This window comes from Centrocercus urophasianus, unplaced genomic scaffold (genome assembly GCF_019232065.1).
Source record: "Centrocercus urophasianus isolate 14NV4802_14NV808 unplaced genomic scaffold, USGS_Curo_1.0 seq_29, whole genome shotgun sequence".
Classification (NCBI taxonomy): domain Eukaryota; kingdom Metazoa; phylum Chordata; class Aves; order Galliformes; family Phasianidae; genus Centrocercus; species Centrocercus urophasianus.
Genome location: NW_024884855.1, coordinates 12,071,867 through 12,214,252, shown reverse-complemented (window position 1 = coordinate 12,214,252; position 142,386 = coordinate 12,071,867). Strand labels below are relative to the sequence as shown.

At 42.4% G+C, this 142,386-nt stretch overlaps 2 protein-coding genes across 9 annotated transcripts; one reads left to right on the top strand and one right to left on the bottom strand.

Annotated features, from left to right (window-relative positions):
• Nucleotides 1-48,358: 48,358 nt before the first annotated feature.
• TMEM130 (transmembrane protein 130) lies at nt 48,359-57,207 on the bottom strand. Of its 5 annotated transcripts, none has more exons than XM_042828157.1 (9): nt 56,627-57,034; nt 55,264-55,760; nt 54,870-55,160; nt 54,298-54,466; nt 53,511-53,680; nt 52,832-52,916; nt 50,610-50,812; nt 49,581-49,693; nt 48,359-48,884 (listed from the first exon to the last, which is right to left on the bottom strand). In XM_042828157.1, exons 2-9 carry the CDS (start codon nt 55,328-55,330, stop codon nt 48,708-48,710), a joined length of 1,275 nt encoding a protein of 424 aa, XP_042684091.1. In that variant the 5' UTR covers nt 55,331-55,760; nt 56,627-57,034; the 3' UTR covers nt 48,359-48,707. The 5 variants fall into 5 exon arrangements, 4 of the variants coding, with proteins under 4 accessions (XP_042684091.1, XP_042684092.1, XP_042684089.1 ...); XM_042828158.1 differs by having other exon boundaries at nt 55,264-55,698; XM_042828155.1 differs by lacking the exons at nt 55,264-55,760; nt 56,627-57,034 and adding an exon at nt 57,135-57,207.
• Nucleotides 57,208-57,792: 585 nt separating this feature from the next.
• On the top strand, nt 57,793-132,115 carry LOC122165160 (transformation/transcription domain associated protein). Of its 4 annotated transcripts, none has more exons than XM_042827898.1 (71): nt 57,793-57,848; nt 58,964-59,113; nt 59,759-59,808; nt 61,061-61,171; nt 61,690-61,794; nt 62,487-62,570; nt 63,319-63,375; nt 63,962-64,087; nt 64,349-64,426; nt 64,657-64,745; nt 65,639-65,735; nt 66,079-66,217; nt 66,977-67,055; nt 67,543-67,777; nt 68,115-68,442; nt 68,567-68,664; nt 69,306-69,500; nt 70,018-70,209; nt 71,899-72,064; nt 73,262-73,518; nt 74,375-74,575; nt 75,401-75,552; nt 76,264-76,463; nt 77,204-77,421; nt 77,543-77,740; nt 78,410-78,670; nt 79,663-79,824; nt 80,344-80,440; nt 80,876-80,997; nt 81,525-81,695; nt 82,861-82,929; nt 83,782-83,901; nt 84,245-84,364; nt 84,686-84,850; nt 85,242-85,423; nt 85,673-85,871; nt 86,276-86,404; nt 86,924-87,190; nt 87,708-87,914; nt 89,101-89,259; nt 89,345-89,479; nt 89,674-89,784; nt 91,046-91,192; nt 91,666-91,879; nt 92,546-92,671; nt 93,878-94,024; nt 95,041-95,243; nt 96,618-96,739; nt 97,560-97,773; nt 98,032-98,211; nt 98,547-98,693; nt 99,327-99,446; nt 99,727-100,014; nt 100,501-100,638; nt 100,994-101,106; nt 101,549-101,684; nt 104,737-104,928; nt 108,587-108,782; nt 109,028-109,293; nt 109,983-110,083; nt 112,741-112,942; nt 113,984-114,148; nt 115,686-115,776; nt 116,826-117,025; nt 117,523-117,784; nt 123,537-123,762; nt 124,318-124,535; nt 126,239-126,423; nt 128,541-128,744; nt 129,570-129,764; nt 130,913-132,115. In XM_042827898.1, exons 2-71 carry the CDS (start codon nt 59,014-59,016, stop codon nt 131,195-131,197), a joined length of 11,514 nt encoding a protein of 3,837 aa, XP_042683832.1. In that variant the 5' UTR covers nt 57,793-57,848; nt 58,964-59,013; the 3' UTR covers nt 131,198-132,115. The 4 variants fall into 4 exon arrangements, with proteins under 4 accessions (XP_042683832.1, XP_042683829.1, XP_042683830.1 ...); XM_042827895.1 differs by having other exon boundaries at nt 108,587-108,815; XM_042827896.1 differs by having other exon boundaries at nt 75,401-75,579.
• The last annotated feature ends 10,271 nt before the right edge of the window (nt 132,116-142,386 follow it).

Below are 142,386 nucleotides of genomic sequence, written 5' to 3'. Positions count from 1 at the left end.
TGAAGATGTGACCTTCAGCATTGGTACCTCTTACTGAAATCCTCAGTAACCCATTGTTGGCGTTACATTTGTCTCTATGTCCTGCTTCCCAGGGAGAATACAGGTGGTGCTGAGAAGAAAAGTCAGTACAGATGGATGTTTTGTGTCCTTGTGAGCTCCTTGCTGTGGCTGTGAGCAGTGAGGGCTGAGGCTGCAGGAGGGACAGCAGTGCAAGCTCAGCTCTGTCTATGGGGAGTTCCAGGTCTCTCACCCACTCTGTCTCAGGGAGTTCCCATTGCTCTCTGACTTTTCCAGCTGCTTTCTTTTTTGATTTAGTTACAGATTTCTTTATTATTATTTTTTTAAACCTATTTTCTCTTTCCTCCTTTATAAGAGAAAAGGACAAAAAAAGAAGTGAACAGATTTGTCAAAGAGAGATTTTATGTGCTGGGATTTTCCTCTGCTTGGTAATTTTGCCCAGAGAGGGTAAAATTGAAACACTGTGATGTTTTCCACGTGTTTTTGGCAGATAGTTGTGGACCCAACACACTGTAATGGGGAAACAGGCCTGCAGGTGAGCATCAGACCCAGCTCTGGTCTGTTACTCCATTGCTTCCCTGCTGTATTCCCGTGTTGAAACACAAGCTTCATGTCAGCTTGTCTTCTTCCCATGGGAAGCAAGGGATTGAGCTGGCCCTGCCTCCTCCTCGTGCAGCCCTGGGCAGGGAAGAAAGCAACAGCACTCTGAACCATGAAACAGGTTTTCCTTTCTGCCTCACAATGTCCCAACCTAGACCAGGCTTCTGTGGCAGGCAGAATGGAGATGGAGGGGATCATCACAGGAGAGAGTGTTTAGGATTGGATTTATGGTCTTGGAAAGAAAACTGCTCTTTTAGCTTATTTATGGTAATTACCACAGAGGATGGGTGCAGAGCAGAATGCAGTCTGATTGGCAGGGCATGGCAGGCGCACTAAAATGTGGCACCATGGCTTTTCAGTGTTATTATTCCTCTGATATTGCTGAAAAATAGATGCAAAGTCTTCTAGGATGAGGATGCAAAGGATTCCCTTCAGGGAGGCAAAGTCTCCGGGGACAGTTTCTGACATTGATGGGAGAAAGTTGGACACTTGGGATCTATGGTAACCTTGTGACGGCAAGATAATGCCTTGGAGAGATGGGCTAAAAATTGCCAACAAACCTTTGTTAAATAATACTGAGCGTGTGAGTCAGTGGGGACTGAACATAGGAGAACAGTGCTGTGTTTCAGAGAGCAGTGCAGCAGAGCTACCTGATAGGTTTGATGGCTTCCCCATCGTAAGGAAATCTTTACTTGTGCATTGAAGAGCATCTTGTTAGTGACAGCGTAGTCACAGATGTGTCTGGGTACAGTGACTACACAGTCCAGCTGGGAGAGCTGCTCCCTCTCCCTGCTGATATTCATGTTGCAGCCTGATTTACTGTTATAATTTCATTCCATAGAAGTGGTTGCTATGAAGTGTGAAGCACTCGTGGGTGCTAGGCTGTTCCTGTTTGGTCCTTCAGAAAAACACTGGAAGCGTGTAGTTTTTTTTTTCTATGGAGTGGTCTGTCTTGGCTGGTGCGTTAGTTGTGTAACCACATACCAGTGCCAACCTTCTTTGTGGCACTTGTGGGCACTGTGGCAAGTTTTTCCTTCAGATTTCTGTTGATTTCTATTTTATATAGCTGTGCGTATGATTTTTCTTGCACTGGTACTGGCAGGACCCCAAAAGTTTAGGATGAACAAGCTGGAGACATAAACCCAGGGGTAAAGCTCCAGGAGGAATATGTTGTCTTGCAATCCCAGTAATGACACAGATCTGCATTCACCTGCCAGCTGGTAAAGAATGTTTAGAAGGGAAGATGATACTATACTCAAAGGCACTGACTGCCTCCTCCTTCCGAGCAGAAGGAGTTGTGGACCAGGACAACTCCCAGGTGTGCTTCTTCGTACCCTTTGGTGAGTGGGAAGGAAAAGAAGCTGCTGCTGAGCAGCTTGCACAGCCCTTCTGTGCACTGATCGCTTACACATGGGCAGGTCACCCTGAGCAAAGGTTGGGGTAGTGACAGGACTTCAGGACAGAGCACTTCTGGCAGGAACCAGAAGGAAAAAAGAGCAGTGCTGGGTTTATTTAAAAAGCAAACAAATACTACGTCAAGAGAATACTGTTAATTCCCTGTTAATTGAAACAGCACCACTACGACTCGCCTCCCTTCCTATACTTACACATGCCATTGCTTTCCCATGCAAAGTCACACCACAGCCAGCATGCATCCCAGTCCTGCAGGCAGCAGGGCTGGATCCTTGGCACACCAGCGCTGACCTGGAGGGGAGCAGGCTGACACATGCACAGAGCCCTGGGCAGCAGGTTTGCTTTGAGCTCGGCCATGCGGAGAGGTGTTACAGAGCAGCAAGAGGAGCGATTTTCATTAGCAGACTACAAGATGCCATATGTGCCTCTTCAAGAAGAAAAGCCCTAAATGCAGGCGCTGAGAAAGACAGTCGCCTACTGCAGAGATGCTCTTTTGGGTGTGCACTCCCCCTATGCACATAGGCTCTGAATATCTTCCTCCTAAATCTATAATATTTATGTCTGACTTGAGGATGCTGGAGACCAAGTCAATGCCAAAAATCCCATCTGGCCACTCAACCCTGGCTGAGATGCTGGGAGGAGCTGGCATAGCCGAGTAGCACGGCTCTCATTGGGGTGCTGTGGGAGCAGGGCTGGCCCTGATCTCTGCTGGGTCACCGTGGTGCGATAGCCCTGAGCTGGAGGGCTGCTGCTGGAGGCCTGTTTGAATGCTTGTTGGCTGCCCAGTGGCCATCCCAACCATAAAGCATACTTGGGGTGTTGTGTGCGCAGAGCCTGAGGTTTGAGTGAGATCTCAGATTTGCAGATCAGCTGTTCCCTGTGTGTATTCCATCCTCCAGGGGCTTGAAACAAATCCTTACGTCCTATGCAGTAGTTTGGTATAGGCAGATCTATGTGCTTCCTGCCCTGACGCTGAACATCATTCCTTCAGCACAGCACTGAGAGGGGTGAAGGGCAAAATGTCTGGAGATGTCTTCTCGTCTCCACTTGTCCCACCCCTGGTGGTCCATGGCATGTCTCCATCTGTCTGCGAATGCCTGCCTGCTGTGTTACAGGGTGTGAGCCTTGCCTTTTGTGTCACAGCAGAGTGAAGAGAGGAGGTGGAAGAGAAAAGCACGCTTTTAAACCAGCCTGCACAAAAAAGCTAAAAATAATCATCAGAAAGTGAATTAAAAAAAAAAAACAAAAACCATCCCCCACAGACTTAACATTTTTAAAACGATGTGACTTTTAAAACCATCCACGCAACTTCGGGGGGCTGACTCATCAGGTTTGAGCACTACAGCCCGGCAAGGCGAGACTTGCAGGGAGGCGCAATGAGAGCCGAGAGCCGCCTCCTCGTGTCCTGGGAGCGGCGGAGGAGCAGAGGAGGTCCGGGACGCAGCGCTGGGCTGGCAGCAGCTGGGCGGGCATCACCGCCAGCACTGCCCGACCCCGCGGGGTGGGTGGGGGTTTGCGGAGATGCAGCTGTGACTCTAAAAGCGATGCTGCCAAGGGCTTGGAAAAGGAACGAGCCGCAGCGTGCTGCTGTTCTACAGGTGAATCACAGTGAATTGGAGATGCTTGGTTCCTTTTCCAGCACCTAGCCTGGTTTCAGTATCCAACCCCAGAGTGCTTTGGGGCTTTGAGTATTTGGGAAGCACAGCTCAGCAAGGAGGGGAGCTTGACAGGGAATGACACTTTGGGGCTCAGGATTTGTGATATTATTTTCTAGTCTTTTATTTGGTGGTCCTGTTTGCAGAGCGGGAATCCTAATGGGCAATTGGCATTGCTGTTGTTTATTGCTTTGATGTCAAATCTGTTTTGTTTATTTGTTTGGAATTCAGCCTGGCAGTGGATTACTGTTTTATCCGTGTCCGATCTAAATTTTCAATTTAAGCTTCCAGCATGCAAATTAATCTTGATGTATTTGTAAATGGAGAAACTGTGCAGGTTTCTATTTATGTGATATTAAAGATAGGGGGAAAGATGCAGGGAAAATGGAGCCAAATATTTACAGCTGGGAAAAAGAGAAGCAGCAACATCTACAGCGATACCCTACATGCACCACGCTGGAGAAAAAAGGACTGTAAGAAGATGAAAGGAGTTGTCTCTGCCTGCCTCTAGCAGGTGTGCAGAGATGCAGCAGGTTTCAGCTGAAATTCAGGTTGGATGAATTGTAAGCATGGGTTAGGTGAGAACACAGAAGGGAAGCGCTGCAGCATCGCTCTGTGTGTGGGTCTGTGTGAAGGAGGTGTTGCTGCCCAGCACTCCCACCGTGGGGGTGCCCAATCCTGTGGGCAGGCGCAGTGGGCGCTGTGTGCAGTGGGCCGGGATGTGAGGACGGCTGTGCACGTGGCAGGTGTGCTGTGTGGTGTCAGCCCTGCGCTGCTCGTGCTCTGGGTGCAGTGCTTGTTAATTTGTTCGTTCGTGGGCATCCCTGGTCCCAGCGTGTCCGACTCCCATTTCCCCAAGTTCTGTAGAAGCTGAAGGAGGCCTCATGTCTGGAGCCACAAGAATGTGGGAGCAGGGAACTATGATGCATGGCCGGCTGTGTGTGTTGGATTGTAATGTGCTTAACAGCCTGTTGCCCAATCTGAATTGTACCCCCCAAAAATAACAGTGCTGTTCTGTACAGTAGTAAGTATGGTTAAAATCAATGCAGTAAATATGGTGTACACCTTTAATTGCTTCTATCCCCGAGACTTTAAAAGTACATTTTAAATGTGCTTTGCTGATGGATGGCTGTCCTTTGCAGAGTCGTTTTGAGGGTGACCCAGCTCTGATTTGACACTCATGCAGCCTAGCTTGTACTCTGGAGTGAAATCAACTTTTATAGGCAATATTGTTTTAGAGTTTTGCCTTTTATTTGAATGAAGCGAGGCTTCCTTTCCTCAGGCTGCTGCCTGCTGCCCAGCAGAAGCACCAAGCCGCTGTAAAGAGGATGAGCCCCATCAGGAATCCATCTCGGATGTCAGCTAGAGCAGAGTTAATGGCACTTCAGTTAATACAGTTCCACAGTCATTGTTCAGAATGCTATGATGCTGGCTGGGCCACGGCTTCGTTTTCTTTTCTGTGTCCCAGTTTACCGTACTGGTGCATTTTCACATCTAAAAATATCCGAGCTGTCTCCATGATATGCCGTGCTTCAGTTTGCACAGCAGTGAGTGCTTCACAAAGGAGTATGTGTGGCACATCCACTGGTGTGGGGAGAGCCCTGGGCATACTCAGTGGGTGTCTGTGGAAGAGGAGGTATGGCATGAGGTTTTATCATCTCAAGTGATAAGCCGCAGTCTGGCAGAGTGAGCTGGAGTGCAGTTGTGCCCACGGCCACTGGCCCTGTGCTCATCTCTCCTCCAAGCCCAGTCCAGGCCCTGCTGCCTGCACCCCTCCTTGTGGTCCTTCTGGGTGGGTGCTGTGCTGCAGCAGGCAAACAGAAAGCACTCACACAGAAAAGTTGCTGTCTGAAGACCCTGGTAAAGTTATTTATTAAGATCTTAAACGTCCCTTCTAACCCAAACCATTCTATGATTCTAAGATTTTAAGTCCTTAGACATTTCCTAGCGGCTTTTGCACTGGTTGTTTCAGTGCTGGAAGGAGAATTAGGGCATTTTACGTTGTCCTTCATCAGTGCGTGCACTCAGGAGGAGATCTGAGCACAAGGAGACCTACTGCAGTCTCCAGGATGAAATGCTTCTCTTGGACGTCACAGGGCAGGTCACTCATACATAAATAGGCTGCAAGCAGGCTGTGCTGCAGGGCTGCTCCTGGAGAGCTTGGTGTGGGCAGTGAGGCGTCGGGGTGGCCCGCAGGGTCCGGTCCCAACCGCGACGTGTGGGCAAAGCAGCAAAACTGGCAGCTTTGACAGCTGGCAGGGAAATTCTGTTTTTTAATTCGTTTTACAGCATCTTTTTTGCGAACCGTGTGTCCCAGCTCCCTGAGGGAGGAGCAGGGCTGGGCAGTGCTGCTCCGAGCCTCTCGGCCGTGCTCGGTGCTGTGCCATGTGGCCCCAAAGCTGTCCCTGCGCTGCCGCAGAGCTGCAACAGCTCAAGCTGAGTTTGGAGAAATTAATCTGGGTTTGCTCCAGAATAGTTGGCAGAAGAATGTGGTCTGAAATAGCATTATTATTACCACCTATGGCAAAGCCTGTTGGTGCAGTGCTTTATTTTAGGAGTTTAATACAGAGCAGAGTAGGAGAGAGTTTTGCAGTCCCCATAACTCTCTGTGAGCCCACTGGGATTAGTGAGTCATCCACGATGAAAGAAATGCTTCCTAATAGAGATTTATACAAACTGCCATTGGCCCCACTAGAAAGTTCCAAGCAACTGATGGATCCAATGGAGGTTAAAAGCCTCGTCAGGTTTTTTTTCTGCCATCTCTGGTTTGTTATCCTGACATAAAACGTTTATTAGCTATTTGTCTACATCCACCGTTTGGAGATTTATAATGAAGACCGATGCCAACATCCTGCCCTCTTTATGAATAGAGGTTGAGCATCAGAAGTGGAAGGCTGACCCTGCAGTGCTGCTTGCAGCTGCCATGAGGAGCTTCCTTCCGTTGGTTAATGCAGGGATGGAGATGTAAAGTGCTGCCTTAAGTACTTATGTGGGTAGCGTAACTTTGGGAGTACTTTTCATTGGTAAGGAAATACTGCCTAAAGAGTAGCGCATTGCAATTCAATGGGAACGGCTGTGAAAACTGTCAGTGTTTTGAACAAAATCTGTGGATGCCATAAAGTGGTGGAGTTACTCATTCGCCAACATCTGTGCTTTGGGAAAGGAGCAAAATGTGTTTGTTAATGATGCTTCAGCAGCAACAAGGAGTTTGTCTAGAGAACTGGTGCATCAGCTGAGACTATCTGGGTACTGAGGGTAAGCACATAGTGGGACAGCATTTCTTTGGTGCGTGCATTTAAACCCAGCCAAGGGGGAGAGCTTGGGCTTGCATGCTGCACAGAAACCAGAGAGCAGGCACTTGACTTGCCATCATACATAATGTGGGGATCTGATGACGCTCAACTTTCCTAATCTGCTAAACTTGACAATTACAATTACAAATATCTTTGCAAAAATCCCATTTCCTTCCTACTGACTGACAGTTGCCCACTGGATTTGAATGCATACATCTTTTTTGCATGCAGGCAGTTCAGATAGAAAAGAAAGTGTTTCTGCAGAAAGATCAAATCTGCAGCATGGCAAGAGTTGTGAGAATGGATTTTCTCTTGTCCTGTTTTGTCCCTCATGCCATAAACATCGCTAACACAAAGAGAGCAATTTGGTTTAATAAAGCCTGGTGAAAAAGGTAACAAAGAAATTAAGCTGGACAATTATCTGCCTACTCCTCTTGGCTGTATTGAGGTGTTTGTTTTTTTTTTTTCCACAGAGAATGAATTACAGCTGGCCATATATTATAAATTTAAGAATACAGAAAAATAATGAAAATGTATAAAATAGCAATCTGAGGATCCAATACCACCTACCTTTATTTTGTTTTCTGATGCATCTGTGGTCGAAGTCGCAGCACATCTGTCCCTCATTTTCAGTGGGTATTGGGGCAGGGCTGGGCAGAGGGTTGGGTGATGGTGTCTGTGTGAGCACATTGCTGGGGCTCACCGTGGGGGTATGGTGAGGCAGCATGCCTGGGGTGTTAAAGGCACCCTCTCTTGGAAGGGAATGTTTGCTATGTGTTCTGTAGTCTCAGGCATGGCCATCTGCTAATACAGGCATGCAGACACAATAATGGAGGCTCTTTTTAGGTTCTGTTACTTTGGGTTCTATTTTGGAGGCAGTAGGAGCAGGCACAGCTGAGCTGAAAGACTCACAAACATGCTGTGTGTTTTGTTGTGGATGCAACTAGAGAGGAGGTGCTGGGAGACTGGAATTTAAGGGAGCACGTAATGGAGAGTTTGAAATTGCCACGGCCCTACTTTTAGCCAAGGGTACTTCAGGTGCTCTTTGTGAGGTAAAACTGTCAGGATGTTTTTATTGTGTCTCTGTGTAGTCTGCACAGTGCAAGGCTGTGTGTGAAGCACACTGAGATGCAAATCAGCGTCTGTGGTTGGCTCTCTCTTTCCCATACATTGAATGCAGTCAGCTGCTCCCGAACAGCTTTTTCCTTTTTAGGACTATTCAATAGTAAATTAGGAGGTGCCCTCTTCACCATGAGAGTGAGACAGGAGCTGGGCCAAGAAGAAAGCCTTCAGCGCCCATCTGAGCTTCCTGCAGTGTCTCAGGAAAAGTGGAGAATGAGAGAAGTTCACCTGCTGAGAGCAGTACCTCCCATGTGCGGAGTTCATTCGTACATCTTTGCCCCAAACCGCTGCAGTTCCAAATCTGCCGCTCCCTTGACAACTCTCAGACCTGCCGGCCCTTTTGATGGAGCTCGCCCATCTCCTGCTGCTGCTGGGAGAAAGGCTGCACCACTCGGTGCACGCTCCCAAGGCTGGTGGCCTGGCACCACACGGTGTTCTGAGAGAGACTTCATTGGTGATGGCAGAAGGACAGAAGGAAACTGAAGCTGGACTGTGTCCTCCCTCTGCACTTTGGTGCCAACGGAGTGGCTGCAGGGCTGTGGCTCCTGGCTCACTGTGCTCTGGTGCTGTGCTCTCACAAGCTGATGAGTTCTGACTGCTCTCCTGCCACGTGCCTCATTAGCTGTGCTTTACACCAAGCCTTCTCTCTCTTAGCTCTCCTCGGCTGCTGCTTGGAGACTTCCCCAATAAGCAAAGCAGAGCAGCTGGTGAGTCCTGCATGATCTGCACCTCAACACGTGTTGTCCTCTGCTGATGCCTGAGCAGCACAGAAGGAGGCGGGGCTCTGGCATGAGGGCAGGCAGAGAAAGAGATGAGCACGGGAAATGGCTTTCTGCTGTCTGATGCTCTGTCCCAAGCGCGCCGGAATCCCTGTTGTGCTTGAGACAGGTCCTCATTTTTCTTTACTATGAGAGTGGTGAGGTGCTGTGGATGCCCTATCCCTGGAGGTGTTCAAGGCCATGTTGGATGGGGCCCTGGGCAGCCTGGTCTGGTATTAAATGTGGAGGTTGGTGGCCCTGCCTGTGGCAGGGGCTTGGAGATTCATGGTCCTTGAGGTCCCTTCCAACCCTGGCCATTCTGTGATTCATTTGCCTCTCTTTTAAATAAATATGTACATACATCTATCCAGATGTAGACGTGTTTCTTTTCTCACTGTCTCCCACCAAGCAATGGGCTCGGCCGTATTTCTGAATTCCACACACGGTGGATCCACACAATCCTCTGTAGTGTTAATTTGCTGCTTTCTCCTGTGCTTTCCATATTTATATGGCTTTTGCTTTCCGTTGTGTGCTCATCAAAATGCTCTGCAGCGTTCAGCTTGCTATTCCACAGCAGTCCCACACACGGGCAGCACGTGCTGAAGCAGCTTTGCCCAGGTAGCTGCGTATCTTGGCGTCTGTCGAGTCTGCTGGTCACCATTACTAACACGGAATGTTGCCATGGAGTTCCATCATCCTGCTCCAATAGCCACGGCCGTGGGCAGCACTGCCAGTTAGTTAATCAGGGAATTGCCTCCGTGAATGGACAGACCTTCTTGGTTAGCATTGCTGTCATCAATAGCGTAGCATGGGGCTGTGATTAAGATTTTGTGTAGTAATTGGTCTACTTGTTCTCTTTAGCTAATGCATTTTACAGCAATTGCAATAAAGACGTAGTTTGTAACATGTGTTCAGGCAAAGGTCTCCAATAATGGGATATGTTCCTTTATCTTATGCTGCATATATTTTTAATTCCCCCACACAGGGTAAGTACGTTTGCGGAAGTCACAGCATAGATGATGATCACAGGGAAGGCAAAACTAGCAGCAGTGCATACAGGTGGTGCAGGAGACCTCTATGTTATTTGGGCATAATTCATTCCAGTATCACCACAGATGGAAACTGCAGCTGGAAAAGCAAATGTACAATTCTGGTACTGGAAAAATGTCACTGCAATGACTGTAGGAACATCTTGAAATGGTTACTTCTGTTTGTTTGTTTTCTCCTCTGTTCTCTGTCTCCCACTTTGTTTGAAGGCATCCCAAAGCAACCTCTGATTCACGTTTTGCTTTTTGAGCAGTGTCTGTGTATTGGAAAGCCCACAAAAATAGATGAGCCTGAACGAAAGAAGTCAGTTTGTACTGGTGAGGGACACAGGAAGGTATGAATGAGAGCGGGTACCAAAAAAAGTGCACCTGGAATGGAACATGCCCTGTGACATCCCCTCACCCAGACCCACTGCCGGGAGCACGGGCTGAGGGTGCTGTGGGCACAAGGAGCTGCATGCTGGAGTGCTGTGCTCTGAGCTTTCTGCATCAGCCAGGGGGAGTGGAGTAGGGAATTGTGGAGTATGGAAAGTGTCTTTTTCAGGAGGCTTCCTATAACTTTGTTTTTGTATTTTGTGGAGGCTTTTGCCCTTTTACAAACAAGAGAGAACCTTCGTTCTTTTCACTGTTCCAGTGAATTAAAGTATAAAACTGTATTGTAATACTTCAGATTTGAAAATAGTATGTTATTCAGTTCTTCCCAAGTCCTGTTTTAGAGAGGATTTTTTGGGAAGTATCAGCTCCCCATAGAGCAGCACTGGGCTCCCATGCCCCCATCCTGCTCCTCCACCTCTGCTCGGATCCTGCACAGCCTCCAAAGGGAGCAAACACACCATGCTGAGCTCTTCCAGCCAACAACTCTGCCATCTCTCAGCTGGCTGAATGTTGCTCTTAGCTTTGAAATCCACCTGGGCATTTCCATCCTCCTTGTGGTTATGCATCCCCACATCCTCTGGTTTGGTCTCATTGTTTCAGATCTTCCTGGGGGAGTTCTGAGCCTTTTTTCTGTAGATTTTTTTTTCCTGTTTTGTTTTGCATTAACAATACTGGAAGGGGCTGGGGGGCACTGGGGGAAGGGAAGCGTGAGTTGTGCTGGAGGTTTTCCAAATCAGTTCATCATAATTAATCTTCCAATGCTTTTCCCTCCCTCAAACCTTCTTGGCTCATTATTGGACACGAAATAAAGAGGAACCCTTTGTTCAGTAACAAGGGAATTTTCGTGTCTGTCAAGACAGCAGCTTCTTGCTCTAAATTCCACATCTAATTTCGCAGAAAAATGTTGTCAGCAAATTGCTTGAGGTGTTGCAGAGAAACAGAGGGCTTATGTTTCCAGCAAACATTCATGCTATTATGTAAATCTTTGCAGATCTGTGGTATCAGAAAGATAAATAAATGGACCGACTATGAAATATAGCTGAGCTCAGTCTGGTGGGCACAAAGGAGAGCTGGCTAGTTGCACTGTAAAACAATTAGCTGTCTGCTTAAATACACTTGCATTTCCTTGCACACACAGAGTATAGCCGCGTTCATTAATTAATAAAAAATAACTCTGAACAGGAGAATAACGCTTTCCCATATTCATAACCCGTGCCTGCAAAGCGAGAAGTCCCAGCGGTTCAGAATGGAAATGGTTTTGGCGTGCGCAGTGTCTGCCTCTGAGCTCCGTGTTTGATTTCCTGCAGCTGGGCTTCCCGCCTCAGTTTGCTCAGGAGCCACCAGCAGTGATGTGCAGCCCACTGAGCTCCGTGCTGTGATGCCTGCGGTGATGCATGGGCAGCCCTCTCACTGTCTCTTCCAAAGCTCGCTTCTGGAAAATACTTCTCTGGCCGTATACCTGCTCCAGATGTTGCTATGTTGATCATAATTGGCATCATTTTTGGAAACTGCATTGTAAAGCTCTAGAATGTACAACAGTTTGCCTCTGAGTCCTTTGGAATTTTGCACAGGTCTCTGGAATGACCTGGATGTGGAACACGGAACAAAAATCCCCCAAATGCCACTTCTGTACTGCTGGAGCTTAAAAAAAAAGAAAAGTTTGAGTTGCACTCATGTTCTTGTCCAATTATCTTCTGCTGGATGGGGCCCAAAGTGCCCAGTGTCCGTGGACTTCACCAATCCACTCTCATTCTCACTCAGCACAGCCCACGTCCTACCAGCTGCCTCCCCCACACAGATGGCTGTGTTTTTTGCATATCACTATATAAGGTTAGAGTAGGGCAAAATACTTCCCTCTCCTGCAGAATAAGTGAGATCGTTTTTCTAAATTAAAATGAAAACAGCTTACGTTCAGGAGTGTGACTAATGCAGTACAGCCCAGTGACTTGTAAGACGTGCCAATGGCGTAGCTGATTCATTGACTTCTGCGTTGTGCCGTCCTTGGCTGTGATTTCTGGTTGTGCCCGTGGCTCGGGTGTGTCTAGAAGTTCCCATCGTGGGTCAGATATCTCCAATGCATACAGTGAGACACAATCTTGTAAGAGGGAAATGTTCATCACAGCTCCTATTGTAATTCAGTGTTGAATTGCCAGTGTGTGTTGCTGTTGCCTAGGTTGGAAGTCTCTGCTTTTTTCTAGCAGCAAAATCCTTCCAACAAACATCCGTCTTGCACCGGTTGGCAGAGCCACAGAGATAACAAGGACAGAGTTTACAGTAAAATGTTGCATTGTTTTACCTCTTGCTGAAATTTCATTGCTCCAGCCTTGCCTTAAAGTCTTAAACACTTCAGAAGTGTTCTATAAAGGAATCACTGCTACTGCCTTCTAAGCCTTTTTAACAGCAAATGCTGCTGCTGCCCTGGAGAGCGAGTGGCACTGATCTCTGCAGGCACCATGACTCAACTCTGCTCCTGCAGCAGGATTGCAAATATTTGGTTTCTTACAGCTCCTGGGCAGGAGGTTTGGGGAACAAAATATTTGAAGAAGGCCACTGTTATGATTAAGAGAGTTTAAGAGCGGGTTTGAAGATCTGCATTCAGTGAGAGTCTTCCTGAGCAAACAAGAGATGGTCACTTGGTACCTCTACGCCTTGATCACATTCATCTTGTCTACACGGATCATGAAAGACACGGGCATGGATTTAGGTGTATGTAAACAATCTGTTAATGCAGATTTCCTGACTGGGACTTGGTGTTGCTGCTGTCCTACAAAACAGGATGGCAGTCTCTCTAATATTGTTTTGATGAGACACCCTTTGTAATTTTCCTAAGAGAATTTTCTGGAGCTCAGGTTGTTTTTTTTTTGGATGCTGCTCATTGACCATAATGTTTCCCTCTCAGTGCTGCCCTACTTGAATCCTGAAAGCATTGTATCCATTGGGAGTGGGGGGTGAGGAGGGATTTAGAATTTTTATACTTAAATAGGTGATGGATCGTGTATATATCTCATAGGTTTTACTCAAAGCTCATCATTGGTTTTAATAGATCTACTTAACATGTGTTGGTCTGAAATGCCTTTGAGTAATTAATACTAAATTTTACATGGCCTTGACAAGTCTGCAAGAATTTCTTCTGAAAGAAATAACCAAGAGATAAGTAATTATCTTAGCATATATAATGACGCTTTCCAAGAATTAGTTTGAAACTGGCTAACCAAATTGAGAGGACTTTCTTACAATATTAAATTTCTTTGGAATTAAAGTTCCCTGAAGTCTTTCTGAATAACCTTATAAAAATATAATATGGGCAGAATCCACTTTCATATTCAGTCTATAGAGTAAAGCAAGCAAGAAAGAAGAAAACATCTGGTTCCCTTCCCCATCACCAATAAATACAGACCAAACCAGGAAAGCACTGAAGCATGCACTTAGAGGCATGCTTAAGTGTTTTCATCAGGATCTAAGAAGTGAATTAGAGCAACTCTTTCTCTGTTCAAACCACATTGATGTCAGCAGAAAGGCTTTCATTAACCTCTGAGGATTTTGCATTAGATCTGTGGGTAACATTCTGGTTCCTTTGAAGTCTGTGACGAAGCTTCCATTAACCTGTGTCTGGGACTTCATTTATTTTGCAAAAGAAATGTTTCTAGCAAAAAAAATTATCGTGTTCTGATAAAGAGAAAGAAGGAAAGATGCTATTCATTTAGGAATATCCTGCACTACCAATTATGAAGTTTGGATACAGAAAAAAGCTAATCTAATTATGTGAAAATCCTTTCTGTATAATAAAGAAGAAATGGTTTCTGCATGTCTTTCCACAAATGGAAGGGATCAGTCTTCAGAAGCATCTGTTTGAGTTTGTTTTAATATGTTTTGAAAATACTTTTGGCTTTCAACCTGCTTGTTAACAAACACAGTCTACTTTACCAGCCACAAAGCTCCTGTTGCTGAACCGTCCTCGGCTGTGCATCCACTGCTGGTGATGTTCCAGAGGCAAGCTGCTCATCCCTGCTGAGGTGTTACAGTGAAACTGGAGGCTCTGTTCACTCCGTGCTTCTGAGGTGTTTTGTACCAGAATCTGCCAAAAAGAGAAGTGGTCTGAGATTGAAAGACAGCATTTGTCTCCAGAGGCACCAGCACAACCGCGTCAGGGTTCTACAGAACATGAGCAACCACATCAAGCCCTAACGTGCTTTGTCTCATTTTGCCAGGCTCAGTTGTTTCAGATAGGATGAAACACTTGTGGATAACTCACCACCGCTGCACAGAGTTAATGCAGCTGCTGAACTGGAAAACTCCTTCACAGAGTCTATCCTCTGGTCTGGGAGCTGCTGTGTGCCCTAAGGCAATGCTAAACTAGTAGGAAATTGAAGTCACTCAACAACCCCATCTGTATCACATTGGGATGATATCAGATGAGTTTATTTTGAAGCATGACCAAGTGGCAGCCCTCAGTGACAGCTCTGACTGTCAGTGTCTGCTCCACGCTCCGTAATGGCTGCAACTAGCAAACCAACATCAAAACAGAGGGCATCACGTGACATCACACTTGAAAACATTCACATGTGTGCCTTTGAAACCCTGCGTGTTTTTTTTAAAGATGAGGAACACAATCTCCTCATGTGAACTGGAACTGTGTCTGTCAAGAAGTATTTCTTGCTCCAAAGTACCCATCTGCAGCAGGAGCCTTGAACAGCAGCCCCTGCTGAGGAGCTTCTCTGTGCATCCTCCAGTTCAACCCCACATTGTTTGTAGCATGTTTTCTACAGCAAGTACACTGAACTGTATTTCCCAAGGTTGCTTACGAAATGTCAAGCAATACAATGTTAAAAAATGTTGGAGAAAGAGAAATGGCATTTGTTTCATGTATTTGTTCTTCAAAAATCCTTCTTTTCTACTGCTCATCTTTATGTTGTTTTCTGCTCTCTTATGGGCTGCATATCACAGTATTTCTCTTTGAATTGAATGGTATGTCAATCCCTGGATCCTCTCTTACTGCTTTCTAGCTGTAGCAGAAATGCTGAGTCGTGGCCTGAAGCAGTGATGGAGCACCTGGTGGGAAGGCAGGGGAGCTCAGGTGCATGCAATTCAATGCAATGCAATGCACTGAGTGATGGAAGGGTGGAACCAGGATCCACCCCTTCCCAGCCCTCATTTAAGGGCTGGCAGTGGAGGTGAGGGGATCTCACTGGAGATCCCTGTGTACCAGAGGCCTTCTGTAGGTAGGCAGCTCCTTTTTTAATTCCTTTTTTTTTTTTTTTTTTTTTTTTTCTTTTTTTCCCCTCCCCCCTTTGTTTCTGTATCCACAGCTGCCACATTGACCATATCCTCACTTGCTGCAGCCTAGGGCTTAGCTATTTAGCAGAGGGTTGTTAGTTAGGGTAGCATGGTCGAGTTGTGGACTCAATGATCTTTAAGGTTTTTTCCAACCTGAGCAATTCTATTACTCCACTGCACTGTCATTGCTGCCCTTTCCATGGCATTTCAGTTTCACCTGCAACCTGTAGTATCACCTCTTCTGCTGTACTTCTGCTCCCCAAAGTATAAAACCAGTTCCCCTAATGTGCCTTTTGTATTTTTTATTGTATTTATGACCAACAGCTATATAACTTCCTCCAACTTTGCTGAGTATCTTCCTATCTCTTCTGACTTTTGCCTTAGGGTTGTATGCTCCTTTCTGTGAGCCAGCAGCAGCTCTGCCAGCCATCTGATCACAATGGGCTTTGCTAGTGAGGGCTGAGCAGGAGAGGGAGCACGCTTTGGTCTGCTCAGCATCGTTTATTGAGACATTCTTTCCTGTTGAGTATTGGATTGACTTTCTTTGACCTTCCTCTGCCTATTAATAAAGCCTGTTTTCTTGTTTCACTTTGTGTCGTCTTAGCTGCAACCTTGTCTTTTTGTTCTTTATGTGCTGCAGTGGTTGTTGGAGTTGCTCTTAGATATTAGAGGAATAAGTGCTATGTTTTCTGATGCCTCCTAAGAGGACTTTGTGGATCTCTAGAAATATTCCAGCTGCTGCTGTAGTCTACCTGTAGTGTTACATTAACGTAGGCAAAGGGCACTGATCAGAGGACCAAGTAGTATCTGATTACTCTTTGCTGGAGTATTGCTGTGACGTACTTGCTAGATCACCAAAAGACAGAGCTTCTCCTGAACTTTTAAATGTTGTTTTTTATTACAAATGGAAACATCTTCTGAGCCTTTCTTTGGATGTTTATGTGCTCTGCTTCAGGTTGTGAAAGTGTTCCTTAAGTCTCTATGCTACTGGAACTGCACGCACCTGAACTCATGCAGTGTCTCTGCTCCCCTATGCCTGTCCTTCAGGGAGAAACTTTTTGTGAAGTTCATACATCAAACACTGCTTCTATATTACACAGCTTCCTTCAGTGCTGTGCTTTCAGCTTCTTGGTGCTGCTGAAGCAACATGTGTCTTCAGATTTCAGCTTTCTGTGGGCTTTTAAATGCAAAGGTGTTATTTGCAGATGGAGCTGGTGTGAGTTTAGGCTTGCTCTATTATTGTTTCACAAGAACTGAAATAAGTTATTTTTTCCCTGTAAGCGTGTGGTTAGTCTTTGCAAATGCTTAGGACTAAATTGTGCTGTTCAGACAGGAAGGCTGACTAATTTAAATTAGCCATGTTGGCTCAGTCTCCAAGATGAGGTATGGGCCCGTGTGATTGCTGGTGGGGTGTGCTCAGCAGTGCTGCTCCATAGGTCCTATCACAGCCGGGGGGCTGCTGGAAGTGGTTAACTGCAATGCTGGGGTCTGCAAGTAGTGCTTCTTGGAAAGAGGTGTGATATTTAGTAAGAAGGGAGGTGTGTGGTGTTATCGCTTGTGACTCCTGTGTGGTCTGCATGGAGGTCTGTTCCTCTCTGTGCCTGCAGCAGGCTGGGCCCAGCATCACCCTGAACCTCAGTCACTGTCTTTACTTTGGCTGGTGGGTTTGACCCTTTGTTTAAAAACCTCAAAAAGAAAGTGCTTTAGGAAAAGTCTAGGACTGAATCCAGCAGAGATTATCACCTCCATGAAAATGAGAGCCTTCAGGTTGACTGCTGCTGAAAGGATGATGGCTTTGGGTAATAAAACCCATAGGTTTCTGTCCCTTCTTCCTGTTGCCACCCCACTGCTGACATTTAGTCCATAGAATGGGATCTGTGCCATCATGAAATGTCACTGCTGTCACTTAAGTGGGTGGTATGAGTGGAGCCGGGCAGAGGGCTGTGGGGGCACCAGGCACTGACAGTCAGCCTTTCCCTCCCAATGAAAGGAAAACTAAAATCGGGTGCATAATTACAAGAAGTGCCTTTTCAGAGACAGAGGTGGAAGAAAGGACTGGCACTGGGAGGTGCATGGGCTGACGTGTGTGGCTCTGTGTGGTACAGCAGCTTTCATCGGCACCTCTGGGTTGTGTGCCCATAGCTGGAACCTGGCCCTCTGCATTCAGCAAGGGCTCTGTGCTGGTTTTAATGGGCGAGATGAAACACAAGGCAGCCCGCTATGGGCTGTGGGTTGAGTCATGGTTATTGAATTTGTCCAAGGTACAAAGGTGCTGTTTGCAGCAAAATGAAATAAATGATTAAAAAAAAAAATCTGTGAAGAATAAAGGGGCTGGAGAGTAATATCTGTCACACTCTCAGAAGAGTTCTGCTGTTTCTGAAAGATTTGTATGAGAGAAAAAAGAGTAAGGAACACGCTGCAAGCCTTCAGTGATGAAGTGCTGGGAAGTAAAAGAAGTTTCGTGAAAATGAGCATTGTTGTACTCAAATGTACAAAAGATGTGGGGGTGTAGGGATGAGGGTGGGGGAAAAAAAGTAATACTGGCAAGAAACAACAGAACAAAAGCCAAACAACAACAATAGGACCTAAAGAAACCACCCCAAAAAATCCCAAACCAAATGCAGTAGTCATGGAAAAGCCTTCCTAGCCCCTGTGTAGAACCCCTCCAGATATGCCTGCTCTGTTTTCCAGCTGCAGGCACTGTGTGGGTGCTGGGACTTGTGTCCATGTTACACCTGCAGCCATGAGGTTCCTGTTCATGTGCTTGTGTGCACCTCAGGACCTCTTCTGCTTTTTTGCCTCGCTGAGAAACATGGCTTTGATCTGTCTTGTTTAAGTCTTGCAGATAGGAACAGCTCTCTTCTTGTCACAGGCATCTGTGATGATGAATAAGGGTAGGTGATTTAAGGGGGAAGGAGCTGATGGTCGTGCTGTGATGAGTTGAGGACACAGGTGCAGAGCCTGCAGTAGAACTAGCTTGTGCTCAGTTCTCTGTATAGCATGGTTACCTTATGAGTGCTCTGGAGCTCTGTGCATTAAGTCTGCCCTTAAGCTGCACCTTATACAGGTTATTTAATCTTGCATGAAGCATTTTCTTCAAAAGAAAATGGCAGTATTGAAAGAAATGAGGGCAGAAATCATAGGAAAGGTACTTAATGCTGAACTCTTTGCCCTCTCTTCTTTAAATGGATATTTAATCACACCTTTGCTAACCTTTACTTTTCAATTTCTTTGCTGTTGTTACTCTCACAGAAGGACGTGGCCAAAGGCAGGGGACTTGTGGGCAGGTGTGTGCTTTGCTGTGTCCCATAGGGGTGCAGCGTCCTGGCAGCCTGCTTCCTCCCCACACGCCTGCAGTGCTGGGATGTGCCATTGGCTGTTAGCTCAGTAACTGCCTGGAACTGGTAGAAATGAATCGACCTTATCAGGAGAGGGCCGTAGGATGGAAGCCAACTGGAGCGAGATGAACTTTTCTCTCTCTCTCCTGAGCCTTCCACATGAAGTGCTGCTGTCTCTGGATGCCATGCGGGCTGCTGGAGCACTGTGCTGCTCATGGCTCTGTTGCCAGAGCTACAAAATAGGATGCTCTGGCTGTGAATGAAAGAGAATGCTCTTTGGTTTTCTCGTAGCTTGCAAGTGGTTTGGTCCTGGCTGTGCAGAACCTGCGTTTGACTTGGCAGCTCTGCCGCCGACCATCCAGAGATTTGTTCGTTTGCTTCGGTGCTCTGTTCCAAATCTGTATTTCTGCGCTTCCCCTGGGGGCTGCCTGCTCCTTCAGTGCTGGTGCCCAGGCACAACTAACCCAAAGCAGTTTCAAATACATTTCGGTTACTCTTTTGGTGCAAACTGTGTGTATATTTTTTCACATTTAATATTCAGAGTCAACTAACGTTTATTTATTTATTTATTTATTTAGCTGGCAAAAGTTAAAATCCAACCATGTGTTTTCCAGAGCAACTGTCTGCATCTTGGAATGTACTGAAGTAAAAAGCACAGGAATCAAACCCATCCTGTTGTTGATGCAGTACTTTTGTCAGTAAATCAGCTGTAACTTTGTTTCTGTTCAGTCTATTATTTTTGTTCCTGTATTATGGATGTGAAACTGCCTGCTCTTATTCCAAGGAGGCCAGTGATGATTCTCCTGTGCCGTAACTTTTAGTGAAGTCTTTTCTTGCTGAGCTGCTGGTGACTGCAGTTGGTGGGCTTGGGCAGTGTGAGTTCCTCAGGCTCTCGTAGCCTCTTGCACACCAAGACTTGGAGAACAAAGGCAATGCAGTTCTGCCATTTCGTGTGCCTTCCATGTTTATGTATTGACCCTTGCAAGATCAGCCAGGTTGGGTGGTTAGAGGTGTAAAAGAAACACCTTCAATTGAATGTGTGACAGCTGCAGAACAGCTGAAACAGACGCAAATTCCTGTAACAGAGGAGCAAACCTCTCTTTATCCTGTGCTTGTGAGCGGTGTTCTGGTGGGGGTCTGTGCAGGGAAATGCCCATCGCCCCTGGTAGCAGTAGGAGCAGCTCTTGGGAGCAGTGAAGCTGCAGAGCACATCGAGGCCCAGCACCTTCAGCTCGCTCATTATTGCAATACTTAGAGTTATTTCTTTCACAAGATGTGTGCAGAGCAGAACTCCCACCATGGTCTGAGCCCATGGCTGGTGCTCAGCTCTGCCTTTGCTCCCGGAGCTCTTGTTTGCAGGTAAGCGACGTGCTTCCCACCCAGGAGCTCTTTGATAATCACACAGTTCTGTCTTCTACCTGTGAACGGCGCCTTTCCAGCACAAACGTCTGACAAAATTACCTGCGTTAAGATTTCATTATTCCTCCAAAATGCAATGTGATACCTTGGTTTGTGTAACAAAGTGTTATCGCACTGTAAATAACTGAAGAAACCATAAATTACAGTTGACAGTCTGCATGAAGTGAGTACATTTTCCAGTGCTTTGTGTGTATGAGAGACAGAAAGATAGCTGCTGTGCTGAAGTTTGCAAATAGTGAGTAATTCGTAATGGGTATCCTGCATATTCTGTGAGTTACTGAGGGCTCATCGTAATTAGATTTTTAAAAACCAGTTAGCAAGGCAGAATGATCTCATCAGCTACTTATAACCACTCAGGAAAAAAAGAGCACAATTTTATTTAAAAAAAAATATTTTAATACTTCTATTTCCTCCTAATAAAAAGGCTTGTGCCAAGGCAAGGAGAAGAACAGTGATGAAATACAAGGCTGTGCTCCTTTCTGGTATCAGCTCCTGCTGTAATCAGAAGCTTGTGGATCAGACCTGTATGATAGACGTAGTATTTTACAGGGCAGGGGATGAATTTTGCTTTCTGCAGATGCAGCCTGCTGCCTTTGCCATAAGATCATTTCTCTTCTGTGTGTGTCTGTATATATCACACTAGAATATTTTTCATTTTTAGTTTAGTAGAAACTGGATCTTTTTTTCCCCCTCATTTAGTAGAAACAAAACTGTAATACGCATGAAATTTCATGAACTTTTCAACCCTGTCAAGGACATCTCCAGCTTCATTATATTTTCCTCTGAGGAGTGTTATGACAAGAGCAAAGCCTTGTTTTCCTTTGCTATTGCCTCATAATGTCAAAGGGAAAAGAGATTTGGCTGCTGCATATTCATGAGCTACTGCAGGAGATTGGATGGAGACCTTGGCAGAGCTTCATGTAGCAGCTGAGATGTTGACTTCTTGGCTGGCGCGAGGATAATCTGGATGCTGCACCCATTAGCCCAGCAGGTCTGCAGGCATCAGAAGTGAGAATAACTTTCTCGTATCACGTCAGGATAGAGGGGCTGGCCGTTTCCTTGTGTCACATCACTGCGTACCAGGATGCAAGGTGATAATTGGAAATTCTGGGTGCTGAAGGACTGGTGATCTTTTTACATGGAAGATGTGACTTGGGCTTGAGGTGTGTTGTGGCAGTGCCTGGGTTTGTGCTGGGAGCCCAAGACAGCTGATGTTTCTTGTTATCATTCACAAGCTCTTCCACATATGAAGGTCTCTGCTGTGTTGCAGTGCAATGTCTTTTTTCTTTCCTGTTGGATCTTATTTCTAGAGATCTGTAATGAGCAGAAATCCTAGAGTTCTTTTTTTGGTGGTTTTTTTTTTCTTTTTTTTTTTTTTTTTGCTTTATTCATCTGCAGAAGAGTTCTCTTCTTTGAGTGTCCATTGTTTTCTACTCATTGTTCACAAGATAGGTGTTTTGCAGATTACTTATAATTACAGTCTGTGCACATCCTGGTTCTTCTCTTCTTAGATTTCCTACTGATGTGGACAAAACAGTGGAAGAGTTCAGTTCAGAGCTGTTCTGTAACTCACAAGGACTTTAGCATGAAGGTGTGCCTGGGCTTAGCAAAGCCCAGTGAATAACCCAGGTGATGATTGCTTGGGAGAGGCACCAGCAGGAGCAGAAAGGCCCTGGCTGCCCCAGGTCTCCATAGCTCCTTGACCAGCACTTGCTGCACTGGTGCAGAAAGCAATGCTTCCAGCAGCACCGGTTGGGCACTTCAAACTGCGTGCTGTTCTGCCCGTGAACAGCCAGAAACAAGAGGAACAAAGCTGTGCTGGGTCTGTTCTTCTCTGGTCAGAGCACCTGTAAGAACAAGCATTAATTGGCAGCCAGGAAGGCAATGGAGACTGCATGATGCTGTGTAATAGGGCAGCTACCTATAAGAAGCCGTTCTAGGCCAGAGCAAATCTGAACCCTGACTGCTGTAGCACTTAAGGTTTGGTGCTGAGATGACTTACTGAATGGTTTCCTTCCATAATGAGACTTGAACAACTTGCTGCATCTGAACATCCTGCACTCTTTGAATGTGGTGGGGTGATCTTTTTTTTTTTTTTTTTTTTTAACAACTTAATTTTTCTTCTGGGTAATGCAGCTAATACTTTTATTTTGAAAGTATTCTTTGAAACACTTATTGAAAGTGCTAAGTGGTTTTGGGAGATGGAAAAGAAGTTCATTGAGTACGTGAGACATGGTAGCAGCTGTAACCTTACTTGGGTATGGAAGAAAGAACTGGGAGGTCTTGAAAGCAGCTAATTGCATGACATGGTAGAAAAATGACCCTGATTTCCCTCTCTGCCATGCACTGCAGAATAGCTGTGTGATCTGACTCACCTGCCCTGCACTGCTTCTTGCTCTGTACACAGGTAAGATCTGACTGAGACAAGAAGGAGGAAAAAAAAAAAAAGAAAGAATTAATTGAAAAGCAGGCAGTAAGTGACAGATATTATTTATGTCCCACCTCCATTTTCCTAATGAAAGATTTTTTTTCAGCTTTAAAAGGAAGCTTAAATTGAGTGACAAGTGTTTGAAACACCTCTGTGTGAAACGTGAGCGTTTAGAGTCTGATCAGTGCGTGAACATTTGGAAGACAGTAAGAAATGTTTGAGTGCTGATTCTGAGCTCCGAATTCCTCCTGTAATTGTTCCGATTCCTGGAAGAAAGGGACAGAGCCCAGTGCCTTCAGTTAGATGCATGTCTCCTGGTGCCAGTAAGCAAGCCAAGAGATTTCATATTCTCTTTATTTGTGCAGCAAGCAATTGTTTCTAAAGTAACCTACAGCTCCTATATGGAAAAAGGGGTTAATTGTCGGGCCCTTAGGAAATGATGACAGAAAATAATACCTGGGATTTGGGGCTTATGTAGGAGGAAGAAGCTGTTGACACAAAATGGGTACAGCCAAAATATTAACTAGGGATAGATAGGTAGGGATCTCTGTGTGAGAACAAGACTTCCCTACATGCAGTGTTTTTAAAAGAGATGCATGTTTCTCGTGTCGCATCAGGGATGGCAGCAGCCTCTTCCTCTCAGCAGGAGTGTCTATGAAAGAGAAATGCATCTCTGTAGGCTGGCGTGAACTGATTTCCCTTGTCTTGTGCATGATAATATTTTAATCGGGCAATTCATTGTGCTGGGAACCAGCTCCTCAATCAGCTATTTTTTATAAGTTTTCTCATTTTCTGTAATTACTTTAATTTCTTAGGGAAACAATAAATCTCAACAGGAGTTCATTCAACTGAAACTTCTGGGTGTTAAAATCTATTGAAAATCCAGATAGCATTATGCAGTGGGTGAAATATTAATGATCACTTACTACCTATGCAAGTAAGTCATGATTAGGAAAACAGGTGCTGCAACGTGCAGGATTTCTAGTCGATTTTGCTTCCTAGATGACTGGCGTTTGGAAAAGTTCTTATAAGTGAAAACAGTGCAGTGTACATCCCTCAGATAACATCTAGAGACTTGCCAGCTTTGACCTCAAAGAACTGAACTAATTCCTGATCAGTGGAGTCAAATGCTAGCTGGAAGAGCTCAAAGTTTACCTGCAGATTGCTTCATCATGCTTCTGTTCATATTTCATAGGAGTCGTGTGTGTGGGGGGGAGATATGTATTCAAGTGCTTGGAGTACCTATAGATGTTGCAGGGGACTGTGAACTGAATGAGACTTCTTAGATGGACGTGGCTTAGTGGAGGGCTCTTACAGGTAGGGCAGTGCGGTTAGGTGGTGCTTGGTCTGGTGGCCTTTTCCAACCTGAGCAGTTCTATAGCAGATTCTATATATTCTATATAGAATATATATATATATATTCTATAGATTCTATAGCAACTATTTCATCACAGACCCATTAAATACATTTCAATATTTTACAGACTACTTCAGCAGACTCCAAACAGCCTCTCTTCCTGTTCTGGTTCTGTCAGTGTAAACACTGGGTTGTTTGGAAAGTAATGCCTCCTATTTCTTTTTGTGGGAATTACACCAGATACGAAGAGCACAGCAGCAGCACTTGAAAGGGCAAATTCTCATCTGCTGGTTGTAAATGTTGGAGTGGGTGGCCTTTTTCTATGAAATACAGTCTATGGGCTGGTGATTAGTTATTAATCAAAATACACGTATATGGGACCAACAAGCTCAATAAGGATAAAGTAGAACAAGTAGTCTTTGTTTTCTTGATTTTTTAACCCAAATTATATTTTAATTGCATATTGTAATTGTAACTCTTTATTTTATGAAGCTTTGGCATTTTTGAAATCAAATATTTCTCACAAGTAGCAAATCCATTTTGTTGGCATTCTGCAGGCGATTAATTTTTATTTTGTAGTTTAAAAGAAAATATTAAGGAAAAAAAAGTGTTTGAAATGACAGCTTTTCCTGTGGAAATAAAATCTGTCTTTCTAAGCAAATGTACTTATGTCTTAATATAGCTTCAATATCACAAAGATTTTCACTGCAATTGACAGTAATTGGAGGGGACAGGTGGTGGCAGTGGGGGGGAAATCTCTCCAGGATTGTGCAGAATTGATCACAGGATACACAGAACCAGAGGCGGCTGGAAAGTGCATAAATATCAGTTATGTAAGAAATTGATTAGCTGAAGTTAATTTAAAAAAAAACCAACAAAATGACAGCAATGAGAAAACCTGCAACACCACTGTTTTAGCTACACTGGTTTAGGCAGAGGAGAATGGGCACTGCTGAGTTCTCAGGGCTGGACTGTCTCAACAGTCTCAACAGAAATAAAGCTGATAAGAAACACCTGGTAATTAACTTCTCAAAGTTATTTATTATCAGTAGTCAAACTTTATTGCTCACATTTAATACTCATAAATTAAGATGTAACTGGAAACTTTCACAATGCTGAGATGTTTCTTCTGTGCTATAAATACCTGTATCTAGAGAGCTTAAAAACGAAACAGTGAAGTCATACAAGGAATTAAAGCAGAAGCGCAGTGGCCCAGAAACCACAAATAGAGAATGGTTGTCTGATGCCCCATGCCTTGAGGAACAGCTGCTTTTTAACCGTGACACTTGGCTTTCACTCCCACAACTGCTGCCTTTGCTCCAGGCATTTGCTCAAAGTCAATCTGCTCCTGGATTAGTATTTTGCACCGTGCTTTTGACAAACTGTGTGATGCCAGGCTGTGTGAGCTTGAGAAATGCTGAGAAAGGAATTTTTCAGAGGAGCGATGTGGTACCTTGGACCTTCAGTGTTATCCCTGGAAGTACTTCAGATGGATCCTTTCTTAAATAGCTCTGGAAACCCAAGTGGCATCTCTGTGTGAAATGCTGGAGAGGAGAGGATAGAGAAAGAAGGAAACATATTCTGGCAATAGATCCTCAGTGTTCCAGTTTGTTTGGTTTCAGTGATGCTGCTGCAGTTGGCCTTGACATAGCTTGCTTTCCAGCAAGAGCATCCACTTGCTGGGGGTGATAAGGAGCATTATGGGTTTGCCAGGGCTGGCTTCCGGATGTGATGTGTGAAGGTGCTGCAGATGCTTAGATCTAAGAAACCCCCTGAGCCACCTCTGTGTCCCTGTCATCTCTTCTGGGACAAGGCAGGGCTGAATCCTGCAGGGAAAGTGGTCTGTGGCAGCTGTGCTGGGAAGGGCCACCCTGCAGCTACCCCTGTCAGAGCCCTTGATTGATGGGACTTCTCTTTGGCGGCTGGGTTGCAACAAGGATTCAGGTGTAGGTAAGGCAAGATGGAGCTTGGTGTGCTGATGTGCTGATGTTATTTATCACCACTGTGTATAACTAAAACAACACTACCCTTGAGTTGTACAGCAATTGCGTTCTTATAATGCTGCTCTTTTACATACCACAAATGAGAAGATGATAGGAAATAGTGAATTGTGCAGTCAGTGTCCCAAAGCAGAACTGACAGGTCCCTCTGGGGACGGAGCTCCCCACAGCAGCTTCCTCTCCTCTTGCATATGGAAGAGATGATCCATCAGTGACTCACCAAATACTTCTCACTTGATCAAATAATCAGAAAAAAAAAAAGAGGAAATACAATTTTCAATGGTCTTACAAATGGGATAGGAGACTGTGATTAAAAACAAGGAGCTTAGTATGTGAAGAGCAAGAACACAGCAGCAGGAGCAGCAGGTTAGGTGTTATTGTTGTTATTGAATTGGAGTGTGGGGTGACCACACTTTATGAGAGCTTTACTGCTTCACTCTTGTAAAAATGAATCACATTTTTCTCTCATTTTCTCCTCATTTTTTTCCCTTTAAAAGAGTGATTGGGAAAAAAAGATAACACAAAGCTCCAACCTGGGAAGTTCAGCTTTGCACGTCAGTGCTGTGTGCGGATGGATGATTCACTGCGCTCCATCTCTGTTTCTAAGCTCACTTTCTGTTTGAACTATAAACATGTCAGACTTTGTAGAGATTCTAAGTTGGGGCCTATGCTAATAGTTGCTTTTATCAGGTAAAGAGTTTTGTGATAGCATGAGAAAACGTTGCAGAAAGTGCTGGTTTGATGGGAAAATAGAGAGATCTTCTAAGTCTGTTCCTGTGCTCAGAGAGGTTATTTCCATCAAGGCTTATGCTGGGCACTTCAGTGGCATCTAGAGATACTTTTAAATATTTTATAACATCCTCTGCAGTGCTGGAGGGGATGAACTGTATGCTTTCCCAACTCTGAGTCATTCTTGTGCCTGCACAGTTCCCACTCAGTGCCTTTTGACTCGCATTGCAGCTCTGGCCAGGTCAGGCAGCAGGCTGCAGCCGTCCTGCTGAGCACTGAGATGGAGCTGGAGCATGGTGGTATGTGCAGGGGTCCATAGGACAGAGCTCCAGCACACAGGCAGCAAAGGAAGATTTAGTCTGTAATGCTGAGACGTGTGTGTATGAAGTTTGTACCTACCCATCTCTAACTGTAGCAAATGGTGCTGCCCAGATGAAGCTGGGCTGTCAGTGACAGGAGCACTTTGCTTGCCCTGCTGTGGTGCATGGCTGTCCTCAGGTGTCCTGAACTGCATTCAGCTGTGCAACAGCTGTGTGTGGTGTGTAACTGCTATGAATTGGCCTTCCTGGTCTAACTCTTGTGTGGAAGGGCGTCAGAGTGCTGGTGGGTGGGAGGCCCAGTGTCTGGGGCTGTGTTTGTGCTCGGAAGAATCAGTTTTTGATCACTGCATGACCTTTTGTGCCAGCAAATTGGGGCCCACGTCACAGCTGGAGCATCTGGTGATACTACAGCAGGAAAAGAACCAATAGCAATACAGCCATAGGCTGGAGTAGTATGATGACCTCTACCAGGGAAATACTTTGGATTTCCCCCAAATGAGACTGGAACCTGGTTTTTGATGTGTATGACAGCTTCTCTTGTTCTTGCTTACCATGAAGCTTTTACTGCTTCTGGAAATGCTACCTGGCACCCCAGCAGCATCATGGTGAGCTTGCTCCCTGCAGAGCTTGCAGCAGCAGCCTTGTCCTCTGCTCCAGTGTGAGCCCTGGTTTCATTCACATGTTGCTGAAGCACTTGCAGCCTGTCAGCCCTTTGTGTTCTCTCTTCGTTGCTCTTTGCTAAAAGGAGGAGAAAATGCTCCTGGCTTGTAGTTGAAACCCTCTGCTGATGTGTGTCCTTGTACAGAGCATCATCCCTGAAGGGTGAATGTTCTGTGAACTACCTGCCCCTGAGCCCCAGCCTGACACTTGAGGGTTGGTGCCAGACATTATTTAGGCTTATCTGACTCTTATAGTTAAATATTACAGGAGCAATTTTTAAAAGGGTGGGAGGGCAGAGGCGGCAGGCAGAGCACCCAGTGCCCTGCTTAGCGAGCGCCTCAGACTTGGCCCATCACGTTGTTTTATCAGACTCCGTGCACTGCAAGACTCATGAAAGCAACATGTAATGTGTTGGGCCAGAAATTGTCCAGTTCAATGTTAGCTTTGCGTAAGGGCTCAACAGCTGACTCAATTTTAGCAGCTCTGAAAAGTTGCCAGAAGCATTTTAATGCTCTCCCCTTCTGCCGGGGCTGCGATGACAACTGCAGTTCCATGGCTGTCTCCGTGGGACTCATTAGCATGGCACGGCCTCGCTTCTGCTGGGCCGCAGGGGACGGCGTCACACGTGAGACTGATGGCAACCTTCACTCAGGAACAAAAGCGTGCAACGGAACTGCGGTGGGGAGGAAGGGTCATGCTTAATGATATGCAAATCAATGTACCATCTCACAGAGATTTGATCTGGGTTTTGAGGCAGCTGCTAAAAATGTTGTTTTAACCCCTCTTGGGAGTGTAAGTATATCCAGAAGATGCAGCTTAGATGGAGAGTGATTGCATTTTCTGAGAACTTTTATCTTACAAGGTAGAGCACTTGAATGCTGCTGTGCCTTTCATCCTTGGACCGAGCTGGTTGGGGAGGTGTACGTGTAAGGGTAATTTCATCAATGTTAATATGGCAGAACATTGCCAGCTCATGCAAAAAACCGTGCTTAGAAATACCCTGCAGATTTGTCAGGATGTGAGAAAGTTTTACTGTAAATAATGAAACATGAAATACCGTTTTCAATGCACAATGGGTGTGTGTTCTCCTTGCCTTTCGTTGTTTCATCCCAGGCGCTCTGAGACTCGGCAGTGCTGCTTTGCACTCCATCATTGTGCCATCAAATTTCTATCCTCCTTGCTTAATGAAGTGCTTATGTGCTAACCTGAGAAACTCATCCATGCCTGGTGGTTTTCCCATTTGTAAGGGCAAACGACTGAGGTCTTTCCTTCCTGTAACCAATTCTGCACATTGCTAAGCCTGTGTAGCTCAGGAGGTTTTTATTGCTGACGTCTAGGGTGACTTTCTGTAAGACTCAAAGCAGTTGCTTCAACGTGACACAGCTGTAAGAAGGGGCAATGTTATGGCCTGGCGTTGGTGAGAAGCAGATTGCAGCTCCAGGAGGCAGGGACCTTCTTGAAGGCTGAGGACCCCACACCAGGGCAGGAATAAATGAGCAGCATGCTGCTGTGCGTGCACACAGGAAAGCCTTGTTTGCATGTCAGTCTGCTGTATGGGTAGGAGATAGTAAACTGGTATTTCTGCGACAGGAATCCCTTGATTTGTTTTCCAATATCTGTATCATCTGCTTCCAGCCACATTCTCAGGCTGAGTCTGACAGAGGTGTGCAGACAGACTTGTGGCTCATCATCTTCTAATGGATGCCTGTCACTCTCCTCCCCTCAGTTCCTGATGTGGCATTTGTAATAGCATTGCTATGAAAGGGGCCAGAGCTCCCTGCTCTGCAAACACAAAGCCAGAAGGAAACTTCAGGTTCCCTTGAGAGAATTAAGGTTATTGCCTCCAGTACTGCCCTGCCAAGATCTTCTGAACAGTCAAAATGCAGTGCTGCCCAGAGGCTTAGCAGCTCCAGTGTGACAGGGGATTATAGAATGTTTCCCCATTGGTCTCAAAAATGCTGCAAGTGGAAGTAAATTTACCTTGCTATTTGTTGTTTACTTGTTTATACATCATTCCTTATTCTGTAGCTGTGCCTAGGAACACCTCTTGTTCCTAGATATATTGCTACAAATTTGGCTTTAAATGAACTTGGAGAAAATGAATGAATTTCTCTGATATATCGGGGTTTATTAAAAATTAAAAGACCTTGGTTGACTGCTCCAGTTCTGTGCGGGCTTCCACCAACTGCCTTAAAATGTTTATTCCTGGATCTTTAACATTCTCCCGTAGTTACTTGAGGATGGGAAGGCATTTAATTTTCTTCACTGCCCTTTTCATATACAGAATGGCAATATGTATCAAACAGTTTTTCCTTTTCCATAGAAACCCTTGCCAGCTGTGTAGCTGCTGTGCTGCCATGGTCCTCCCACTCCATTCAAATTCTCTGCCCTTAGCCAGGCTTGCAATAGCTTTTTCTGTCTTCAGCTTTCTTAATAAATGTTCCATCTTTCCTAACCTTGTTTACAGTAATTTCTATCAGTTTCCTTTTTTTTCCCCAGTTATTTTGTATTGGCTTTTTGCTCCTAATTGCCTTCTTCACTTTGCACCAAATATGACTGTGCTTTTAGACAAACTTGCTCTTCTTAATTGTGCAATTGTGGCTTTAGACCATCTAATGGATTGTTTTTTTCCCCAAAGAGCTCCCAGTTCTCACTCTCTGCTCTTTCTTTTTAGCCAGTTTTTGTGCAATTTATGTTCTGTTTTGGGACAATGCTTCTTTTGAAGTCTCAGACGCAGTTATGCTTCTCCTTTCTGTTCTATCCCCATTTTAAAATATCCTTTCCATCCTTTTGGCTTTCCATGATATTAAACTGCTGGATCTGGATCAGCAGCAGCCTTACCCCATGGTGGAATAGTACCTGGAAAGTCACGTCCGGAATCTTTGGGACACTGAGTCTTTGCAGAGGCCTCTTTCTGTTCCATAGAAACAGCCATGCATTTCTCAATTAATACAAAGATACTGATTGCAATTACTTCTCCGTTTGTTGCTCTCAGTCCCGAAGAAGTGCTTGTACTCTTCAGAATATGTAAGCTTTGTTTAAATTCTCATTCGTTAATTGGCACAATAAAGGCTGGTCCTCCTTGCACAGGCTGCGCTTACGTCCCTAGATTCCTGCACCTACACTACTGGAGAACAGGTTTTGGCTGTAGTCCTTTGAGGAGGTGACTCTCCTATGCAAGGTCTCCTGACAGCAGGGTGTACCTCTGCAGTGGTGATTTTGTACCTGGAGGAACAATCACACTGCTAGCTCCTACTCCTCTTGTTTGGGGTGCTGAATTCCAAGCCCTGCTACCGTGGGATGCTAGGAGAACTGGTGTAAAAGCAGCATATGCTCCTAGATCTGCATCCAAAGCCACTGCTGCATCACTTGCTATCAAACAATTTGCTCCTGCTGTGACAGCAATTTTGGGTAGTATTTGGCAGCTCAAGCTGCCAGAACAATCTTGTTCTTATTGCATGGATGTCTAGCAAGCTACACGGCAAACTGTAAAGCTAAAAATTCACTGTTCTGTAAAAATGTGGTAATTTGGGTTTGCATTCCTAATCAATTCCTCACTGAGTCACTGACATATCAAGGCCCTCAATCACTGATGCTTAATGGCTGGAAATGCTGTTTGAAGCACCAGGGGGCTACTGAGTGACCCAAACCCCATCTGCCTGACTGCAAAGGATCCTCAAGTCAAACTGGTCTTCAGAGAGACAAACCCCCTTCTTCTATACTGTACCTGGCCACAATCCATTGAAGGATGGTGTGGTCTGCTTGAACACCATGATGGTGATTACCTGCAGCAGCCTCCCAGAGGTCTCTCTCTTGAGCATCTTCTCTGGGATTTCAGGGGGCACCAGGCATTTCCATCTGACAGGGGACATTGCAGTAGGTCCCAAGATGTGAGCGAGGTGGTTGTGCTGTGTGTGTGAGGAATACACCTGCTACCAGGGCATCCTGAAACACAGTGTGTGTCTTGAGGCTGGCAGCACTCAGCTCAGCCTTATGGAGCATTCACGTGCTGGTTTTTCAGTGCCTGGGGGAGCTCACTCTTCCACAGGTGACTTCTTTGCAGTCCCAGAATTGGTGGGTGTCCCTGATCAAGGTGTGCTGCAGCTGAGCCTTCCATTCTCCTTTCCTATCCCACAGCCATGGCTGGAAAGGCAGGATTTGTCCCTTCTTGTCTGTGCTGATATTGTCTTCTGCTTGCCATTTGTGTGGTATCTCTCCTTGCTTTCTTCCTCTCTGAAAATGACATGTCCTGTCCCTAGATATGTAAGCACATCCTGCTAAGAGCGTGGAGCAGATTGACTGCGAGCCCTTCTGATGCTGAATTCAGCTGACAATCAGCTCCTGATGCCAGCAGCTATTCCTGTTTTATCCTCTTCCTTCAGTCTGATGTTGACAAGGTCAAGTCTAGAAACTTGTAACAAATGTTACTTTCTCATTAAAAGCTGTTAATGGGTGGCAATTCCTGTTCAGTATATACCAGTTGCCATTTTAACCAGCTCTCTCTTTGTAAGCTTCCTGTTGAGTAGCTGGTAATTCTGGAGTGGTGAATGGCATTAGAGCTGGCATTTTTCCATGCTTTTTGTTTTTCAATCTGCATTTCTTTTAAAGCAATTGGTATTTGAATCCCATTTCCAAGTGATCCTGGCTGCTCTCTGAAGAGAAAGGGGTGAGTGGGGGAAATCAGGGGATGGATGGATGAATGAATGGGGAGCGCCATGAGCGTGTTGCAGCTGGCCTACAGCTCTCTGCCAAGGGAAACTTCTTCCACGTGAAGTTAGTGCAGTTCTCTCAGCCTGCACCCTCAGTATCCTTGGCTGAGCACCTCTCCAGTTTGCTAGGGACAGTGAGGTGTCCTAAAGCTGTGTAATTGCACAGCAAGGACAGCGAACTCTCTGGTGTGTTGGGCTGGGATGAGAGGCTGAAGCAGTGGCAGCCCTGCCTTTCTGTAGCTCTTCTCATCTATTTGGTGCTGCAGTCCCTAGTCTGTGTTCCAGCACCGTACTCATACGCACTCAGAGCAATTATACAAGTGAGTGATATCAAATATAGAAGATATATAAATATGGTGATTTAAAATTGTGGCATTAACCTGTATGCAGAGACCTACAGTTTGAGTCAGACACCTTTTAAAACATTGCAAATCTTTCCACTGCTGTCAGTCGGCTTTAGCTCAGCCTGATGATTTGTCCTCAGTGCTGGAAGTTATAGAGTACATCTTCCTGTGACCGGTTCGGGGCTGTCAATTGCTGGTGGATGCTCTGCCTGAATGATGATCCCAAAAGTTAATTTCCATTCGTGATGTGGTGAGGTACGTGAGGTTTTTCCTCAGCCTCACTCCAGGCAGCAGTAGGGCTGTGTAAGGATGGATGTTGGCAGCTGACTTTGAGCACATTGGAAAGATGATCTCCAGAAGAGCACTCTTGTCTGGCACGCGCTGGGATTGATAGCTGGCATCAGCTGCAATGAAATGGCCTCTCATTAACACTAATCATACTTAGCTCTTTCTTTTCATATTAGATAATGAACGTAGTTATGTATTGGCAAGCCTGCCCTCCCTTTTCTGCTGACAGCATTGGATTATTGTGATTTATATTCTTCATAAAAGAAGTAATATGATTATTCAGTTAATCTATTATTCATTTCACTTATGATCTATTCTTTTTGCATTCGTATTCTGTGAGTCAGTTTCTCTCTCTGCTGTTCTAATAGAGTAGCATTTTAAATTGTGAGAATACTGCATTAAACATGTATAAGATTTAATCTAATTTAAAATGCTTTCTTCTAGCAGGATACACCTAATAAGCATAAACACAATAATGGTCAAAAAACTACGGCGTATTAGCATGACACGTTACCAGGGATGAATTTTTCAAATAAAGCTAAGCACTAATTATTGAATATGAAAAAAATATATATATTAAAAATTCTTATCCTGAAGCTATGTGATAGACATGGGAAAAGATCTCTTGGCAGAATAGCCTTGCATTCAAGCTGCCTTGAAGTCTATAAATACTGTTTCTTGCTGTCTAACGTGGTATCTCTAGAGTAGCACAAAGTCAGTGATATCTCACAGTATTAATGTTACACGGACAACAAAGTACTGGTGAATAATTAATCTGCACTTGATTTAGCACTGGCTGTGTGCATGTGACCTGCTGGCTGGGATGGATGTTAGGTTTCTTCTCTGTGTGTTTCTGCAGTGAGGTCAGGGCTGCTCATCCAGGGGCAGCACAGCCATGCTGTGTGAGCTTTGAGAGACTCCTGTTCAGCTCTGTTATCTGGGCAATTGTTGTCAATGACTTGTTGGGCAGAAAGATGGAGCTCTGGCTGGACTGGAGGCTGGTCTGAGTGAAATTCCTCCCTCTGTCTTCTGAGTAATGGCGGTGGTTTTTCATGTGGAGTGTTTTGGTTTCTTGCTTCCAAAGGATGTTTCAGAAAATGTTGTCGATGCACGCTGCAAAAGTGGAAATCCTGCCCATATGCAATAAGAACATTTTGCCATCAGTTGGGCAAACACTTCGCCTCACTGAGGCAAAACCACGGAGCTATTTTTCTGTAAGGGTCTGGGCCTGTCCTGTGCTGTCTGTGGGACCTGGTTCCCCCCAGCACCGCAGTGCTGCAGAGCCCGGTCCCACAGTGTGGCCACGGCACCCCTGTATGCTTCTGGAAGCCATCTCAGCTCTGTCACTCAACACGAAGCTGATGGAAGCTGGCTTTGTAAAACCCAGTGGGAAAACGCACATAATTAAGCACAGTCCTATGTCTCTGCAGTTCCCAAAACTGCTTTTTAAGCCTCCTGTTCATTTCCATTGTATCAGTTTAATTATAGATTTTCAGCAGAGGCTGACATGCAACAGGAGGCCTAATTGTGCACTCGCTTTCCGGGATTGCTCATTCCCAGCAGGTAACCCCAGGCACAGATGGCAGAATTAGCCACGTGCTCACGCTGCCGACCTGCTCTGCACACAGGCTGTGAGCCGCTGCCCTCCCACACTCGGAAGAATGAGTGATGCAAAGAGAGGCTTGGACAGTTGGATGAGGATCACTGAGACAGCTTGCTGGAAGCAGTGCCTCAAATGATGTAGAAAAATGACTAATGCTGCAAGTTCCAGAATACAAACTCCTGTGATATCGGGGGAGTTTAGAAAGAAAATACCTTCTGACAACGGTTCAGAGGGATGTTGCTTCTGAGTGTGGTTTGGATTCAGCCGCATTTCTCCTTAAGCGTGTTCCGGTTCTTGATAAGGTCAGAGCTTTGCTGAATATTTCTATCCATTACTTGTATTTTGCTAAGTACTCCAGTTGCAGTCCAGGATCCATTGAGCTGGTGGTGTTTGAACATAAGAGAATGAGAGTGCTTTGTATTTGAGGAATGTAATAGGAGTGTATTTAAGTTGACATCTCTCTGCCCTGGAACTGACATGAAATAAATAGTTATGGGAGAGCAGCTTTCCTGAATGTTACAAAACCAATGCTTGGGAGTGTGTGTGAATCTGTGGCAGCTTTTCAAACAGAGGATGTACCAACCCCCCTTTGCTATTCTTTGTCCTGGGAGGAGCTTGTGGAAGCTGTATTTCGGGTGTTCCAGAAATCCAAGCTTAGATGCTGGGACTTAAGCAAGTGCTGGAAAGACAGAATTGTAAGCTATGGTCATTCATTCATGTAGGCACTGGCACAAACTTCCCAGGGAGCTGGTGGAGTCACTGTCCCTGGCTGTTTATAAGAAAAGGGCAGAACGTGTCCTAGAACCTGCCCGCAATCTTCCAGCAGCAAAAAGTACTTGGTCACATCTCTTGGTTTAACAGAACACTGCTCTGTAGGTGACCCATTTCAGCCAATTAATGAGTGAGCTTTGACTGCTAAGCCTTTCCTGTTTAGAGTCCTGGATGCCTCAGCACTGCCATAGCTTCAGTTGACACTTGGCGTTGTTGGCACCTTGGGGAGCTCAGGCCTCAGGCACACAAAGCAGCACTTTGCTTTTTTGTTCATGTCAACCTCTCTTTGTATCCATCCATCTTAACTGAAATGTTATTTCTGGCTCTCATTGTGTTGTTGTTTCTTCCAGCAAATAATATAAGAAAAAGTCTGGGACAATTTCGGAGGCTGTATTTATTTAATAAAAAAAAAAGTTATTGATGGCTGCTACTTTTTCTGTGTGCATTTGAAAAAATCCTTGAGATGGGGTTTGGTGGCTTGGTGAAATGAACGATTACTATGGAAACAGTGGCTGAAGTGTTGCAGAAAAGTTTCTAGTTTTTGTTTTTTCTGTTTATGCTGTCATAAAATCATGCAGCCCTATTGCTGAGATGCTGGGACAGCCGTGTTGGTGCCATTTGTGATGCAGCTTGGAAAAAGAGAGAGCACCAAGCTTGTCAGTCTTTGGATATACATCCATTTACTGAAAGAAATTGAGAAACCAGGAAAATGTACAAATCAGCTGGAGGAATCTTGTGTTAATGGTAGTGATGCTTAGATTTTAAGTAGTACTTCTGACTAGATTCATATCACGGTTCTACAGCTGGGAGCTGCTGTTGTGTTACAAACCTCCGTGTTTTTGGTAGGAGTTTCGTGTCTGTCTCCTGGTGGTTGGGGGCTGCACAGAAGGAGGAGTGGAACTGCCTCCCCAGGGCTCACTGGGCACGAAAATGTCCTATTTGTCCTGATTTACAGCACAGGTGAGCACAGGGTCTGGTAAGCTCCATATTGAGGTACTGATGTGTTGTGTATGTGGGGAGAGAGGCAAACTGCTGTCTCATCCCTGGAATTGTCTCCTGAAAGTGGGGGCAAGCTGATGCACGTCTGCAAACTGCATTGCTTGAGGCTCATGCGTATGCCTTGAGGTTTCAGTGGCCTTGTTCTGATGTGCTCAAAAGCCATAGAGGGGTTTGGTCCTCTAACTCTGCTGTGGAACTCACTGTGTGTGCAGGGAAGAGGGCTCAATATTAAGGAGTGACTTCAGCTTTGTCCTTTTCAGAACTCTTCCTTTGGTGTGCTTTTATCCATTAATCCTTTGGTGATGGTTAAGGTGATGGGCTTTAATTTAAAACACAAGCACTAAGAAATATTTGATTTGGAATAAAACCTAGCAAACACTGAGATGTTGCCATCAGGTTTATTCCAGTATTTGAGGTCTTAGTCCTGCAGCAGCAGTGTTTCAGGTGATGTTATGTAGCAATGGCTTTTGGGTGCCGACTGGTGACAGCTAATAGGAGAACTGGACTGAAAAGTCCACAGAAAATGAAAAGCAAGTGTGTATGAATCAGACTGTGGAACGAAATGTGGGTTTGTGTTTGCAGACACCCACTCAGCTCTGAGCACTGGCACCAGCGCTGGCTTTTGGCAAATCGTGATTCCTCATCCTGCATACACCAGTGGAAAATGGGAGCAGCTCCACTGAAGTGACTGGGACCATCCCTGTAAATAGGGGTGGGCTCAGACCGATGCTCTGTGGGACCAGTCTGAGCAGGGAGCAGATCCTCAGCAAAACTAAAAGATGCAGGTTTGAGTGCATTTTGAACTTCTAAAAAACAGAATATCCTTCCCATCACTTCTGCCCATTTAAATCCAAAATAAAAGATTGCATGGAGTGCTTTCATAAATAATTTACTTTCTGCCTGTCACCAGTCAAGGAGGCATAAAGCTTCCTATGTGTACAGGATGCTCCTGGAGCTCAGCAATAACTGGATCAGAATTTAAAACAAATCTGAAGATTTTTATTTTTCTATGAGGATGGAAGAGGTTGAGGGGCTCTGAAAGAGTCAATTCAGACCCTGCCACATCAAACCCTCCCTGTGGGCTTGGAAAAGTACTGCTCATTCATCCCCCGCATCCCAGGGGAAGAAGGGTGGTGCGGGGAGGACTGCCCTTGTGGTCGAGGAGCTGGGTGGGACTCACAGGGCTTTGGCTCAGGTCTCTGCCCTGCTCAGGGTGACGTCAGCTGGGCACAATGCGCTTCTGTGCTGTGATCCCAGCACACCTCTGAAGGAGCCAGGGAGCAGAATAACTGCATTCATATGTCGTGTCCAGGCAAGCCGCCTGCTGCCCTTGGGCTGGCTAACACAGTAGGTGTGTCGTGTTTACACAAACGACCTTGCAGCATTGCCAGTTTTCCATCCTCCAGGTTCACCAGGAGAGGAATTACTGAGCAAGCAATGGAGGTTGGAGATGGTTTATCCAAATGTTCTGTGTGATTTTGGGCACATCACTTAGGCAGAAATTTAGCAAAGTATTCAAGCATTTTTGTCCTGCTGGAGGCTTATCTCCCGTTCTTCTCAGTGGGATTTAAGTTTTCACTTTCTGTTTATCAGTCTCACTGTGATCCATGCATATCTTAAAGTTTCTTTTTGAGAAAAGATAAATGTCTGGTCTTGCTGAGAAGTTCTGAGGAGGAATTAAAGATTGTGAAGGAATTAAAGATCTCATGCCATGTAGCCATGATAGTATGACCATGTATTTGCCAAAGGGAAATCCAGGCAGTTGGAGCTTGGCACAAGCATTCCACATGAACTTCCAAGCTTGTGGAGCACCCAGTCTCCACCTTGTACAAAGCTAATTCTGTAGTTTATTGCAGATCTTTCACAAACAATTCTTAAAAAAAAAAAAAAAGAACACCAGCATTTCTGCCAATGGCCCAATATTTGTAACACGCTTAGCAAACCGTGTGAGCTCTTTGTAATTCATCAAAAAGGCACCCAGATAACAAGATGAGACTGCTTGCTGTTGCTGAACGTTCCCAGCGCTGCTTCAGATTGAGAGCTGGGGATGCTGATGGGGGCAGGAGGGCTGCAGGGCAGTGCGTGGCAGCATGGTGCTGAGCGTGCCTGCGGTTGGATCCCACTCAGTGCCCATCCTGGGGATCTCCATCCCATTCTGGAGCCTGCACCTCATCTGCCTGCTTCTGGCCCAGAATTTGGAGTGGCCAAGCTGTGGTTGAATGAGTTCCAAAAAGGTGCTGGAGGTGTTGTGGCAGCTTGTTTTGTCTGTAGCTGACATTGTGAGTGGGATAGAGCTGGGCTGGCTTCTGACCCTAGAGAGAGAACACGGCTGTGGGAAATGACTCTCGCTTGGCACTGTTTCCAGTGGGAATCAGAGGATTTCAGTGATGTTCCCCCTGATGCGCTGAAGCTTAACTTAAAAATCCTGGAGAGATGAAAGGGCAGCCCAGCCTCCTCTGGGGGAATGTCACGGGATGAGCAGCTGCTGTGGCAACCAGCTGGAGTGGGTTCTGGAAGGGGCCTCACAAGTGCTGAGAAGTCAGATGAGCAGGAGGGGCTGCGTGCAGAGGATTATTGCCCTGCCAGCTGCACAGGGCAGCAGCCTGCTCCCTCCCTGGGCAGGGTGATTCCCCGGGGCCTTGGGAGACCCATGGGTGTCTGTGAGAGGCAGAGCTGCGCTGTGTGCAGCACCACCTCCACGCACTCCTGCATTTTCCTCCTTTTTTGCTGAAAGGTGAACGGTAGAGACTTTGACACAGTAACAGGAAGGGGATGCTAGGTGAGTGTGCCTGCAGAAAAGCTCTTAGCTTCTTTCCTAGTCCTAAAGCAGTCCCTTCCACTATGCTGCAGTTGGCTGAAGCTGTACTGCCAAGATAGAGGTTTTTCCATCACACTGCATGAGCTGGTAGGAATTTGCAGGGCTCTGCACTGCTGTGAACATTTAAAAGCACAATCTCTCCTCAGAGATCAGGGTCTCTGCTCTCCTGTATGTGTTACAGCACTTTTTCAGGTGTGGCGTTAATGCTTGTATCAATGGTTCCTTGGTTTCCTTCTCCCTTTTCTCTATTTTGGTTTCATAAATCCGTCAGGAATTTGTAAGGAAGATGGGGACGTGATGCCCCTTCCCTCTGACTGTGAGACATGAAATCAAACAGAAAGCATTGAAGGAGAAAACATCATACTGAATGGTGTGTTTGAAAGGAAGTGCTTCCTCTTGCTTTATCTTCACGGTGTAAGTTCTGCATTATTTAATTGCAAATTAAAGCATGAGAGAAGCAACGTTAAGCAAAAGAGTGTGAAGGATTTGTTATAGGAACAAGCAGAGCTCTGCTTTCCCTGTCCCCAGTGCGGTTTGGAACGTGCCGTGTGGTCTCAATAGCACTGAGCTATGTGTGCTTCTGGCCAGTGGGTGACAAATGGCACATAGTGCCTGGGAATGTGCTGGGGTAGGGTAAGCAACCATGCTGACTGTACACAGTGCAGATGTAGGAGTTATTGTGGCAATAACCTGTTGAGTCACTGCTTTTTATTGTACAATAATTTGTGTTCAGATGTGATGGCTAAATAATGGGCAATACTGAAACACTGCAGAAAAAGAAATGAATGCAGAGCGCTGCTCCACACGGCAGAATGTCCCTGCTGTATTAATAAAGTCTATAGCTATTTCCCTCAAGCTCTAGTTAACGAGGTTCTAAAGAAGATGGGTGAACTCCGTAGGGGCTGGTGCCTGAGCGCAGTTCAGAAGAGTAGCCTGAAGTTCAGACACTTCTCCAAAGCTCCTCTCGTGCGTTTGAACGCCATGAGTCTCCAAGACTGGGCTGAAAGCCTGCGAGGGCGCACTGCTCAGCAGTTGTTCGACTTCACAGGTTCCCACCGGAGAATGGAACTGCAAAGGCACACGAAACTCACAGCTTCACATGCTGAGTGCCGGGAGTTAGCAGTGTGCTGGGGATATGGAGGGAGTTAGGCAGTCAGGAGCATCTTTGTGACTGCTTTCAAACAATGGAGAAGCTTATTCTGCTCAATGTGTGGGATGGTGGAAACTTCTAGCTAACAGCAGCTCTTTGCAACCTGCGTCTGTTTACTTTATGGCCACCTTGCCCGTCAAGGGCCTGTCTATGGTAACACAGGTCATTGTGGAACAGCCTGCTGCCACCTTCTTAACGTGGGCAAAACACATGCTGTATCTGAGGTGCTGTGATCCCTCTTTGAGATGAAATAGCACAGGCAGGTCCTTGTATCCACTGAGCTCGGGCTCTCTGCTGTCACACAGCTATGAGAGGCAGGTCGCTCTGCCAGGGCAGCACCTGTGGCTACACTGCCCAGGTGTGCCACACCTGTCCCTATGGCCATAAGGGCACCCTTAGGAGATTTGGAAGCTTTCCGTAACAGAGAAGATTCTAGTGTGAACTTTCTTTTCTTAACAGAAATAGCAATTTTTTAAGCGTGTGCCATATAGAGTCTAATTACTCTGCATTTCTTGGTGCACTGTCCAGCAGTCCCTGTCTGGGACTATCTCTCAGAATATATATATATATTCTATATATATTTCTATATATATATATATATATATATTCTGAGAGATATATTACTATATATAATCTGTCTTTTTCAAGTTGGACATTCAGTATGTTTGCAGAAATCTGGTATAAGCAAGATTCTTTCTCTCAAAAGCTAACACACTGCTGCTGTTCCTGGCTGGACCACTGCGTGCCCATCCTCTTCTAGGCTGCCAGTGAATGTGGAACTAAATGCTGTGTTATGGTATTAGAGAGAGGAGAACAACATGGGTTTGTTAAGAGTGCTTTAGCCCTCAGAGTGATTTGCAGGTTTATAGGCAAACAGAATTGGTGTAAGCTGCTGAAATGCAGACTGTTCCTTTCTGTTCCTCCGTGGTGTCTCTGACCCCACAGAGCTCCCAGGCTTTCTGCTCTGAGGGCTGAGGAGCAGAGCTGTGCAGGGTTCAGGGTCCTCTGTGCACTCCTGAACATATTTGAATTGCAGTGTTATTTCCCCTTAGAGCCAGTGTGGTTCCCTTTGTGCTGCAATAAAACTGCTGAACAATCCTTCCTCTGCTTCAGAAGAAAGGAAGAAGTTTTAAAGCATGTGCAGCCATATATATCTCTGGAATTTCTAGGCTGGAAGGAGGTATCGCATTTAAATTGCATGTTAAATTGTGGCAGTGGCTCTGTAGGCACTCCCACACCCAGGCAGTGCAATGCTGTGCTCAGAGCATCACGGCCTGCAAGACCCAGCACTGGGCTGCAGGCACAGCCGTCGCACTTAAATGTTATTAAAGTTACGGTGCTGCATGTCGTTGGGTAAAGAAAATACTTATTTGCTCTCTAGGTCTGAGTGCTTACTATTAGCTGTGTCAAATCTGAATTAGAAGTATTTTAAATCACGGCATTTGCCAGCAAATAAAAGGCGTATTAAATTATTTGAGAACAATTTTATGGCTCTGTGTGAGTAATTGGACAGATGGTACTGAGACTCTTTGTTACAATGCAAAAGGAATATGAAAAATGGTTCTGTTAAAACATGAAAGTTGGTTCTCAAATTCTGTAATGATTTTACAGAAGTGTGGAGCACATGCAGGACAGAGACAGGAATGTGAGCCCTTAGTGTCACAGCCTGCCTTAAAAGCTGATGCAGGTAGCACTCCTGTCCTATGAGCACGTGGGTGAAACATTGGCGTCCCATGGGACCCTGCCCCTCTGGAAGACAGGAGCATGTGAAGCTCAGGCTATGCTTGCAGTGTGTGAACATGGGTGGCAGATCCAGCTGCTTGGTGCTCACTTGGAGGTACAAATTAGGTGGAAATTTTCCAGATTTGCATTTAAAAAGTGAGATATTCAAGAGCCTTCTAACTAAATGAGCCCCATCTGTTTTTAAAAATTATGTAGCACAAAGAATGTATCCCAGTATACATCAAAATTTGGGCTGTATAAAAAGCAGCAACTTCTACGGTAACAGAAAGACTTAAAATTTTGGAAATCTCAAAGCAGTCATTGCCTAATCTGCTGGCTTTAGTGCTAATCATGAACTATGTTACAGCCTGGTTTTCTGCTGGAAGTGCTTTCTCCCTGGTTAGGACTGACCATATCTGTAGGTCCTGCTTGCTGAGGAGGGGGCTCTGGCACAGGCCCCCACAGCTCCGGTGTCTGTGCTGCTGAGCAGGGATGCCTTCTGGTGTCTGGATGTCCTATGGCCTTTGCATTAAGTAGTAGCTCTTCTTGGGACACAGGGAGGAGATGGTCCATGGGATCAGCACAGGGTGACCAGGGGTAAATGTGCCTGAGCTACATGATTGCCTGCAGTGAAAGTGATGAGAGTGACAGCACTGGATGTGTGACTGGGCTCCTGCATCCTGGCCATCTCCTGAGGCAGGTAACAAGTGCAGTGCTCCAGGGTCTGTCCTGGGCCTGTCCTGTTAATGTCCTCTGTCGGTGACCTGGAGGATCAGGCCTGCTTTCACTGAGTATGCAGGTGGCACCGAGCTGGGGTTACAGCTGTCAGTGCGTTAAGGACAGGTGTACGCTGAGCAGCCACCTCAGGAGGCCAGTACTGTCTTCCAGGTCCTCTGCTGGCTCAGGCACTGCAACCTGCTCCTGCAGTAATCGGTAGAGTTGCAGCTGCATGTCTGGGGTCAGCGGGAGCCTTCTGTGTGCTCCTGGTACCCAGGAGATGCTGCACAGCCTGAAGTACTGATACTGGCTCCTCGGCTGATTATTTGTGGCAGGCACTTGTTTGCTCGTCATGCAGTGATGCAGGACGCTCTTGGGTGGAGAACAGCCCCTTAAATCTCAGAGCTGCCAGTGGCTGCAGACATCTGCTGGTGTGGAGCATGTAATCTCTGCTCTCAGACCTTGACCTTGCTGTCTAATCTCTGCTATTTGGGACTACGGGCTTTTGTACAACTAAAACCAGGCCACCAGTCTATGGGAAAAATGGTAACATCTGCTGTGAAGGTCAGAAGATATTTCCATTTGACTAACAGAATGCAGCAGCACAAAGCCTCACAAATAGGCATCCTGCCTGTCCCAACTGGCACAGAGGAAGCAGCTATTGTCTCTCAATTGTAAGTGCCATCTGATCCTGGGGAAGACTTCAGGTGATGATATTTCCCTGCTGAGAGTCCTGCCTTTTCTTTCTGTACTTCATTACTAATACTTGAGGGTCCCCTTGTTCATTAAGAAGTGCATGCACCACTCACCTAATTTCTCACGGACTGTATTATGAAAAAGGATGTCATCCCTACAGAGCTAAGCAGAGTACTCTGCAGTTAATTACGTGGTGTCTCCCCGTCTGTAAGGTTTACACCACTACTTATTGCCCTAAAAAAGGAAAGGAAAGAACAGAAGAGAGAATAAAAGCAGGATAAAATCACGGCTATCTGAGAAGCTGAGCTGTGTGTGGAGCCTGGCTGGGGCTGGTGGATCCTTTGGCAGGCAGCTCCCGTCTGTGCTGGGGTGTGCGTGGCCAAGGGATGTCTCACTCCTGTGGGGGTGGACTTGTGATATGAAACACTTGTGTTCCCGAGTATGAATAACTTCATACACAAGTGAAATCTGGCGCTTGTTTGATGGCACAGCAGTGCTATGCTGCTGCAGTTGGAGTACCCCTCATGGAGCTCCCCTCAGCCACCTGGATTTGAAATGGCAGCATTGTAGGAGAAAGGGCCGAGAAGCAGTTTTTGTGCTGGGCTCTGGGTTCTCTAGGCCTGGTGCTCACTGCCGTGCATTCCACTTGCTGCTCTAGCAGCAGCCCCCTCCTGTGCTTGCAGCTGGCTGGTGCTGCGGGGCTCTGAGGGACCAGGGGCAGCCCTGTCCGTGTTGTGTCTTTTAAACTGGGTGTTCTGCTTCGTGGTGAGAGAAATGCGCTGAACCTGGAATTAATTAGTAATTAGATTGTAATTTATCAGGACTGAACGAAACTGAGAGTATTACTATTTAGTGAAGCTGAGGCATTTGGATTTTTAGATCATTTTTTCTCTTTGGCTTAATTCAAAGTATTGCAATGAACAATTTGCATATAATGAAAGAGGAATAGATGAAGGACAGGAAACTGAGTGAACTGAAAAGCTGTGCAATTCCATTTTGCAGTGAAGTACACGCTGTTGGTCCAGTAAGAGAGATTTTGTTGCTGTCTGCTCTCGTTTTGTACTTTAGCTGTAGTTGAAAAGACTCTTTGAATACCAGAGTTGTAATTAGTGTTAGCAGGAGGGATGGAATAGTGGAGCCGTGGGGCTGAAGTGGCCTTGTGCTGCTCCGCTGCTCTCAGAGCTACCTGTTGGCTGCAGGTTCCTCACGCAGGCTGGTGGCCGACAAGCATCGCCTCTGTGAGCTGCTCAGGGCGGCACCCAAAGCTGCGGGGTTCGTATTGACAGTGGCTGCGCATTCAGCTCACACGCCACCGCGAGGAGCTCCCGACAATCCTGGCTGGCAGAGCGCGGTGGCATTGCTGTATGTCGGGAGCCCCCTGCTGCACAGCGCACCCACACTGCGGCCTCTGCCAGAGCAGGGCTCCCTTCCGGCACGTTTTAGACCTGGATTTTGTGCGGATAGCTGCACCTGCCTCAGCAGCACTTCAGGGCAAGCTCCGTGCTGCTGCACAGCTCCCTTTTGCCTGCTGTGCATGGTGACTGCAACACTTCCGAGCAAATGCATTAGAAACTGTTCTGGCTGGGGTATTCTCGAGATCAGAGAAGCCTTCTAGTAGTGTTCTGGTGTGACTTGCTCATGGAGTTGTCTGTTGTTGTGCAACTGTGGTATTTTGTTCAAAACCCTATACATCGTTTGCTCTGCTTCTGTGCACTGCTGTGGGAGGTGTGCGCGCCAGCAATGAGCACACTCAGCTCAGAAAGAAGTTTCTGGAGCTTCTGTGTTCCCACCCTGGTGTCTTCAATGTAAAAACCCACATCTGCAGTGCTCAGCGAGCTGTCAGAGCCCGGCTTTGCAGGACTGGAACACTTCTTTGACAGCTGCAACATAGCACTTCAGTTTCCACGGAAACTGGGCACTGGCTCTCTGAAATCAAGGTGAAGTGTTGGCTGATCATTGAATAATAATGCTGAACGTTTAAATATGAATTTCTTCACCTTACTCTTTCAAAGGCAATAATTGCCATTCCTACAGCATCCAGCAGATACTAAAGAAGTCTCATGAATTCCAAGTGTCACAGCTTGGGCTGCATAATCCCCTTCCAGAGAGAGGGATGGATTTCAGCTCTGGGACACAGCCTTATGTGCTGCTGCTGAGTTGAAGGGCTGCTATGTGCCCCTGTCTGCTGCACCACTGTTCCTACGTTCTTTTGTTGTCACCATACATATTCATACCATACCTTTCCAGAACATTCTTGTCATCAGATGCATTTCCTGGAAACTAACTCTCAATTGCATGAACTTTTTATCTGCTCCCACCCTCACACATCACTGCGGTGTAATTGCTCTGGCTTTGTGCTCACCGGACTCTTGTTTTGTGTCAGTGAGTTTCATGGTTTTGCTGAACATTCCTTTTTCCAGGTCACTGATTTCTGAGGTTAACAAAACGAACCCTCCGCCGCTCCCTGCTACGTTCCACTGATCTCCTCGCTGTATCCGGAGCTGCTCAGTTACCTCTTGTCTTCAATTTCAGAGGCTTTTATTGAACCCACAGATCAGTGTTCCGTGCAGGAAACAGTTTCATATTAGATTCAGGAACATGTTCCTGAGAATGTTTCTTACGCTTATACCTCAATTTGTTCAGGTTGTTTAAATTTTCGTGCTTAATTTGCTTCTTGACATGTCCTTTCAAGTGTACTTTCTCCACTTTTTTATTTTTTTATTTTTTTGCAAGAGTTCTCCATCTTTCTGTCTTCCATTCTTTTCCTCCTGCTCTTGAATAACGTCTCCTACTGTGTGACAGCCTTGACTTGGCGTGTTTCGGCCCTCCATCTTTCCCACCCTCCTGAATCCCTTCACTCCTTTGCCACCTTTTGGTCATTCTAGGAACAGAAGAAGAGCCAACGTTCTTCTGAAGGGCATCTGCTCTGTTTTGCTCAGTAGCGACCTGGGGATTTCCCTACGCCCATCTTTTATCTGTCACATCACTAAGTCCACACCCCTCAATTTTTTGTCTGTGGGTGATATCCACCTTAGCCAGGCTTGGTGCCAGGGGTGATAGCTCAGATGTGTTGGGGAGAGCACAGAGACCCCAATCAAGGAAATGACGTGTGTGACCTAACACCACGTGAGGCCTTCGGAATAAAATAGGTATTAATGGAAATTAGGGCAGAACACGTATCTTGATGTTTGGGTATCCTCATCCTCCATCCAAAGTTACCTCTATTTCAGGTATCTACAACTGACAGTCATTGCTCTCTTGTAGCTACTGACTTTTCTAGGAGTGTAGCATGGAAGAGAAAAACTTTACACACTCATTAGCATGTCAAGGTGTTGTTTTCAGGTGTATTATCCCAGGAATGGTCACACTTCTGCCACAGACTTCTTAAACAAGGCCAGACTGAACTTCTGGTTGCAGAGAGACACTGTGCAGTCTGTGTAGGGCTGCTGTCACTCTGAGTTGTGTTTTCACATTGGTTTGCATTTCCAGTGCCCAAGGACTGTGTAGGCAGCTATAGAACTCTCTGACATCCCAGAACAGTTGTGAACCTTTGGCAGGGGCTCGGGTTGCTGGTATCTCAGGAGTAGGCAATAAAAGCAAGGCTCCTGAGAACAATAGCTTCTTTGCTGGTCTAAGGAGAGGCACATTTTAAACAGTGACTGAATATGACTAAAAATAAGAACTTGACACTGGGGCACGAGAAGGAAGACAAAGGACACCGCTCCTAACCAGCAGGCTCACTTACTTACAAACATAGCTTCTCTTCATAAAACCAAAACCAAAGCTGAAATCTGTTCGGCCCTGGAGGACTTCTAGACAAAAACTTAGATTTAGTGGATCAGTTGTTACTTTAGATGATCCTAATCCACTTTGCATGTATCACTTAGTGAAGCCCCTTAGAGGTTATGTAATTCCATTCGCAGAGGAACTGAGATGCTGAGCTTCCCAAAGGAAATGTGGAAGTTGGATGTGTGAAATAAAAACTGTGAAACCTAATGGTAAATCCCTTCAGTCAAATGAATGCCTCTCATTCAGTGCACTGGATAAATTGTGACAGGTGAAAAACCCCAAGCCCAAGCCCAAGTCAGAGGTGGCAAAAATGTCAGCACTGTGTTTAAGAAAAGAAATGGGCCCCAAAACAGTTCAGTGTAAAAAAAAAAATAAATCTCCAGGGTACTCTGAGATACTTCATAGCATGAAGAAAAACCTGGCTGAGCAGGAAGCTGATCATAGAAGACAGTCTGCAATGAACAAGGAGTTTATACAGCTTGAACACTGACTGTGAATTGAGCGTGTTTTGCTGAGCACTTTGAGCTGCAAGTTACTGCTTTTTTTTGACACGGGAGCTTTGGTGACCAGCTGGGTGGTAACATAAGAAAGAAAAGAAGAAGGAATGTTATGAAAAAATGCTACTTATACAGACTGGCGTGGTCTCAGACTGCTGGAGGTGCAGAGTCTTTCACAGTGGCTGCTGCCATCCCACCGGGCTCCTGTGAGTAGCACTACCTTTCCAGGAGCAGGTCACCAGCTACCGCAGTCCCACACCACCTCATTAACTTAACAAAGGGGCCTTTTAAGATGGAGGAAAAAAGACAACATAATTACGTAGTCTGCTTCACTGAAGGACATAGGCTGAAGCCTCACCCAAGCAGGACAAGTTAGTTTCCTTTTAGAATCACCTTTTGGATGACTTGCATTTCCAGTAGTGTTTTTACAGCACAAGAAAGAGAATTATGTTTGTTTTAAGCATTTTCTTTTTTGTAACATACAGCAGAAGGAACAGAGAAATTACAAGAGGTAGTGAGTTGAGCAAATAAAATAATCTTTCATAAGAATAAAATGCTGCTTTCACAGCTGTAAATGTATACATCCGTATAATTTTAAAATACGAAATTACTTCTGTTGTGTTTCAGGCTCCTTCTTTTTTGGATTATATAATGAAACACTCAAGTGCTGGACTTGGTGAAGTGGTTTACCTCATAGCATTGGCAAAAAGAAACCATTCATGCAGCACTGGGCTTGTAACTCATCACACGTGAGAAAGTTAAACTTGGAGTCAGTGTAACCAAAGTGCAGTTGTGTTCTTCACACCGTGTACATTTTGACCGGCTTGTAGAAAGAAAGTAGAAATTCATGACTCTCCCTGTCAGCTTCTTGAGATGACTGAAGAAAACATGATCTGCAACATACTTGGCCACAGCCTGACTCTGAATGAGAAGACAGGCTTTTATCGGACAGCGGAGAAAAGTCAAAGTCAGCTACCTGGAAAAGGAACATTAATGAGAATGTTTTTAATTCCAGTCATACCAGTTCAAGGGAAACCAGGCATAATACTCTGGGTTGGAAATGGCACCTGGTCCTCAATCAGTTTCTATCAGAAATCTATTCAAAGCTGGTGACAGATTCATACCAGCTGGACACAAGGATTGCAGCAGCCCTCCTAGAGGTCCATTTATGCGTATTGTGGCGTGATGTTACCTGTAGGGGTACTTTCCAAAGGGCCAAGAAGCTATCTTTGATTTGGGAGCTCATGCCTTATAAATATGAACATGTAAAAAGCTACACAAGGGAGATGTAAGGGCACCAGCAGAGATGAGGGTGACAATTTAGTGTCACTTCAGTTAACGTAACCATCCTTTTTTACTGTTCCCTATCCCTTCTCATCATCCCTCTGCTTTCTTCCATGTAACCACTCCAGATACATCCTCTGGAAGGTGTACTTCAATTCAAGCACATGCTTAGGAACTTTAACTAACTAGACATGATAGCCCTGGGAACTTGAATTGCAGTTTTGTTTCTCCAGAAGCCTGCTGGATGTTTTTCTCCATGCCTGTTGCTTAAACTCTGCCAGCTCAGACAGATACCAGAGAAATGCTCCCTCCCACTCTGTTTGCCTGAGGATGAAAGAAGAGACATAGCTGAAAGCTATCTAATTACTATCCCAGCTCAAAGTAATACCTCCACAAGGTCTTTCTGTTGTGTGTTACTTCGAAAGGTCGTGTACAGCACCAGTCCTACCATCACTGAAACCAGGGTGAGGCACAGCAGGACAAAGAAGGCTGGCTGGATTCCTGGGAAAGAGCACAAGGGGACATTCCTGGAGTGATATAATACACTGAGAAGAGGCAACGGAAGAAAAAGTTGTCTTAGGAAAACTCTTCACATTTTTACAACAAAGGATGTGCGCGCATCAGGGAACAGATTTTTCAGCCTAGATTACTTCAGATCTTTCTACAATCAGAAAAGTAGGAATAGGGGATTGCAAGGGTCAGCTTAAGCAGGCTAAAAAAGCTGTTTAAGTTTTAGCCCTAACTCCCAAGAGTGTCTGTACCTCTGTCATGCCCTGAATGGGTAGGGAGGAATCTTGATAAGCATCATCTTTGCAACAGCTGGTAGCCCTCAGCAAAGAGGATTCTACCTCTATGCCCTGAGCGTACACTACTGCCTCCTGCAGTGAGCAATCCTAGATGTATAGAAGTGCTGTCCCAGTGGGATGTTCTGTAACTGTTCTGTTATCACAGTCCAGCTGTCTCCTGGCCAGGTCCTCTTTCTCAGATGAATCAGAGCCCCACGAAGGGCAGGAAACAGGGTGGCCTGCAGGGATTGCTGGCTGAGGGAATAGAAACATGTAATGAAATGGAGATTAGAGAAGGCTACCCTTAAAAAAAATACTAAAAAGAATTCAGGCTGCTTAATTAAGGGAGTGCTACAGCCACTTATGTTTTTGCACTTATCCTCTCTAACTATAAGAGAGAGAGACTATTTAAACTGAAAAATATGTAATTTAAATCTTCCCAGGGAACGCTTTAGCTTCAAGACACTCTGGAGATTAAGGGTTCAGCAGGATACAAAAAGCTCAGAGCAATTACAGTAGGCACAATATATGCTTTCCCTTCTCTTCATGCTTCCTGAAACCTCATCAGCTGCAAGTTAATGCCTGAGACAGACAGAACCCTGGACAATGGGGAATGTGTGGCTGCAGCTCACCTGCTGGCCGCACTTTTATTTCATGGTAGGTCTGCAGCATCGTCACGCCGCTCTGCACCCGGACGCTGAGGCAGTACTGCCCGGCGTCGCTGAAGGTATGGCTGAGGTTGTAGCAGGAGCCGGCGATCACCACCAGATGGCACTTCTCGCCTTCTAATGGAATGCACTCGGACTTGATAAGCCAGCATAATGCCAGCGGGGGGCTGAAATGACATTTGAGAACGAACAAACCACAACAGCGCATTGAAAGCTCCAAAATTTTCAGCTAACAGCTGATTAATCACTGGGATAAAACTGTAAAACATCTTAGAAAATAATAAGGTTAATCTAACTACAAATAGAGAAGTAATTAACAGTGCAATTACTTGGTTCATAGTGTTTGTCCACTGAAAAAAAGCCTTTGTGATGCTTTTATAACAGCAGTCCTTTAGCTGAAAGCTAAATACCTGGGTGGGTCGTAGGTAGGCCATTGTGCATAGAAAACCCATGTTCTGCTCTAACAGAGATAAAAGCAATCTTTCTTTTCCCCCTCTTCTAGGGGAACATAGGTTGGTTTTCTTTGTTCTTTTCACAGTGGAGATCACTGTGCTACTGAAGAACACCTGAGACTTCTGATTTAACAAAAAAAAAAGAGAAAATAAAAGAATGTGAATTGACCTCTGCACAATGGACTAACAGTTAGGATAGTTAAATAACTTGCAAGGATCTTGGTATTACAAAAACAAAAAGATTTCAATTGTTGTCAGGCTCTCTAGCTACAATCCACATTATGTCTGCCTGCATTCTCACTGCATCCAGCTGATGCCATTTATTTACACTGTCAGGTCCTTGCTCCAACTGATTCTGCTTGGACTCCCCCTACACACTATGGACTTTGATTCTGATGACAGAGCTTTTCTTTACACTATCTTACTAGTATTTTGTTCCTTATCTGCTCAGGGTAGTCTCTGGTAAGAAAGCAGCATGTTTATGTGTTTGATGACACATCTCTCAAACCTTTGTTGATGGTTTTGTCATAAACTGCTGTCACAGCAGTCCCAGCCCTGCTGCTAGAGGATAGGTCTGGCAAGAACTGATGGCCATCTTAGAGTCAAGCCTGGTAGCCTGTAATATTTTTTTTAACTATTCATATTTACTTGCATATTTGCAATTTCCAGTCCCTCAAAGTGCAGCCCCCTTGCTGAGTGCAAACTGTGCTGTGTATCTGTACCACTTCTGTCTTTGGTACACGACTGCATTGGGTGCTGCTCCCTCTGTCCTGCACCCCTACCAGCAGCCCTCCTCTTTTCTGGTTTGTTTTTGGAAATCCACCGTTAGGCAAATCTGCTCCCTGTAGCAGAGCACAGGTGAGTTACTCTTCTGGAGAATAAATTTCTTTGTGATCATGGAGATTTTTATGGTGAAGGCACCTTCCTGAGTGCTTCAAACGTTACTTAAAGTGCTTCTGCTATATGAGAAACCCTCGCACGTTCTAAATACTGCAGCTTTAGAGAGCTTGTGCTCAGAGCAAGGTGCTCCTGAGTCTCCTACATTCCTACAATGGTAGGTGATTAGTTACCCGACTTAGACTTTTCCCAGCTCATTACATTGCAATGTGACATTTCCATTTTCCTCTCCTTCCTTGCCTCATTTCTCTTCAACAACTTCATCTTTCTCCGGACTTTTCCTTCCAAAGATGACTTTAAAAACAAAACACCCTGCTCTCACTGTGCGGTGCCCCTTTCTCTTATTCATCTTCTGTCAGCCTTTACTTTGTCAAACTGATTTCTGAAACTCACCACTCCCGTGTGCCAGTCAAGGGCTGCTGCCATTCAACAGGACTCTGACTGCAGTTTGATTTAATTATGAGGAAATTAATTGGTCAGGGATAAAAATTCAAAAGAGAGTTTAAAAATGTCATTGTTTCCACTATCTTCCTCTGGCAAGTTCTCTTTCAACATTCTGTTTACAAAGGGATAAAGATAACCTTTGCTTTCTATATGAGGATTTGATGAGGAGATGAACATTTTAACATCCTTCTTTTCTGCACAGATGTGGGCTCTGTCAGACTCTCAGAGTTCATGGTATTTTAAGTCAAGAAAAAACAAGTATTCAACTGTGTTCTCTTCAAAGAAGACTTTAACAAACAGTTCTGTGGGGTGCAAGTGACTTTTAAGGAAACAGAGGAGGAAAAAAAGCTTAGATAAAGTGTTTTGTGCAAAGCAGTAGTGTTTGCTACTTACGTGCCATTGATGTGAAGAGATAAACTCAAGTTCTCCATGACGTGAGTCTCTCTGGAGCCCACTACGTGAATGCTTTTAACAGCATCTGAGAGGAAGAAAGCAAGCACATCACATGGAACACCACCTGAAATTCATTGGTTTTCCAGTAAATGTTTCATCTCTTAGACCATGCAGATGATAGCTGCATCACTCACACAAACAACAGCTTCCTCACACCCCAAAGAAAGAAACCTACTGGTAGAGTTGTTAAAAGTTTTCAGAAGGCTTTGTGATTTCTTTTTAGAATGTAATCAGGTACATAATAATGCATGGGATTATTGAAGTGTGTTTGTTTACAACTGACCAAATCAACTTTCACAACACTTGTTCTAACAGCAGTATTTTTTAGGGATATTCATCATAAATTAAACAAACGGATCCTCCATAAGTATGATAAACAAATTATTTGAAGTTTTGAGTCTGTTTGAGGCTGTTACAAAAGACAGTTTAGACTTTTTGTGAACCAGAATGGTGCAAAGTCCATTTTAGAATGCAAACTCTTCATTGAAAAATACTGACCAGTTCATCCACTTGAATCAGCACCTATGTTGTGTTACCACCTTAAAAACCTACCATCTAGATTGCATCACTACACACATATAACATTTTATTTTGAGCGTGCAAAATGTTTTATAATTACCTAGCAGCTCCAAAGCAGTGGTAAAATCACCAGTTTTCTGCACAGTTTCTGTTTCATGTATGATGCTTCCAATTTGCTCCCATTCTGCTACGACTTTGAGATGCACTGTGCGATTCCCCGTGGTGGAGTAGTTGCAGTAGACAAAGGGCTCCTTGGTAATCTGATAAACTCTGTGTGCAATATGAAAATCGAAACTGAATTTTATCAAGTACTTGCTTATTTCTGATTTAACATTGAAAAAGGAGTATTTTTTTTAAAGCCAGTGGTAGTCAACTATGATTCTAATTCTCCTTCATGTTCTCATCAGTAAGGATTAATGTCTGTTGCAGTTAGCAGGTGTAAAACCAGTAAAACTATAGTCAGTATCAGACTCACAGTGTATTTATAGAATCAAGGATAGTGCTATAGGACTTTAGAAAATGGAATAGGAATAAATAATAAAAGATGAAAACTACCATTAAAACAGGTGGACTGCAGCTAATTGAAGTATTGAAAAGGAAAAATAAAAGATTTTTTTTTAAAAAAAAGGAAGATAGAAAGAAAGATGCAGCATTCAAAAACTGGATCTTATTTTTCTATTTGTGTACTCTTGTTTGTGCTGGACATAAATTTGTACTCAAGAGAAGGCAAATAGCTGGACATCTTTCATCCTCCCTGCTGCACGGTCATACCAATGGGCAAAGGCGTGTGTGCCATCCCGTGTATGAACAGGATTTCTCTCTAGATGAACAGCTGAATGAGAGGCACCTTAAGTAATCATTAAAGAGAACACAGTAACCACACCTACCCATCTCCAAAGTCCCAGTTGTAGACAAATGAAGCTGACTTGAAGTAATCACTTGGATCATGAAGACAGAAAGAAATCCGTGTCACAGCACCCATAGAAGAGCTGGAACCATGCTTGATAAATCTGCTGTCTTCTATCTGGGCAATGGTAAGATTCCCCGTGACAAATTCTGCAGAAAATTAAGGTAGACAAAGAATGACAGCATGAATCACTTTCATAGGATGCTGTGTGTACCGACACATGACTTAAAATACACAGCATAAGTCTTTCTGTGCCCCAGTCCAAACAGTTAAGTGTATTTTTGATCTATTACTCAATGTTGTTACACGCAATGAGATTACTTGACTTACGGAAGGTTATACAGTGGGACAAGATGAAGCTTCTAATAGGACTGAGAGGAAAAAATCCTGGACTGACTGAGATAGGCAGCCTGCAGCACGGCCCAGTTGGTACAGTGCTGGCCAAACCTCCTGCAACGAAGGCCTACACAAATCAAACTGCTGCTGGAGGCCATATTTCCGCCTGGCTTTCCTTTTCTGATGCTAGCGAGGGCAGCAGCAATTCTTCTTTACCTGTGATCTGAAGCATGGTGACGTTCCTAGCAACTGGCCGACATAACCAGCAGTTTCTGTGAGTCACCCAGACAGATACAGGAAAAGCCCCAGGAAATTCACCAGTCACGTTAATTACGGAGTGCAACCGCTGCTCGGATTTCTCTATCAGGATCAGAGGAGCATAAATCCAGTTAAAGTGATACAAGTTTGATACAGTGCTGTCGTTCTTCGTCCTCAGAATGGCGTGAAGAGTAGCTTGAGCTCCTGTTGTGATGGGACCATTGTTGGTGATTTCCAGACCATACTGCTCTGTGAATTTCAGAAGCAGGACAAAAAAGAGAAATGTAACTCAGTGCACCTTACCTAGTTAGCTGTGGTTATGTGACTCACAGCACTAAGTTCAAACTACCACCTTTTTGCCATTTAAAAATCTGGAACAGGAACTGTTGTGTGCATATATGCATTCCAACATGACACATCCGTTAGAAGGGGTCCTAGAAGTGTCAACAGTAGGAGGGAGTCTCTGATTAGAACATCCCAAAAACTCTGAGGAGTTTTTAGAGGTACAGTTGGGCTATAGCCATTGGCCCAGTGTCACTAATGGTCTAACAATGCTGTCATTGAGCTTCCAGCTACTGGAAGAAGGCCACGTTCAGCTCTAATTTTGGTTGTTCCAATTAATTTATAATTAAGCACAACTCACCCTGACTCAAGAAGCTGAAATTCAAGTGAAGGAGAAAGCAAAACTTTTCAATAATATCCCCTCCACATCTTTTTGATTTCTGCAGTGCTAGTGAGGAGCAGAGTGAAGAAGCCAAAGGTGAAGATTCAGAACAATCCTTTGCAGCTACAGAAAACAGAAGTTATCAGGCTGGCCTCAAGAAATCTCTCACTGGGCAAACCATTATCCTGAAAAAAATATGGACTTCCTAAGTCAGGTAAGATTTCATCCAATTGCTTCCCCTGTCAGCTATACTGAACAGCTCAACCTCCTCCTAACTGAAAGTAAAACATCAGTACAGCTGTTTCTTCTTTATAATCTATAAGGAGACTCCACAGCCTCTCTGGGCAGCCTGTTCCAGTGCTCTGTCACCCTCAAAGCAAAGAAATTTTTCCTCGTGTTTGTGTGGAACTTCCTATGCCCAGTTAGTACCCATTGCCCCTTGTTCTGCCACTGGACAGGATTGAAAAGAGCCTGGAAATGAATGTAAATGAAATTTACTGAGCAGATGGTGAGGCTGTGGCACAGGCTGCCCATCCTTGGAGGTTCCTGAGGCTGTGGAGGGGCCCTGGGCAGCCTGAGCTGCTGGGGAGCAGCCAGCCCGTGGCCAGGGGTTGGGACTGGATGGGCTGTAAGACACATTCCAACCTAAGCTATTTTATGGTGAAATGATCTGCTAAATCAAAACAAAACACGACAGCCACTGCAAGCTCTGAAGTGGGACAGAGCTGTGAAGGGGACCTGGTGTTTTGCCACCCTGAGCAGTTCTCCTCCCAGCTGTTCTCTCATGGGAGAGCATGGGGGCAATGCTAGGCAGAGCGCTGTGCAGCTGTGGGGCTCCCTCAGTCTTCCAGCAGCTAACAGATTGCTCATGGGGACAGGAGGGAGCAGTGGGCCAGCTAACCCCTGCACTGCCTTTCCTGCAGCCCTCTGGCTGGGCTGGGAGAGGAGCACAAAGCATCCGTGTAGTGCCCTCACGTTATTCCAGGGATTGCAGGTTCTGAGCAAATCTGGATGCAAAAGAGTGGTGAAAAACAATTTTCACAGTACTGACCAAACTAGAACTCGTCAGTTGCCCTCATACAGGGCAAGGAACAGCTCTGAGTTTGTTCAGCTCCTGGGGTTCCCAGAGGAGAATGTGATTTAATGAAACCGAGTGCTGCGAGGTTCCAGCTCTCTAGAAGGTTCAGGACGTCCTCCGCTTCTTCTCAGCGAAACTTGCGGAAAAAAACAGCCGCCTCGCGGTTATCTCCTTGAGGCTATCGCCGGGCTCTGCCCAGCCAGGGTCGACCCGCCGCGCCGATCAGTGCCTCCCCCACGGGCACGGAGCTCAGCAGCGCTCCGCGGTCCCTTCCACCTTTCCAACCCGAGACCAAAGCGGGAGCCGTATGCTGCCCGAGCGCCGCGGGAAGCAGAAGCGCTTCCCGGCTTCGGGCAACCATCAGCCCCCGGCCGGCCCAGCTCCCCGAGGTGACGCAGCCCGTGCCCGCCCCGCCGTCCCCGCAGCCCCACGCCCGAGCGCCTCTCCATCTCCCGGGGCCGCAGGCCCTTCTCTCCGTTACCCGGCGCCGCAGCGGCACGGCAGAGCAGCAGCAGCAGCACGGCGGGCAGCAGCACGCAGCTCAGCCGCAGCATGACGGGCGCTCAGCGCAGGGCGCTGCCCTCGAGGCCGCCCGCGGTACTGCGGCGCTCCGTCCGTCCGCCCCCGGGGCCGCTCCCCCTCGGCGGCGCCCAACCACCCCCAGGGGGAAGGGCCCGCGGGGCCGCGCCGTCAAAACTCTAAACGCGGACGGCCCGGGGCCGCCCCGATCCAGCGGTTGGCAGCCCTGCCCACCGCGGCTCCGTGACCCGCGGGTCACGGTGTGACCGAAGCCCCTCCGAGTTCCTTGCGGCGCTGCCCAGCTCCGCGGGCGGGGGTGCGCCGTGCTGTGAGGGGGCGGTGCGCGGGCAGCCCCGAGCGCCCAAAAGATCCCGCGGGGCGGTCCGGCCGTGCTCCGTGCCCTCGGCTGCGCGTCCCGCCGCCCGCGGCCGCAGCGCTTGGGGCGGACGCTCCTCTCCCGGCAGAGACCCGGCGGGGCCGCGCAGCCCGGGGCAGCGCCGCTCCCCGCGCGCCGTGGTGGCGCTGCGATCGATGGCTGCGCTGCGCTCCGCCCGGGGGTGCGCGCGAGGCGGGCGGCGGGAGGAGGCGGCCGGAACTGAGCTCGGGAGCTTCCGTTGCGCCCATGCGCCGCCGCCGGGCTCCGGCAGCAACAAAGGAGGAGTCGGGGGGCCGCGGGGTGAGCAGCGCGGGGGTGGCGGGCCGGGGCGGGGCGGCGGGGCACGGAACAGAGGAGCAGGAAGGGTCGCCGTCCGGCAGATCCGCGCTCGGAGGCCTTGGGCCGCAGGGAGCGCCGGCACGGCCGTTCGTTCCGTGTCCGTGTCGGCGGGGATGGGGGCGGCGTGATGGCGGCGGCGGGGAGCGCCGGGCGGTGCAGGTAAGCGGCCGCGAGCGGCGGCGAGGCCGGAGCCGGAGGCTGAGGATGTCCGAACGCGGGTTGCTGTGAAGGCGGGAAGGGCCGCGAGCGGCAGCTCGGCTGCTGGCAGCTCCGGCTGCGGGTCGCTGGTGGGATGCGGGTCGGAGGGCAGAGCGGCGGACGCAGAAGGAAGGCGCTGATGCTGACATGGATCTTGGGAGCCCAGAATGGTTCCGTTGGAAGGGAGCTCTGAGGTCGCTCCGCTCCGTCTCTTTGCTGTGGGCAGGGCTGCCAGCTCCCAAACCGGGCGGCAGCTCCGGCTGCCCATCCGTGCCCTTGGCACCTCCAGGGATGGTGCAGCACAGCTCTGCGCAGCGCTGCCGGCACGTCACCGATCTCTTGGAGAAAAATTTCCCCGACGTCTAACTTAAATCGCCCTTCTTTCAGTTTAAAACCATTCCCCCTTACCCTGTCACTGTCTACTTGTGTAAAAAGTCAGTTTCCTTCTGGTTTATACGCTCCGTTTAAGTATTGTAAGGCTGCTCTTGAGTCTTCCTGCAGCCTTCTCTTCTCCAGGCTGCACACCCCCGATTTCCTCAGCCTGTCCCCGTCCAACCTCTGAGCATCTCTGTGCCCGTGCCAACAGCTCCGCATCCCTCCTGAGCTGTGGCCCCAAGCCTGGGTGCACGTGAGGCCTCAGAGCAGATGCAGAGAGGGCAGATGGGAAGAGCTGGGTCGCCTTGCTGTTTGGAGGTTTGTGCCTGTGCTCCTGGGTGCTGCACACACCAGGCATTGTTCACGTAGGCCTGCAGAGATGTGCCCTGTGACTCTGGGAGTGAGATATGTCCTCTTCAGTGTGTTAGAAGAATGGGTTTGGGTAAGATGATGACTGCAATTGAGCAGGTATGTAAACTAACACACACATATATATTTTGTAGGCGTGTTGATCTTGATTCTATGTAGTGAAAGCTGATCTCCCTCCTCCAAGATGGCATTTGTTTCAGCACAAGGGCCCACAGTGGTGGACCAAACCACTCTGATGAAAAAGTACCTTCAGTTTGTGGCTGCTCTTACAGATGTCAATACACGTAAGATACAATTTTTTCTGTATTGTAAGTTAAATCATAAAATCATTTTTGAGCTGGAGGGGACCCTCAAACTCATCCAGTGTAACTCCCCTGCGCTGAGCAGGGACACTGACAGCTCCATCAGTGCTCTGATCCATCCCCTGAGCTTGGATGTCTGCAGGGACAGGGCATGACCAACATTCTCTGCACCCTGTGCCACTGCCTCGCTATCCTTATTGTAAAAAACATTTTCCTTACATTCAATCTAGATTTCCCATCTTCTAGTTTGAAACTGTTTCTCCTTTTTGTCTTATCGGACTGCTAATAGAATCATAGAATTGTGTTCACTTGTGGTTTGTTTCACAAATGTCTGAATATTGTTCAAAAAGTTGACAAATGCATACTAAATTCGGCTTAAATTTTGTTAAAATACTGATTTTTTGAAGAAGCAAAGTGATGAATAATATTTCCTTGAGCCAAAGAGAGAGTGAGTCGTGTGTGTGGTTGTATGACAGGGATGTTTGTGAGAGTTGTGTGCCTTATAATTTGGCGGTGACAACTAAACTGATAAGATCTGATTGCTTCTTTCAGCAGTGAGCCTGGTACTTGCTTTCATGATTTAGCTTTGTGTTTATTTACTTTTTTGTTTGAATTTCCTTTTTTCAGCCGATGAAACCAAATTGAAAATGATGCAAGAAGTCAGTGAGAATTTTGAGGTAATCAATAAAAAAAGCTGTCCAGGATGGCAGTCCTTACGGTGCTTCGTGTCAGTCAGTGTGACATCTGATATTATGCAGTTAAAAGATTCGTATTGTTGTTGTGAGTTGTAAATTCTACTATAAAGCACTTATGTTACTGCTGCATTTAGCAGCTACCCAGATGTTTGAAGAGTTCGTCTTTGAACTTGAGAGCTCTTTTGTTCTGTAGTCATTGTTCAGTGAGCATTTGAATAAAGGTGACATCACAGGTTTTCTTTTTTCTGTTGAGCTGAGTGATCTGAAATCTGTATTTTAAGCATTGTTTTATTTATTTTGAGTTTGTGTTTTGTTCTTGTGATGCAAAAGGCCCTCTGTTACTCCTGAATAATCCCACGGGATGGAAGTGAGGAGCTGTCAGATGCAGTCTGGCATCAGGAGTGGAGATGACTCCAGTGACAAGTTATCTCTTGCTCAGTGATAAATCAGGTTTAGATGAGCACCAGAAACAAAGTTGAGAAACAAGTTAAACCAAGCATATGTTAGTCAGATGGTACTGTCACTGAACACCTAGTTAGAATGAGTGTGTTCTGAAATTGTGGAGAACTTGTTCTTTTGTGGAATGAATAAATGCAAGATCTTAGAATAGCTGTAATGCTCTCTGTGTGTTTTTAGCTGTGATAAATAAGAATAAAAGTGCTGTTGCTGTAACAGCTTTTGTCCAAATCTGTGTTGTTTGAAGTGATCTTGCTTAGTCTGTGGCATGGACACAGAAATACCCATTCTAGTGCTCTTTGATGTCATCAGATATTCTTAAGTAAGCTTTATGCGAGGTGCTGGAAGTGCAGTGCTGTGCAGATTTCAGTTGTTGATGAGCTTATCAGTGCAATCTCCCGTCCAGCAAACTATTTTGTTTAGGTTAATGCAGTGAAATGCAATTAGAGCTGTCACAACTGTATTATTTGCATTAAAAAAGTTAAAAGGCTTCATCCTTGCTTAGTGTGTGTAAGGGACTGAGCTGTCTGTGACCGTAGTAGTTTGTGCACAGGCTGAGCAGAACTTAATATTACAGTAAGTGAGTATCTGAAAATATCCTCCTGGGGTTTTGTGTGTGCTTGTTTCAAAGATGCTAACTCTGTAGTATGTCAGCAGATGCTTAAATACAACATCTGATAAAAATCACTGAAAATGTTTTCTAGAAGCTTTGAATGTAACTTGATACAATATGTGGTAGTGTGTTATGTCTTCATGTTTTCATTTTCTTTTGAATTAGAATGTGACATCATCCCCTCAGTATTCTACATTCCTGGAACACATCATCCCAAGGTTCCTCACCTTCCTGCAGGACGGAGAAGTTCAGTTTCTACAGGAGAAGCCAGCCCAGGTAAGCTGTGCAGAGCATCTCTGCCTTCTGCAGAGCGTGCAGCAGCTGCTTGTTCAGTGATGCTCTTGGTTAGCCAACGAACCGACTTGTGTACTACCTTTGTTCTTAAAACTAGATCTGTTGTTTGGAGAGAAACTGAAACGTCCAGTTTCTGAATACGTTGCTTTTAAACTTTGCCATCATGCTTCTAAGAGCAGTGGGGGGAAGGCTGGATGCTGGACTTGTCTTTCTTGCTGATAAGTTGTTACGCTTTGTAACAAAAGGCAGTGGTTGAGAATCCATGTCGTTAATGGTTTACTGGACTTGCTTAAGGAGCGCATTTTCAACAGTGATTGTTACATTTGGCTTATTCAAATAGGAAGCATTTCGTGTTTGTATCTAAGGGCCAGCCTGTGCAAAGTAAAGTGGTGCTCAAGTATGGAAGTTGAAAACATGCATCCATTAACTGTTGTTTTTTGTGGTCTCCTAAAAAATCCCAGCAGCTCTTGGTTTATTTAATTATTTCTTGATTTAAACAGCAACTCCGGAAATTAGTGCTTGAAATAATCCACAGAATACCAACAAATGAGCACCTTCGTCTTCATACCAAGAATATCCTGTCTGTGATGTTTAGATTTCTAGAGGTATTTATCTTTGCTTATGGGTGTGTGTGTATATTTTGTTTTAAAACTGTTCCAGATTTGCAGAAAGTTCTACTTCATCTCCAGAATTGCTGGGGGTGGGTTTTTGAGAGTAATTACATTGGCTGTGCTTCTGGAGCAAGAGTGGAGCAACATTCTGCTTAGCCTTTATCAGTGCAATTACTTACTGTCTGTAGGATTTCTGATTTCTTCAAGTTCTCTTTTTTCTCCCTTTCTTGGCTTTTAATTTTGCAGGGAACTGTTCTTTATCGCTTGCCTTAGACAACATTACATTTATGCGCATTTTTTTGCTTAGCTTGTGTAGATGCAAATGCTTTGTTCTGGAGACGTAGATCTGCTTCTTACTCAGCACTGAAAACATTGTTACTCAAAGCCTGCCAAAGATAACATGTTATATTTGGGGATGTCTTGGTGTGCAAATGGCTCCACTTGTGCTTCTGTCTGTGATGCGTAGTCAGGTCTGATGGTGTTCAGCCATTCTGGTTTTTGTTCCAAAAGGGATGAATTTAATTTATTTTCAGCCTTCTCCAGAGGTTACAGGGTAAAGTTAGATCAAATTAAAGGCATCTTGCTTATGCAAATCTGCAGTAATGGAATGAGATAACTGTGCTTTTATGGGGTTTTGAAGTTGAAGAATGCAATGGTAGACTCACTGAAGTTCTGTTTTTTGTCAGACGGAGAATGAAGAAAATGTTTTGATCTGCTTAAGAATAATAATTGAATTGCACAAACAGTTCAGACCAGCAATCACTCAAGAAGTAAGTGATCAATCGTGCTATGTTACTCCCATGCTCTTTTCAGAATTGCTGTGTGTTTTATTTCTGCTGTCATTTTCTGTTTGTTGACCTCTAGTAACCATATATTAGAAAACCAACAGCAAAAAAACAACCCTCAAATACTTCATAGAAGAGGATTGCACAGTGCTGAGCAGTCCAGCACCCTGTGGAGGGTAAAAAACCAACAAAACAAACTGTTAAAGTCTGGTTGCTTTCACTTCAGGTGTTTATGGGTACTGTGTTAGCATGGGAGCATCTCCAAAAAGGATAAAACACCCTCAGAGGAAGAGAGAATTGGTGCCTTTTTGGTTTGTGAAAGAAAAATCCTGGAATATTATCATCTCTTATTTCCTCTTCTCTTTCCACACGTGTCACTCCTGTGTCTCAAGAAGGAGTTTGCATGAAAGTCTGTGTTTTTCTTCTTTTGCTTTCTTTCCTTGATTTATTTTTTTTCCCTCAGAAGACTTGATTATTTTCTAGTCATTATTCCTATTTGTACCACATTGGGAAAATGTTGAGGTTATAGTCAAATTAGATTCTTTCCAAGTCAGTTCAAGTTAATGTGAGTGGAACAGAATAGACTTGGAGAACTTCAGTATCCCTTTTAGATGTCACGAAAAGTGAACTCTAGTGGTGGCTAAAGGTTGCATGCAGTTGTACTGCTGCTAATACAGGCATTGTACAATTGTAAGGTTTTGGCTGTGTGATGAAGCACCTTTTTCTTTCCTAGATCCATCATTTTTTGGACTTCGTGAAGCAGATTTACAAGGAACTTCCTAAAGTTGTGGTGAGTTTTTTATTTCCCAAATCACCCTTGCTGTAGTCAGGGAACTAAATCCTCTGTCTTAATTTTGCCTCTAAATGAGTTAATTACTTCTACATCTAATGATTCAGTTAGTTTTAAGAAAAATATTTAACGGAAATACTCCACAAAACAGAGAAATTTAGACTTTGATTTAGAAAATCTTGTTTTTGTAGTATTAACAGTGTGAGAAAACCAAGGTGCATTTGTTTAATGAAATACCATTCTATTGGCTTCACCAGTCTCCAAATTTTGGTTGTTTTTTTTTGTTTTTTTTGAGGGAAGGCTGCAATGACTTACCTTCCAGTAGAGTTCTTCAACTTGCTTGATCTCTGGAGGCCGTTGCCTGTTCTTTCTGTCAGATGCAGCTGTGTGCTTCAATGTTTTTCTTTTCTGCTTCCTGCTGTATGGGAGCAAAAGATTATGGGGGATGCAGTCCCAGCAACCTTCTGGAGTGTGAAGGTCCTGTGTAGAAGATATCTACAGTGAGCTGGGGGGAAAAATTATGTGGAAGAATTGCCTCGACTGTAACTAGCATTGTATTTCTCTTCTGCTCTTTGTCTGCTTCTAGGGTCGGTATTTCGAGAATCCTCAGGTGATTCCTGAGAACACTGTTCCTCCTCCTGAGATGGTTGGCATGATTACAACAATTGTGGTGAAGGTGAACCCGGAGAGAGAAGACAGTGAGACAAGAACTGTAAGTATTCGAACTGAGAATGCAGTAGGCTCTTTTGGTTGGTTTTGTGTATCAACCTATATTTGTAGAAGATGATTGAAACTTGTCATATATTTGCTATGCAACCACAGGATTTTTTATTTAATGTGATTACCGAGTGGCTTTGTGCCCCTTAAATCTTCTGTAAGTGTATCTATTAAAATGAGCAGTTTCTTTAAAAATGCATTACGAGCACTTTTAAAAATCAACAAACTGTTTATAAAACATGTATTCTCTTTTCAGCATTCTATAATACCCAGGGGATCTTTGTCCCTGAAGGTCTTGGCCGAGCTACCTATTATTGTTGTTCTTATGTATCAGGTTAGTACACTGTTGTGTTTTACACCTAAGCACTTCTGGTTACTCAGTTGTTGTGTAACTTCTCATGGCAAAATGTAACCAATATTGAGATTAAAATATGGTGGAATAATAATAATGTGAGATTTTTTCATTGGTCTTTCATTAGCTTTCAGATGTGTTGAATGCACGAATGAGTTGCGTGTTTCTCTTATTTCTCTAATTATACTGTTTTTTTCTTTTTTTTTTTTAAGCTCTACAAGCTGAACATTCATAATGTGGTAGCTGAATTTGTGCCCTTGATTATGAACACTATTATAATTCAGGTTTCTGCTCAAGCCAGGTAAAAGTAATTCAGTACTGCTTTGATGATATATGGAATAAACTTCCTTAATCTGCTATTCAAGGTTACTTGAAATATTTTTATCTTAGATGCTTTGAGTTTGCTTCTAGTCTTAGTGCTTTTAATCTCAAAAATAGCAATGATTATTTGATGTAAAATTGTGCTACAGTCACACTTCTGTACTTGAAGTAATGGGCAGATTTGAATATTTCCATTATGTGTCACTGAGAAGATTCATAGTTATGAGCTGCCTCCTGATTTATTGTTTGGTAGGCATTTTTTTAAAATGGAGCTTCTGACAGAAATAGATGTTAGCACAAATAGTGCTCCATGTGATGGAGACCACACGGCTGGGACTTTGGAGCTATTTGTCTTCAGGAAGCCACCAATGTTACAGTCTTGCTTTTCCAAGTCTAGCTTGTGTGGAGCCATGTGGTGTTGCAGATGTGGGCACTGTTTTGCCTGATTCAGAGAGATGTTTCTAAGGAGCAGCAATGGTGCAGAGCAGTGCAGCAAGATTACTATCTCTGTCTTTCCCTGTCTGCTCAGATGATCTGCATAAGTGGTTGAGACTTGAAAGACGTGCAAGGCTTTGGGAAGGAATATTGCTTGGAGAAAAATGGCCCCAGCTGGGGGAAGAGAGGCAGCTGTTTGGTGCCTGTGTATTAACTTGGTGTTCTGCAGGGGGTTGAAAATTGTATGGTTGCTTCAGGGTTGTGCATTTCTACTTGAAGCATAAAATGTTGGGTAAGTGGGCTCTCCCATAATGAATTTATTGTCTTATGGAGCAAGAACTTCAGTTTAAGGTGATGTAATTTGATACTGCCATGAATTTTCTGACCAATGGTATTAAGAAGGGGGAGAAAAATAACCACTGTTCAATTTGATTTCAGGCAACATAAACTTTATAACAAAGAACTGTATGCTGATTTTATTGCTGCTCAAATTAAAACCTTGTCTTTTTTGGCTTACATCATAAGAATCTACCAGGTAGGCTGCATTTTTGTTACTTCACTACTCTTAAATACAACAGATCTCTCATTACTTTGTGGTGGGAAAGCCACCTGTGTGAGTGCTGTGCTTCAAGGGTTGGAGAGAAGAACAATTGGGTAGTAAACCTGGCCATCTGTAGAGCTGTACTTGGTTATCCTTTCAGAAGTGTTCTGATGTGAATGCAAAATAAAAGCATGTATGGAACGGCTACTGTATTTTATTTTTACAAGCAGACTTCCTGGAGAAGAGTCACTGAATTTTAATTCAATGTTGTATTGGAGATGTGAGAAGAATTTTAAAGTAGAGTATAATAATGATTGTATTTTCATTATTTTTATAGGAATTAGTGGCTAAATATTCTCAGCAAATGGTGAAAGGAATGTTGCAATTGCTCTCCAATTGTCCAGCAGAAACAGCACACCTCCGGAAGGAGCTTCTGATTGCTGCTAAGCACATTTTAACAACAGACTTGAGGAGCCGTATGTACTGCTTTTTTATAGTGTATCTGTGCATTGAAAAGATTTCAACTATTTCTGTGTATTTAGGAGGTACATTTGTGTACCTTTTGGTGTGGGCTATTACATAGTTCTCATTACTTTGGGAAGTGAACTTTGCTTTCAGTTCTTTTTGGGTGCCTCTCTGTACTTGAGGTTCTGCTTTTTATTGCACTCTGTGTTATAGAAGTGGGATCGTTCAGCCCTTCCTGTCTTTGCCATTATCTGCCCTTAGGGTGGAGTGAACTAATCGTTCAGTGACCTTCTTGAATTCTATATTTAGAAAGAAAAGAAAAAAAAAGCTTCTTTGACCTTGCTTTTTCATTTGAGTTTGTTACTGATAGCTCTTCAGTATCCCAAGTTCCATATATTCTGTCTCACATTTTGGGACAGAGCTTGCATGATGACACACAAAGCAGTGTTTTCATGGGCAGTAACTCATCAGTTGCTTCTAAAAAGTTCTGTGAAGTTGAGATCAATGGAACCACTTTTTCCAGCTATAGCTGTTCTCATTGTACCCATAGGGTTGCTTTGAGTGTTCTGTAAAGTTACTGAAGGAGCAAGTGCCAATAGAGCTATTAGAGTTTGATTGAAAGTTTACACGTTTCAGGAGTAAATTTTATTGTCAAACTTTCGTTTCAGTATGTACAATGAGTTACTTAATGCTTAACAAATTTATTTTAACTCTTTCTTTGCTACTCATTATATTTAGTTTTCATATTCTTTCTTTTTTTTTAATTATAGAATTTATTCCATGCATGGACAAACTGTTTGATGAATCTATATTAATTGGCTCTGGATATACTGCCCGAGAGACACTGAGGTATGGCAGAAAGGTTGGAATGTCTTCCTGAGTGCCTGCTGTGGCTTTCTTTCAGGGTTTGCTAATATTTACCTCAACGTCTGCATAGAGTTTTAAATCTTTGTATAGCTCATTTTCATGAGATCATGAGTAATCAAGGATTAATTGTGAAAAAGCTTGCCAGCACTGCTTCCCATGACATGAAACATCTGAATTGTTATGGAGATGAAGTCGTGTGCAGGGGATGTTCAGCAGCGGGTGAATAAAGATCCAAGTAGTTCTAATATTGGCCTTGTGGGATGGATTAATGCTTCTTTGGTATGATACAGATTTTAATGCTCTTGTGTAATAGAAAAAGCCTCCAAACAATGTGTTTGCATATAAAAACAGAAAATTGTAATTGAGAATCTTGAAAATAGATCCAGGTGGTGATTATTGGTCGAGTCCAATTAGCAGCTGTTATAATTGTCCTCAATGTGTTTTGTTTGTTTCCTGTTTTTCCTGGCAGGCCCCTGGCATACAGTACACTGGCAGACCTGGTGCATCACGTCCGGCAGCATTTACCTCTCAACGATCTCTCCCTTGCTGTCCAGTTATTTGCCAAGAACATTGATGATGAGTCGCTGCCTAGCAGCATCCAGACAATGTCCTGCAAGCTCCTGCTAAATTTGGTAGACTGTATCCGGTCTAAAAGTGAGCAGGAAAATGGAAATGGTAGAGATATTCTCATGAGAATGTTGGAGGTACTGACGTGTTTAAAATTCTTGATAATGTATTGAATAGCCTACTTAATATTTTGTAGTATATTACCAATCACATCTTACTCCCTCCTTTCTTCAGAAATGAGGATATGCCAAAACAGTGTGTTAACACTTTGTAGTACACTCAGATACGTTTGCAGTTATTTGAGCCATTCCAGAAATACAGTTGTAAATCTTATTGGTCTAAGTATGTTAAGCTGAAGGATTAGAATTAGAGATTTAGAATCATCTTTAATTCTGAAGCAGGAACTTACTTTCCTTTTTTTCTCTTCCCCTCTCCACTCTGCTCTTCTGTGTCCTCTCTTCCCCGGCCCCACAGGTGTTTGTTCTGAAGTTTCACACCATAGCACGATATCAGCTTTCAGGGATTTTTAAAAAATGCAAACCACAGTCTGAGCTTGGAGCAGCCGAGGCTGCATTGCCTGGAGTGCCAACAGCAGCAAATGCAGCACCTGTTCCTGTTCCATCTCCTGCTCCGGCCACTCCGGTGGCCCCTGCGCCCGTACCTGTGTTTGAAAAGCAGGGGGAAAAAGAAAAAGAAGACAAGCAGACTTTTCAGGTCACAGACTGCCGAAGCTTAGTGAAAACTTTGGTCTGTGGTGTGAAGACAATCACGTGGGGCATAACGTCATGCAAAGCTCCTGGTGGTAATGCTGCATCATGTTTAGTTGCTCTTGACTTTTAAAATTCTGCAATTGAAACTCTAGCCAAAAACAAACAAATAGTATTTTTAGTATGTAACTACTGCTGTATTTTTTTGTCTCCTTTCAGAGGCACAGTTCATTCCCAATAAGCAGTTGCAACCTAAAGAGACTCAAATCTATATAAAACTGGTAAAATATGCAATGCAAGCTTTGGATATTTATCAGGTATGCACTCTGACCCCATGCCACGTCTATTTTATGCAGTTTCTGTGTTAGATCGCTTAGTAGTTGTTTGTCAGCTAAAATACAGTTCACACTTGTAGTATATTTTCATGAAACCTTTCATTTCTGGGCCATGTCTAGTGGGAAATTGTTTGAATTTCAGAGTACTTATCACTTGCAAGAAGCAGATTATTTTCATAACAGTTATTATTGGCTATATTTAGGCTGGCAGGTCAGACTAAAAATCTTTTTTATGTGGTAGATCAAATTTCTTCTCCAAAGAGATTTTTTTAAGTTTAGTTACCAGCTGAAGCATTCCCTTGGCACGTGTTTATCTTTAGAAGTTACAGAAAGTGTTGCTGAAATGTAAACGTACATGATTTAGAATCCAGTAGCTTTACAAATGCAGAGTGATATCTGCTGTTGTTTTTTTTGCACTCCTCACTGTGATTTTGAAGTCTGTGATCTTCACACTCCATTTTCATTTATTTATTGTCAATGTTGGCTTTTGTGACTTCTAGTTGTATGGGAATTGCATGTGAAACTTGTATAACATGAGTTTTACTCCAGTCCTTCTTTAGGAATAGCAGGGACAAGTTGCTACAGTTCTGTAACTGATAGATTCATTTTCTCAATTGCCATAGGTTCAAATAGCAGGAAATGGACAGACGTACGTTCGAGTAGCCAACTGTCAGACAGTCAGAATGAAAGAGGAAAAGGAAGTTCTGGAGCATTTTGCTGGTGTATTCACAATGATGAACCCATTGACTTTTAAAGAGATCTTTCAAACTACTGTTCCTTATATGGTGGAAAGAATCTCAAAAAACTATGCTCTTCAGGTATGACGTTTGTTGTTGTTTTTCTTCTCCAGTTGATAATAACCAGCCTGTAGAAAATGCCTCCTGCCTTAGAGTACCTGAGGCTGAAGAGGAATTATTCAGTAATAATGTTGAAATTAGGGTGAAAGAATGGAAACGTTTTATAAAAAGACACTGCAAAGATGGGTTTTCAAAAACTTTCCAGGTTAAGTCATGAAATACAAACACGAGCACCTCAAGGTGGTGCTTTTATTCCAAGGAGTATTACATGTTCTGGAATTCCTGTTTCTGAATGAGATTGTTGTGTCAGCATTCTGATCTAGCTTAGCAGAACACCGTTTCTGCAGCATGCATCTAAAATTTAAATTTAAATAATATGCATGGTTCTTTTCCATTGAGGATAACATGAATTGTGTGCACAGCAGGGAAGTTGGGATGGAGAAGCAGAATCTGGTCGTATTTTTTAATTGGTAGTGTATGAATCCCTCTGTTCCTTTCATTGCAGCAGCATTAATTCCTCTGTGGTTTCCTTTTATAGATAGTTGCCAACTCCTTCTTGGCAAATCCTACCACCTCTGCCCTCTTTGCAACAATTTTGGTAGAGTATCTTCTGGACCGACTGCCGGAGATGGGCTCTAATGTGGAACTCTCCAATCTGTATCTCAAGCTGTTCAAGTTGGTCTTTGGCTCCGTCTCGTTGTTTGCTGCTGAAAATGAACAAATGCTGAAGGTAAAGGTCATTTCGATTTAAAAAAATAAATAAATCTGTTTTCACTCTTAATGTATTCTTCAGACGTTTGAAGAAACTCAGCTTTACTCTCTATATCATTTGATAGTCTTTTCATCTTTGAACCACTGTTAGCACCATTGTTCAAGCAAGCAATCCGTTACTGCTTTATTTATGAGGCAGTTTCTGTGAATGTTTGGCACTGCAGTGGTGTGCCAGTTCTGAATCTGAATGGCTGAGATGCAAGTAGCCTGGTTGGGATTAGCACCTACTTCATAACTTTATGGTCAGGACAGTTACATATCTCGTGCTTTTTTTGTCTTTGCCTTATTAACGTGGGGATTTTGCTTAGACTGTCACTTCTGTGTGGTAGTGACTGGTTAATTCACATCATGTTTGGTGACACGGACCTCTTGAGTTAAAAAGTTTTGGGATGTTGCCAAAGTCTGCATTGAGGAATTCTACCTTTCTATTAACAACATGTTGCTTGCTTGTTCAAAAAAACTTGTTTTATGTTGAACACAATTATTTCTTTTAATAAGATTAGAAATAATGTGTTCTGAGCTTGAAGCTTTCTTAAAGCTGTGAGAAACAGCTGCCTGTATAACAGAAAAACTTTAAAACGTTGGTCGAACACTGCTCCTTCTCTCAACATTTGTCTCAATTTCCCTTTCCCTACCTTAAAATAAACACAGTTCCTGATAGAGGCAACTATATAAAAATGATTTCCCTGCTTAATGATTTTTTATTGCAGGATTAGTTCAGTATTTTCAGGGCAGAACAGAGTAGGGATGACTGTTTTTCCTGATTCTTTGGAAGATTAATATGAAGCAATGTTCCTAAGGAGGATGAGGCAATATTCATATAATTTTGGTTTAATTCTTCTACCATCAGAGTCAAGGTCATTTGGATTTTATAAGCTGGAGGTCCCATTTGAGGGATGTGATTTACTGCCTTCACAGTTTCACGCTTCTGTTACATTTTTGTTTCAGCAGGATTGATGATGTGGGCCTTGGGTAGACAATTAAATTGAACGATGAAGGCTCTCTGCAGCATTTGTGTAACAATGTGGAGCACTTTTAGATGTGAATTAAATCCAGAACTATGTCACTGTTTGTACCTGCTTGGGGAGGATCCCTGTATTTCTCAACTGTTGTTAATGATTCCTGGCACTGTTGAAGTCCTCTGGTCTGTGAGGCTGCTGACCCTCACTCTTCCAGTTCTGGAACTGTTTCTTTCCTTTATGAAAGTTAGTTTTTAAAGTAATACTACTGCATTCACCAAAAAATAAGAATCAATGATGAAGTTAGATCTGCATTAAACTAATATGGTGAAATATCTTCTGTTGTCATTCTGATGCTGCTGGCATTTCTGCTACCCATCCTTAGGAGCTCTAGAGCAAATGTGTTTCGTAGTGTTTGATTTGTGGGTTTCTGTTTTAATACAGATTGTGCTTGGAGTAGCAAGCAGACTTGCTTGTTTGGCTAATGTGAAAGCAGTATTTAATTAATTGATGAATGCTACGTGTTCTTGGTCACACTTCCTCAGCAGCAGTATAAAATTAGGATGGTATCAGAGTACTCGGAGAAACCGAAGGGTTTGGATCTGAAGAAGTTGTCTCATGTAAAGTCTTACACTGCAGTGATGATACAATTGATGATTTATTAATCTTAAAGCTTTATTTTCTTATAGCCACATTTACACAAGATTGTGAACAGCTCTATGGAACTTGCACAGACTGCCAAAGAGCCCTATAACTATTTCCTGCTGCTCAGAGCACTGTTCAGATCTATTGGAGGAGGCAGTCATGATCTGTTATATCAAGAATTCTTGCCGCTGTTACCAAACTTACTGCAAGGTAGAACAATACCTTTATTCCCCCTCCCAGTTTCTGATCTTTTTATGTACATAGTACTCATAAAGTTATGTTGTGTAATTCAAAAGAAAAAAACGACACGAAACCAAACGTAGCTGCTGGTTTTGAGCTTAGCAGTTGATTAAATAACTTGGACGTGGCTTATTTTCATTTTCTGTCAGCTGCTTCAGGCTCCATAGTTCTGGCTGCTTCACAACTGCTGCTGCTTATTTCCTGCTTTCTGTTGTGTGGCTGTTGGTTTTTGTTTGCTTGTTGTTTTGAGCTGTGGGGTGGCAGGAGAAGCAAGGTTGCCAGGCTGTCACTGCTTCTGAGGGAAGAGCACTGCTGAGAGGCTCTGGCTCTTCTGTAGTTGTGGGTGTGTTGTGTGCACTTGCTGCTGTGTGAGAAATGTATGTGGGGGTTGTGTTTCTAGCAAGAAATAGGAAAATGAATGAGTCTTGATTAAATGAGCTTATGTGCTTGTGAAGGCCGTCTTCCAGAGACGCTGGATATGACCAAGGGAATGTGGACATCTACTTAAACCTACAGAGAAGCTAATCTGAACGACTTTGGGAAAGCAAGATCTGTGGTTTCCCCTACATCTGCAGGGGGAACCTGCTATTGTAGTTAGCAAATATTTCTCTTACATTTAAATCATTATGTAAAATATGTGACAGTGTAGAGCTGCTAGCTAAGGTTGTGGAATATATGAAATCTTTTGCTGGGTGGGGGGGAGAGAGTTGAAGCACATATTTTGTCTGTATGGAAGAGTGGATGGGCATTCACATAAACATGTTCTGTGTTAATGTTTGTTTTCAGGAGCCCGCATATTTTAGAAACAAGAAGATTTCAAATTTATATTGAAGTGAAGTTGAGGCTTGGATCAGGCTGTCTTTTTGCTTTCATCCACTCTATTCAAATGCTGCTTTATTTTGACACTTATTTGATATTCAGTTCTAGTGCACACACAGATCTTGTATGTACATGTACTTATAAAGCATTCACTGTGTAGAGTCCTGAGATGAAATTTGTCTTTATGATGGTGTTATGTTTTCTAAATACATTGCTTAGAGATAAATAAGCTTGCCCTACTTGAAAATGTCAGGTTATTTTGAGCTTAGGAAATAGTGACTTCTGAACATTGAATTGTGGACTGTTGTTTTTTTCCTTTTGAACGTGTAATTTATCCATGATTTTCAGGACTTAATATGTTGCAAAGCGGCCTTCATAAACAACACATGAAAGACTTGTTTGTGGAGCTGTGCCTCACTGTGCCGGTCCGTCTGAGCTCACTGCTGCCATACCTGCCGATGCTCATGGATCCCTTGGTGTCAGCTCTCAATGGATCTCAGACCCTGGTTAGCCAAGGCTTAAGAACACTTGAGCTGTGCGTGGATAACTTGCAGCCAGACTTTCTGTACGATCACATTCAGCCGGTTCGAGCCGAGCTTATGCAGGTAAACCACATTTTTTCCCATTAAACCACAGGAGGTCGTCAATTCACTACATGTTAGAATGTTAGTGAAACTCTGATTATGAGAACTGGAAAAAACTGTCATGGGAAGCATAGCTGTCTGATTTGTATGCGAAGCACTGTTTGGTGTTGTGCAACTGAAAAGTGAAACATTTAAAACTGAATGAATCTTTTCTCCTATACCTCCTGGTAAGAATTTAAAATTAAGGCTTGGGACTGTAGGAAGAATAGTGCTACCTAAGATGAGTTGGAATAGAAAATGATGAAGATCTGGTAAGATTAGTTACCTAGTTACCTTCAGCATGCTGTGATTGACAACTGTATGCAATCTCCATATGTTCAGAGATGATTGTATTTATACTATGGCTGAAATTTGGAGCGATGTTATAAGTTTGTCTGTTTGCTCTAATAGTGCTAGCGTATCCTTTCGCCTGTAAATATAATATGTACTTCATTTTCTTTTTAGATTTAGAAGCTAGGTCTGAGGATATTTCACTTGGCCCATGTTGGTTCTTAATTTTTCTTACTGAATTCATAATGTCATCTATCTAACATTAGCCATAAGTATGACATTGCATTTCACTGGGGCAAAGATTTTGTGATCGACCACAGCAATCAAATCTAAAACTGTGCATAGGACAATCTCCTTATAAATCAGTTCACCTGTTTTCAACGAACTGCTTTCAATCCGTCTGGAAAGTGTTTGTTTTTCTGGAAGATATGCAGAACCAAATATCAGAAACATGAATAAGTGGTTTCTGTGACATTTTATTGCACTGTAAGTTGAAAAATTTTGAAGTGAGCCTGGTCTGACCTTGTTCTATTTGAACTGCTTGCAGGCTCTGTGGCGTACGCTGCGCAATCCTGCAGACAGCATTTCTCACGTGGCTTATCGTGTCCTTGGTAAGTTTGGTGGGAGTAACAGGAAGATGTTAAAGGAGTCACAGAAACTACAGTATGTGGTCACAGAAATTCAAGGACCCAGCATCACAATAGAATTTTCGGACTGTAAAGCATCTATTCAGCTCCCTATGGAAAAGGTAAGGACTTGAGCCAGAAGTTTGCCAGTCTTTTTTTTTTTTCTTTTTGTCTCCTTTCAACTGTTTTATGTTATCACTCCAAATAACAAATGTGAAGATGCTGTTCTGCTTCTACAGAGCTTTAGGCTAGAGCTGAACTGACAAAAGTAAATCTTTCCTGTGCATTTTTCCTCCCTTCTTACCTTTTTGTGTGTTGGTTAGATTAGGAGCAGGATTCTGCTCTAAAATCTTCCTGTTTTCTTTATGAAGTGTACCAAAAGCTTATCATAGATATTCTTCAGTGATTATTCTAATGACTTTTAATGATTTGGCTTCCTTTGTTGTCTGTAGGCTGGGTATAGTTTTTCTAATACTTGCAGAAATACTTTGTACTTGCAGTGGTTTTCATCTGACAATCTCAGTGTCATACAGATGCTTTGTTCTCACTAATTACAGCAATCTAATCTGTGACTGTAATTTGGGATCAGAGAATTGAGCTGGATTTTAAGTTAATTTGGTTTGTGGGGTTTTGATACATTTTCTGTGATTTTCAATAACTGCTCCACAAGTAGGTGTGATCTGAAGCAGTAATTGGATTTCTGTACAGGCAGCTGCCTCTCTTTGGCTCCATACAGCCAGCAGGCTTAAATACAGCTTGGAAGAACAGTGGTTTGTTTTTTTTTTTTTAATGCACATGGCTTTACTGATTTCTCCTCTGTACTCAAACTGATGAGTTGAATATGTATAAATACCGTAATTGCTGACATCTTCCTATCCTGCCAGGTTTCATTCAAACCAGGTTTTCCAGTACATTTATGTATCTGACCTGTAACCTCTCCTTTGTAGGCAATTGAAACTGCTCTGGACTGTTTGAAGAGTGCTAACACAGAACCGTATTATCGGAGGCAAGCTTGGGAAGTAATCAAGTGTTTCTTAGTAGCTATGATGAGCCTGGATGATAACAAACATGCATTATACCAACTTCTGGCACATCCCAAGTATGACAATTCTTTAAGCATAAATGCGTATGTAAAATTTATAGTGTCTAACCTTATGTAGAGACGATGTATTCTTCATACTTGTGTATGTAATGGTTTTGGAATACTTTGTCATAGAGCAGCTGAGGGTTTTTATCGAATTATTTTACAGCTTTAAAAATCTTAGTTGTTGGTACTTAATGACTTTTTGCTTTTAGACAGCTTTCACTACAAAGTGTGTGCTGGCTGAGTTGCTAAGGAGCATAGTACTTGTATAATTTGGACTTGTTAGACTTGACGCACACGTAGCTTTGCAGTGAATAGGCTTTATTGGGGTGAGGATTTGTTACAAAATATTTCAGTCTTGAAAGATTAAAATAAAATGTCATTTTAAAAAAGGGAAAATGTCAAAATATTGAAAGTGACATTCTGTAATTGAGTTGTAATGTGATTCCTGTATACCTCTTACTTGTAATATACGTGGCTTCTTCTGAACCGCTGGCTTGAAATGTTTGTGATGAAATTGAGCTGTCCATCATGTGAGACCAGTGGTTGACAAAATTGATACCAACTGGGTGAAGCAAACTAGATCTCTCAAAATGAGGGGAAAACTGGAGGTGGAGAAGGAGTTTGATACAAAGAGCAAACTGTAAATCAGGTACTCGATGACGTTTGTGGCTGAGCTGCTGAACCGCACTTCAGGACGATGGTGAACTGAATTTTCTCTTCCAGCTTCACCGAGAAGTCCATCCCCAGCGTCATTATTTCCCATCGGTACAAAGCTCAGGATACTCCGGCCCGTAAAACGTTTGAGCAGGCGCTGACAGGGGCGTTCATGTCAGCCGTGATCAAAGACCTGCGGCCCAGCGCTCTGCCTTTCGTAGCCAGCCTGATCCGCCATTACACCATGGTGGCCGTGGCCCAGCAGTGCGGTGAGCGCAGGGCAGGGGCTGCTGGGCTGCGGGGCTGCGGGGCTGCGGGGCGGGGAGATGTTTGGTTGTCTTGTGGTGCTCACTTTGAAGTGAGTCTGGATGTTGTGGTGGCCTTTGGGTGGTTATGTTGGTCTGGCGTTGTGGGCCAATTCTGCTGAGCAGGGAAAAATAATTGAGCAGGTTTTCAAAATTGCCTCCTAATAATGTTTTCAGAATACTGAAGCAAACGAATTAAATAGGGTCTGGAATCGTTGATGTTTCCAGTGCATTTGTGTAACTTGGCACATGCAGTTATTTTTGCAAGTGGTTTTTAATGTGGTTGTTTCCACTTGCAGTTTTGGGGTCCTATCAGAGGAACCAAGTAAACCTGCCCATGAAGTACACTTCTTGTTTGGAGTTTGACTGTGTGACAGCTGGGGAAAAGACATAGTACGAGCGTATTACTTCATTGTTACATTAATGTAACCTGAATTTCTTAAGATTCTTCATTTTAATTAAATATTCTTAGGAGACCTCTGCAGTGCATAGGCTAGTAAGTGGAAGAAAATATTGAAGTAGATACAATCTTTTTTCTTGTGAGCGAAGAATGCCTTATAATCCATTTATATGCAAATTGGCACAGTGCTCACTGTTTTTGCCATCCCTTAGTCATAGGAATAGTAATCTAATTGAAAGACTATTCATATTGAAATATCCATTATTTTATCTTCTTCTTCCCCTTCCCCCCATACCATTTGCAGGTCCTTTTCTGCTGCAGTGCTATCAGGTTGGAAGCCAGCCTAGCACAGCCATGTTTCACAGTGAAGAAAATGGGTCGAAAGGCATGGATCCCTTGGTGCTTATTGATGCCATAGCAATCTGCATGGCTTATGAGGAGAAGGAGCTCTGCAAAATAGGAGAGGTGGCCCTAGCAGTGATATTTGATGTTGCAAGCATTATCTTGGGTTCGAAAGAAAGGGTAATATATATGTCAATTTTTATCTATATGATCTACGTTCAACCAGTTCAGTTCTGCCTCTGAGACACCAGAGGCTACCAATGAGCTGAGAAAACAAACTGATAGAATTCTTTGTTTGCAGGCTTGTCAGCTTCCCTTGTTTTCCTACATTGTGGAACGTTTATGTGCTTGCTGTTATGAACAAGCTTGGTATGCAAAACTAGGAGGTGTGGTGTCAATTAAATTTCTTATGGAACGGCTTCCACTAATTTGGGTCCTCCAGAACCAACAGACTTTCCTGAAGGCACTTCTCTTTGTTATGATGGACCTAACTGGAGAGGTAAGAAGTGAATATATCACAGAGTTTGGGGGAAACTGGATTTTTTCTTCAATTTGTACAAATTAACCTTTCTAATCTTGGTTTTACGCAGCTTCAAAATACATCGATAGTGCAGTAGTTTTGAGTTAATTCTAGTCATTTTAACTTAAGCCAAGTCCTGAGTTTAGGAATCATTCCTTGCCCTGTCCTGCCCACTTTGCCAAAGTTATTGAAATTACATTTGATTACATTAGCTTATTTCTGAGTATATAAATGTACAGATTGCATTCAGATCAGTGAAAGAAGATGATTCACTGTAACTTGGTCTCTGTGAGGTTTTTTTCTCCTGTGCTTAGTTTGAAGGTGTTGGTATTATCTGAAGGCATTATGTAGTTACAGTTACCACAAAACTGTCTGCTTGACCTTTTCTTAGATGTGAATCATACAGTAACACCATTGCTGAAGTGTTCCAGCTCTTAGAGATGGTTTGCACAGTTGTGTTCCATCACAGCTCACAGCTTTGAAAAGGTTGCTGGGAAGTGAATAATGTTGTTTTTAAACTTAGTGTTGTTAGCCTTTTGCAGAGGATTCATCAAAATCAAGTGCAAAGTTTGTTGTTGATGAGTGTGCTGAGTTACAGTCTTTGTTCTGTATTTTTACAAATGTGAAAAATTATTTATGATACCCTAGGTTTCCAATGGAGCAGTTGCTATGGCAAAGACCACACTTGAACAGCTTCTGATTAGATGTGCAACTCCTTTAAAAGATGAAGAGAAAACGGAGGAAATCATAGCAGCACAGGAGAAGTCTTTCCATCACGTAACACACGATCTCGTTCGAGAAGTGACCTCTCCAAACTCTACTGTGAGAAAACAAGCAATGCATTCATTGCAAGTACTTGCACAGGTCACTGGAAAAAGTGTCACTGTGATTATGGAGCCACATAAGGAGGTAAGCAAAAATACCTACTGAACATCCAAGCAAACTTGAAGTTGTTCAGCAGTTTGGGTTTGCAAGATGCTTTTCTGAGTACATTTTTACGTGTTAGTGGATGAAGTTGTTACTGCTTTGATAGGATATGTTTTCATTGGCTGTGTTTCATTGCTCTAAAATATACTGTGGCTGGAGTACTGTAGAGGTGAACCGTGCCTGATTGCTTAGTCTGTATTGCTTGTGTCTCAGGTTGATTTTTTTTCTGAAATTATGGGCTGTGTGTCCTACTGCCAATCAGACGTAGGCAAGACCAAATGCACATTTTGTTTTGAACCTGTATTTTCTGTTATTATCTAAATCAGACATATTGCTATGCCTTTCCCAGTCCAGAAAGAGATTATGTAAATCAAAGTTGGCTGAAATCACTTTTTGCTACATACTCCTTAAAGCTGATAGCATTCATTCTCTTGCAATGCTAGTAAATGTACAAAGGCCCCAAAAGCCACCACAATGTGTAAAATTATAAATGTCATTATTGCAATTTAGGGAACACACCGAGTAGCACCTCATTAATATCTTATTTTGCTGAAGATTTTTATGTAGGAGAGTGGGAAGTTGGTGGAAAAATTCTGCATGAATTTTTTTTTTTTTTTAATGCTTTCAAGAGTTTAAAATGTTCTTGGTTTTTGTACTTGAATGTTTTAAATGCTTATGTTTATGAATTTCTTTTTTGTATGTTGCTCATAACATTATATGAGCTATTGCCATAGGTTTGTTCAGAAAGAGTACGTGATAATTGAACGTAGTGAGTTGCTTCCCCAGCTGACAGTGAGATCAGGTATTTCAGACAAACACTTTTCTTCACTCAGTGATTTCTAAAGAGGTACAGCTGGAGCTCCAGTGGCAAATGGGTGGGAAGAAGTGATCATCCCTAATGGTGTCTTTGTGGCTGGGTTTGTGGGATTGTTTGAATAGGCTGCTAATGCAGAATTCTAAATTGCATTGTGTAGGTCCTCCAAGATATGGTCCCTCCTAAAAAGCATTTACTCAGGCATCAACCTGCAAATGCCCAGATTGGACTGATGGAGGGGAATACATTTTGCACAACCCTGCAGCCTCGATTGTTCACAATGGATCTAAATGTTGTGGAACATAAGGTTTTCTATACAGAGGTACTCTGATTTTATTTTTTCATCTTTGAATGCATATACTTAAGTAATGATGGTGTTGTCAGAACTCTAATTGCTACAGATAGAGATTACTGGTGTATATTTGTTCTTTGTTTCCTTTTGCTCTCTTACCCCTGTCCTCAGTATTCCCTGTATTCTACTGCAATGCAGGATGCAAGAATTCCTGCAGACATGTCCTTTCACAGCCTGTACTGTATAAGCAGCATGTTTGCAAATAGACCTGCTAGGTACTGGCAGACTGTAAAACCACTAGTTTGTTGCCAGACTCTGCTACAGTGGCACTGTGAACGGCTCTCTTGCCTCTGGCTAACCATTAGTTTTCATGGAAACTTACACTCTAATTTCAAGTAGAATTTTTGCCTTTTGGTGAAATTTGAGGATTGTAATTTGAATAAATGTGTCTCTTTGAGGACATATGGCTCAAAAGATAACTGATAATACTGTCATAGTTATCCCTAATTCTGTGCTAAAATGATTGTCTGTCTTCATTTTTTCCCCTAGCTTTTGAATTTGTGCGAGGCTGAAGATGCAGCCTTAATGAAACTGCCTTGTTACAAAAGTCTTCCATCTCTTGTACCTCTTCGGATTGCTGCATTAAGTAAGTGACAGTTCATAAACAAAGTTGGCTATAGGTAAGTGCCCTTCTGAGCAGCGGGCAGTCTTCTTCCCAAGACCAGTAGAAAATTAGAGAGCTTGAAGACTGATGACAGCTCCCTAGAGGTCACAGTTTAATGGAGAATAATGGGGAGGTAACACTCTTTCTTAGTGAGTAGGATTTGCTTTGTGAAATTAACCCAATTTTTTTTAAGATTAATTATGTCATCGGGGACACTTTAAAACACTCCTAATAGATATTCCTTTTGATTACTATTTTATGATGCCTGTCACTTTTGACAAAGCGTGCTGGGCTTCACGTGTCTGTAATTTAAGATGAAATAAAAAATACTTGATGAGAATAAGTGTAGAATTAGGGTTTTTTTTCCCCTCTTTTGAGGTTGAGTTTACAAAGAGAATTTTACTTTGATATTTGCAGATGCTCTAGCTGCGTGCAATTACTTGCCTCAGTCAAGAGAGAAAATCATTGCTGCACTTTTCAAGGCACTTAATTCGACAAACAACGAACTGCAGGAGGCAGGAGAAGCATGCATGAGAAAGGTTAGTATATAAAAACGTGTTGCTTTTGATTCTGTCTTCCTGGTTGTGTCTGTCATCTTTTCTGGGATAAATCCATGTCCTTAGGATGTGCCACTATAATAGAAAATAGTGTATCTGGCTGCCTGTAGCTGGGTTTTCTTTACCTTTTATGTTTCTCACTGTACATATAAATTTTAACAGAGAAATTTGCTCCATTACCAGGTTCAGAGCCATTTCTTAATAAAGCAGCTTCTGAGCAGCTTGTCTGTAGTTTTACATTTAATTTATAACAATGGCATTTTTTTTCAATCGATAGCTGCAATTAAGACCTCCTGCTTGATTGTATTATGGAATGTCCTGCTGTACACCAGGAATACTGAAATGCTTCCCAAATCCATTTTTTACTGTATGTGTCACTAGTAATAATTATCTTGTAGTATCCACGTGTTCTGAAAATACAAAGTCAGTGGAAATCACTTTAAGGTGCTTGTACAAAAGTCACTAAGCTCTCTGCTCCACCTGTTTTTTGAACCTGTACTCTCCTGCAGTTTTTGGAAGGGGCTACAATAGAAGTAGATCAAATTCATACACACATGAGACCTTTGCTGATGATGCTGGGAGACTACCGAAGCCTGACGCTGAATGTTGTGAATCGGCTGACATCAGTCACCAGGCTTTTTCCAAACTCCTTTAATGATAAATTCTGTGACCAAATGATGGTAAGCCCATTTTTGCGGTGCTTTTCTTTATTATTATTATTATTATTATTTTTCCTTTTTAAATTCCTTTAGCTTGCATTAGTGTTTTAGGAAAGACAAAGACCAACTCTCTAGTGGCTTAATCTATATAGTGTAAGGAAAAGTTTTTGTTCCACAATTAATAGGAAACATAAGTCTCTTCAAACATCTACATGGTTAGAATTTGGTTTAATTTCTGAAGAAGTATTACAGCTAGAAGTTAAGAGGTGTTCTTGTCTACTGGAGTTGAAGCTAATTATGTTAAGGTCTGTTTGGCCAAATTCCTTTGTTAAGCAGTGTACCAGCAGTACAGTATATTAAGTATTCCCTTGAGCACGTTTTGCTTCCTAGCAATCTAACTGTGTGTTTCCTTACGTACAAAGCAGTGGAAGCTGTTGCCCTTCTTATCTCATTTGCAATTTTTAAAGTTTTTCTAGGAAGTCTGTAATCTTTTGCTGGGTATTTTTAAATATTCAAGTGCATATGTATGATTTTAAATAGTTATAAAACCATAAACCTATCATCATTGTCCATGTGGCTTTGGATTTTTCTGCCTTTTAATGTATGTACTTTTATAACCCTTCCTTTCTTGGGTAGGGAAAGAACTTTAGCCATCTCTGAAAGTCAGCATAGTTCCAGTTGCTAGTGGTAACACTTGATCGAGTATCAAGGGTCCTTTTGTAGGCATTGAATGTCATATTTGTGTGTTCTGCATAGAAATGAAATTGGTGCCAGCTTCAACTGTATAGTGCTTTGGTTTTAAATTAAAAAATAAAGTTCCTGGGTGTTTTCTAATAACAATCCTTAGCATCCCCTCTTGCAAGCTTCAGTGCAGGAACATGTTCTGGTCTTGATGTGCAAGACATACCTGTCTACATTTCACATACTCTACTCACGTAGAGATAAATGGCAGCTTTTGCAGGTGATATTTCAATCTTTTTGGTTTGGAATGCATTGAAAGTACTTGAAGTTGCAAACTGTGTGGTTTCAAATAAACTTTTCAGTCTGAGGGAATAAAAATATCTTGTCATTTTTCCCTTTGTTTCCCTCAGTTTTGCTTCTGTTTCTTTTCTTGGGGTATATGCTGTCACTTGCTAAAATGGAGTGGTATTATTAAAAGAATAACACTACTTGTCTTTTTTCATAGCAACACCTGCGTAAATGGATGGAAGTTGTAGTGATTACGCACAAAGGTGGACAGAGGAGTGATGGAAATGTAAGTTAATGAGTGCTTTTATGTGGGAAGACAAAGAGGAAACAAATAGTATGACTATTCAGGAATTACAGAATTCATTGACTTGTAAATGCTGCCATAACCGATATGCAATGATATTTTCTTACAAGCCACTGCATTTATGTATGTTGAATGGTTGTTAGAAATCCTAGTGTGGTAGGAAGAGTTTCCTTCCTGCTGCCAGCAGGTTCTTTGGGCTCTCTTCTGTACTGCTTGGTGTGGAACACCATTTCCCTTTTCCTATAGTGGAAAACTCACAGTATGGTTATCTGAAATGTAATTCACCTTTAAATTACATAATTATAATCAAAGGAAAGCACAGTATTATTTTGAACTGAAGAGTTCATTATGTAGTGGGGGAATATCTGTCGGGAAGGCAAGACTTTTGCTAAGTAGCCAGCTGTTTGCAAAGGCACGGAATAGTGCTAGGAGAAATCTATCTGTCATGTTCTTCAGGTCTTACCTGGGGTTGTGGTCTGGGTGTGAGGAATAGTTTAGAATGGAAGGTCTGGCTTTTTGATGCACGAACCAAGCGGTGCAGAGCAGCAGTGAGGTGCTGGAAGCCCTCATCCCTGTTCTCGTTACACAGAGTTTAGCTCTTACCTTAAGATAACACTTTCGTGACAAAGAAAATGAAATCTTTGTATTGCAAGTGGGAAGGACAAACTTCCACAAGAGAATTTATTCCATCCATCATGGTAAATAGATATTGCATATGCATTAACCCTTGCTGGATCTGCTAATACAGAGAGGTAAAATCAGTAGGATGTTTGATACAATGTTCATCTGTTGGATGGGTGATATTAATTTAATCTTATTTCTTTTTACCTGTAGGAAATGAAGATTTGTTCAGCAATTATAAATCTGTTTCATCTGATCCCAGCTGCCCCTCAGACACTGGTTAAACCTCTGCTGGAAGTTGTGATGAAAACAGAACGAGCAATGTTGATTGAGGTAAAAGTGGAAATCAGCATTGCTGATATTTTTGCTTTGCAGTATTTTTAAACGTGATGCGTTTTCCACATAGTGAAAAGATTGGGTACTAAAAAATCGTTTAAAAATAAAGAGAAATGCTCCCCAGTCCTCTCAGGAGGTGTCACTGTTTGCTGTTTCTCATCAGAGAGTTTTGACATTATCAGAAAATCCTGATCATGGAGGTTCTGAATGTTTTGTATCTGCATAAATGCCGAAACAAGAGCTCCTCTCATTAGCCCCTCTGTGAGTGCTGTTCAATTACGAGACAAATAGAAACAGTCTGCATTCTGCGTTTTCAGTTTAAGCATTGTGAATTTTTCAGGCTGGCAGTCCATTCAGGGAACCACTGATTAAGTTTTTGACGCGTCATCCATCCCAGACAGTAGAGCTCTTCATGATGGAAGCCACTTTAAATGACCCGCAGTGGAGCAGGATGTTTATGGTAAGCTGTAGGGCCCCTAATCTTCAAAAACTTCTGGTTGATCACATTTGTGATCTTTCTTTTATTTTTTTTCCCTCGTATAACCTTAAAATCCTGTGGCTGGCGTTATTCCAGCACGAGGTGCATATTATTTATTTCGCATTTCTTTATCCATAGCTGTTGGTTTTATACCTTTTCAGATCACATAGGATAATCCCTGGAGTTTTGTGGCTTAAAAGCTCTGCAACTTCAGTGGTAGACAGAATGCCAAAGGGCGAGACAACATTTTGGTATTTTTGCTTTTAAAGGGTGAGGTTAAAATTCTTTCTTCTCCTTCTTCAGAGCTTCTTAAAACATAAAGATGCCAAACCTCTCCGCGATGTGTTGGCTGCTAACCCAAACCGCTTCATCACTCTCCTGTTACCTGCTGGCACGCAGGCCACTGTCAGACCTGGTTCTCCAAGCACGACCACGATGCGTCTTGACCTTCAGTTTCAGGCTATCAAGGTATTAATTTGTTTTTGTTTGTCTGCATTGGATAATTGAAATCTCTTTAGCAAAAGTCCTCTTACGTAGAGACTTTCAAGTGTGTGCACATGTGTGTGCTATGCCTGATGGAAAGATACTTGTAACAATGTAAGGTGTTCGTAGTCACAGTGAGGAAAGAAGAGATTTAAATGAATTATTGTTGTCTTTAATTAAGTATGATACAGGAGAGAAACACAGCAAGGTAAACTGTCTTTAAAAAAAATTCAGAATTGATCTAAATTACGTTTTGTTTGAATTTGGATTGTTTTAGAACCCTTAATCTACCTGAAAGAATTGCTTTTATTCACTGCTTCCACTGGCAGGTCTGTTGAATACTGATTGTGCATTTGTCTTGTTTTGCTTTTGACAGATCATAAGTATTATTGTTAAGAATGATGAATGTTGGTTAGCAAATCAGCATTCCTTGGTGAGTCAGCTGAAACGTGTGTGGGTGAGTGAAGCTTTTCAGGAAAGACACCGTAAGGAGAATATGGCTGCAACGAATTGGAAAGAACCTAAACTACTAGCATATTGCTTGTTGAATTACTGCAAGTACGTAACAGCATTTATTTCCTATCATTTCTGTACAAACAGGGATACTAAAAATGCTTAGCAGTTAATGAAGAGAATGTCTAGCATATTTCGTAATACTGCTCTTAGCTCTAAGCACATACCTCCAGCAGTGCCTGTTCTTGGTTCTCTGCTTGTTTAAAACCAGTGTTTGTTTTTTCATCAAGTCACCAACGTAGTGGTTTAGAAGGAATTTCTCTCGACAGCTTTTTATTTTCTGTGTTTTTACAGAAGAAATTATGGTGACATAGAGCTGCTCTTCCAGTTGCTTCGAGCTTTTACAGGCCGTTTTCTCTGCAATATGACTTTCTTAAAGGAATACATGGAAGAAGAGATTCCTAAAAACTACAGTATTCCCCAAAAACGGGCTTTGTTCTTCCGCTTTGTAGACTTCAATGACCCAAACTTTGGAGATGAGCTCAAAGCCAAGGTAGCTAAAGCAATTAATTCAAAGTAGTCTGGTATTTAGGTTTAATTTTCTTCTTGAGATCTAGGGCAACAAAATTCACTTGCTTAAATGTCAATGAGTTTGATAATTGGCAGAGCCACTTAGGTGAAAATACCATACCTGAAGAAGATGATAATAAACAGGGGCAGCAATTTATCTTGCTTTCAGTGCTGACTGATTTAGTTCACACTTTCTAAGAATCTTTGCCCTTGGAAGAAGGAAAGGAGGGGAAAAAATAGCATATGCATCTGCTTATTAAGCTGTTACTTACAACCTCCTTCTGTAACAATGTCTCTGACATGCACGTTTGCATAGGACCTTACTTTATGTTGACTGCCACTAAAAGGGTGCAGTGCTTGAGGGTAACGGTTCTGTTTGTTCTGTAGGTGCTGCAGCATATCCTGAATCCTGCTTTCTTGTACAGTTTTGAAAAGGGAGAAGGTGAGCAGCTGTTGGGACCCCCAAACCCAGAAGGAGACAATCCAGAAAGCATCACTAGTGTTTTTATTACAAAGGTATTGATCACTGTTTATGTGGGTGTTTGAGGGTTAAAGCATTGTTTATCTCATTTGGCATTTCAGTCTGTTTGACTCTCGTGCTACTTATAAGTAAGCATTATGATCAGTTACGTCCCATCAGAGCTTTGAGCTGCTATGAGGTCTATCAATCACCTGTAGGATAAGACTAAAATTTTCAGTTTTTTTGTGGTATCTTTAGGATTTGAATGTCTTCATTTAGAAATGAGCCTCGTATGGCTGTGATTCCACTCTTTTAGCAAGCAAAGTTTTGTGTGATTGACTGTCAGGATCTTTGTAATTCCCTTTGGTTTTGTTGAACTGATGATCATTTGCCTATGAAGTTCTCACCTCAGAGGGCTGTTTTGTATGTCTTGAATTGGAAAAAAAAAAAATTATAATTATTAGCTTTCTTAAAAACAGCAAGGAAACACTCAAAATATAGAATGTTTCTTTTGCAGGTATTAAAGCATTCCCCCCTCCCTTCTTTTCTTTTTCTTTCGACATTCCTGCAACCAGGTACTCGATCCAGAAAAGCAGGCGGATATGCTGGATTCTCTCAGGATTTATCTCCTGCAGTTTGCCACACTTCTGGTTGAGCATGCTCCTCATCACATCCATGACAACAACAAAAACCGGAACAGCAAACTGCGGCGCCTGATGACGTTTGCTTGGCCGTGCCTCCTGTCCAAAGCCTGCGTGGACCCAGCATGCAAATACAGTGGACATTTGCTTTTGGCACACATCATTGCAAAATTTGCCATACATAAGAAGATAGTTCTGCAGGTATTGACTCAATGTTTGTCTTCATACCTTTAGGAGATGCTGATAAGTTCTGTAGTGTGCTTTCTGTTAGCGCAGCAGGAGGTGCACAGTCCTTTTGGATGCTCAGTATACATGTAACAATTAAATTCGTCCTCATAAATCAAGTACAGAAGCACAAAGCCAAGTATTGGAACAAATTTATTTGGAGATGGCAGAGTAGAGATAGAAGTAGAAGACAAGTGAAAAAGAGAGGTTAAAGGAGACAGTGAAAAAACCTCCTGGTTGAACTGTCACAGTCAGTAATGTTTCTTCATGTGAAAGATGAAGACAGAAATGTCAGCTGAGAGTATGGGGGTGAAGGGGAAACTTCAAGTCAGAAAGTGGGGAGAGAGAGAAGGATAAGTGGTATGTAAAGGATACACAAGTGTATGCTTAAGTGAAAGTGTTGTTTCAAAGTTACGTTTTATACTCTTCCTTTTATAAGTGTTTTTTGTAAATACATGTAATATTAATGTTAACCAGAAACCTTGTTTGTTAGGTTTTTCACAGTCTTCTAAAAGCTCATGCAATGGAGGCCCGTGCTATTGTCAGGCAAGCAATGGCTATTCTGACTCCAGCTGTGCCTGCTCGAATGGAGGATGGCCATCAGATGCTGACTCACTGGACAAGAAAAATCATTGTGGAAGAGGGTCACACAGTTCCCCAGCTAGTACATATTTTACACTTAATAGTGCAACATTTTAAGGTACTTCTACCAATTATTCTCATAGTCACTGTCATAGATACTAAAGTGTACACTGTAGTTGGATTGGGAAATGTTATAATCCAAATTACGTAGCTTAATTTCAAGAAGCATCTGCTGTCTGCATTGGTATTCAATTAAAACGGAGAATTATTGATGGTATGTAGCAAATTCTGATGTGTTTTCACTTTTGGTTATGTTCTTTGTGCTTCCCCTCTTGTCTAAAATGTTTTTTGTATCTGGTATTTGTAAAAGCTTTCTTGGCATGGCTTTTTGAGCTGCCAAAGAATCTCCCCACGGAGTGCATGTGTTTGAAATGTCATTTTAATTTAAGCCAAAGCTGTACCTGTTCCTAGCCAAAATAAACTTCAAAATAAATAAATTAGTTTGCATATGGAACACAGTTGTGTGATTAAGGAGCTGATTAAGGTACTTGTGGAGAAGTTTGAAGGTGAGCAGTGGAGCTTGCAGTGGATTGCTGCAGTAAGGATGGCTGACTTTTGTTTTTTTTTGTCTAAGTTGCTGGATGAGGCAAGTCATGTGTATGTTATTTCTTGAAAATTGGAGTGCATAGCTTAGTTTAGAAAGATCCTAATTTACTTGTTAAATTACAGGATGTAAGACTGCTCCTTATGTAGTGGAAGAATGGGATTTATTGTTATTCTGATTGCCAAAATAGAATCCTGTAGTGCTCTGGTATCGTTTCCGTAAGCCTGCGTTGTTTGTTTTCTCTGCTAATTACAACTGTGACTTTGAATTTGCCATTCTGTTAGATTTCCTTTTGTTTAGAGTGATTGAAGTTAGAACTCAAAATGTGACTTATATGTCATGCTTTAGGAATTGATGGCTCACATATCTGCCTGTGTTCAGTGTGAGCTTTGGCTCTCGTTAGGGATTGGCAAAAGAATCAAATCGCTTGTCCTAGAGAAAGAGCAGCAAACAAGTGTCTTCAGAAGAACAGCATCATAACTACTGAGTTCAGTAGTCATGACTGAAAATTATAGCCAAAATTGTGTTTTCAGGGCACCAGTTGCTTTTCCTAAGTACAGTATTCAGATATGGTACAGATTTAGGAAACTTTGGGATTAAAGCTGCTTTACCATTCTGCTTAGCTTTATTTCAGCACTGTAGTCTTTGTGTAGGATCTGATTAGTTAATGGCTAACATGATTGTAAAACTGTCTTTTCAGGTTTATTATCCAGTCAGACATCACTTGGTTCAGCATATGGTTAGTGCCATGCAGAGGCTGGGCTTCACTCCCAGTGTTACAATAGAGCAAAGAAAATTAGCAGTGGATCTTGCTGAAGTAGTTATTAAGTGGGAATTGCAAAGAATTAAAGACCAGCAGGTAGGAATTCTAAATATACTGGTAAAAGTTGGACTATTATACCATTAAATACTCTTTATTAACATGCACCTTGCTGATATTTCAGCCAGATTCAGATATGGATCCAAGTGCAAGTGGAGAAGGAGCAAGTTCTACCTCATCAGCTGTTAAAAGAGGACTGTCTGTTGATTCTGGCCAGGAAGTGAAACGATTCAGGACAGCCACTGGGGCAGTCAGTGCTGTAAGGAAAATTTGGGTTTTGTCCAGAGACTCTGAGGTTGTAACCTGCACTGCCTAATCCGTTTAGTTTTTCCATGTAACTTGGACCTCGCTAAATGAATGGCTGCACTTTTAGGAAAGCTTTTGAATCTATTCTGCTTGTTGTTAGATTCCTCGTGTTATTGATTACAGGTTTTGTGCTTTGTACACATGCAGGTGTTTGGACGCAGCCAGTCCTTGCCAGGAGCTGATGCACTTCTTTCCAAGCCGATTGATAAGCAGCATACGGATACAGTCGTGAACTTCCTGATTAGAATTGCCTGCCAGGTAAAACAGGTTTATTCTGATATGCCAATACTGATGTAGTGTGAGTAACTAAAACAAAAAAATCTTTTTTCCTAAGAGTACGTGTGTGCTTGGATTATTCTAGAATTTGTGTGCTTGCGTTCTTTCGCTGTCAGGCTTGAGATTTTAAAATTGTACGAAAAATGAAATGTTACCATTTTAATGAGGAAAGAAATTTAATTTGATAACCAGCGCTTGCATATTTTTCATTTCACAAATGATTTATGGTATTCATGTGAGAGGTATGCTTCAGCTTCTGATGTGCTGTTGTGTGCTTACAGCTTCGTGCACTTTGACAGTCAGACTTGGAATGTGAACGATTGCGAGCCAGATTTTGAAATTGAAAGTGTCTCCATCTTGCTGCTTAGCTGCTCACTTCTAGCATTTTGTTTGTTCTTTTCTGTTTTCAAACAAGTGCTATATTGAAAGCGACATGCTTGAAGTAAACCTGTGTAGCAGAAATTGGCTGGAGCCAGGGAAAGGCTTCAAAAAAATTCCCATAAATTTGTTTGTGTGCTTGCTCATTTCTACAAAGTATGCTAGCTCTGCTCACTAGATTCAGTGGAAAGAAAATTTTACCCAAGAGTTGAAGAATATTTAAAGAGTATAATAGGGAAATAAGGAAAGACTATGTCAGTTATGCATTTAAGGATAACTATTGTAATGGCATTTTCAAGATCAAACATACGAAACTTCTTTTTATGTAGCATATCAAGCCTCTTAAATTTTGTCAATTCTCCTGGACTGGGGCAAGCTGGCTGAGTGTAGCTCAAAGCTTGAGAATCGTATGGCTTCTGCAGCACGTTCAGCAGTAGCCTGGAATTTTATGCATTGCAGTTCATTGCAGAGAAAACACGTGCTTTGAAGTTATAAAGAGGAACTTAGTAAAGAGCTATGTATTTTTTTTGGATACTTTCCTAACAGTCAAGATTAACTAATTTTGGAAATGTTCGGAATTGCAGGAATAATCTATCAGATTAAACTACCAGGTTGAATTTTTAAAAATATCTTTCAGTTGGATGATGACAGGTAGTTAGCTAGCCATTTGCACTTAAGTTCTGGTAAGTTCTGATGTTTGTTATTAGCTGTTATCTTTCTTTGCCATAGAATGCTGTGTGACTACAGTGACAAAAGTGCTTAAGCTCAGCCATTTCGGAAGGAAGGAATTAAATGCTTGCTTGGAATGCATAATAAATGAATTAATTGGATGCAAGACATTTTGTTAACTCTGATTAATTACTAGGTAAATGACAACTCAAACACTGCTGGCTCTCCTGGGGAATTGCTCTCTCGCCGCTGTGTCAACCTTCTGAAAACTGCTTTACGACCAGATATGTGGCCAAAGTCAGAACTGAAACTGCAGTGGTTTGATAAGCTGTTAATGACTGTGGTAGGTACCAGTCCAGTTCTGTAGTGCTTTAGGATTCTCCAGCATGTATTGACTGGATGCTTGCACAACCAGATATTTAAAATCTCTCTCATATTGAAGTATTTTTTAATTATTACGTATCTAATTTCTTGTGGATTTCAACTTTAAATTGTAAATTGATCTTTATAGCAAAGCGTAGTTGTGAATTTGAAATGAACCTTGATGGATTTAATGACTAGTTTCATTCAGTATCGTTTCTTGGAAAACTTGGAACTGAATTGCAGTACACATATTTACAAATAATTTGTGGCTTTGTATTATGGAGTGGAATGGGATGAAGTCAGTGACTGAGAGTAGACATTTGAGCACAAGCATTTGATGTTTTGGGCTTGAATGTCTGTAGTCATTCTATTGCTCTGCATCTCTTAAATAATTTTCAGTGCTTTTTGTCTTTTCCTACCCACTCACTGCCTCTTCATGTGTGTTCTCTTTAGGAACAACCCAATCAAGCCAACTTTGCCAACATTTGCACTGGCTTAGAGGTCTTAAGTTTCCTGCTCACCGTCCTGCAGCCCCCTGCTATCCTTAGTAGCTTCAAACCCCTGCAACGAGGCGTGGCAGCTTGTATGACGTGTGGGAACACCAAGGTTTTGAGAGCAGTGCACAGTTTGCTTTCTCGCTTAATGGGTATTTTCCCTACAGAGCCAAGTATGTGGTATTTCTTCCTCCTTGTGTCCTTTATTACTGTGTAACTCAAATGATTCAGAGTGGGGTGAAGGCACTGTCTGCAACGTGCCAGAATTCTGTTCTATGGTCTCCGTATTTAATGGTCAGTTTTAGTTTGCACTTTCAACCTCTGTTTATAAAGAAGCTGAAAATATAATCATGTGGAATACATAATTATCCATTGACATAAAAAACTTAACCTGTGGCTGTCACAGCTTTGGTTCAAGAACTGCATTCTATGATTTCAGTGCATTTTTGCAGTTACAGTTTTTCAGCTTCAGAAGTACAGTGAGAAAACAGCTTTTTGTTTTGTTTTGTTTTGCTGTAACAACGAAGAGAGTGAGCATGTTGCCTACTGTCTTTCTTTTATATTCTGTGTCTTAATATAAACTAACTCCAGTCAACTTAGAAAAGCTTTAGTGCTTTAGATTCTCTTCCAAATGAATTATTTGGAAGTAGTGGAACACTTACAGAAGACACATTGGCTGTACGATCAGGAGGTTGTATCAGTGCAGGGTCTGTTTGTGCTGTTTGGTTTATTAGCAAGGTAAAGCTCCTGTGGTGGTGCAGGTGACTCATTGTTAACTGTTCCTTGCATGTTCTGTGGCTGATTATTAAAAATAAATGCAAACTCTGTCAACTTTGCAGGTACCTCAAGTGTAGCTTCGAAGTATGAAGAACTGGAGTGCCTTTATGCTGCAGTTGGAAAGGTTATTTATGAAGGACTTACTAATTATGAAAAGGCCACTAATGCTAACCCTTCTCAGCTCTTTGGTAAGTTTCCCACATCTCTAGTAGAAATATGTGAGTTGGCCCGTTAATTACTATGATCTTTGTCTCTAGCTTGTCTTTTCCATATGGAAATTAAATATGCTAATGAAGAGGAAGCTGTGGGAAGCAATTGGAGCTAGCTCATGAGATGAGCTTGGGGTGTGCCAGCTATGAAGGAAGGGACTGGGAGGTTCATTGCAGTCTGTCCTCTCCTGGTAGTTTGCTTGGGAGCAGTTAGTGGAAGTGGAAACCTGCTGCTGTGCTAGATGGAAGCCATCCGTACTCAAAGTACATAGGAATGAAGCAAAGCATTGAGATTAACCAAAAGATAAAGTAGAAATAACTGAAAGTTTCTTACATGGAAAAAGAAAACCACAACCAAGGCACTACTGAGATACAATAGAATATTTCAAGGATTATGTGTGAACGTGCTTATGTGTTAGCACATTATACTTTCTTTTTCACTGTATTTGAGATATTATTTATCAACAGATTTGAAAAGTGTAGAAAGTCTTATTTGTTTCTAGATCACAAATTTTCACGACATGAGAAATTCTGAAAATACTTTAGATAAGCAAGCAATGGAATGTTTGGTGTATCCCACTCTGCAGTGGTCTTCTTTTCTTGTTATTCGTACTTATTTGACTGCTAGAAAGCTCAGTGATACCTGACAGTGACATATTGGAATCATTCAGTCTGGCCCAGAACTGGTTGTGTTGGTAATAAAGATCTGAAATTGCACAGCTGAGGAAAAGTTGCTGATTTAAATGGCAAATGTCCTTCACTGTTCTACTCTGTGGTCTGTGCAGATTGTTGTAATTTGGTTGGGAACGGCTATTTGTCAGGTGTCAGGATGTGCTTCAGGACAAACTCACCCACAAAGATGCTTTTTATCCTTTGTCCAGAGCTTGTTTAAAAGAAACACTACAGTCTAACCTTCAAGTGGTGCAAATCTTTTTAATTCTGTGTTTAAGAAGCTTTGTGTGCTACATTTCATGCATTCCCAAAGCGTGCCAAAACTGGCTGTTCTGTAGTGTTCATTTCTTCAGTCTAGAATTTGTAGGTTGGATGTCCCACTCCTTTCCATGATAGCACAGTGAGAACACTTCCCATGTTCTCTATCAGAAAGAGCAGTCTGCACTGAAAGCCTCTCACTCATATTTTGCTCAATTAAAGTTTTGCTTCCGTTACTTTTGTTCTCATCAATAGGTACTTTAATGATTCTGAAATCTGCCTGCAGTAACAATCCCAGCTATATTGACAGATTGATTTCGGTTTTCATGCGATCTCTGCAGAAGATGGTCAGGGAACACTTAAACCCACAGGCTACAGCAGGAGCAGCAGAAACAAACACAGGTATTGCATTACATAGTTCAACGATGTTAGAGATTAGGAACATTGTAAAGTATTAAAATCTCTTCATCCTAAGGGGATTCAAATGACTTGGCAGAGTTTTCTGTCCATCTTTAAAATGAGAAGAGAATTTAAAAAGAGAATTAGTGATAAATATTGCTGAAGTACTGAAGGATAAAAATGCACTTTGAGTTCCTATGCCAGCTTAAGACATGAGCTGCAATGAGTGGTTTGTGAATACTTGAGCTGTGGCATATGTATAAAAATAGTGAAATTTTTCCAGAGTTGATGGTACTCAAGGGAGGGAGGCTGACAAGCAACAGAGGCACTGATTGTGAAATAAATTTGCTGAAGCTGATGTCTTTGTTTCTATCCTGAAATAGCATCTTTTTCAGTGTATACAGTTCTATCATCAAATGAATTATGTCATGAGCCATTGAAAAACTTAGATGTTCCTATGGAAGGAACTACTAGAGAATGCTGTTATTTATGAATGAATAAGCTACTGAAGAAAATAATTCTGAAGAAATGCAGCCATTACATTTCCACACTGTATCTAGTCAAGTAGATTTAAACCTTGCAAATTTTTCTGACAATGGGAAACAACGAGAAAATTATTAAAGTTGACTGATAAGAAAGGCAGGAAATTAACAGAACCAGATAGGTATGCTGCATCATTGAGCATTTCTTTCACAAGTTTAATTGCAGTGTTTAGGTATTGGAGTTCTGTAACAACTTTCAGCAAAGCTTTATGGACATGAAGCCTCACAGACCTGCCCTTTGGGTTCTAAGTGGGTGATTTCTGTTTATTTATTTACTAATGAACAACTCTGTGTTCCTGGTTGCTTAAGATTGGAAAGTGATAACCGAAAATATTATTTCTATTTCCAGAGATCTGTGTCCAGGCAATAGGTTTTATTTCTTGCCACTTTTGAAATTACAGTGGCTTATCTTGGAGATGTTTTTGCTAGGCATTTCAGGCATGTATGTGCAATTGTAATGGTTTTTTGCATTCACAGCAGGTACAAGTGAACTGGTAATGCTGAGCCTGGATCTTGTAAAAACTCGCCTGGCTGTGATGAGCATGGAAATGAGGAAAAATTTTATACAAGCTATTCTAACATCTCTAATTGAAAAGTCTACTGATGCAAAAATTCTTCGTGCAGTGGTAAAAATTGTTGAAGAGTGGGTGAAGAACAATTCCCCAATGGCAGCTAATCAGGTAAATTGGGAAGGAGAAAATCATGGCCGTGCTCAAATACTGAATACGTGCATGTTATAATTCATCAAGTGTTGGCAGGGAGGATTGCAAGGAGCTGTTACATAAGCTAATGTACCCTCTGTGAGGTTTTGAATATTTTGTATCCCATGTGAAAATAACAGGAGTTAAAGATGTTTAGTGTGTCACAGACTTCTGTTAGGCATTCTGCCTAGAATGTGGTTTAAATAAAGGCTTAAAATGTTTCACATCGACTTGGATAGAGAATCCTTCAGGAGGAGGGTGCCTCTAATGCTGGTTTAAGTCATGTTATTCTTGTAACATTTGGCAACCTCCTCAATCTGCTGTGTTGTGTATCAGTTAGAATTGAGCACTTGACAGTCCAGTGCTTTATAAAGGGACCTACATTTTTAAAGGTATACATTAAATTTTTGTGACCATCTGAACACTTGAACCTACATCTGCCTGCTGTAGGGCATCTGCTTCAGCAGGGGGTTGGACTTGGTGATCTCCTGAGGTCCCTTCCAAGCTCTTCAATTCTATGATTACAGAATCACAGAATCACAGAATCACCCGGGTTGGAAGGGACCTCAAGGATCATGTAGTTCCAACCCCCCTGCCTAGCAGGGCCACCAAACACACACATTCAGATCAGGTTGCCCAGGACCCGGTCCAACCCGGCCTTGAACACGTCCAAGGACGGGGCATCCACAACCTCCCTGGGCAGCCCGTTCCAGGGCCTAACCACTCTCCTTGTATAGAACTTCCCCCTAACATCCAACCTAAATCTTCCCTCCTTCAACTTCGATCCATTTCCCCTAGTCCTGCTGTTGTCAGCCCTTTTGAAGAGTTTACTCCCCTCCTGGGTGTAGGTTCCCTTCAGGTATTGATAGGCTGCAATGAGGTCACCCCGCAGCCTTCTCTTCTCCAGGCTGAACAAGCCCAACTCCCTCAGCCTGTCCTCATAGGGGAGGTGCTCCAGCCCCCTGATCATCTTAGTCGCCCTCCTCTGGACCCTTTCCAAAATCTCAATGTCTTTCTTGTACTGAGGGCTCCACACCTGGACACAGTACTCCAGATGGGGCCTCACAAGAGCCGAGTAGAGAGGGACGATCACCTCCCTGTCCCTGCTGACCACCCCTCTCCTGATGGAGCCCAGGAATGATTCTGTGACTTAGCTATAATTCTGAAATTCTCTAGCTTACTAAATGTGTGTCTTTTCTTTTTAAGAATGGTGACCTTCTAGCAAGCTACCTTTCAGTACTTTCAGGAGTGAAAGAGTGATTAAAAATGGTAGCTGAGATGTACTTAGAATATGCCAGTTCCATGCATGTTTTAAGGTGAACTGACAAAATTAATCATGGCTTCTTTTAACAGACACCTACTCTCCGGGAGAAGTCCATTTTACTGGTGAAAATGATGACTTACATTGAAAAGCGTTTTCCAGAAGACCTTGAATTGAATGCCCAGTTCTTAGACCTTGTTAACTATGTCTATAGGTAATTATAGCAATTAATCATTTATTTCAGCTTATTGGTTCATAATTTGTACTGTAGATGACCTTTATAACATACCATCAATCTCTTTAGGTTTGAATTAAACGATTTTTTCTATGATTCAGAATCAGTTCATGTTTTTGGAACCACAAGACATATTTACTGCAGGAAGTTTTGAAATAGATGATACTTAGAAAGGGTTTTGTGTTCAGATCTGCCAAAATACCCCCTCTACCAAGGTGTTAGGGTGTACTTGTAGCTGCTTGTACATTTAATACTGTGGTGAAAGCTAAATTCTGTCTCTGCTTTTATATCAATAGAGTATTAAAATTGTTCTTCTTGGAAATGTATTGTAAAATGCACTCTCAGGAGATTTTCTTAGCAAGCTAAGCAATTGGGTTCTGTAATGTGATAAAAGAATTAGAACAGTAGCGTTCAAGAAGTGCCAGCTGTGTTATTTTGTGCTAATGGTTCATGTTGTTTCAGCTGTTTGCTGCCATTCTGTTTACTGGTTAATGTGCAAAGCTGTGGTGTACTCAAATTCTTATCAGTGAGTGTTACTTTGCGTTTCAGACAGGTACAGATGTGGCCAAAGTTGATACTGTTTCACAATTTGAGTGATTGGAATTTTATCCTAGAAGAGTTTGTGATAATTCAGGGCTGGTTTTCTATCAGGCAGCGATGTTTTCTTTGCTGCTTCCCTCGAAACCCCACACCTGGATGCATGCCACCCTTCCATATACCATCACCTCCCTTGATTTTTGTTTTGTAAATGGAAGGCTTCTCTTTCTAATACCTGTAATTTCCCTTGTATTTCTTTTAGGGATGAGAATCTTTCTGGGAGTGAACTTACTGCTAAGCTTGAGCCAGCATTTCTCTCGGGTCTGCGCTGCGCCCAGCCTCTGATACGAGCCAAATTTTTTGAGGTCTTTGACAATTCTATGAAGCGCCGTGTTTACGAGCGTCTGCTGTATGTGACCTGCTCTCAAAACTGGGAAGCAATGGGAAATCACTTCTGGATAAAACAATGCATTGAGGTAGGGAAATTACTCTTCTCAGAAATGCAGTTAGAATTCTAGAAATACGTCGGTCTCGATGGCACGGCCATGAGCTTCAAATTGATGTCAATGAAGTACAGATGTGTTTGTTGTATTTATTGAACAAATGTGACAGGTAGGTATGCCTTGGACACATTACAACTCTTGCTGATAGGTATGAAGCTGTAGAGCGATTCTCTTAGAAGTACTGCAGTAAAATGTCTGTTTCAAAAGCCTCTTTGCTTTTTGATGTCTTAGCTCCTGTTGGCTGTCTGTGAGAGAAATACTACGATCGGGACAAGTTGTCAGGGTGCAATGTTGCCCTCCATCACCAATGTTATCAACCTGGCTGACAGTCACGATAGAGCAGCATTTGCTATGGTAACCCACGTCAAACAAGAGCCTCGGGAAAGGGAGAACAGTGAATCCAAAGAGGAGGTAATTTGCAGAAAACATCGTGGGAAAATGTAACTTAATGAAGAAATCTCTTCCTTGTTTCACATCCAAAAGATTTGGAGAATGTGCCCCAAAGATGATGTGCAGAGCCTGTTCTCTGTACCTTGTTTGTGGTGCACTGTTTTAACCTGTTCCTCAGAACTTGTATCATTCATTTAGCCCTTTCTTAATGCCGCACTCTAGCAGTTCCACTTCTGAACCTGAACAAATAACTGGAGACCCAGAATAGGTTGATTGGAAAAGTACTTTGTATAGGGACAGAAAGTGAAAGTAGTTATAAAATACCTTTGTGCTTTGAGTTGTCTGCTTCTGTGTAGGATGTGGAAATTGACATTGAATTGGCGCCAGGAGATCAGACCAGCACACCCAAAACTAAGGAACTTTCTGAGAAGGACATTGGAAATCAGCTGCACATGCTGACCAACCGGCACGACAAATTTCTCGACTCTCTTCGTGAAGTGAAGGTCAGTTCTCTGTAGTTGCTTTCCTGATGAATCGTTTCGATACTGAAATCTCCTGGCTGACCTTCTTATCTTCTGTTTCTGAGTATTGTTTTTAAGCTTATTTTTTTATATGGAAAAGTCGTAGAATCTGATGTGATTTCTTAATTGGGTTGCTTAAAAAAATCTGTAAGCGTTTGCTTAATTACTACTGGCTGCTGCACCCCTCTCTTACAAAGATGAAATTTCTTCCTGCTATATTTCAACAGCTAAGAAAATGGTGATGGCAAAGACAGAGCACAGAGTTGTTAAGTGTATCGGCATCTTGTGTTTAAATAATTTATAAGAAGGTAATTTCAGCTGAAAGTTATTTTGAAGTAATTTTCACAGTGGTAACAGTTCTAAACAAGTAACTATCATTTCTGTTACCAAATAGTTGTCAACTTGTTTCCTTTTTCCTTCCTTTTTTCTTTTTTAAATAGTTACAGTGATGAAGCAAAGTCTTGATCAACATGAAAATGGCATTAAATTATTTTTACTGTAATTTTCATTGCTGAAAGAAACATGTTGGTATGTTGGAAAAGGCATTTATGTGACAGCTCAAACACTATACAACTGAACTGTTCTTCAGTGCTGTTAATTTTCTTTCTTTTCTAGACTGGAGCACTGCTGAGTGCCTTTGTTCAGTTATGTCATATTTCTACACCATTAGCAGAGAAGACTTGGATCCAGCTTTTCTCACGACTCTGGAAGATCTTGTCTGACAGACAACAACATGTGAGAATCTCTCTCTTGTAATAAACTGTGTTGTAAACGACTGGTGCTCCAGGAAAATGCATAGTAACTGGCTTATTCACTTGCTTTGAGAAGTTTACCATTTTGTGTGTCTGCTTAAAGCTGTCTGTCTCCATCAATACATCATTTAAAAGAAGCAGGGCCCTTCCTTTTACTAAGAGAAGGACACATCAAATGATGCTGTATTAACAACGCTTTGAATCCGAATTCTATAATATTTAATTCTTCATTAAGTTTTGTCTGTCCTTATTTCTCCTTCCAGGCTCTAGCAGGTGAAATAAGCCCTTTCTTGTGCAGTGGCAGCCATCAAGTGCAGCGTGATTGCCAGCCGAGCGCACTGAACTGCTTTGTGGAAGCCATGTCTCAGTGTGTGCCTCCCATTCCCATCCGGCCGTGTGTCCTGAAGTACTTGGGGAAAACTCACAACCTCTGGTTTCGTTCTACGCTGATGCTGGAACATCAAGCATTTGAGAAAGGGCTCAGCTTACAAATTAAACCCAAACAGACAACGGAATTTTATGAGCAGGAGAGCATAACTCCTCCTCAGCAGGTGAGGTGTTACACTGACATACCTTGTGAAATGTGGAGAGAAGAACGTGGTGACAGTGCAGCAGCCCTGCTTTAGAAATCTTTGTATTTAGAAACTTGTTGAAATAGTGTTCACTTTTAGTTCAGCTAAGAAATTCTTGGCCTTGGCTGTTTTGAACAGGTTTGCAATGTTGATTACTTTGTATCTTGCCTGCTTCTCGTGCCTTTCTTTCAACTGGCTTTGAAATTCCTGTATTTTTCTCCTGATTTTTCTCTTCTTTCCACTCCGCTTTTGCAAGTATTCCTCTGCAGCACTGTAAAACTAGATCAGCCCCTTTGTGCTCCTTACCTTAAATCTCATGTGGAAGTGTCTGCTGCCTCAGTCTCCCCCAAAGTATGCTTTCCCTAACAAGTCGTGTCTGCTGGTACATGACCTTAAGAAGTTATTAGCTGAATAAAACTGAGTTGTCTGTAAAGACTGCAGAGGAACATGTGCTTAATGTTCTAGGAAATACTGGATTCCCTTGCTGAGCTCTACTCTTTGTTGCAAGAGGAGGACATGTGGGCTGGACTGTGGCAGAAACGCTGCAAGTTCCCAGAGACGGCAACGGCTATCGCCTATGAGCAGCATGGCTTCTTTGAACAGGTATGCTCTTGGTACTGGAGACAGCTGGAAAGTTCTGCTGTTAGGATGACTGTTATGGGCAGAGGGAAAATAAACTGAGTAGGAATGTAGGAAACTTCAGTTATCTAAAATAAGAAGTAGAGCTTCTCTTCTGGTTAAATTAATAGTTGAAGGCCATGTGATACCTAGATGAGGTAAGTTTTTTGAGTATCAGCTTTCATCACATTTGTAAAGCTACAAAATAATGACTTTTTCAGAAACAAGCTGCTCATGGTTTTCCTTTCTGTTTAAAGTGCACTTTTTTTTTCTTGAAGTAAATATTGAGCTAATGTGTGTATAGCAAATAGAGAAACAAATCACTATGAATTTTATTTAGGCACAAGAAACTTATGAAAAGGCAATGGAAAAGGCTAAAAAAGAACACGAGCGGAACAATGCTTCCCCTTCCATCTTTCCTGAGTATCAGCTCTGGGAGGATCACTGGATTCGGTAAGACTTCAAAGCTAATGAAGCATTGCTACTCTGCAATGGAGGATACCCAGCTGGTTTAAAGCTTTAGTTGCTTGAATACACTTCACTCAGACTTTTTAAAATACAGTTAAGGGGGAAAAAAAACAACCTGCTTTTATACTTTTATACTCCCTTACGAGACCCTCGTAACTTACATGTGTGAAGATTGGTAAAAATCTAATTTGATATTGGTGGAATCAGACTAGAACTAAAATTTGTGTTTCCTGTTTAAAACTGTTGTTATAGTAGACAGAAAATGCAGCCTTTGTCTGCTCACATAACTGGTAATAAATCCTCCCACCTGGATAAAATATCTGCAGTGCTTGCAGAGCAGTTCACAAAACTTAAAGATGCTTTTATTGATTATTATTATTATTATTATTATTGGTGAATAAACTTACAGTGGTTTTGATTTTCTTAGTTGCTCCAAAGAATTGAACCAGTGGGAACCTTTGACAGAATATGGGCAGTCAAAAGGCCATATAAATCCTTACCTGGTACTGGAATGTGCATGGAGGGTCTCAAACTGGACTGCTATGAAGGAGGCTCTGGTGCAGGTGAGTGAGGGCTTTCTGTGTTCATGTTTAGTTTAATAGAGGGCTTATTGAACCACAGACCGCTTTGAATTGAAAGGGAACAGAGATCCATTCAGAGCAGGCCCAAGTAGATCAGGCTACCTTGTCTGGTAGGGTGCTGGCCCAGGGGTTGATGTGCCCAGGCCTTCTGGACATGCTTTTCATCTGAAGAAGAGATGTGCTCTTCTTGTTACATACTGTTTTAGAAAATAGCACTGTGTAGCTTTTGTTTGAAGCTAAGGAACTTGTGTGTAACAGGTGGAGCAGTTGTATTCCTCATTTGGTAAGGGATAGAATTCATTTGTACTTCCCTGCTGTTGACCTTCCTGATTCATTATGGAGCTCATTATTGTATTCTGCTTGTAATTCATTTTGCTGAACAACGTGCATTTGTAAAACATTTAACCTTCCCTTTGTCCTTTCCTGGATTTTACTCATGAGACTCTGCATTCAGTGCATCTGTGTGCCTGGAGAACGAGTCTGTTGCCTAAGGAATGAGTGCTCCATGAAGTTCTGCCTGTCACAGCAAGGTTTGAAGGCAGGAGGCACACAGTGTAAAATAAGATTTCAAAAGATGAAAATCTCCAAATTCTTTTTTCTTTCCAAGTGTCCATAAACATATTTTTCTGTGTGTGTGTGTGTGTGTGTGTGTAAATGAAGTTTAAGTGACCAGGGAAACATGCTTGGGATGTCCATGATTTCTGAGAAGATGCCACAGAAATCACACAGGTAGATAATTTTTTCTGAGATCAAATTGGGAGTTCTTCCACATGCAAAAGGTGGGGGAAGGGAGGGGGAAAAAACCATCTTTAGATAGATTCATCCTTACCATCTTAGGCATCTTTTCCCCACTGTTTTGTGGTCCATCCTGTGAGAATCAGTTCCTGAAGCTGTTGTAAGATATCAGGCCTGCTTCTCATAGTAGAGTTGTTTGTCTGTGGTTAGTTAAGGCAGAAACACAGATCAGATGTAGTACTGAAACCTGAAGGGTGAGAATTCTGCATTAAATTCATTGTGACAACTTATTCTCCCATGATAGATATACCCAATTGTGCTTTTCCCTTTCCTTTCTTCTAAATGAAACTGAAAATTCCAGTTACATTTTTTAATGGTATATTTATTCCTTTGCAGTGCTGGTTATATAGGTACGTGCAGTCAGTCTGTTTTGCTTTAAAGACTAAACAGTGAAAACTGGAAAAGCTGTTTAATTAATTTAAGGCAGTGCTTTTTTTGGAACCTAAATTAAGGGTGTCCAACCATTACAGCGTTTGAAATTGAATTTTCCCACGCTTGCAGTACTGATGGTTGGAATGAAGCAGTTGCCTCTTAGGATGCATTTTAGCATTTATCAGTTCACACGGAGCCAAATGCATAAGTAGCAAGTTGTACTGCAGCTGCAGAAATGATCTAATGGGTGATATTTGCATTTTAATTAACTTCTTTTGCTCTTTTAAAAAAATTGCTATTTTAGGTGTAAGTATGCAACTCTACCGAGCAATTATAGGAACTGTTATTTGAAAAACCTTTGAAGCCTAAAATAAGAACTCTATTGTACGGTGTATCTTGAACCCTGAGTTTGACCAGAATGAAACAGATGACGTCTGACAGGGTCTGGTTTTGGAAATGGGTTTGAGAGGAAGTGACAAGCACAAGTAGCTGCTGATGTGCTGTAGTGGCAGTTATAGCAAACGAGGTATTTTCAGTAATGGGATCTTCACTGATTGACTCTGGAGGAGGTGCTGCTGAAGCCGTAAATGGAGCCTCTGTGGCTTCACTTGGATTTCCTTAAAAGATGCATCAGGACACATGTTTGTATAAATATTAGGATGTGAAGAGTCGTTGATTTGCTGCTATACTCACTGCTCCAATTCTGATGGTATTCTGTGGCTGTTCTTTACAACTCGACTTTGAAAAACTGATGTTCAATGTACTATTATGTGAATCCCTGCAGTGATCCTTGGGTCGGAAGAGGGTCAGAGAAGATGGCAAATATGTATCAGCTTTCATAAATCTTAGTGAAACGCTTTAAATAATCTGCCTATTTAAGCTGAGCTATTAAAATACCATGTGGCCTTTGATAGGACCCAAGACTCATTTCCATGTGCTCACATTGCCGTTGTGTTTAATGATCCAGTAGATAACGTAATAAAAAAGAGATGATTTTCACTGTGTAAGGTTGGTACCTGGCAGTTTCTCTTTGCAGTCTCAGGCGTAAAAGCCAATTGGGGATAAGCAGAAATAACAGTTGTAATGGTTAAGGTGCAGTACAACAACAGGAAGGTGATGTGGAGGGATTTCTGTAAAATCAGGATTTCCTTGCTAGGCAATTCAAGTGCTTTGCCATTTTTAGTTGCTGTTTTTTTTTGCTGGTTTGAGATTTTTAAGAAAATGGTTTAGAATTATTTTAATCATTTTAGTACTGCCACCTGACTGTGCACCTGAATTTAGAGATGGTTTTGATGTGATGGGAAGGCAGTGTGTAGATGATTTAAAAAGAAAAATCAGCTGTTTATTCTGATAAACTTAGCAGCCAGTTGGGAATTATAATGCTGGCATAATATGCTGTCAGATAGCGATGGTATGCTTCTAAGTGAGAAGCTGATGTTCTTGTTCTGGAGCCCCTGAAGCATTTCGGAGTCAGTAGACTCAGCTGAGAAGCACTCATTTTCTTGCAGGGTGAACTGGTTGGCAGAGAGCTTCGTGCTCCTCTTGCAGGACTGCTTTCAGCTTCCCAGCTGTCTCAGCTGCACCTCGGCTGCCCAGCAGCATGCCCTGAGCAGGTTGTGTGCAGCACCTCTGCTCTTGTGCTGAGCTGGCAGTTTCTTTGCTAGCCTACCCTCTCCAATGACTGGTAGAGCCTGAGCCCCTCTTACGACAAATTGTGGTAATTTAGTCTGAGATTTGTAGAAATTAGGCAGTTTTCTAGACAAAATAAGGAACCCGAGTGTTCAAGAAGCCTTTAGAAAATGCACCAGAAAAGTCTGTGTTTAAGCATGAGTAATCTTTACCAGACCTTCTTCCGTTTCCTTACCAGGTGGAGTTGAGTTGTCCAAAAGAAATGGCTTGGAAAGTGAACATGTACAGAGGATACTTAGCAATCTGCCACCCTGAGGAGCAGCAGCTGAACTTCATTGAGCGCCTGGTGGAGATGGCGAGCAGCCTGGCCATTCGGGAGTGGAGAAGGCTTCCCCACGTGGTGTCCCATGTTCACACTCCCCTCCTCCAGGTAAGAACAGAAAGCTTGTGTTATCAGTTATGTGCTGATAGCAGGCTTCAGGTGGCAACTGCGGGTATAAAATATTTTGCTGTCTAATACTGATTGGCTTCTCCTAGTTATCTTTGTTAAGATTGCAGAATGTGTATATATTGAGGGGGGTTACTTGGGAAGTTTATGGTTCTCCTGAATGGGTTCCATTTGTGGTGTATTGATGTGTCTATTTAAAAACTGACAAATGACTCAGCCTTCTTTATGGGCACTGCAGCACTTGGAGTGCTTGACCATTTAATGGCTTCTAAACTGTGTTCCATTTGGAGTAGGTATAGTGCTTTATTATAATACTGGTGGGATTGTTGAAGTATCTTCCAAAGTAAAGCAGCAGGGGATGGCATTAGGAAGGAGTCTCATCTCTGAATTACGTGATACTTCTGATTAGCCATGGAGAGGAAGAGAGTGTGGATTGTACCAGATGAACTAATGTGTATTGCAGAGCTTCAAGCATTGGTCTTCAGCTTTATGGAATGCCTGGCTAGGTCATTTGGCAGGCTCTGTCTGGTATTGCCTTAAAATCTTTGCAGTGAGTTGTAAAAAGAATTCTTAATGTCTTGCTTCACAGATGGGAGGGCTTTGGGGTCACTGCTCCTTGCATCCCATCTGATGCCAGCTGCAGGAAAGAAAATGTCTTTGGTCTGAGTGGGAGACCATATTCCAGTAATTCCCCTTGTCTGCGTGTGGGTGCATACCTTCCAAATTTAGCTGTGCTGATTGAAAAGGTTACTGCTTCCAACTAATTGGCTCATTTTAATTCCAATATGTCACAGAGCACTTGTGAGAGTAAGTCAGCTGGAAGACTTGAGACAGCAGTAACCTTTGTCAGGGGCATTTTGCTGAATTGAGAAGGAACAGATCGCTTACATCAGAAGAGGTTGGAGCCCTGTGGCCTTACTTTGGGATCTGAAAGAGATCTGTATGCTTTCTGGGCAAGAAAAATGGGCAAAGCAAGCATGAAGGGTTGAGAGGAGCTTAATCATGAAGTCAGGGTGGCGTTCTGACAGTGAAGCTGTGAGCTGCTCAGAATAAACGAGAGGCAGTCTGTTAGTTCTGAGTTACAAGAACTTTGAAAAGAAACTATAATGAAACTGAACAGCAACACAAAAAGCACGCAGAGCACAGTACTGGCTCATCTCTACTAGCTGCTTTCAGGATTATTTAGAATAGAAGTTCGTAACTTGAACTTCATAGTAGTCTATAAAATGACTGCGCTGTGTTGCACTGGATCTTTTCCAGCACTGATGTTTAAAGAAAGCCTTGTGTGCGTACTGGAATCCTCGACGTAGAAAGGATGAGTAACTTTCCAGTTGAGTAACTCAGTTTGTACAGAGAGGATGGGCAAAGCTAACGTTTTTTTCGTGTGTGCCATTTTTTACTTTTTTCTTAGCTCTGTCATCCATTTCTGTGGGAAGGCAGAGCTGGTTGGCTACTTCTGAGTCCTAAAAAACGTTTTTCTCTCATAAGAGGATGTGCTATGTTCTGTTTCTCTGAGGAATTATTATTGGAATAAGGGAAGTAGAAGATGTCCTTTCTTTCATCCTTGCTGAACAGGTCCTTAGTGCTTGTTTTTACCATATTTTAGACCTAATTATTAAATGTTACAAGACAAATAATGTACTTTTCCCAGCATTTACGTGTAAATTGGTTTGCAGACACTGTGCACCAGATAGATGTTAATTTTTGCTTTCAATCTTACCTCTTCAGGCAAATTGGCAATGTAGTTTACTACAGATGTTCAAATTCTGTGTGTTTAGTCCTGCTTCTTAACACAGGTGTTACTGAGAATCCACTTAGAAAGTCAGGAGAAAAGACTTGGTTCTCATCCTGGCAGGAAAAGCTTGGAAGATCTTGAGACTTGCAGGAATGTTTTGTGAAGCAGCTGGCACAACTTTGATCACACAGATGATGCAGCTTATTTATTGTATGAGATGAAATAACACGTGTAATGTGTGAAGAATGTATGGCTTGTGTCCTTCACAACTTTCACACATTTCTCTGTTACAAAAACGGACTTCTGCTTCCCTTTAAAATGTGTGAAATGTCAACACCTTTAGCTTTCCTTGGATTTAATTATGTAAGCAATTCAGAGCCGCAAGAGGCGGACTTTTGAGAGTAGATGTCATTGCCAGGCGAGACTGAATGGAAGCAGGTGTCCAAACTCATCTTAAAAAAATGCAATTTGGCCTCGAAATGCTTCCAGAAGCTTCTTGAAAGTGAATGTCCTGTGCTGTGCAGCAGCACCTGGGGGTTGGAGGTGGGGTTTGGGCTCACCTTCACACGCAGTGCGTGCTGTGCCAGCGGTCTGCCATGGGTGGATGGGCTGCACTCCTCTTGAGGCGTTCTGGTCGCTGGGCAGCTGAGGCAGGTCAGTGCTCACTGCAATTCCCCCTTTTGTCTGCAAGGGGAAATTGTGGAATATCGGAGTGCAGTGTGATCTGAGATTTGGTGTCAGGGGATGCATTTCTTCTTGGGTTGATGCTCGCAGAACTTCCTCATAAGTTTTCTCTGGTATTTCCAGTTTTTCTCCTCTGGATGTGTGGCATTTGTAGCATGAAAGGACTAGGATTGCTAAATAATTTAAATGCTTTCAGATATCAATTAAAACAAGCGTTTAGAATCAGCTAATGTGGGAACATCCCTCATGAAGAAATGATAAATTAGGCAGTGAGTGACAGAGGTACAAATGCAGCCATGAATTTGCACTGCAGTAATTACTTTTTTTTTTTTTAATATCAGATAGTATGTGATTAAATACCTGTGAGAAAATTAAATTTATGTGATGAATGGGTGTAGGATGAAGGTTAAGCTGTTGTGAGAGCTGATACTGAGATGATTGTAGGAAAATATTACTTTGCTTAATTTATTTTGTTTCAAGAGATTTCACTGGGTAAATTTAGATGGCTTTTTTTTAAGTAGTTATCTTATTTGGTTGATTAACAATGAATACAACTGCTATCTGCCAAGAGGTAGCTTAGAGAATACTACATTGGTTTTATTGTACTACGGATAATTAAATTCCATTAAAGTTTGTGGGCCTTTCTTGGGGTTGTTGAAGTTTAGCAGAATGTCTGCTGCCTTTAGCAGGATTCAGACTGCTGCCATCTCTTGTTTGTTCCTTTCATTAACCTGAGGATTGCAATGTCACTATAAAAAAAAACAAACCAAGCCATTTTTAACCTAAGTAACTTCTCCATGCTGAGGTTCCTGGGGGAATCTCTTACAGTGATAGGTTCAGAGATGCATGGAGCCTGAATTTAGGCAGTGACCTTTTTGCAAGTATTCAGGAAGAAAATTTATGGCACCTTTGTGTACTTTGTAAAACAACTGGGTTGTTTGTTTCTTAGTACCAGTACCTGGTGATAGCAACTCTGTTCCGATGATCAGCAGTTGGATATAACATTTCTGTTCATAGCTGAAGCAGGTGGTTTTTGGCTGTCTTTTCCTTTTCTGCTTTGATAAGTATTGGCTATTGGTTGTTTGTGCAATTAAAGGACAGGTCCCCAGGCAGCGTAGCTGCTTCTTTACTTGATGAGTTAAAGGTGAACTGATCAGATGGATCTTGGCCAGTTTACTGTACAGTGTTTTAGGATGATTTATATTGTTTACTGTTTTCTAGGCAGCACAGCAGATAATTGAACTTCAAGAAGCAGCCCAAATAAACGCAGGACTGCAGCCGACTAATCTAGGGAGGAACAACAGCTTGCATGATATGAAGACTGTTGTAAAGACGTGGAGGAACAGGTTACCTATTGTGTCAGATGATTTATCCCACTGGAGCAGCATTTTCATGTGGAGACAGCATCATTACCAGGGTAAAACTGCCTGGTCCAGCATGCCTTCATCATGTAATTTTCCAGACAACACATTGTTTGAAATAAGTTCTTTGTATTCTTTTTATTTAGATATGCAGTAGTTTTGTTGGCTTGGACAAGATTGTTTTTATTTAGTTTCCATTCAAGCGTTCCACTGAGTCATAATTTCATATGTTCTGTTGTGTGAGCTTTTGCTGTATGTATGGTTTCATTTATAGTGACAACATGTCATGTTTTGTCTCTAGCCATTGTAACTGCATACGAGAACAGTTCTCAGCATGATCCCAGTTCCAATAACGCGATGCTGGGAGTTCATGCTTCTGCATCGGCAATTATCCAGTATGGAAAGATAGCTCGAAAACAAGGGCTGGTCAACGTGGCTTTGGATATCCTGAGTCGTATTCATACAATTCCAACTGTGCCCATCGTGGACTGCTTCCAGAAGATTCGCCAGCAAGTTAAATGTTACCTTCAGCTGGCGGGAGTTATGGGCAAAAACGAATGCATGCAGGTACAGCAGCTTTTTCTCTGATGTTGTTGTTAGAACTTGGAAGGTTATGAAGGCCATCAGATGTATGGATTTAAATAAGTGCCTGTATATGGGACAGGATCTAGTTCCTTGTCATGTTATACCCTGCCTAGGGTTAAGTAATGCTGTAAGGGACAAAAGCATCGTCCTCTTTGACCCTTGAATGTTCTAGAAGTTAAACTAAGAAATACAAAGTGGAAATAGGGATTTTGAAGTCTTACAAAGTGGATCAATGGAAGGGACTTCGAAAATCAGTTATTTGCGATAGGACCGTGCAACTGTAAGGCATGTTAGGGTTTTTGAGTGGCTTGCTCATGAGTGATGTTTGCTGGCATACTGAAGTGAAAATGAGTTAAAAAGAAGGGAACAAAAGTGTGATTGTGGGCAGAAAACTCTGATGCATAATTATAAGGTAGGCAAACTTAAAGATGGAAAAGATAACTGATCACCTGGTGAGAGTTGTCTGTTGCATCAATCAGTTTTGCTTGGACCAACAGAAACTTAAAGTTATTGTCAGTCTACACTATTTTTAAATGAAAAATAAGTGGGAAATAACCAAAATGTTAGAAATCCAAGCTATTTCAAGGGGACGTTTTGGCTGGTTTTTATGGTATTTTCATTTTAATAGAAGCCTCCATCTTAGAAGGCTTTTTTTCACTTACACTTAACAGGGTCTTGAAGTTATTGAATCGACCAATCTGAAGTACTTCACCAAGGAGATGACTGCTGAGTTCTATGCACTGAAGGGAATGTTCTTGGCACAGATTAACAAGTAAGTATGCTGGCTGGAGGAGGCGTTAGCACACATCTGAGAGAAGTATTTCAGCACAGTATTTGATCAGGAAAGTTGTTCCCTATGTTCATCCCAGCCTAAAATTTGGCACAGCTGTATACAGAAGTAGAATTTTTACATGGTGGTTCCTTTTCAGTTTGAAGATGGAATGATTGTTAATATCGAGAGCTACTTGAAGCAAATCCATTACACCCATTATTGTTTGTCTGTTTGTTTTTAGAGATATGCAGAAGGAGGAGGCAGGGAGAATGTTTTTATCCAAAGCTTTGCAGCATAAGATATTTTTTTCCTGGTTCTATGACTCTTTAGTTAGACTGACTGATGTCTAACTGATATCTCAATCTAACAAACCAATACATTAGCATAGTTGACAAAAGGAAGCTACTTCAATTACAATCTCAGTGTAAGTATCACATATACAACCAAGGATAAAGCCCTGTTCTGTCCACAGGATTATAGCTACCTAAACAAAGCTAGCCTCCATCTTTATTTCTTTTTTTTTCCCTGTTTTGTTGTTCACTGCATGTATGTATTAAGGGAAAGGAAAATATGTGATGGCATAGTTCAGAGTCCATAGAAAGATCTGCTGTGTGGTTCAAAATGTTACATAAACTCACTGAAGATGGGACTGAAAAGATTGATGTTTTGTGTTCTGGAGATGGCTTGCTTTACAAAAATGTAACACTGAAGTGTAAGCTTTACTTTCACAGCACCAGCTTTCCAGTGTTTTCACTGTAATGCTGGCAGGCATCTTACTGTACTGAGGAGGATCTCTCTAATTCAACAGAAAATATTTCAGCAGTCAGATTTTATTGGGTGATACTTAAAAACAGCCCTTCAGATCTCAGTGTTATTCTGTGTGTGTGGTATTTAATGGCATATTGCTAAATGTTGCATATAGATGGAACCATCCTTTTGCCTCTGCGTTGCAGACACTTTCAAAATGAAGTCCATCAGCTTCTAAGTTGTACACTGCAACCCCGAATAGAAATTAAAGTCAGAAAATAATGAGCATCTTCTGTGGGTACAAGAGAGAAATTTAAATATGTGGAGTGTAATTACTTCAAAGGAAAGTGCAGTGGGCTTTTTTATGGTCATAAATGAGCTTAGGTTCAGTTGAGGTGTAAAGGGAAGAAAGTCTGCCTTTCCTCCACCCCACTTTAAATAAATAAAATTCATGCAGTTGAACTAAAAGACAGCAAAAGCTGTACCTACATCTTTCTTTAGGGTGGAACAGATAAGGGATTCTGTTTAAAACATGCATCTTAACCTTGCAAAACAACCCAAATGTGCATTTTCAGGCACTGCAGACGGAGTTGGGATGTTGGGAGGGTTACTCTTGAGCAGATGGGCAGTCTTGACACTGAGAATGCATGACTGCTGCTGACCTGAGTGCCAAGCACATTGCAGCTGGAGGTCACCTCTGGTGTTGCCCATTTGCTGAGCAAGGTGGGAGAGAGCATTTTTAAGAAGTCATTTCAGGTGTCAAGAATGATGGATAGTAGAGGTAGAAAAGAAGATCTGCTGAGAAGTCCTGATTTTAGGAAAGGGAAGTAGTCATATGAAGTCATTTATCAGGCTGCTGCCTTGCTACGAGGCTTCCAACCTTCAGCATCAGGTGCAGAAAGCTTCTAAAAGAAAGCGGCGTGTTTGTGTGACATTGCACTGAGTGTGTTTGACTGACCAAGTCACTTGCTTATCAGTTTGTCTCAATAGCTAATCATTTTAATTCACTGTAATCCTTCAAGCCAGTATTTTGATATAAAAAATATGGACAAGCATTACTTTACTTTTTGTACTGCTTCTTACTATGCTTATTCTAAAAGAGAGAAGGTTCCTATTAAATAGGAATCCTGAAATGCTTTAAAAGTTTGTTTCAGTTGTACATGTGAGTTTTCTCATTCTTTAGCCTTATACCTCAAACACTGCCTAAGTTTGAGGGCTGTGTGTATATTGGGGTGAAATATGCCAAATCTTGAAATGGAAACGCGAGGGAACCCAGAGAGGACTTCCCAATTACCAAACTTTGCTTTGTTGTTTCTGTGGGTCCAAGAATTGTATGATTAGATTTCTTTTGTTGTGCTTTTTTTTTTTCTTTTTTCTTTTTTCCCCCCGACTTCTTAACTTTTCAGCTTTGGGGGTGAAGAGCTGATTTGTTCCAGGTAGCATCAATTGGAGATTGGGTGGGAGAAAGTTAAGCAAGGTGGAGTCCACCAAAAGATATCTCATGCCTTATCTTCTCAATTTTACTTTTTCTCACTCCTCCTTCTGGTCAAGGAAGGTCTGTCAAAACACCTTCTGGTGTTTTTGAGCAATCATTTATTATTCATTTCTTCCCCAGAGTCTTATTCTGTTGCTTGTGTTGCAGTTGCAGTGCACTGGAACTTTTAGTTTTTCAGGGAGTATGTGGGGATCTGAAACATTTGCATAATTGTTGCCATTATGAACCATGCTTTCATAGCTGCTGAAATAAAGGAAAGCTAGGAGAAAGCAATCATAAGCCCTTCCTGGAGAACTTAGTGGGAAAATTCCATTCAATGTTATGGACATCATTGAGAACCCTATCAGAAAGCTGTTACATGATTTAGGGATTTTTTTGTTAGCATGAAACTCAATTCGTTCTTGTCACCATGCAGGTCTGAAGAGGCAAACAAAGCTTTCTCTGCAGCTGTACAGATGCACGATGTCCTAGTGAAGGCATGGGCAATGTGGGGTGATTACCTGGAGAATATCTTTGTGAAAGAACGTCAGCTTCATCTGGGTGTGTCTGCAATTACTTGCTATCTGCATGCGTGTCGTCATCAGAACGAGAGCAAATCAAGAAAATATTTAGCAAAGGTAAGGTTCTGATGTTTGAACATTCATTTGCCCAAGTTGTTGTGACTGGAGAAATACCAGGTGCCGATTAAAAGCTTTACTTGAGGCTGAAACTGTATGCATGGTTGCTGCATAGTCATTGCATGGAAGTCATCATGGATTGTTAGGAGGTAGATATGTATGTTAGGGTGTGGAACTTCTTTGTGGGGAGCAGGAGGGAGGGCACAAGTAACATCCTTGCTTGCATAACTCTTAAGGATTGTTAAGTTAATGTAAGACTTACTGTGTCCTTCTGCTGTATATTTCAGTCAGATACCTTGCCATATGTCAAAGCCATAGAATTCACAATGCTTTTTCCCCACTTTTTCAGCTCTATTCAAATATCTCTTCCAGCTACTTAACTGGGGTTAGTTTTGAAGGCATTGCCATTCTGACTCCATCAGGGATAGGAACTGTGGGTTACTGCTGGTACGATGTCAGCTGTCTTTAGTTTAATCTTTGTTCTCCCCAGCAAACTTCTAAAAAATTAGTGCTTCGTTTTCAGAATTTTTTGTATTGCTTTTTTTCTGTTTAGTTCATTAGACAAACACAGTTATTAGAGCTGTACTCTCCTGCTAAATGTCGTGTTGTTGAGTCCACAAATACAGCTTCAGTTAGTTGTGAGTGCTTAGGACAAGCAGGCAGTGCTTGGTATGTTTCCATTGAAATTTGTTGGTAAAAAAGTATTGTTAGGGTTAGACAGAAGAAGGAACATTCAGGTTAATGTCTCTGAAGATCACACTCATAGGCAGTGTCAGTTTCCACCCCAACCCCCTCACCACACCCATTAAATATACATGTGTTTATTTTTACATCCTTTTAATCTTATTTCTGGGGGAAAATCCTACACTGGCCAGGGATATAAATATACATTCCTGTGTCCAAGTAGGCTTTGATAGATAAATGGACTTCAGTATCATATCAGTAATTATCTGGATGCTGTTTTTTTTTTCCCTGCATAATCCAATTGACATGTTGAATTTGTTCAAACCCTGAGATTGTCTGCTTGAAACTCTGTTTCAGGTTCTGTGGCTGCTGAGTTTTGATGATGATAAGAACACACTGGCAGATGCAGTGGACAAGTACTGCATTGGTGTCCCACCCATCCAGTGGTTGGCCTGGATTCCACAGCTGCTAACATGCTTGGTTGGCTCTGAGGGCAAACTCCTTCTGAACCTCATCAGTCAGGTAGCTACAGAAGATGAGCAGTAGTTATTTATTGTCTGTAATCTTTATCTTCAAGATGAGATATATAACAATTTTTAAAAGCAAATTAGGAAAGTTTAAAAAGCGTTATTTCTTGCAACTGTTGTTAATTTAATAAATGCTAATTTCTCCCTAGAAGCAGAATGACTTCAAGTTCAAAGTGAGCGATGCTTAATGAGACTAAACCTAGTGTAATTGTATGCCATATTTGCTTAACATGTTTTAGATTTCCCTCTGGAAATCTCTTTATTACATTTTTGTGAGCAGAATAGTGCAGATTTAGGAATGTATAGTTAAATGTTTGTTGTGTTAAGAGCAGAGGGAAAAAATTGCTCTAGTGAGTAAGTAGTGAGTAAAGAGCAGACTTTTTTAGCTTCTTCTTTTTCTTAGGTTTAAAAGTTAACACTGTTACCCTCAGAAATCTTCACAGAGGTGCTGTAAATTTACACTCAAAATTTAGTATGTCGAGTGACTGGAGAAGTAAGGGCAGTGTTCAGGAGATAGGTGAAGGAGCTGGCTTCCTCGGTTTGTACCTCTGAAAAGACAAAGGAGCTTTGATTAATCTTACCTTGGAATTTTAAGGTTTGATGGCCCTCTGCTCTAAAACAGGATCGGAACAGAAGGTTGCCTGTGTCTCAGCATAAAGTTGGCTCACAGCATGCCTTTACACTAAGGGAGATTATTTTTACATACTGTTTTGTTATTGCTTAATGTGAACAGGGTCAGGTATGTTTTCAGGGATGGAACTGCTCATGGTTTAGTTTCAGCTCTCTTTTTAGCATGCACAGATCCTGGAAGTGCCATTGCAAAGCTTGTCAGGCTTGCTGTGCCCATCCGGAGGGGAGAAAGGGGAGAAAAATCCATGATTTAATGCAGTTGTGGCTGGAGGAGTCTCTGATCATGTCTTAAGATGTGCTCCATTGTGGGTAGTGCTTAGACACATCATTTCTTTCCTTTAATAGAAAAGATTTATAGATTTCAGAGGAGGTGCTGGATGTTAATATCTCCTTCAGCTTTTTTTTTATTATTGTTTTATTATGGAAGCTAACATCTTTTTTTTGGTGAAATTGGTATCCCCTTACATTAAATGCTGCAATTAGCTGGAATAAAGTTACTCTCTAATGGGCTTTCTTATCACTTACTATGGGGCTCACTGGGAATTGTGGCCTAATTTAAAGACTAACTGGTGTCATTATGTCTGTTTCCCTTCCATTATGTACGTGAGTAAGGTCGGTGAGCTGGCCCAGGTACGCTGGCATTATGCTATTTTCAGATTTATGTGGAAGCACTAATTAGGTAATGTCTTAACAGTGTGTGGAGGGAGTCACCGTTTCATCCTCTTTGGTTTTCTGTTACTGGAACAATCTTCAGTTTCCTGGTTTTCCATAAGCTGTTATTTAAAACAAGGAGTGGATTATTACTGAATTACACCCATTTACACAGAGAATCTGTGTGTGTTGGTCTGATGTGCAGTCAGTATCCCTCAAATGAGAAACGTGTGCATCACATCCCCATGTAGGTGGGACGAGTCTATCCGCAAGCTGTCTACTTCCCTATCAGAACCCTCTATTTGACCTTGAAGATAGAACAGCGAGAGCGCTACAAAAGCGGTGAGTCTGATATGTGAAATTGTTTGAATTCCTGAACTGGTCATTATTCTTAGCTGCCCCTGATTTGCCTGGGAAGATAGCTGCTCCAGGGAGCACGGCAACGAGGCCAAGGAAAAGATTTCCAATGAACTTTATTGAAGTTCTTTTCTATGGCATTAAGTCCACAGAAGCTTCAAGTATGGATCTGTCTTGAATAACGTGCTCACCAAGAAGAGTTTAAACTTCATTATTGTGTAATTGTAATTATTCAAAATTATGCACTCTTTACTGGATTTTAGGTAGAAAAGTCTTGCATTTCAGATATGGAAGAGCAGTAAAAATGCTTCCTTTGTTCCTCCTTCAGAGGAGGAAGATGATACTTTCACATGCCATAATACTTTACTACATTCGTGTCCAGCAAGAGAAATTTTTGTGCCAAATTCTTGACATCACCACTTACGCGTTTATTGGTAGCTGATAACATATCTTCCTCTCATTTCTGCCACAAATTACTGCTCTGGTGAGTTACATGAGGTTTCTGATCACTGGGAGATGATGATGATGTTTGAAGTAGCGGGACATGATGTGATAAACCAGAACTCCGTGCAGTGGAGTTGGAACACAGGAGATAAGTTTTACTAATGGGTAACACTGTACAGCAGTGTTATTGGCATATGTGTGTTATATGTTATTGGCATATATGTGTTGTTGGCATCAGTTGTATTTATTCCTGCAGTTGAGCAAGAGATCTCACCAAAAAAGGGAGGAGGACAAAATGTGCAGTGTTTGCTTAATTTGCTCCTGTATGAAATATTGTCCATTAGTTGAAGAGCTTGATTTGGCAGCGTAAAACCCAGCACTGTGATTTTGAGGGTTCACATCGCTCTAGCTTTGAGAAGTCTGTAGTGCTGAACAGCACTGCAAGCAGTTTTCTTTCTTAACTGACAGATTTTCAGAAACTCGGTGGGCAATCCAAAAAACAGAACCATGAATTTCATGCAGACGCGTTTCAAGTTTATAAAGAGTAAAGTCTTGAATTTTTGTATTGATTTTACTTTTCCGCTTTCCAGATTCTGGGCAACAACAGCCAAGTTCAGTTGGAAATCAGTCCCACTCTGCCTCAGATCCTGGGCCAATCAGAGCCACGGCACCAATGTGGAGATGCAGTCGAATTATGCACATGCAGCGAGAATTACACCCAACTCTTCTGTCTTCTCTGGAAGGCATTGTAGATCAGATGGTCTGGTTCAGGGAGAATTGGCATGAAGAGGTATTTGGCTTTTATACGGTTTCATATGTATGTATCCTCTAGGGAAAACTTAGCTGCAAAATATTTCTCTAGGATTACTTCTGAGCAGTAAAACATTTTTGATTAGAAAACTGATGTATTCCTAGAACTGGCTGCTCTGATTGCAGTTTTTAGAGCTTAGTTATTTATGGAAGCAATATATGAGTTTCCCAAAGATTGACGAATGCCTCTAGCATTAGGATTTAAGCTGTTGCTTTGCTTTAACTGAAATATGATGCTCTTATACTAAATTTCACAGATACCAGTTTTCTTCTTGATCTGGCAGTCTGTGACAGGTGGTAATTATTGTCCAAATTTGATTTAGAGAGCAGATGGACTTGCTATTCCATTTCTCTTATTTGCCTCTCGAAGTGGTACACGCAGTTCTATCTACCTGGCAGTGGCTTAACAGTGTTTCCTTATACCACATCAGAAGACCTAATCTTCCTGACTTTCTGTTGCCATTATTTTGTCTTTAGGTTCTTAGACAACTGCAGCAGGGCTTGGCGAAGTGCTATTCAGTTGCCTTTGAGAAAAGCGGAGCTGTTTCAGATGCCAAAATCACTCCCCATACACTAAACTTCGTCAAGAAGTTAGTGAGCACTTTTGGAGTAGGACTTGAGAACGTGTCCAATGTGTCCACCATGTTTTCCAGTGCAGCCTCAGAGTCGCTAGCCAGGAGAGCGCAGGCGACAGCTCAGGACCCCGTCTTCCAGAAGCTAAAAGGGCAATTCACAACAGGTAATTTAAAAAAAAATCTTCATCTCCTGGGAGATTTTCCCCACAAAGCTCAACTCTGAAAGCATTCTGCCTTTTTATTCTTCCTGCCATTTGGCACAACCTGGAGTAGTTTGTATTATCTTTGTTGCTCCATACGTTGTCGGATGAAAACCAGACCATAACGTAGAGAATGAGGATATTATTGTATTTCTATTACCTAAACCTGTGGTCAAATCATATGTGTTTAAAGATAAATTAGATTACTTCACTGCAGTTTTTTTGCAATTGGGATCAGACCGCCTGCTTTAGATGAAGGCAGTAATGGTGACTGTTTTATGTTGAATGCTAGAATGTAATGCAATTATCACTGCAGGACTCCCAGTTCTCAACATTGTGTAGAATCTTTCAAAACAATTGACTTCTGATGACTAAGATTGTTCCGGTGTTTTGGATAACTAGATTATGAAAAAAACAATTACAAAAACTCACATCATTGTTAGGTAAATTGAATCAATAACTTTAATCAGCTCTAATAAAAAAGGCACTTGAGAGAAGCAGCTTTTTGCTTTATCAGTGGTGTTACATGTTAGATGATCTGAAGTTGATTTAAAATTCTGAGAGAAGTCTGTGTACAGCAGGGTGCAGTGATGCATTTGCTGAGAAGTGTGAAGGCCACGTGGCTGTATGTGACAGAAATTAAGAACTCAAAGTTATTAGTTGCCTGTAACTGGACAGATAGGATTCCTATGCAGACCTGGGCTTTCATATTTTTCTGAATTTGCTTTTCAATTTACCCTGCTGGGATTCTGTCTCAGATGATTCTGGCATAAGTTAGAACTCAGTTTTGGTTTTGTAGTGATTTAAAAATCACAGCCTTTCTGCATCAAGCTGATGCCTCTGCAGACGTGAATCTTGTGTTGACTGATTGTTCTGTTTAGAATTCTCAGTTATGAGTAGTTCCTTGAACATGAAATTGTTTGAGGTCCACGCTGTCGTGGAGAGTTTACGGAGTTTGACAAGTAGATTTCCAGTGGTTTTTTGTTGTTATTTTTCTTCTTTTTATTTTTTCCCCAAGCATTTTACTGCTAACGTTGAGAAAATAGGTGAGCGGATGGGAATCTTGTGAGAGCAGCTCAGTTGTAGACATGACCTCCATATCCCGTGCACATGATACACTGCATGGCGCCCTTTCTGAGGCACAACAGTTGCATGACAGCAGATAATGAAAGTCCTGAACCATATGATTAGATTTTTAATGGATGAAGGCTGCTGGAAAAGGAAGTGAAAGCAGAACCATTTTGTGAGTCTTCGACTGCAGCTTACGGGGAAATGAAATACGTTAAATACGAGTTTAGACTTGTTTTTGTTTTTCAGTAATGCTTTGTATGTCTGCACTGCAGTAAGAGTCCAGCTGCTTTTCATTGCTCTCCATGTTGGCACGCTCAGTCTTAGGGTGCTTCTGAGTTACTTTAGGTCTTCTGTACTTGGCTTTCATGTCTTTCCTTTAAGATACGAGTGGGGGGGTCTGTGGTTTCAGGGGTTTTACAGCTGAAGGCTGAGAGCAGCAGTTGGCTCATGCCTGCGAAACCTGAAGGATTCCTTCAGAGCATTTGTAAAACAAACAAACCAACAAAAAACCCTTAAAAATGTTTAATTGCTGTTCAGATACATTTTTATTTAAAAAAAAAAAGAAAATTGAATAGGATTTTTGGTTTTTATGTGCTGTTTGCATATCTTTATTGTGTGTAAATAGCATGTAAAGTTTTCAGCTGTGCTTTCCAAGCACAACTTTTACAAAGAATGATGTGGAACAACATATAGAAAAACAAAGGCCTGAACATAAGAACAATTGCCAGTGATTGAATGATTAAATGTGGAGCACTTCCTTATGAAGCCTGAGTTTAATAGTAAGTAATTACTCTGTGGGTTTTTTTGTTTTTGTTTTTCAAGGTTTCACGTTTCATTTTTCAGGTATAATTAAACATGAATGTCTGCAGGATTAATACACTTACCTCTCTTTGTGCTGGGTTTGATTTTATTCTATCTGTTAAATTGGTTTGCCTATTTCATAAATGAACCACGGGACAGTGGATGAAACTGAACAGATCGATATGTTTATGCATTTCTACAATTTAATTCATTATGTAGAACATGAAAGTAAGTTTTTGATTAGGTTTGCAGTAACAATGGAAAGTACATAACTAAATGAATGCGACTGATTACCCCACAGAATGTTCCAAAAGCTGTTTTAATGTAATGAGAAACCATCTGTAAATCATGCCTGCTGCGTCCATTTGTCACACTGCAGATTCAAGGTTTGTGTTTGTGATTCTCAGTGCTGCCTGTGTTTAGATGGTGGGCAGATAATGCAGAGGTTGCCTTCCATTTCACAGGTATCCATGCTGAGCAGCTGCCTAGGAGAAAAATGATGTCTGTGGTTATGAATGGATGTTGGTGGCTGTGTTGCAGGCACGTGCAGCTCTGTGTGGTTGTGTCATCTTCTCCAGTGCTGTCAGAGCACCTTCACCTGTTAGGAGCTGTCAGGGGCTCTCTCACTGTTTCATGTAGTTGAAAGATGTTGTCAGCATCCAACCGGACTGCTGGAGTTCTCCTAGGCCATCTTTTTCTGTCCCAGCATTATGCATTTTAAAACCAAGTTTTACTGTGATTTTTTTTTTCTTTCTGGAGCTTCGAATTCATAGCTCTTTGAGCATCTGTTCTTTGTTCTTTTGATCCTTCTCTGCAAACCTTTGGCATCAAAGAGCACAAAAAAAAAAAAAAAAAAAAAAAAAAAAAGAAAAATTTTCCCCTTGAGAGCACTCAGCAGCAAAGGGAAGAGAGAAATGGCCTCAACTCTTCTGTCGAGGGCAGATGAGATTTCAGAGGTTGGACCCCTGCTTCTTTCTGCTGCCCTCACTCCAGTCAAGCTGCGTATGGGTGGAAAACTGAAAGGTCCCTTAAGAGGCAGGGTAGTGTTATTGGGAGTTGTGGCACCTAGCAGAGTTCTCTGCTGTGAATGGAAGCTGCAATCAGAAGGAAGCTTCTTGAAGTCCTCAGTCACTGCGAAGTGTGGGGCAAAGGGAGATGGAACCGTTCTGCTATTAGCTTTTCAAGTGCTAGCATTACTTTCAGATGTTCCCCCCGACCTCTTTTCTGCTGAGAAAAGCCTAGCACTGCTCAGACACCTCTTCCTTTACTTCTCTTGTAATTTTTAGGTATTAGGACAGTCTGCAGAAAATGCAAATGAAGAGGCTGGGGTTAGCTTCTCATTTGACCTCAGTCTGGTCTTCCTAGTCTTGATTTTCTGGAGCTGACTTATTCCTTTCCTAACTGTCACCGAGTTTTTTCTTGTTTTTGCTGCTGTCCTAAAGTTCTTAGGAGATTAAAAAGGCCCCTTCAGAAAGCACACAGTAATTTCATAGTGAATAATAATAGACAGCTCTTGCTTTTGGACAATGCTCGGATCTTCATCACCATCACATGTACAAGGGATTGAACTTCTCTCCAGAGTTCAGCTTATATCTCAGGGTCCTGGAGGCTGTCCTGGCTCTTTGGATGACGCCCCTTGGCTTGTGGGTTATCTTAAGCAGAATCCTGTCATGTCTCTGGCATATGAACCTCTCAGGTCCTAGAAATGAGCTATTGCTGATGCTAAAAGCATTAATTAACTAAAATATGAAAAATAGAAATATATATATAAAATAAAAATATATAAAAACATATATAAATTTATCATTTTTAAATTCAAGTGAAGGACTTAAACTTTCTGTTCTTTTCCCACCTGCTGTTGAGAAACAAAACCACAAAATCCTAGCATGGGCATTTTAACAAACTGGACCTATTCCTACGCTGAACGAAATGTCTTATTTATTACTCGTTTAATTAACATAATTAATGCTATTTGATTACTATTTTGTTCTTATTAACCTAAATCTGTAATATTGATGCATATTTTTACTGCTTTGGTAGTACATTTAAGCACATTAGCACAAATTGGATGCAGTTTGGGATACTTTCCTGTGCTTTGAGGAGCCAGCAGCTGGATGGCTGGGCGCTGTTGCTGCCATGCATGCTGTGCTCGCAGTGCTCACTAGAGGGTAGCCGTGGGATTCCAATGAGGGTGGTTCTGTGCTTTGCAACAGGCACTGCCTGTACCAGGTAGAAAAAGACAAGGGAGGATTACTGAATGCTTCTAATTTTTATCATCTGTACGTAAGGAGCTGCATCTTTCACCACAGGCTTTTTTCTTACAAAGGTGGATGAGTGTTGCTGCTGATTGTCGCTGTTTTGGGCTGCAAGGCTCTCAGTGAAAACTGTTGGCATTTCTGTATTGTGGGTATGTGGGAAAGGGTGCTGGGCTGCATGTTCCTGGGGATTTTGTGCCATGGAGTGGTTTAGCTTCTTACAGGCTGCATTTAGTCTGTCAGCATTGTGATACTGCAGTGCTGAACAGCAGTTTCACTTGTTAAGGTGGTATGTTCTCAGGAGAATTCCAGCTTGTTTATTTATTTACTTTTTCTGCTTGCTGTGTTCTGAAACTGGCAAAGTGGTGTTTGGAAGCTGAGCTCTGTGGAGGCCCAGAAGGTGCTGTGTATTGCAGGGATTTCAGTCAGAAAAGTACCCGTGTGCTGCCCTGGGAAGGTCTGCCCTGACTCAGTGCTGCAGGAGGCACTGCTGCACTGGGAGGCTGTTAGGCTGGGCTCCTTGCTTGATGTCCTTTTGCTTTTTGTCACATCTGTTCTGGCACTCTGCATCCAAGAGAGGAGAGCAGGTCTGGATTTTCTTGCAGTTCACAATAGGAGGATAACATAACAGCAGTTTTACTTCTTGTCCTGAAGCTGCTCACGGATTCTGCATTGCATCCTCAGTTCAGGTTCTTCCATTCTTTTTAAAAGTAGAAGGGCTCCACTAATTTTAAATAAATAAATTGCTTTTAATGAAACAGGCAGAAAACTGAAGTGCTGGACTCTGAATTATTAAACTTACTTTTCTTCTTCTGCTGAGTGATCAGATCTACTCCTGTGGTTCATGGTGGCATGCTCTGTCAGTCCCTCTGGTTGCTCTCTGGATAATCAAATACAATAACAGTATTTAAAATTTCCACTGTGTATTTTTGTTCTCATGGCTGTAAAACAGGAAACTCTTGAACTCATGGTTTACTAATTAATAGCAAATAACTTGGAGTGTAGTGGATTGGAAGCAGTAGATTCTGATAAGTTTATGCTGTATATAATGTTAGAATTTTAATAAAGTGTTTTGTATAGAAGTAAGATATTCAATATGCAACATTCTCTTTCAAAGGAAGCCATCTTCCGTGTGTTTGTCACAGCGCTGAGCTGTGTGACTTGTTCTCCTGCACCTCTTGTAGTGTTGTTGCTGTTGTGTGGTTCCATACCAGTCAGGCTTTGGCTCTTCCACATCTCTCCTGTGTTTGTGTGAACCTGCCAGTGGCACTGCGTGCTTGGGCTCCATGGGGAGCCGTGTCCCTGTGACAGCCTTCAGTGGCAGTGTGCCTTCCCTTTCATGTGCCAGCTGCTGACTTTATGAGGCAGCATTCCATTTAGCTGTAGTATTCAAGGCCAATGCGGTGCTTTACAAACCTGTTTTCTTCATCACGGGTGTGTATGTAGAATGGGGGACTGCTTAAAGTATTTTGCTTGAGGGCATGTGGCTGAAAAAATCTCATCTCAAGCACAAACTTCTAACGTGTGGTTGTTAAATGCGGTATATGGAATCCAAAATGCTAAGGCTGTACGTGCATTTTTTCTTTTAGACTTTGACTTCAGCGTACCGGGCTCAATGAAACTTCATAATCTGATCTCCAAACTGAAGAAGTGGATCAAAATCCTGGAGGCAAAAACTAAACAGCTTCCCAAGTTTTTCCTCATCGAGGAGAAGTGCCGCTTTCTAAGCAATTTTTCAGCTCAAACTGCTGAAGTAGAGATACCTGGAGAATTCCTGATGCCCAAGCCAACACATTACTACATCAAGATAGCCAGGTAAACTCTAGTGGGGAAGGAGTAGTTGTATTTCTGCAAATGGGGAAGAAAGTGGAAATGTTCTCCCATCCATGCTGCAGAAAATAGCTACTATGTATTTCATGTATTGAAATAATGTATACAGTCATGCTTTGTTGTAACAGCCCAAGTTGCTCCTTTATCCTCCTTCGGTGATGTCACATTGCCTCACAGCACAGCTCGACTGCTATCTGACAGTTATGTTGGGTTTGTTTAATGTTGATGTTATTTGAGAGTGTTTCTACTGTTGTGGTTCACAGAGGGACAACTCTTCAAAGCAGAGATCAGGATCTCATCTAATGATTAATTTTGCTTAAGAACTGTTTTTCTAGTAGAAAGAAACAGAAACGCCTGAAATTGTTGACTATCAGACAGAAACCTTGTGTTAACTGGAGAATAAAATTGTAAACAATTGTTCATAATATAGTTTCACAGTTGCACTGTATTATTCCTTTGTTTGTTTTCTGGTTTTTGAATCGTCATTTGATATCAGAGGAGATGAGCTCAAGGGCTTTAATCTCTCTTTCCTCCTGGTAGGTTTATGCCCCGAGTGGAGATAGTTCAGAAACACAACACTGCAGCCAGGAGGCTCTATATCCGAGGCCACAATGGAAAGATTTACCCCTATCTGGTAATGAACGATGCCTGCCTGACAGAGTCTCGCCGAGAAGAGCGTGTCTTACAACTCCTTCGCCTTTTGAACCCCTGTTTAGAGAAGAGGAAGGAAACTACAAAAAGACATCTGTTTTTTACAGGTACTGGAAAGAGGGATCCTGTCCTTGTGTGCATGTTGCCTTTCTCATGTGTTGATTATAGTTAATTTGTTGATGAAATGAGAAGCACTCGGCAACATACTTGATCTGCTCGTGATTCACGTGTAATGGGAATGCCTTCAAAGAATTAAACACTCGTGTTTTCCAGAAATTCAGAAGTTCCAGCTTGTAGCTATGCAATAACTACATAAAAATATAAAATACTTCTCAGAATGTCATGGGATCACTTACTAATTTCATATACATGAGTTCTGTTCATTAGTCAGTTTGAATAATCCTTAACTGGCGAGCAGAAAATATATTATGGGTAGTGGAAACTTTGAACTGAAGACACCAAGGTGTGCTGCTGCTTTGCTCTTGGCTTTCTACAGAGTCCTTAGATCTAATTTTAACAAAGTCTGGCTTTATCAATCTTTTCTTCTGTGCACACTGTATCTCTTTACGCAAACTTGCTCTCACAAGCAGTGGTGAGATGATGCAAATAGCAGCTACAGAGCTAGGAGTGCATAACTGTGATCTAGCTTTAATGAGGCTAAAATGTACAAGTCAGAGGCTTTGTGCTAACGGGGGGTGAATATGGTATCTGTGTGTGAAGACACCTTTACATCATTCCAAGGCCAAGATGTGAGAAATACAGTAGATACTTGTCATACCTTGATAGGTATGACTGAAAAGAAAAGGAAAAAAGCCACTGACGTGTCCTTCATACAACACAATTAGGAAAGTAAGGTTTTCCTTCAAACTGCTCTTTTTAAACTGCACTCCTTTTAGAAATGATTCTGTACTTTGTGGTTTGATACTATTTAAAAGAACCTGAGGAACATTCTTCTCTCTGCTGCCAGAGGGTAATGGAAGCAAGCCAGAAGAAAGAGCTCATTAACACTCTTTCTGTGGAATGCATTTGTTTCTTTACAATTGAAGAAATTGCATCAAACAATTTAAAGGCATTTGAACACCATTTTTTCCTGTATTCCTGAGGTTAGTTTTTACAGCTTCTGAGGGAAAAGATGAGAGAGCATTCTGCTGGCAACCGGAGGCCACTTTGCAACAGACCCACGGGTGTCACCAGCTGGTGCTGGGAGAGGTGTGTTAGGCTCACAAGAGTGATACCTCTGTGAAGCACCATTCATGTGCAAATAGGGTTTTTGCAGGTTTACTGCTCCTGAAGTAAAAGCTCCCTGACTTTAAGTTTTCTTGCTATTGAACAATTTACTTAGTTTCCCCTTGTTATTTTCAAGCACTGTCACTTTAAACTTCTATTTCTCAGCTACGTGTAGATTTTATCCCCCCTTTTTATGAATTGCTTTAAGCACGTTACTGAGTTCAGTACCTGAGTTCACCACCACCTGTTTGCAGCAGAGCAAAACATTGCCCTCCTTTCTGCAGGTAAAGTAGGAAGGGTAGAGTGCTCATTCCTTTGGGTTTTTTTTCCTCCTAAAATAATGAAGGTGCTTCCGCGTAGTTAAATTAAAATGTGTATATATATACATTGCCTTCCTTGCTTTCTTTTTAACTGAGCTCATGAATTAGTAATGAGAATAGTCATAACAATTTTCTCTTGATACCCACCAGCTGATTACCACAGTAGTGTTTGAAGGGCTGCTGGCTGCACTCTCGTGCTCTTCTCGGAGTCCTTGGGCTGGGAACTGACTGTGGTGTGTTGTTCCCCCTCCCCCTGCCCGCAGTGCCCCGCGTTGTGGCCGTTTCCCCGCAGATGCGTCTGGTGGAAGACAATCCCTCATCTCTGTCTCTGGTGGAGATCTACAAGCAGCGCTGCGCCAAGAAGGGCATTGAGCACGACAACCCCATTTCTCGGTACTACGACAGGCTGGCTACGGTGCAAGCACGGGGGACTCAAGCTAGCCACCAGGTATTAGAACATAGAACGGGTCTGAGTGAGGATTATTTCTTGAGGACTTTGCTACACTTTGCTAGGTGTTCAACTCCCTCCCGTTAGATGGAGGATGGAGGTGTTTCACTAAGGAAGTGGTTTGCATTTGTTTTGTTTTTACTGTAAGTGTTCTTGGGAGTTCTTATACCTCACTGGTATTCTGGAGTACCTTTGAAAGCCTCCAAGAAGCTGTATTTGTTCTGCTGCAGGTTGTGTTGGGGAACTGCAGCTGGAAGCAGCTGAAGGATTCATTATTACCAGGCTTTTTTGGATAACTCTTAGCAAATGATGAGAATTGATAACATGGGAAAAGCATTCCTATTTCATGTTCCTAATCTGCATAAGCAGAGCATGTGGTGCCATTTCCTCATCTTCTGATGTTCATCCTGAAAATGAGGGTCGATTCATCCCACCCGAGTCAACTAGGAACAGAGATTAACCTCATCCTAATGAATGACAGTACTTGGAAAGTAGCAACTTCTGCCTCTCTAACCTCCATCTAATTCTGATAAATATGGTTACTTTACTGTTTTTATCTCAAGGTTAATGCAAATTCTTATACCAAATGCTAGTCCCATGTCAAATGCAGCTGTTAGAAAATACATGGTATATCATAGACATCATTTGGAGAATCTTTTCTGTTAGAAAATAGAAGATAGTGTTATGTAACATCTTCTATTTTGAGGATTTTTTTTCTTCAGGTTATGGAACTCTTTAACAGCCATGGAACTGAAGTCAGTTTGACTGTCACTCTTTCTGGTGCAATAGAACATCTCCTAACTTTGTTTCTTTTTCTATTTAATTAGGCTAGGATATGCTACAATGATGAAATATTTTGGTAAACCGTATATGTTTACATCAAGGGAAAAGTTATTGCTTACTGTTCACTTAGAAAAATGAATGCATTTTCTCTCTTTACATTTTTGAGGTAATTTTGCTGTAATAATACATAAAACTAATTATTTTACCCAGAGAGTTTCCCTATCTCCTATAATAAAATCCTTTACCTTTTCCAGTAAACCACGCTGTGTACAAAGAAACCAGGTTTTAGGTTGCAGTCTTTGTAGATCCCAAGTGTAATCTCACAACTTGTCATTATGCTTTTTTGTTTGTCGAATGCCTTCCAAAAAAATCTGCCTAATTGCTGCAGTATCCGTGTGCATACTTTTCCTTCTGCCAGCTGTCTCCTCGTGCTGCCTGTGGACTACCATCACCTGATAATGAGAACAAACCGAGGCTGTTAGTAATCTTTTCAGCTGTTGTTGCAGACCAGTTATGGAAAGAATCCCTGTCACTGCTCTTGGTCGGCGTTCTGCTCAGTAACATGTTAGTCTGAGCAGACTTTCTGGCTTTATTTTATGTAAGGTTCTATCCCAGACCCTTTGAAATTCAGAGAAATGAAGTAGGCTCCAGAACCTTTCAAGGTTCATTGCTGTGTGATGTTCACATCCTTCACTGCGGAAGGGGATTTTTCACTGAGAGGACATTATGTGGGAAATGTGAGCAGCCCTGAAAGGAAAATTCACCTTCAGTAGTGTTCAGCATCCTGGTGCCTGAGGTTGGAGATGAGTATTACTATTAACACGTACCAATATTCCAACGTAAGCTGAGGATTTTATTTTATTGCTGACAAATGCATATCCGCCTCGCACTGAAGATAAGAAAATGAAAGAGTGGAGTGTTTTCCATTAGTTTGCCTGAAGGAAGTGCTACATTGTGACTGAATGTCTCTTTAGTTTACTTCTGATTTTCTTGAAAGGTTTGAAGATACTTCAATCAGTGCATAACTTTTCACTCTTGGCTTTTCTCACGTCAGACTGACTGTAGATTTACAGCTTATTTGGTTTTATTAAAATTTAAGCCTTGTAAGATAGAGGTTATTTGGCAGCTGTGCAGGGGATGGACTCACAAAATGTCGTGTATGTTGATAAAGAAATCAGGAAATGTTGTTGGATTAAAAGTGTCAGAGTTTGGAATGTTTTCCTACAGTGGCGTACAGCAGTTCAGTGGAATTTGGTAGTTGCTTTTGGCATAATTGTCTGTTGTAAAAATTGCACTAAAAATGTTGTCTTTCAAATAATATTTTTCATGTATAGGTTCTCAGAGATATACTTAAAGAAGTGCAGAGTAACATGGTGCCACGCAGCATGCTCAAGGAGTGGGCTCTACATACATTCCCCAACGCCACAGATTACTGGACGTTTCGAAAGATGTTCACTATTCAGTTAGCCCTGATTGGCTTTGCAGAGTTCATCTTTCATTTAAACAGACTCAACCCTGAAATGCTGCAGATAGCTCAGGTATGCTTTATTTTGTCCTAACTGCATGCTGTGTTTTTTGATCAAATGGAAATCTGGGAGCTTGAATTGAGTCAAAATGGGAATTTGAGATATATAATTAACGGTGTGTTTCAGCAGGTTTTCATTTGATTACGTGATTGCACATCATGTAGGTGATTTATAATGCAGACCCAGCTGCCATCAACTCTGTCTTCCTTCTGTGGTTAGAATTTAGAACATAATCTGTAAAGTTGATCACAGATATTGGAACTGTAAGTGAATGATAAATCTCTCTTTAGTCTTTCTTTAAACGTTTTGCTTTGGATAGACCTGTGTGCTGAACTGCTCAAATAAACACACAACAAAATAAAACTTTAGAGGTTAATTTTTTTAAAAGGAGAATACCCTTTTTCAAATAATGCCTTCTTTTTTTGCATTGACATCACATCAAGTCCTATTAATGGTAATTTCTCTGTTTTAACCCAATATCTAAAATGAGGATTGCCACCTTAGTGGAGCAGAGGTGGTATATATTAAAGCCTTAATGCCATTTTAATGCACTCAGGGCTGTCCTGTGCACAGCACTGTAGATTTTTAATCCCCACTGTGCAGCTGTGCTGTTAGGTTCTCACCTGGAGCAAGCAGCAGAGAGAGCTTACCCAGAGCTGAATGCCTGGAGACTGAAGGGCCATCTTTCTGCCCAGACCCCTGCTAGAGGAATATTGCTTCCAAGGTTTAATACTGCATCTATGTTCATTACAGCTTTTTGGACACTCACGTTGATAAGAATTACTGCAATTTGCACTTCTTGCTCAAAAACTTCGTGCGTTCTGGTTTTCCATGCAGGATACAGGCAAGCTAAACGTGGCCTATTTCCGCTTTGACATTAACGATGCTACAGGAGATCTGGATGCCAATCGCCCGGTTCCGTTCCGGCTCACACCAAACATCTCAGAGTTTCTTACCACCATTGGGGTGTCCGGCCCGCTCACCGCCTCTATGATTGCAGTAGCTCGCTGCTTTGCACAGCCAAACTTTAAGGTTCGTATACCTTTCCACACGTTGCCCATGGGCACTTAATTTGCATTTATCATTTAGGAAACAATGAGCTGAACAGCATTTTCTTGCTTGAGATAGAAACCGAGCACCCCGTGTTTATGTTTTGAAGTCTTACCCCAAGGTCATCACAAAAGCAGCTGAAGTCTTTTTTGTCTTTTTGGAAAGAATAGGAGGTAGATAGGTGTAATTGTACCCTGAATTTCTTTTTTATTCTGTTGGAGCATGTTAATTCAGGCTGATTGTTTCAGTGCTGTAGCCTCATAAATCCCTACATGTTCTGGCAGTGGTAAGTAGTGAAATGACAAATGCAACATCATTTAGAATCTTGTAATATACTGTGAATAGAAATGTGTTTGGCCTTTGTTAGCAGAGCAGAATGCTCAAGATACATTGTTCCTTTGATGGATTCTAGCTCTTAGCAGGGTGTAGTTTTCTAAAGAAATTGTCTAACTTCCTTTTAAATTCTAATGCTTTCCAAAAATGAGGCATCTTGCACTTAGGCAGCAATTTGCACCAGAACGGCACTGCACGGAACGAACCATAGCTACAGTGGGAGCTAGTTACTTTTTAGAAGATGGAAAATATCCTAAAATGATTTTTTTTCTTTGTAATACAGAAAGTTTAGATTCTTTTTTTAAATAATTCACCACTTTACAAAGCCATGCCTGTACACGCAGATGAGTTTGCAGACTTGGTCTGTAATTTGTGCACCCAGATGATGTAAACCCAATTAGACTCCTCACCTTGAATTTCCAAGATGAGAGCACAGGTGCCCATTTATTCTTTTTGGAGTGATGGGTGCCCAGCTCATTTCAGCTACATGGTTATAATTGTGTTAGCTTGTCTGAGTTCTGGACATAAGAGGAATTCCTTTAAGGTTTGATTAATCTTTTTTTTTTTCTTAACAGAATCCTATAAAATTTAATTAATATGTGTATGTATATGTTGGCCTAATGTCTAGATATGCTAAAAAACGCTTATTTTTAACATGCAAACAGAAAGTCTATCTCAGATTGGATACCTGACAATGTTAGCAGCTTGAGCAGGCTAATATTTAGTTTAAAATGTGTAATGTATTCTAATGCTTGTTGAGATTAAACACAGTAGTCTGATTTTTCTCCCTCACGTAGGTTGACGGTATCCTAAAAACTGTGCTGCGGGATGAAATAATTGCGTGGCACAAAAAAACACAGGAGGACACTTCCTCTCCACTCTCAGCAGCTGGACAGCCTGAAAATATGGACAGCCAGCAGCTGGTTTCACTCGTTCAGAAAGCTGTCACTGCCATCATGACTCGACTGCATAATCTTGCTCAGTTTGAAGGAGGAGAAAGCAAAGTGAACACGCTGGTAGCAGCTGCAAACAGCTTGGATAATCTCTGTCGGATGGATCCTGCCTGGCACCCCTGGCTGTAACTTGAAATTTGCTTTGGTTTTGTTTTTTTTTTTTTTGCTGCTGTCGGTGTGTGAGCCGAATATTGCGCTAAGAAATGTGAAACAGAAATCAGACCTTGGCTTACCTGTCACACTGCGTTTTGTCAGTCTTCATTTGATTGTGTTTACAGGAATAGGACAGTTTTACTGTTTTTAATTCCATGAGGGTGTGTTTCCTCCTATTAAAAAAAAAAAAAAAGGAAAAAGAACAATGACTTTTGCAAATAGCTTAAAATTAGGGGAGGAAACTTAAAAATATACAGAAAAATCCTATTTTATGATGAGGACTGTAAAACTAGCACTGTTAGATTTAGGGTTTGCCATTCCTAATAACCTATAGCATATGAAGTTTTTATACAATAATAATTATTAAAACAGCCAGAAATCCCAGCTACTGGATTTTACTTTGTGAAATTTTACTTAATCACTGTTCCTTCATTACCAAATGGAAGGCTCGAATAAATACTCTTCCTTTAGTTGGCTTCAGGAATTCACACGAGCAAAGTTGGCTTTGTACAGAGAATTTTGTACCAAATGTATAGAGGCATCTTTTTGTTAGGCACTGAGAAAAGGACGGTGAGATTGTGCAAGGTTTCCTTGGAGCACAAGCTGTGTACAGTAGAAGTGTAATACATTTAGGGCATTTGGTTTAGTTGTGGACAGTGTGGGGGGAAAGCTTATAAAAAGAATGGCAAAAGTCATCTATTGATACATGTATTTGACTGCAATAGATAAAGAAGATAAATCTTATGAATCTCTTTTTTAATGTTTAGAATTACAATAGCTTCTTTAGAATGAATCCGTTTCTTTGTAATTTAAGAAGAGAGGAATTTAATGTTTCACTCGAGTCTTTCTGTTGTGTTAGCATTTTTATAAAACCTCAGTGCTGAGAATGTTAAATTTGTACAGAGTGATTTTTTCAAAATAAATATTTTAAAAAACTCTCTGACATTCATTGGTAGATTTAATAGAGTGCTATGGCAGAAGTTGAAAAGACCCAAAAGCAAGTGTGATCTTCAATCTAAAATAGCCTGAGCATCAAAGGTGAGAGCTGCATTTCTGAGATGTGTGTTACGTGTATGCTGTTGAGCAGTCTGTTTTTGGAAGAGCTGCAACTAGGAAATATGTGTATGGCAAGGATTTCTGCAGTGTGCAGGCTTTCTTGCTAAGCCGGTGTGGTAACAGTCTGTTTATTAATCATCTGTCTTTAAACAGAACAGCCTATGTCATACCTGCAAGTAATTGCTCAGAGGTCAAGATGACAGATGGAGATGAACTCTATTAGGGGTTTTCTGCAACTTCCATAGAAACATGGCTTTGAACCATAGTAAAGAATGGATCTTTCTCTTTTTATTTAAAAAAAAAATTAATAAGATGTCAAAAGATTCTTCAGATATTTCTGAGAAACATGAGTTGCAAAATTGAAGTTAATCACTACTGTTCATCAGTGTACTGTCTCCGAGGGAAGAGGAATTTCTACAAGGCAGTCTGACTTCTGGCTGGGAGAGCTGGGTGATCAGCATCTAACTTGGTGGCTACCTGCAGATCAAGGCCTGCAGTAGGTAAGACTGCAATCAAGTCGTCATTTGGGGGGAATAGAACATATGCATTCCACAGGTCTGTAACAGAGATGCAAAATAACCCGTTCCTTTTGTCTTTGCAGCTGTGAGCAGAACCGATCAACTGACACAGGCTTATGTCAGCGATGTGCAGGGGGTGCGCGCCTCCATCTGCTGGTCCTCTTACACAAAGGTACTGCTAACAACTCAGCAGCACTGAACCTGGCATGGAGAAGTGAAGCTGATGGACAGGAGGTGCTCTGTGTGTATAGATATGTGCCTTTATTTACACTCAAAACTGTTGATTTAATTTCTTTAAACCTATCTGCAGTCTAAGCATTAAGTAGGTTGGAAGGCTGCACTTTGTCACGTCAGAGCTCTGATAAAACTCTGTCTTCATTCAGGTGGGATGTTCTGGCATGCTGTTCTGGGCACAAAGCCTCTGGTGGTTCGTACAGAATGTTTTGCTGAATGTTAGTTATGCATAAATGCTAAGGTATGTGTCAATTAAACATAATATATAGGATCATGCCTATCATTTTCACAGGTTAATTTATGCATTTGCACCTGTTCTTTACTTTTTGACTAATGATGAGTACACCCATAGATACACTTCTTTTCCTTTGGAATATAGTTATAACATGGCAGAAAGAATATAATTAAAATATAGCAGGAAAAATGAAATGCACTTTTGGAAGAGAAAATTAGGATATTATTAACTTGTAAATGGAAAAAAAAAGCTCTACTGTTAGCTCTGATAAGTAAATGTGTAATAAAAAATGTATGGAAAAAAGACACATTTTTAGGGAGAAAGCCTAGGAAATACATGAACATTCTGCTTTCTTCGTAAAATATGGTACAGTTCAATATTGAGTGATAAGTTAATTTATTTGGTGTAGGATTTCTATTAATTTAATTGTGGAAATTTTGAAAGCATTTGTTTCACTGGTTTGAACTGCAGAAGCGTGCTGTGCGTTGCTGTAAGATTGTTCCACTTAAAGCATTTCCCATGCAAGTTTCTTTTCAGTTTCTTCCCAGGTGAGGTGCAGTGGGGTTCTCCCAGCTGAGTTGCTGCTGCCTTCAGGATGGCAGCCAACCCACCATGCTGGGCACAGGTGAGGCTGGTCAGGCTGTGTGCTCGAGGCCGGGCACTGAGATCAGATGGATTGAGTGTTTGTGCACGGATGGAAAGATTTGCTGTGGCTCCAGCTGTGGGATTGGGCTGGGACTAAGAGCTAATTACTTCTCACCAGATATGTTTTCATGCTGGCTTATGGTTCTGTTTGCTGTGATGAATAAAGCTGCGTCCCCTTTATTCCCATCCGTGGTTTGTGCACTCCTCACAGGCTGAAGAGAGTGATAGGTTGAATCATGCTGCATGCCATTATTTACAGCTGGAAGCTGAAATGCACGAGTGATAAGGACTGTATAAGCATTTGGAAAACAAATGTATTCTTTTAGGCAAAGACTCGCTTCCTTATCAAAATCGTGTTGGCAAGAATAATCTGAACTTTCTTCTTATAAAACATAACACATCCTGCATGTGTCACAACATACTCTATATTCAGTCATTCACAACGAAGCTTAGTGCTTTTATGACTTGAAGGGAATTGTTGGCTTCCTTTTATTGAAGATTGTAATGTTTGTAGCTGTGAAATATGGCACTTTTTTGCATCAGAGGAGTTGCAGTATCTCTTTTTTCTTCATCATTTGCATGTCTTAGATATGTCCAACTGTGAGAAGACAACGTTCCCTGAAAGGAAATCATCAGATAACTCAGCTATTTCTCTGTTCACGATAGAACTTTAAGTAGAAAAGTGAGAATGCAAGTTAAAGGGGACAAACTTATGAATTCGTGTGTGGCATCTTTCTTGCTCGTTGGAATACACTCCTAAAAGAAAAATGTGGGGTGTGATAAAATAGAGCAAATATGGGTAAGAGAATTGTTTTAATGAGGTCCCTGGTGGTGTTAATGTGTAAACGTTAATACTTGGATCTTCTGTTCCATGCACATGTGCTGTGGATTTACCTCATTTTGTGAGAGGGTTTGCACAGCACTGAGCCAGAGCTCCACCAGTGGCTCCAAGGAGGTAAATCACAAAAGCTTTTAGTTATATGTAAGCATTCTTTGGAGTCAATGAAAATCTTCTGTACGTTGTAGATCAGTAACTGCCTGCCAGCAGGTAACTAGTCTGCCATAGCAATGAAGTGCCCGATTATCTTCAAGAACACGTGCCATTTCCATTACCTCTGTTAATTTTTTATGACTTTTGCTGGGTCCCATTTCTGAGCCTGCTGAGAACAGCTCACGTGGTGCGTTCCAGGTTTTGCTGGAGGAGCTCTTTGCACCTGCACTCCCTCAGCGGGCTGTGATGAGGCTCACCTGGAGCTGGCAGCAGCTGGGGGAGGAGGGGCCGGGCTCTGGCTGCAGTTGGGCTGAGTTCTTGGGCAGGGGGCTGCTGTGTGTGCTGGCTGATCCCGCGGTGGCTGGAATATTGCTAACTAAGAAGCAGCTTTAGCGTGAAATACTGCAGACAAAAACGTGAACTGGGGGTTTTAAGTGGTGAGTAGTTAATGATTTTCTCAGATTATACGGTGTTTTTTTGGGCTCTTTTTGTAACTTGTCTCCGGTGGTGCTTACACAGTTTAACCATTTATTATTATTGCCTGCTCTTGAAGAAGATTGTCAGAATTCATTTGTTTAAGTAAATTACACTCCAAAGCAGAATCGTTTAGCGTTAATCGAGTGTTTTGAGTCCACACTCTGAAACTGGTATGTCGTTTCCTCTCCTGTAATTGGGCTGCCCGTGAATTGTCAGACAGGAGGAGGGGAATTAGTTATTGCGGGGAGAAGATGACTCAAAGCGTGTCAGCAGCAAACAATGAAAGCTGTGTTTCATAATGACAGTAGAATAAAGTCGCTTTTAAGGCTCCGATCTGATTCAGATCGGATGGATGAAGTGTTCTTTTGTGGGGCAGGAACCTATTCAGGGAAAGAATTCACGCTTGCAGTGGCTTTTAATCAGCTCCGTGTGGGCGCGCTCCGCAGGAGAGGTTGGAGAGAGCGCGTGCGAGGCGCTGCTGCGGCTCTGTGCCATTTCCCACCGCTCATCAGCTGTGCCGGGGCTCTGCAGCCACCCGGCGGCATTTGGCAAACCAAGTTTTGTTCGAAGGAGGCGGTGAAATCCAGAAAGAAAAAACAAAAACAAAACTAGCCTCTAAAATTGCTACCGTAGTGTTTTGTATCTTGGCTGCGGCCTTTCCATTCGCTTTACACGTGCACGGCAGGGCGGCCGCTGCACGCGCACGGCTGCTCCGCTCCTCCTCTCATCCACCGCAGGGCCACGCGGCCGGGGGCGGCGCGGGAGCTCGAGCGGCGCGAGGCGGCCGTGAGGGGCGGAGCTGTGGAGGGGAGAAGGGGTGGCGGGGCGGCTGCTGGGGCGCTTTTCCCGAGGACGAGCCGTGGCTGGCAGAGGTGCTTCGGCTCTCCGCGTTTTGGCAGCGCGGTCTCTTGAATTTATGAGAGCCGCTTTGGGCTGAGGCTGTTTATTTTTGTTGTGCTCAGCAATGGGAGCACCTTCAGCGCTGTGCAAATCCCTCATTTGCTGCTCAGCTGGATTTCTCGAGCCGTCCTGAGCAGTTACCTGTCAGAACAAAGTGCCGATAAAAGCCCTTTTCCAATCCACCCGGTTCTGTGGAACAGACATTTGTTATGTTTAGAGGTGGTTTTGCTGAGGCTTTTCAATTCCTTGTGCCCCATGTGCCAACGGCCGGCCCGGCTTTCTGCCTGCAGCCTCATTTTGTTGTTTAGGGCAGGTCTATCAGAACCGTACCTCCATCAGCTGAGTGCTGCAGCCCAGCCTGGGTGAGCCGTCCCTGTGCCAGCTGTACTGCAGAGCCTTCCTCAGTCTGTTGTCTGGGCAAGGCAGAGACTTGTGCAAGCTCTTTGTTGCTCCTGATACACATTAATTACTGTCTTTCCCATCCTTGCTGCCATTTGTAAGAATGGCACTAAGGAATCTATTTTGCTTGTTCAGCTGGAGTTCTCATCGGCAGCAATTCGTAAGCTGCTTTAGAGTTGGGTCAGTGCTGCTTAACCAGTGCAAGTGGTGCAGAACTTCTGAGGTCTGGTGGCGTCACTGAAGTTTTGTTTTGCGTTGTAATGATCATCTCCATTCCGTTCTGCAATAAGAAAAGTAACAGCACATACAGAGGTACGTCAAGAAAGGTGTCTTATTAAACTTCTGTGAACTAAGTGCATGTGCTCTTTTAAAGTTTTTTTTCTTACACGATAGAGTAATATGCTCTTGTGCATATTACAGCTCTATGCTCTTATTTATTTGTTGCTTTTTTCTTTTTTTCTCTTTAAAGCTTCAGTATGTGAGAGGACCACTCTGCATTGTCATGAGCTGCAGAGAACTGTGGGCAAAACTTGGGTTTCCTTGTGCAGCTGTGCTGGTGACGTGTGCACTGCAGTATGAAGTGGGAAAAAAAAGATTTTGATACTTAGAGAGGTGGATGTAAAACAAATTTGCTTTTTAGTTCATAGATAGGAAGCATTGCTTTCAGTTAAAACATTCTGTGTATCTGTCTTGTTAAGTTACTGCAGTTTGGGCAGCCCCGCCAGGACTTTATTGGATTTAAATGGGTTTTTAGACCTTGGTCTGCAAATCCCTGTGGTCTTCCATGGCCCCTTACTGACTCCTTCCCCCTTCTGCTGGCAAGAACTAGTAGAGGCTGAACGTATAGGTAAGCACAGATATGTAGGATGTGGTGCTAGAGGGCTGAGAAATGCATGAGTGATAGCTTGGCAGAGCATTTAGCTGTTTATGCAAATAGCGTGTCTTTAGTGCTCTTTTAACTTGAATTCGGTATTGCCTGTCTCCTCCAAGAAGCCACATTTCCATGTGGTGGAGGCACTTTCAGTTCAAGCTAACTCCAGGATGTCGGTTGCTGTGGAGTTTCAGTCACACGCAGTCCTACTGCTGTACCTCGGGGCAACTTGGCATTCAGATGAACTAGGTAAGCGTCAGAGGAGTTGATCTGATAACTAGTAACTTAAATCAGCCCTGCTGCGGAGATACAGACTTAGTTGCTGGATGTAGTTACTGATACAACCTTCAGGATGTTAGGTACTGCTTGTGAGAAGTCCTTAATTACAGTGGGGCAATAATTGGATCCTTTACCTGAGATTTAAAGACAGCACAGCACAGAAGTTACCATGCAGGCTGGTGTAGTCTTCCAAAGCTTTGACTATTCAGCTCTTTCTGCAGAAGATCAGAGTGATTTGGTCGTAATATGAATTGCAATTGATTGTAGTCTGGAAACAGGCCTAAGATCGTGAAATAATGGGAACCCTTATTCTGACCATCTGCTGCTTGCTTTTATGATGGTGATTTTGGATGAGAGCTCGGTCCTCCTGAACCTTCACAGCTGTGCAAGAGAAGGAACACTAGTTTGGGTTGACTTGATGAGTTGTTTGGTTCTGCTTTGACTCTCTACTAACCTAGGAGATGGTGAACAAGGTGACTGTTGAAAACTCCATCCTTGTTTTGTTCTTCTTGTGACAGATGTGAGGCTGAAGGCAGGTTTGGTGCAGAAACAAATTTCTGTACTTAGCTCACACGTAGGCTATTACTCACCCACAGAAAGCTATCTAAAAGGTCCAGTTTAACTTTCATTCTGACCTATTTTTTAAAGTTGTGTACTATGTGATTCATCTCTTCTGTGACCTGAGCCATGTCCTTAGAATGCTGCTTTGCTTTGCTTTATTAATGTTTGTGTAGAGTGGCACTAAGCTCCGTGTGTAGCACATTCTGCTCAGAATGAGATCTCAGCTGTGATGTTTTTTTTTTTCCACTAGATGATTGGCCTTCCTTATGAGAATAGGTTTGTAGATTGATACAGTAGTTGCACTGCAGTGGGGAATGCAAATTAATGCCTGAAAATCCAGTTTTTAATGGAAAGTTTTATTCTAGGTACCTCTTTGTAAAGTTAGACTGTTGCTGAGTAAGGCGTGAATACTTGGTTAAGTGCTATATGTGTAGCTCTTGGTATTTATTGCTGTGTGATAAGTGATGATACAGAAGGTTTGCACCAATTTTCAGCCCTGTTCTCTTTGGGAAAAAAAGGGAAATGTAGATTTCAGTCTTTTTGTTGACAGCACCTTACATACAGCTTAATGGCATAACCCTTTGTTCCAGTTTCCAATGAGATTAAGCTGTGATAGATTGCCTCTGCAATGAAGATTATTACAGTCAACTTGACATTTAAAAGTGAGAGAAACACTGCCTTTTAGTCAAGGTCATGAGTTTGCTAAAGAATGAAATAATTTTGTCAGATCTCAACCTTTAAATTCTCCCTTTTATTGATGGAGGATTAAGTGTAGGTTAAATAAAGAACTGCAAAGTTGAATGCAGACCATTCTGAGTGTAGTGCAGCTGAATGAATTGTAACTTAGTTTAAAACACTTGTGCGTAGGAATAAGAGGAAACCCCATGTCCCTTATGTTGGGCTCAGAATGGAAGATGTTGAGATCAGACTTCTGTTTCAGATTCTGCCGTTGAATCAGTTGGATGTGTTGGTCAGCTTACTTCACCCTCTTCTGCTTTTGCCTTTTCTGTAAAGGGAAGGTGTTGCACTGTGCTCGGCACAGCGTGAGACCTGCAGACTCGCGCCGTTGGGTGTCCTTGCTGTGGAGGTGATGCATTGCTATTCAGTTCTGCTTAGCTGCCTCACCCAGGAGCTGGCCAACAGGAGACAAATGCTGCCCTTTTTACCTTCAGCAGAATTTTTCCCATTTAGTTTGTATGTGTTATTTTAGCACTTCTGCAGCATTACACGTGTCCTAAGAATGGATAACAGTGCAAACATACGAATTAATTATCTTAGTTTCGGATCCCTTGTATGTTACATATATACTAGAGATACATGTTTCTCAAATGCATCTATGCTGTAATACAGTGTACATTTGGTAACAGTTACCTTCCTGTTCTGGCTGAATCAATGGTAGGAAGCACACGTGCAGAGCGCTGCGACTCAGCCGGGTGTGTGCTCCCTGTGTTGTTCGCAGGCGTCAGGAATAAATGCTGTCAGTTGAAGCTGCAGATTACAGAATGTGAATCAGTGGCAGAGATGCACTAATGGACCTGACATCAGTGCTGTGGCTCAAATATTATTTCGTGATTGCTTTCAGGAATTACTGTGCCTTTCCCCACCACCTTTAATAGGCAGCTGTTCATGAATCAAATATCGCTTCAGTCAAGGAGCAGCGCGCCAGTGGGAGGATATGTATGAACAGAAAGAACGTAATTATTATGCCACTTGCTTTTTTGCATTTAATAACAAAAGAGTGGAAGCTTGAGATACAATATAAACCTTAAAGGCATAATAATCCTAAACAACAACAGTAACGCACCAACGCGTGCCCTGTAAAATGATTAATTAAAGAGTGATAGGGACAATTATTCATTTACTTTCCTCGTTTGTGACCGTTAGGCAGTAATACTAAATTAGCTTACCGTGTTTGCTAATACAAAGTCATTTCCTGAAGCAAAAGCTGGAGAGAACTGGGAACTTGGTGAGAAAAGAAGAAATGCTTCTGTGAAAAGAAGAGGGAGAAGAAAGGGAATTTTTATCTGTGTTTTCTTAGAGGACTGTCGCAGTGTGATGGATATAACCCGATGCGGTGATGTCTGCCTGCATTTGCAGAGTGCCTGAAACAATAGATTTGAGGTGAAAACTGCTTCATCTTCTGTAACTGGCTGCTAAAATAAGGATCAGTCATGGATTTGTATTTATTTTTGGTGTCAGCTCTGTGAACCGTGTGCCTCTGTTTGAGGCAGTGTCCCGTAACACATAGAGTCAATAGGAAACCCTTCCTACAGGGCGTGTTGAACATCTGGCTGAGGAATTGACCTCGCTTGAGGGAAAGGATCTGGGGATCTCATTTTTGTTGCTTTAATTCTGTATGCATCGGGAACTAACAAATAAGCCATAATGGAAAAATGATCTTATCAATGCGCCGCGTCAGATTAAGGGCAGCTGAATACTAGCAGAAGCACAAAATGTTGGCCAAAGCATTCCTATACTGTGTAATCCTTTAATCCACGTGGCAAGTAAAACAAATGTTTTTGATGTGCAACACAAGCACTTTGATTACAGGAGCTGAGGGGAATGTTTTTTCTCCTGCTGTTTTACATAGGATAAATCTGTCAGCTGAAGTTTGACAAGGTAAGTCCTCTCCTCTCTTCCTGCCCTCTAGACAGCCTGATTCTTGAATAAGGGCACTGCTACTAGCACAGTACACCACGCCTCCATTTGTTATCACTGGACTCCTGGGTATGCCAAGTATCCTTCCAGAAGAGTTTGGTTACTGATGTAGGGTCATACAGCGTTTTTCTGCAGCTCTGCTCTTTGGAGTATGAACTTGGTAAGTTCAGGGTTGTGTTTCTGTATGTTTCAGTCCTTGTCCCAGTGGGACTTGGTGTGGTGTGGTACCACCAGCATGTCCTGTAAGAAATTAAGAGTTCACCCGTTCCCTGCTACATGCTGAAGTATTTGAGGATCGTCCTCTGTTGCACCAGATAAACGTGGGTCAAAATGTCAGCAGAAACTGATGCAGAATAGTCTCTGACATCAATACTTTTAACTCATTTAAGTTTTATGCAATGATTTTGCACCCAGAAGGCAGTGTAAGGGGTGTACTTGTTAACCATGTGCTGATCTGCTATAAGCTTCTTAACTATTTGAATTTCCTGTAGCAGAACTGCCTGCCATCAGCTGCTTTACAGAATTGGGCCTTCGAAAATGGTTGAGATAGCACTGGTAGTTTAAAAATGAAGGAGAAGTTAAATTGCATGGATTATAATAACGTAATTAAATTAATTGAGATTAAATGGGGTAGGGCTTTGAACATCTCCTGAGTAAATATTAGCAGGATTTAGGGAGTGCTGAGTTTTGTTTATCCTCCAGAATTATCTTTTGACATCTGTGTTTTATGCTGGCAGTGTGACTCTTTGAGAACTTCTGCTTATTAATTACCCCTTATTAAATATAGAGGTGCAGTTCTGATGTCTTCTGCTTATTAATTAGTTTTACTCTTATTAAAAAGGCTGTTGATCTCTTATAATGTGTTTTATTGTCTGTGTTAATAATGTGCTTACTGTCGGCTGTGCATGATTTCTTACTTGCTTGGTTTTGCACTCAAGCCTGTTGTCCTTTTCCAGCGTTTAGAAGACATTTTCCCTGATCAAATATGGATCCAGCCCTGATGGTCACAGGAAGCTTATTTGAGTTCCAAATTGTTTTTCCCTTCTTTTTTTTTTTTTTTTTAAATGTGTTAAACTAGAGAATTTCCATTTATTTTTCTCTAAAGAAGATTAAAAGATTGTGGATCTAATTGTATTTTTGATACGATCATGAACAGTACTTTGTTGCTTTATCAGTTCCTTGCGATCTGTCACACTGATGTTTATGTCAGAACTTCAGCTGTTTGTGAAGAAAGAGCTTTCTTGTCTTTTCCTGTGCTCACACAGCGCCCACCACAGTGTGGGTTTTGTGCACTGCTCCTCTGCACCATCCCAGTATGAATAGCAAAGTGGTAATGGATTT

Excerpts from the sequence above, each read along its gene's own strand:
- TMEM130 (XM_042828155.1), bottom strand. The coding sequence starts at position 57,207 with ATGCTGCGGCTGAGCTGCGTGCTGCTGCCCGCCGTGCTGCTGCTGCTG. Across the intron at positions 49,694-50,609 it reads AATAAAAGTGCGGCCAGCAG|GAATCCAGCCAGCCTTCTTT; the intron begins GTGAGCTGCAGC and ends GCTCTTTCCCAG. Across the intron at positions 48,885-49,580 it reads AACAGAAAGACCTTGTGGAG|GTAGCTGACTTTGACTTTTC; the intron begins GTATTACTTTGA and ends TTCCTTTTCCAG.
- LOC122165160 (XM_042827894.1), top strand. The coding sequence starts at position 59,014 with ATGGCATTTGTTTCAGCACAAGGGCCCACAGTGGTGGACCAAACCACT. Across the intron at positions 61,795-62,486 it reads TGATGTTTAGATTTCTAGAG|ACGGAGAATGAAGAAAATGT; the intron begins GTATTTATCTTT and ends GTTTTTTGTCAG. Across the intron at positions 77,422-77,542 it reads TCTTGGGTTCGAAAGAAAGG|GCTTGTCAGCTTCCCTTGTT; the intron begins GTAATATATATG and ends CTTTGTTTGCAG.